The 144,179-nt window shown below is 42.1% G+C and overlaps 2 protein-coding genes across 11 annotated transcripts in view; one reads left to right on the top strand and one right to left on the bottom strand.

Annotated features, from left to right (window-relative positions):
• Positions 1 to 24,137: 24,137 nt before the first annotated feature.
• Positions 24,138 to 104,405, bottom strand: KLHL13 (kelch like family member 13). Of its 10 annotated transcripts, none has more exons than XM_038164586.1 (9): positions 104,333 to 104,381; positions 94,093 to 94,180; positions 86,699 to 86,757; positions 48,005 to 48,146; positions 46,665 to 46,797; positions 46,223 to 46,419; positions 39,437 to 40,232; positions 32,177 to 32,290; positions 24,138 to 30,611 (listed from the first exon to the last, which is right to left on the bottom strand). In XM_038164586.1, the coding sequence occupies exons 2-9, from the start codon at positions 94,120 to 94,122 to the stop codon at positions 30,124 to 30,126; spliced, it is 1,959 nt and encodes a 652-aa protein (XP_038020514.1). In that variant the 5' UTR covers positions 94,123 to 94,180; positions 104,333 to 104,381; the 3' UTR covers positions 24,138 to 30,123. The 10 variants fall into 10 exon arrangements, with proteins under 10 accessions (XP_038020514.1, XP_038020520.1, XP_038020518.1 ...); XM_038164592.1 differs by lacking the exons at positions 94,093 to 94,180; positions 104,333 to 104,381 and adding exons at positions 90,871 to 93,478; positions 93,543 to 94,047; XM_038164589.1 differs by having other exon boundaries at positions 28,400 to 30,611; positions 94,116 to 94,180; positions 104,333 to 104,402.
• A 31,893-nt stretch (positions 104,406 to 136,298) lies between these two features.
• Positions 136,299 to 144,179, top strand: part of WDR44 (WD repeat domain 44) — a 23,380-nt gene continuing 15,499 nt past the window's right edge. Inside the window, exons 1-2 of the mRNA XM_038164525.1 lie at positions 136,299 to 136,449; positions 142,762 to 142,795. Coding sequence (XP_038020453.1) covers positions 136,376 to 136,449; positions 142,762 to 142,795 — 108 coding nt within the window. The 5' untranslated portion in view covers positions 136,299 to 136,375. The remainder of the gene's footprint in view (positions 136,450 to 142,761; positions 142,796 to 144,179) is intronic.

Here is a 144,179-nt window from a genome sequence, read left to right on the forward strand (position 1 = left end):
GTTCTGCCAGGATGGCACAGAGGGTGCCTTGGCAGACCAGAGACAGACATGTGTGACCTCAGGAGTGCCCACACTGACCCAGTCAGCCCCAGAGACTCAGCTGGGACCCAGTCCTAAAGAACACAAATCTTGAAATGCAGAAGGCTTCAAATCCTCAGTGTGGCTCCTTCCCATCTCACAGTCTGACCACAGGCTGCTCACAAGGGCTGTGCTGGGCAGGTTGGGTCCTGCAGTCAGCTCTGACTTCAAGCAGTGCGCCAAATCCCTGCCCTGGCACGGATGGCTGGGTCAGCTCGGGGGGTGCCACCTGTGAAGGTGATGCCTGGAAGGAACCTTTGATCCACAAGAGGTGCCACAGTGCAAAAAGACCCCATTCCATTGCACACCACTGCCCCAGTGTGTGTGTTTCTGGGGATCATGGCTGCACCTACCTGGCTCCTTTGCTCTTCCCAGCAGTGGCTCACTGCTTTGTGTTCCCTTCAAGGTGAGCTCTTCCTTCAACTTTAATTGGATGTGTCGGTGTGTTTCTGTGCTCACGTTCAAGTGAAGCTGATTTTACATGGCAATATGCCAGATCAGGAAACCAATACGCAAATTCATAATTATTCATGCATAATTCAGGGTTATTTGCATACAGTAAACAGGCCATCATCCTGATGAAGTGTCAAATGATACAAAGTGCTAATGAAAGAAAAGAGAATAGACAAGAAGAGAGCATGAGATCAAGAGAGAGAGAAAGTGGGAGTGGAATATATCCTCTAATGAACTTTCAGAAGCCTCCCTAAACTGTTGTGCATGACAAGAGGCACTAAAACACCTTTAAGCACAGCCCCACGAGCACTCTTCTCTCCCACATTTCAGTTCAAAGTCTTCCATCAAGCAAAGGCACATTTTCAGTCTGGCCCAGGGTTTATCTGGGTCTAAATCAGATCAATCCAATCAAACCAAACCAGATATTAGTTCTCCCGAGACCCAGTAATCCAAAAGGCCCCTCATTGTCAGAGGTGCAATGTTTCATTATTAAAGGGCTCCTTGGCTGTCCCAGGAGGGTACCTACACTTTCATTATGTGTTTTGTATGATGAGGTTATTTTAGTAATTTCAACACAAGAACAAATATTTCCCAGCCTCATTCAAGGCTCTCTCTCACTCTTATCCTGGGGTCTATGAGGGAGACAGAGTCCTCACCTCCAGCAACTGCAAAAATGCTCTACATTACTAAGAGTGCTTGTCAGCAGCATGATATTCACTGAGGAAGAAAGGGAGAAATGGATTCACCTGCTGGTACTCCAGCACTGGATTCATTCCATCATTTTACAGTGAGGGTTGGATCCACTGGAGAGACACAACTCTTACTGAAAGCATTCTCTTTGCAGGGAAAAACAATCAAAGGTGTTTGCTGAGAGTAAATTCTTTCTTTTTAAATATGCAGACTTCATTACTATTACCTTGAGCTTTAAAATGTAAATATTTCAGAAAAGGGTTTCTAGCTTTCAAGATTCCCAACAAATGTGTTTTTTAATGTGTTATATGTAAATAATATTTCTACTGAACCACAGGTGTTAGTAGTTACTATATACATATTAAAAAAACCTCTGAGAAAAATTACAAAAGCTATTGTAAAAATATGCTTTAAAAAGTTTTTTCAATATTTGATTTAAAAAAAACTTGGCTTAACTGCTAATGAAAAACTTGAGCATGGAATAGTGCAAACACAAATGAGAAAGAACAGTTCCTATCCTGATTTATGGCGTATTAACCTGTTGCTTTGTGCACATTACAATTGGCATAAAATTAAATAACACGATGATGGTACACTCCTGGTAGTAACCCCTGCTAGACTGAAGCCCAGCCAGGCTGCTCCAGGCTCCTGGGGGCTATTGGAGTTTCTAGTCCTTTTTGCACACATGTCATTGTGTGGTTTGCCATTGATTAGGTGTCATAAATGCCCTGACTTTGCTATCTGCTTCCACTGAAGTGGAAATCAGTGGGATCTACCCAGCCTTGCTATGGATTATTATACTTTCACTGAACTGCAAACACACCTATTGTTCGTGGAGGGGCAGTCACATTCTCACTAAATACAAGTACCAGAACATTCATTATTTTGATTATTCTGTGGTTCCCTCATTTCTGCCGTCACACCAAGAGCAGCAAGGTGGCTTTCAGAGGACAAAAGGAGAGACAGGCTTTCTTTGTGTGCATTCCTGTTTGTTTGCTTGCTTCTTAAGCAGATAATATTGCCTCTCCACTAAATCTATTTATAATCAAGGCTTCAGTCTTGCTTTCCTCTTGGGTTTTTTTTGGGGGGGTGGGGGTTGCTGGGTTTTTTCCCCATGAATGGACTGCCAGGGGGAGCTGAGCCTGGGAGATAAATATATCAGCTGCAGTAACTCTTGAGCAGAGCTGAGGCTTGGCACACTGCTCTCTTTCACGCTGCTGTATGCATGATAAAAAGGATTTTTTTCTGGTGAAGATGCTTTAGGAGAAAATGTTCTAAGCATGGTGCACAGTGGAGAGAAAGGGAGGGAGACAAAGTCTGGAAAAGAAGGCAGGAGCACTTTGTGCCATAAGAAAAGATTTAAGCTTGTCAGAATGAAAGACAAGCATTTTCAAAGTGCATAATATCCCGAGAATTACATGGGATGTGGGTGGCTTCAAGGCTACAGCTCCTGCTCTGCCACATCTAGGTTTCAAGGTCAGAGTCTAATTTTATCCTGTGATATAACAGCCTGTGCTGGAAGCTGCCAAGACGAGTCTGAGCCTGTCGCCCCAAGTGATTAGTGCCTCGCTTTCCTTGTTCTCTGAAGCTGAGGACAGGCTGGGAATGGGGCAATTTGGGATCACTCCATGACTTCCACATCCACAAGTGACACAGGGCCAGCCACAAACACTGCTCCAAGCCACAGCACAGCTCCCACTGCCAGCTTTTAAGGTGAGCTGAAGGTGCTGGAGGGGAACCAATGAAAGCAGAAATTCCTGCAGTGGGCACCAGCTGTGGAAGATGCTGGCTTCTCTTTCCAGTTAACCCACAGAAGCCTCAGCTTGAAAATTAATGACTTCAGGGCAGGAACCAGAAGTGCAAGGCAAGGAGGGAATGTGGCAAGGCAAGGCAAGGCAGCAGTGATTCTGTGCTCATGAATTCGAGGGTTCATCTCAGATGAGCTTGGCAGGAGCCCGAGAGAAGCACTGGGATGAAATCTGACTTCAAGCAAACAACCAAAAAGAGGAAAGGATGGAAAATGCAAATTAAAAGTCAGTGAGACAGACCTTGAGAAAGCTGATAAGGATTAACATTTCTGATGCCTGTTGCTCATAGAGGAAAGGAGGGTTTGACAGGACCACAGGGCTAAATAGTTGTGACCTCTGGAAATTGGTCCATCAGAGCTCCTGGGATGGGCTCCTGAGATGAGGGCAGACAGAAATCTACTCCTAAGTGGTTCCTGCCTTAGAGCAAGCACAGGGCAAAATTACTTTCTGCATTATCTGCCAGTCCTGCTATTCAATCATTTCACAAATTCACCCTAATGCATCTATTGGCATCTGCAATGCATCCCAAAGAGGGAGGGAAGGAAGGAAAGCAGGAAGGAAGGAAGGCTTCTTCCTTTGTTACTTTTCCTAGAAACAACGGAGCCACCTGCCATAAATGAACACAATTTTTGTGGGTTTGGGGTTTTTCCCCCCTACAAATATATGCCAGCAGATCACAGAAAATGCTGGAGAGCCAAACACATCTCTACAGCCAAGGGCCACTGCTCTGCCATTATCATACAGAAAATGTCAGGTTTTGCTGTCACCACAATGTTCCAGGGCTGGCTCAAATAAATCATGGATGAAGAGAAAGGCAAATTCTGGCCAGTGGTCCCTTCCCAGTGAAGTGCAGCCCCTCAGGAGAGGTCTGCAGTGAGCACCCACAGCTGCTGCTCAGTCTCATGCTTGCAGCCCCCAGACTCACACGGGGTTTTCCAGACAGTGCCAGCTCTTTCTCTCCTGTGAGCTCACCTGTAGCACTATTTAAGCTGTCTCCTAGTGACAGTCTCAGAGACAGATTTCTCCTTGCCTGAGCAAGAGCACTGCCAATTCCACCCATTAGAAGTATTGACTGCCACGGGGTGATGTGTGGAGCAGTGAGAACACAAAGCTGCAAATTGTAAAAGACAAATTAAGTCCCCACTGACAGTTCTGAGCACCAGCACGAAGAGAGCTGTTCCTGCCAGCAGAAGGATTTTTAAGACTTTGCTAGATTGAAAACAAAAACAACACATGGCGACAGTGACCTTTGGGCTGAGGAAGGGAAGTTCTTGCATCTGTAAGGGCCAGAGGAGGTGCAGGATGATGCTGTGGGAGCACCAGTGGTGCCAGGAGCTGTTCAGCCACCTCTCACTTCTGCGGCACAGATGACAGAGAGCAGTTCAGTTTTTTGGCTCTCACTGAGCAGACACCAGACCCCCAAGTGAGACACCCAGGGCCATTGCAAACACTAAAGCATCTGGTAACTGTAAATCATAAATTTTCCTCTGAAGCATTCTGTTAAAGCAACAAATTCACTATCTTTCCTACACAGTCTACATTTATTTTGCCTTGTACCTTACCTTGTATTTAGCTGCATTAAAATCAGCTTATTCTACACCAGTCTAGTGCTGACTACAAAGTATACTGCTGATGATTATAAATTCTTCATGATGTTATTTTCAAAGTAGGAAAGATCTGCAAGGCTGGGAGAGACTCTCTCCTTCAATCCTTTTACCTGAATCACGTTTGCTATAAACCTGTTATAAACTTGTTATGAAGTAAACAATCAGAAAACCAGTATCAAATTTGTCTGACAAGGTCATCTTGCCCTCCTTTAATACTTTATTCATTATGAAGTAGGATTTAAAATAATTATGCCCCCAAGGTACCTTCACCCCTAGCAGATGGCAGAAGTCACAAGGCAAGAGCTGTAATTAGAAAATCAATGGTGGTCTCATCATTTATTGCCTTCTACATCAGTGCTGGGGAGACAAAGAAGGGGGTCTGTTTGTTGGTGCTGAGGGTCCCCATTTTCCAGTCTGATGCTCCTTGTCCCTGGCCTCCAGAGAATGCTAATATCCCACTTAAGCTGTTTTGGAAGTCTCCAAATGCTCAGCTGCTTCCAGGACCAAGGAAAGGGGAAGATGTGTCACTTTGCCTGCTAAGAAGTCCCCAGTTGCTTTTCTTGAGTGCCTTTGGAGCTGATTCATGAAGATTGGCAGGGAAAGGGGGCTAACAGTGGGACTGTGCCTTTTGCACCCCCCTGACGAGTTACCAGGCTCAGCCCAGAATTTCCCTAACACGAAGAGGAGTGCAGGCAGAGACCCTGCACTCCAACAAATGCTCTGTGTGCATATGGGTCAGACCAATTTTAATTACATTATTTTTTTTCTCAGCTTCCCAGACTCATGCAGGACATGCTGCAGAGCTGGTTCATGACTTACACATTTAGAAGGAGCTCTAGTCATAAATCATAAGGATAAGGTTTATGCTCCAGGCCTACTTCCTAGAGTATCCAATCTTCAGTAGCAACACAGAAAGCTCAGGAATCAGCAGCACCTTGCCAAGCTTTTCAGCAAGGGCTGAGACCAGCTGGCCTGGCTCAAAAAGGATGCAGGAGTAGCCAGAGCAGCAGCTGCACTCTGGCTGCAGCTGCCCCCTGCTCCAGCATCTCCTCTTTTTGCAACCTGTGGGCAGGACCTCAGTGCACTCTGGGCTGCAGGGGTGGGAAACCAGCCCAGAAAAGGAGCACCAGCTAGCAAAGAGAGCATGCTGTAAGTAGCAGGACAAATGGTGCAGGGGTACAGGCAGCATTCATTCAGGAGCAATTCTGGAAACACCCCACAGAGCAGAGAATGCCAGAGAAGAGCATTTTCCTTTAATGGCCCCTTCATTTCTCTTTTATTGCATCTGAAGTATGCAGTAAAAGGAAAAACATTTGAAGCCATAAACAACCACAAAGAAACAGCCTGGCATCTCCTGAAATACACTGCAGGATTGAACACAGGCAATTTTAGGAGGGAGCAGGGTGGTGGCACAAAGGAAGAGTATTGATGATCCCATGCTGGGGGAAATCTCATCCTCCTGTGGGGCGTCTGAATGAAAATCCCACACTGCACCCTTCATCACTTGTTCTGCTCTGGGAGACTTTCCTGCTGGCTCCGTGGACATCAGGCCCCAGGGATGATGGTGTTCCTGGGGGAAGCTGAGGTGATGGATAGACACAGGGACAGTCCTGCAGCAGCACCACGTGCTGCAGGTCCTAAAGATGGGCTGAGGAGATGAGCCAAGACAAGGCTTGTGCCCCTGCACTGCAGCACAAGGAATCCAACCGGCAGAATTCCACCCCACGGACAGTAACCATGCAGTAATGTCAGAGCATCTCTAACTGAGCTGCTCCTCACTGGCAAAATTTTGGCCCTATATCAGAAATACCAAGGAAAATTATCTTTCTTTAGGAACTAATAAGGTACCAAACCCCCACAGTGTGCAGGATGATACAGAGCCCATCTAGTGAGCAGAGCCTCACTCACAGAAGAAGACAGAACCCCATAGTGGTGGTGGCAAATTCCCTCCAACTTCACTCAGCCCCTTCCCCAGCCCAATTCTTGTGGTATCTCTGCCCCACCAAGAGAAACCCCTCAGTGAGAGCAGCCAGGTGCACCTTGCCCCTGAACCGTGGCAACTTCTTGGGTCTCTCTTAAGTACCAGTCATAATTGTCTCTGAGCAACAGATGCAAGAAAATTCCCTGAGAGAAAGGAGGAAAGGAGCAATCCTGACCTCCAAGACAGCTACACATATGCAAACAGTGCTGCTTTCCTAGAAAGTTTGTAGAAAGATGTTAATTGACACCTAATGCTGGTTTTAATCTAGCTGGATGCTGTAAATAATGCCAAAATAGGAAAAAAAACCCCACAAAATCCCAAACAATCCAAAATACCAATTTCCAGTGCCCAAGAGTCAGTAACCAAGGACATGAAACAGGTTAATTATAACATTCAGTGTGGATATGCATTACACTGCTGGTTGTCCAGCCAGCAGCACCTAATTGAACTCAAATTATTCACTCTGCATATCTGATTAGAAGGCACAGTCTCAAGGCTGTGATACAATCAGTCACTCAGCACTGGGCTTTTACATGAGACACAGCTGATGACACTCATTTGTGCAGGGCACGGAGGAAATGCCAGAGCTGGACCCACAGCTCTGGTTTGCAGCAGACATTACTGTTTATGATGGCCTTGATCTTTTTGTTGTATATTTACAGACCCTACTGCTGTGCACAGACATCCCACACTAAATCTATCAGAACACATTACCCAGTATAGCTCTTGGCAACACCAACTCTGCTGTGTCAACCAGCCAAAACAGGGCTCTAAACGAGGAGAACAACTCAGATCATATGTTTTGCTAATTATGCATAAGAAGAAGATGTAAACAAGCTCCATTAAGATTATTATGCATGAGTTCATGTTTTTGCACAATTCACAAATTACCTATAACTGCTTTCCTCAGATAAATAAGGTTGGAACGATACAGCTGACATTTTTTGCCAAAGTCTAGGACTTCACTGCAGCTTTCAGAGAAATTACTCTGAGATTTACAGTCTTATTAACCCATGACCCTGATACTGTCTGATGAGACTTGATTATCATCCCAGTGTGGTGGCTGAAAAGAGTCCTTTTCTTGATCCAGAAGACTCAGAGCAGAAGCAATAGGTCTCAGAACTGAAACTGAGTCTGAAAGAAACTGTCCCAGCTGTGTATGGGCAGGGATAGCCCTGCTCTGTCCAGGAGGAAAGCTGGGTCAATAGGATGAACTTACAGGATGTCTTTATTTTCTGATTCAAGTCAATCTTATACAAGCTGAGAATGCTAAAATAGGTACAGTTACTAGAAGGCATTGATACACAATTCCCTGATCACACAGGGAGATGCATGGAGAGTCTGGGGGATCAGGACAAAAAAATAGGTGTCCTGCAGGCATCTGGATCTCCACATGCTGAACAAACACAGCTCCAAATGCATAAAGCCATGGCCTCTCCCAAGGTCTTAGATCACAATGAACATGTTGCTCGGCAATACCATTCCCTTTCTAAAGCTCTCCATTCCCCAGCACTTCTGGCTTCCCTCCTAACTGCATGCCCACTTGGGATTTCCTGTTGAAAAATGCTGGGAATGAACTGCACTTGATTTCTCAGTCCCTTTTTACTTTTTAACATAATAACAGATCAGGGCAGACCTGTGACTTTTTAAATTAACCATATTATTATTATGGTACTGTTTTCTTCTGGATCATTAGCTAACAGGAATGCCTTTCTAGCCCCATGCTACTCTGCTAATTGCTTCAGTTGTACCCACTGAGCACTGGCCCACTGTCCAGCACTGGAAAGAACAGATTTGATACGAAGAGATTGCCTGTTTTTCCTGGCAGAGATAGAATGAAAATACCTCCCTGAGATGAGAGTAATGTGGGACAAGTCCATGGTTTCAGCCAGTGCTGCAGACAGCTTGGCTGGAGGAAAGCAGTGATCAGCTTCTTCCCTTGACCAGGCTGTACACAAGCAGGAAGTCCTACCGAACATTTCTTAGATTTAAAAATCCCTGAATGACCTTCATGGATCTCTTTAAAATAGTTTTGAAGCACTGCCAGGTTCACTAACCTTGCATCATTTCCAAAATGATGCTGAGAGCCTTTGCTTAAATCGGCAGTGGGGGAAGAGCACCTTGTCTCCTCACACCTGAAGGGCTTTAAAAAGGTAATTTAAGGATTTCTGCAGAAATCCCATCCATCTTCCAAAAATGGCCATTATGAAGGACACAACTCCTGTAACACTGAGGTACCAGTGGAGGGCAGAGCAAAAGCCTAAAGGAACCCAACGAGGCCTGGGTTTTAACCCCAAATTAACCCACATTTCCATGAGCTGCTGCTACCACTGAGTCACAACAGACATGTGCTTTCCTGTGGATGTGTTCAGGCACTCAGCTTCCAAATCCAACTTGCTCAGGGGCTCCTGCTTGTGCAAAACTGTGCCCAGATCACAAATGAAGGTTTGCCAGTGGCATTGTATTCTCCTTGACTGACATTCATAGCTTTAACTACAGGTATTTAGAATTATATTAATGTCTCCTATATTATGTAAGGAAGATTAGAGTTCTGTTCCATTTAATCTTGCTCATCCATCATTTATTTAACTTTGCATATTGTCATTCAAGGCAAGTATTTTGAAATCAAAGCTCCATTAAACCTATTCAATTATCTGTTGTTCTGGGTAACTGTTATCACTGGGTGCAATAGCTTTTAGTAACTGAAATAGAACATTAAGAAAATGAAAAATATGTGATTGTTAACCTTGGAGCATCCCCAGGTCCTCATTTTAAAGCAGCTCAGACATTAATCCTACAACTTATAAATAAATGATTATTAAAAAAAGACTAGGGAAAGTTGTAGAAACAGACAACTAAGCAATGTCTTCCATCACTGATTCTGCTTTTTTAAACAGGTAGATCTTTCTTTCCATGCAGCACACAGAAAGGCTTTGATGTTTTATGTAATGCTGTTGCTCAGTGAAAGGCAACTTGAAGTTCAGTCTAAAATTCAGACTGCACAAGGAGCCCAACTTCACAGCTTTTGCTCTCCTATTTATGAAATGCTTTATATTTAAGAATATTTATACTGCTTCAAAACTATGTTCAGAAGAGACATATTGTGGTGACTCTGTCTTAATCACTTTGTAATAAGATGTACATTTAGTAACTTCAAAGTAAGAGGAAATATTGGTCTATTTCTGTACTATTCTTACTCTATGTCATGCTTGTAAAAACTTCAAAGTGTCTAAAAATCCAGTCTGATTTCATGCATAATTAGGTATGGAACTGATACTTCCAAACAGCAGCCTAAGACAATAGCAACCCACTTTCCAGTCCTTGGCAAGAAACAAATTGAGACAGAGACAGCAGCAGGAATAGCTGATACCTGAAATCACCTCCCTGCTCTCTGGAGTGAGAAAGCTTAAGATCAGACAACCCATGTGGTCTGTGCATCATCAAACTTCTCATTTGTGCTAGGAAGTTATCTAGGAAATCTTATAGACTGAAATGTGTGAATTGGTCAGAGAGAGGTGGCTAGATCCAGAGACATGCTGGAAACAGGGAGCTGCAGAAAAGTAACAGGCACTAAGGGAAGATGCCCAGCTCTCCAGAGGCCAAAGATGCCTGATTCAGGATCACATCAAGTACCAGCAACAAGGCAAAACTGCACTGTGAAATTCCACTATGCTTAGATACAGTTAGCTTTACCCTGGGGAAGTTTAATCCAGGCTTCCTTGTAATCCTTTTCCTATTGCTGACCAACACCACCTCCCCCAAAGAGCCCAAAGCACTCTTCATGGACAGCAGTGCTTGCAGAGCACTGCCTGCCATCCCCTCAGCAGCTCTCTGGTGCAGGAATCAATGCAAACACCTATGAAGGCATAACTTTCTCTGTTGTTCCTCTGCCATAGTGCAGAGAACCAAAAAATACCTTTGAAGAGATGCACATATGAGATTAGATGAGTTACAGCCAGCATGAACAACAGATGTATGTGGGTATTGACTACCTTTCCTGCTCCAAGTAATTACTGCAGGCTACAGTGAAGAAGCTGCAATCTCCCAAACACCTTCAGTCACATCTCATTGGTCTCCAGCCAGATCATCCCACAAGAATCTTTTCAATCACACAATCCTATAAAAACCAATTTGGTTTCATGATGGTGATGAATCTGTCCTCTGACTAACCTTATTATTTGCTTGCTTGCTTTGTGAAGAGCCAGGTCAGACAGCTTCAGATATATCCATACATTTTCAGTGTTTTGTTAATCACCCTATTGCTTTATTGATGTTCCCATATTGGACAATCACTTTCATCTGAAGAACACTTGCTAATTGTCAATACTGGGGAGGCTGGACATTTGTGGTAAGTCTGGTTAGCAGAACAGCATTTCTGCTGTTCTGTCAGACTGTAATGATCTGTTGTAAAACAACAGGATTAAAACAAGTGGGAAACAAAGTAAAATGCTATGTGTTTTCATCCATGGGAAATCATGCCTGACCAATAGCACATAATTCCTTATAAGAGATCTTCCTTGTTGGACTGGGGAAACACACTTGTCCTCACCTAACCAGAGTGTGGCAGTCACTGAAATCTCCTTAAGTGAGTTACTGCTGGGAATTAAGAGCAGGAACCAGCTCCATCGGGCTTACCAGCAGGCTGTGCTGAAATGAGACTTCTCAGAGCAAGGGCATTATCAGTGATGACAATCCAGCTCATGGCTGTCATTAAGGATCCTGGCCCATGAAGCAGCTGTGGTGCTCAAGGAACATGCCAGGCTCATGTTCAAGGCAGGAGCTGTCTTACAGAGGGAGCAGAACATCAAAGTGTGTAAAATTGCCCTGTGTCACCAGGCTTTTCTTCTTCTAAAACCTTGAGATGGTCTGGCTGAGAGTCAGAGGCAAGGTGACATCAGAGGGACTGATACAGATAAAACAGAGAATGCTTTGCAAAGAGGCACAGCTTGACTCAGCTCTGCTCTGCATCGAGCAGGTGATCACTGACACAGGCCCGTGTGAAGGAAGAATAGAAAATGTACTTCAGCTCCTGAAGGCTCAAGATCTGGGGAAAAAGAAAAGCAATCAACAGTGCAATTTGTTTCTAATTCCCAAACATCTGAAGTCTGCTGCAGTGAAATAGTTCATAATGAAGCAATTTCTACCACCACGCTGAAGAGGAGAGGTGTATGGGCCAGCAACAAATCAAAAGTCTCTCTACCAGAACCATTGCTCTTGAAGAGCCATCAGAATTGCTGCTGAAGTGTCTTCAGGGCGCGTGACTTAGCATTCAACCACTGCCTGGCTAACCAGCCCTGTACAGGTCAGTGTGTTGCTGCTGCTGGGGCTGAGCCTGGGGCCCAGGTGACTTTTGAGCTTCTCTGTGCAGGACAAGGACTATGAGATACTCTCATTTGCCTCCCAGAAGCACTTCACCTCTAAATAACCAAGCAGTGGAGGAAGAAGGGGTTTTATAATGCCAGATGCTGCAGCTTATGTCTTCAAGGCTGTGTCTCACAGGGTGCACCAAAAAGGCTCAGATGGTACCAAGGGTTGGGGAACTCCTGCACCCAGCCAGGAGGTCCTGCAGGGACCTGCCTGTGGTCACCAAACCCTTGGAAGTTTGCAGGGTTTCCTCAGCTCAGCTGGGACAGGGGCGAGCAGGAGCACTGGCACAGCCAGGACAGGCACCTGGGGCTGAGGCAGGTCCTGCCCTAGTGCCAGGAAGGCTCAGCCAGGGCAGCTTCTGGACCAGAGCACCACAGCCAGACAAGCTTAGCATTCACCCTAATGAGCTACCCATTACAGGAACAAACCCTGTTAATATAATGCTGTCCCATTTACCCTGGAGTCACTGAGCTCCCACTGAGACAAAGAGCAGCTCATTCCTGGAGCAGCAGCACCTCTGTACCCCTGAGCCCTGGGCTGGGGGAGCAAAGCTCAGACATGAGCTCCCTGACCCAAACACCCTGCTCACTGCCACTGCAGGACTTTCCCAGAGCAGGATTGGTGCCTGGCTCAGGGGAGGGGATGGTTTTGCCTCCAAAACCATCCCAATCCCTCTGCAACTTCAAGGAAATGAGGGACGTCAGCAGGATCCCAAACTGGAGCAATCTGGGGCACAGAGATTCCTAAGTTCTTCCAAGGGCAGCCAGAGGCACCCAGCCCTTCTCATCTGGTAGAGAACATCTGCTCCTCAGAAACTGCAGTTTCAAGAGAGAAAAATAAGAAAAACAGGTGGCATTTTTCACTCTTTGCCACTGATTTTTTAAATTGAAATTGCCACCATTTTCAAAGAAAGTCAAAAAGAAAAAAAAAAATACAAGACAGGGCATTACCAGAAATTAACAGAAGTATTTCCATAGGATTTTTTAAGCATGAAAATCTTTTTATAAGTATCTATGGAAAGATTACTGCTATTTTGGATCAGCTGTGGAGTCAGCATCCAGCAACAGATTTTGCTGAGCATCCGCTCCTCTGGAAACATTTCCCAGGATAGAAAACAAACCACCCTGAACTTCTCAGCACACTCAATTTGCTAATTTTGTCCAAGGAAATCTACCCTCCAAGCTGATCCCTTCGTGTGCTGGACAGAGCAGTCCCAAGGAAGAGCAGCAGCACTGCAGACACTTTGGTCACCCATCAGCCCTTTGTACAACACTGCACATACAACCCAGAGCCTTTCCCTTGCCAAACACACGTTTTTATTCCATTTTAATGCTGGTCCTCCCTGCGGCCCCTAGGCAGTAATGAGTGGCTGAAACACAGGCAGGGGGGCAGCAACAAAGCCACTCTCAAGGTGTTGGGGAGGACTGAACCTCCCTGAGGGCACTGGTGGGATGTGAACTCCTCCTTGGAACAAGAGTGGACACAAATTCAGGGAACTTCTTCCTGCTGCCCAGGTGTGTTCAGCAGAGCAGGCAGCTGTGCTGAACTGGGGATATCCTGAAAGAAAATCCATCAGACAGCATGGAGAACAAGACCCTAGAGAGAGGACAGCCATGGATGTATAGCCATGGATGCTGACTAACGAACACAGGTTCATTATCTTACTAATGTTCAACAGTGTTGAAGCACAGGACCTGTCCCATTCCACAAGCCAGAGGCAGCAGCATCTCCCTTCAGACCCTGCAGCACCCAGTTGCACATGTAAAGGCTTTTCTTCAAGGGAATTACTAACAAAGTCAGCAATTTCTACCATGCAGATGGAATAATAATTTTAAATAATAATTTAAATAGTGAAATGAATGAGATTTAACCACAGGTTTGAGTTCACCCCCTCCCCCGGCTAAAGCCCTTGTACTATAATTTATTTATTAACATAAGCCCTTAGTGCAATTGGCATTAACCTCCTGTTCTGTACTGCTGGGAGCTGAACAGGTACAGGGGATGTGGGTCCAGCACAGGGGACCCATGCCCAAAGAATCCAGGGTGACAGTGTGGTCCACCCTTGGTTGGTTGGATTTTAACAAATAAACTGTCTGAAGTTGAGCAATCACCCACCACCTGGACTCTTAGCAGAGTACTGATGGATTTTTGGTCCAACCCTGAATCTGCTCAGGACAGAAGTACCATTTTTACTGGTTTTGGAAGGTGTTGGTCAGGGCTCACCTCCCAGAGGCTCTGCTGCCCCAGGCACCAGGCACAGGGAATGAGATTTGGAGCTGGTCCATTCACCAGCCTGGGTGACAGCCAGCACCCACCAGGCTCAGGTACCACTCTGCAGAACAGGAGTTCCACTTAAAAACCCAATTGATTAAGGCTTATACAAGCATACGTTTATTTTTTGTATTTTTGCCAAAATTAACTCTGTAAAGTGTCAATGCTACAGCAGAGATCTGCAAATCAGGGTGTCTGTAAGGCTGTTTCAAAGATTTTGAAAATTGGGAAAGTGAGTTAAAAAAGGGAGCTTCAGATGAGAATTTTAAAGGCAGTTTGCCAGCTAAATAGTACAAGGAGAAAAAGAATAATTAAAAATAAAGTTATCAGGCTTTTAATACTACATTTACCAGACAAGCCAAATATAGCAGCATTAGATGAAAGCAAAGTCTTTTGCAGGCTTAAGTTTCAACAATTCATTTACTGATTAGCATCAACATGAAATCACTCAGCACCTTGATTTTTTGGTAAAAAAAGACAAACAGTGAATTTTTACCTGTTTAAAGAAACCCAAACCACAGTGGGCTAAATACAGAAAAGGAGAGAGATAACAGAGAATGATGGAAAACCTAATTAAAGACCTTTGGCTGCCGCAGAATTGGAAACCAATTAAAAACCTCTTTTTGCCTAGGAAGGTCCCAGAAGAAATTCCTAAATCTTAATTTGCTTCTGTCCTTATCTGTGCTGTCACAGGTCTCTGAAGCCTCCTCAGGCACCCAGGGAGATCCGGGGGCAGTGAGCAGAGGCACTGGGGCTCTGCCTCCCCCTGCCCAGGCAGAGCCGCCGGGACCCCGATCTTTAATTACGGAGCACAATCCATCAGAGAAAGGACTTTCAAAGCCCCTTTTAGAACTCGATAGCCAGCCTCAATACCTGGCTGCCAGTACAGCCCTGGTGGAGGAGGAAGGATGATGCTCAGCCCGGGCCATACCCTGAACCCTCCCACTCCTGCCAGCACTTCCAGGGCTCCCAGCTCAGGCTGTCTCTGTCCTGCTGCCAGGGGTAGTGCCGTGACACTTTGCCAGACACTTGATACCATTTGGTTTAATTGCTCCAGGGAATTATCAATGACAGAAGCTGGGAACACTCAGAAAGACTTTTTACAAGTTTATACTTAATTTAAAAATCTGATTTAAATCCTTAGTAGCCTTTCCTTTTTATAAAATTAACACTTCCTTCCTTCCTTGCTACTTGGAAGAATTCACATCTGTGGTCAGCCAGAGAAGATGAAATTGGCAATTACAATTCTGGCGTGTCATACTGCATATGAGTAATTAGAACCATGGATTTTGACATTGGTTTATTTTCTTTATTAGCACTTTTTGTTGCCTATGTCAATACCACTGTGACCTGGGGTTTGAGATTCACAACCACAGCAAGTGCAGAGACCAGGGGGAGCCAGAGGCAACCAGAAGGCTCAGCTGTGCTCCCAGTTCCAGCACTGGGAAAGTGCAGCCTGCCCACTGTGTGCCCATAGTGGTTGTCCTCCCTAGAGGACAACACAAGACAGATCAGCAATTCCAGACCACTGCAAAGCATGATTTGGGAGCTGGTGCCATGCCAGAGGGGGAGCATCCGAGGGCAGAGGGCATGCTGCCCGAAGTGTCCATCACCTGAGACATTCTTGGAAGGATATCAAAGAACCTTTTCTCCCGCACATCTTTCCCTTTCATTGAATGTTCCCTTTATCCTATTACTGCTCTCCTTTTCCCTTCACATTTTAGATTTCTAACATATTGTTTTTTCTTTCCCACCACGGCAGACTCAGTCTTGCCTCCCCCTGCAGAGCTGCACGGCTGGGTCACCTCTCCCAGCTGGTGGCAGCAGGTGACCCTGCTCACACCATCCCTCTCATGAGCTCTGGTCTTCTCACCTGAAGAAGGAGAATTAAAATTATCTTAGCAAAACTCTACACAATGATGGATGACTGATCATGGCTCTTTACCCCCAGGGATCCCACAGTCATTGCTTGAGCTGGCAGCTTGCTGGGATCTTCACGATTTAATGGTTACCCATGAGCTACCTGAGGAGCAGCCTGAAGTGCAGGACCTTTCATCATTTTTCCTGCTGAAGTCCCAGGCTCCATCCAAGTCAGCATCTGCAGAGGAGCAGCCTGTGCCTGTGCAGACACATAGAAATATCATAGCAGTAGTATTTACCAATTGATTAGCAATGACAAGTGCATCCACCGTAAGCAAAAGGACCACCAGAGCCCAGAGCAATTAGATAAAGCAAACCCTCACCTTGAGAATATATTAACATTATTTAAAACTCATGCTCCCAGTTACTTTGCTCCCTTTGCTTGTGCCCCTCTCCGTGGCAGCTGTGGTGGATTGCTGCCTTGAGTCTGCCGTGCCTGTGATCTTCTCATTCCACTCTCTCCCAGAGCCGAGGCTCTGGCTCTCCATGGACAGGGATGGGTGCTTTAATTGCAGCCTCTGCCCCCAGGACTGGGGCCTCAGAGGAACAGAGCTGTTCCTCCCAGGGACAGCTGGGATCCTGAGGCCTCACCCTCTGGAATGCCAGGCCATGGAGCTCCAGGGCTCTGGTGGTCCTTCTGCTGCAGGCAGATGCTCTCATCACTGCTGAGCATGGCAACCAGCCCTCCAGGATCATTTCCATGACCAAGGGCCATTAATCATCTGACCAGCTTGCTCACCACACCAGCAAGTTCTGCTGCTGCACTCCTTACATGAAAACAGGCAGCTTTAATTTGGGGGAGGCAGCTTTAAGCCTGCTGGAGGAGAAAAGCCAAGGGAAGTTCATTTAGGGCAGTTTGATGGGAGCTCTGTGTGTCAGCTCTCACGCCATCAGATACTTAGTGAGAAGCAACTCCAGTCGGGAATTAACCCATTTTGCAGTTACTGCTAAACCTCTGGGTTTGATTATTTTTAAGAAAGTATTTTAATCCCCATTCCTAGGTTGTTTTGGTTTTTTTTTTGTTTTTTTTTTTTTTCCCAGAGGTCTCTTGGCCTTAAAGCAAGTTCATTTGTACAATGGCAGCTTCAGAACCTTGTCTGAGACAGGTTGGATCCTGAGCTCAGGGGGCTCCAGGCCATCAGACACATCCAGGTATTCCAAAATCATCAGCCTCAAGGGCTCTTTTATGCACAAAGATAGCCTTTAATTTTGCCCCTCCCTCCCCCACTGGGACAGCTAAATTTTATTTTTCTTTATGCCAAGCCTTTATTCCTGAACAACAGACTGCCCAGAGAGAAGGATCAAGAGGAACTGTCTAGAGGTTTGTGCATTGTAGGGTCACAGCAGGCCTTTCCTGACGTAAGCCACTAATAGCATGGCTAGACACACTAAATGACATAAAAGTCAAGAGTGGACAATTAAAGATAATTTCAAAGTGATAGTTGTCCTACTTGGGAAGGCCACTGGATTTACAATGTCTAATCCTTTGCAAAATGTCTGTACATTAAATAGAAATAGTTAATTCAACCACATGTCCTCTCTGTGACCTCATTTGTCTATCCCCTTGCTAAAAATACTCTTGGTTTGTCCCTGGGAATACAGTGATTCTCATTAGCAAATCATGGTTACTCTTACTTGGTACAACAGCACAGACTACCATACATGAAAAATACATCAAAGAAACTAAACAATGTCTTTCTGCCTTTCTGAGGGGTAAAAAAGTCAGAGCAATCAGCTATTTTCTTGTGAGAATACAAAAGAACCACCAGGCCACTACAGGCAAGACCCAGCAATAATCTTGTTGCAGGTATAAATTAGCCCCTGGCCCTCCCTGTGCTCAGAGCATGCATCATATCCACAGCTCCACTCTTTTATTCCCTTTCTGGCACATCTTGGAGGTCCTATACAGGAGCTGCACTGACCTGTCAGGGCTGTGCCACCTGCACACCTGCCACCTGTGTCAGGCTCAGCTCTTGTATAAGTCACAGCTTCCCAATGTCTCTTCATCACAAGATACTGGCCCTGAACTACAGGCAATGTCATGCTGAGCTTTCCCATGCTGTCACACCACTCCTGCCTGGGAGATGAGCATGAGCCCTGCATTGCCCTTGCACATAAAGGTTAAATTTACTAAAAAAAAAAAATGTTTACAGATGTGTTAAAGCAAACAACTGGAAATTCTTAAGACTGTACAAAGCATTTCCTTCCTGTGAGCATGCTGGTCACAGGGCTGGTCAGCATCTCCCTTTCTCCCTCTCTGTCCATCACCCAACCCAAAAGCACAGCCCAGTGAGGAGCAGCTGGTAACACCAGAGGCGACCCAAAACTGCTGAATCCAGCCCCTGTCACAGCTGGAAGCAGAGCCTGCAGGTGAGATGCTCCCCTGCAGGAGGAAGCTGTGCCCAGAGGGGGATGAAGCTCTCAGGTACCAGCAGCTCTGCCAAAGGGCATTCAAAGACCTGAGTGCTTCCCTGGCCTTCACCATCCTTAAGCAGCAAAACCCTGAGATCCTTCCAAACAGTATTTTTCCTAACATTTCTTTAAAAATCACTGTAGCTTTCACAGAACTTGTTTTACCTGTAATTTTATCAAATTGTTGTGGTGAAAACTGTTCACCCCCTACTTGCTGATGGCCACAACCAAAACTTGTTCATATGCCCATAGTAATACTGGGAACATGCTCCAGAATTGTTTTCTAAGCCTAAAATTATTTGAAATAACTTTCCATCAAGACCTATAAATCTGATCTGTGACCCACACACAAACATTCCACCCAGTTCCACACCATTCACTGGAGCTGGAAGGAAAATGGACCTTAAATGAACATAAATCATAGCATCTGAGTATTTACCACTGCATCTTCAACTGAGGAAAAACAGTTCCTCTGTTACATCCTTCCTGTCCATTACTTCTTTCAGCGGAGAATGCACAATTATTGGAGATAGAAATTCTGAGAAGTAAATAAAATCAGTTCTAATTAGTAACCAAAGTACTTTTATTGAATAAGTAAACTGTAAATCTTTCCTCTGTGCCTACAGGACGTATTCTCTCTTATATTGTCTGTGATCACATTTCCAGAGTCCTGCTACTGGGCAAACCTGGTAAATGAAGCACAGAAGTATCAGACATCCTGCAAGGTGTGAGCAGGGCAAATGCTGCTGGTGTTGGTTTTTGGGGTTGTACTGTTTGCAAGAAAAGGCTGCTACTAAACTGCTGCAGCCCTTTCCAGGGTCTTAATGGTGGAAAAATGGTAAAGCACAGGCCATGAGAAGGAGAAGGCATGAAACTGCTTTAGATTTGCCACTGTGGTGCACATCTTTACAACCAAATGGTCATGTATAAACCATCATCCATTAGCTATGATAAAACATGCACTAAAAATAATTTTAAAAGGACCATTCAGCTGCTATTTACCCATTCTTTTTTTGCTATTCAAGATGGTTTGGTTTTTTTTGTCCCTTTTTTAAAACAATTCATCCCACTCCACCTTGACATCTTGTTTACAGTATGTTTCTAGCCACAGAGAGCTGACAGATGTGATGTGATTAGCAAGACAAGACAGCCTAAATACAGAGCAGACAGCAGAGCAGACAACACGCAAGGGGCCTGCGAGCTCCTCTGCGCGCTCCATCATCCCTGCCAGCCCTGGAAGTTTCCATCCGACAGTGGAGATGGGCATTAACCCCTGCAAGTCCACACAAAGGTTGGTTTCAAAACAGGCTGCACTTAGGAGCAAACCCAGTTTCTGCTGAATTATAGAGAAAAAAGTCTTTCTGCAGCCCAGCTCTTTCAGGCAGGAAAATTTCCAGCTCAGTTCCACTATCATTAGCAGAGTTACTAAAATGATTTTTGAAGATCAGCTTGTGTGCTGTGACCGTGTCCCTGGTGCCACCTCAGCAGTACTGTGGGAGCAGGAACAGAGTCCCACAGCTGCCCGTGGGGAAACCCTCCCCTCCAGTATCCAGAGCTGTCAGGCGTGGAGTCATCTGTGGGTTTTCCAAGCAAAGGGGTCAGGACTGGGAGGGCAAAGAGAAATTGAGGAACTGTCTAACAAACCCAAATGAGCATTTCTGGTGTTAGCAAATTCAGATACCTGGGGTCTCTCTTGCCAGGGTCCTTACATTACAATACTTTGACTTCTCAAACGCCCCCCTACCCCCCAGCTCAAGCAACAGTAACACATCCAGAGAAGAAGCTACTTTACAGTCATTTGATGAGGGCTTTCCAAAATACTGCCCTGTTTTGAAAGGCACATGAGGCCATCCCATATCCACCCCTCAGTACCACACATCTGAGAATGTGCTGTCCAGGATCTGCAGACAATGGGCTCACAAGCCTCAGCAGGTGGCTTTACTCACTACTCTGGTGAAGTGTTTTCACTGGAGGCTGTCAAATCACATGGACAAGGTCCACAGTAAGAAAACAGAAACAAGAAGTTGAACAAGGGGCATCCCACCTTCAGCAAGAGCAGCACAGGTCACTTCAGGGGCTGATAGTTCCCATCACAGCAGCCATGCACAGCATTTTGCAGATGCATTAACCAAGAGGGATGAGTTCAGAGCCAGGAGGGGCAGCCTGCCTAGATACTTGCTCAGACTTTCAGCAGACCTTCATTCACTTACTCAGTTACTTGTGGCAATTCAAGAGCTGTTTTCATAAAATAACAGTTGTCATGAGGTTCTCCTGCACCTTCCATGGATAGCCAATAAAGACACTTGACAGCACAGCCTTGGCTGTTCACATCAAAAATGTCACCTGACTCCCCCATCCTCCTTCAGGTAGATCACAAGATGTTAGAGCTTCGAGAAAAAACAGAAAGTAATACCAATAAACAGTTGGACAAAACAAGTCTTTCAAACCTTAGCTGATAACCAGATTCAGAAGAGTGCAGCTTCAGAAGAGTAATAAATCTTTGTTCCCATTTTTTGTGGAAGGGCACACAGGCTTCCCAGATGGCTTAGAAAAGAAACAGGAAAGAGCAAGGTCTTCCTCCAGCAAATGGAGCTAGGAAAATAAAGATCTATCACAGCCTCTGACCAAGACCCAGCCCCTGGGCAGGCCAGGCCAGGGTGCCCCTCCCAGACTGCAGCCCTGCTCTCCCCACATCCCCATCCAGATCCTGAACAAATGGCAGTGCTGGTTACTGGGAAGCTGAGGAGCCACCCTGCTGGACACACCTCTCCCTGGAGGTTCATGGCACTCCTCTCTCAGGACACTGGTTTTGCCCAGCAGCTGCAACGTTCAGGGCTTCCTCCAGCAGGTCCCTCCCTCCACTCCCAGCACTGAGCCCATAAGATTCAGCAATACAGAGGTTTCACTTGCCTCTTAGCCTTCATATTTGCATCACACACACTGAGATTCTTCTGCTTAATCCTGACCCATTTCCAGTGGCAAAGCAGTGACAATGAACACAGGGTGCAATGGTTTGATGCTGCAAACTCAGCTCTACATGGGGTGTAGGGAGAAGGCTCAGAGCAGAGGCTTCTGTGAAAAGAAACTCCAGTAATTTTTAGTTTGTTTGATAATTGACAAGCTGATTTTAGACTGCATGAAAGAGTAATTGCTATTCCTTTCAGCCAGTGAACTGTTAATGAAGCTGGAATTTGTCCTGAAGACCATATGGCACATGTCATCTCTATCAAGTTATCTAAATTCCAGAAAGTCCACATTTATATGTGTATAAATATGGAAGAGGAAAATGAAATGTGATTCTTTAAGAAGCATGGTTTCTGCTGTATCCCTAGGTTCCAAGCTGCAGCTGTTTATTGAATGGCATTGGTCTCTCATGCCACGTGATGGTAAGACAAAAAAATTCATCTTCATTTCTAAAAGACAGCAAAAATGAAGAGAGTGAGGTGAAGAATGTGAGGCATCTTTTAAAATTCCCAATCTGATGTCTGGTCTGATGAAAATGCTGGCTTACAGTGAGGATAGGCTTTCTTTGGGGAGGAAGTAAGGACAGGGAGAGCAAACAAGGTCACAGCTTTTTTCCTGTCAGCATCCTTAAGTACAGGACACATGCTTGGTGGCATGAAGAGGTCACAGTCATGTCCCTAACTACTTAAACCTCTGCATGGCCCAGCCTGCCTGGAATCAGACTCACAAAATGTCTGAGAAATATTCAGGGCTTCGGCAGAAAATTGGGGATGGAGGGCTGGGGGGAGAAGAAATCCCTACTCTCTCCAAAATCAGTGGCTGATGAATGTTAGAACTAGAGAAGATCACTCAGTCATGCTCTTAGTGACCTCTGTGTGCAATGATTACAGCTCAAATTTGTCCTGTGCTTTGGAGAGCCAAGATTCAAAGTATTCTGATGAACAATCAAAGATAAAAAGAGAAAATGCTTCCTCCATGCATGGATGAAGGTATTTTTATGGCTCTGCTGTCCACAGTGGAGCCCTGCTGGTCTCTGCTCAGAGGGCAGCACCTGCCTCCCCAGAGCCACACTCCATCCCTTCAGCCTCCCAGAGGCACGGGCTGGAGCCAGCTGGGGCAGAGGTGGCCCTGGATGGTACCTGGCTCTGGGCAGCTCCGGCAGGGACTGGAGCCATCCCCTGACAGGAGCAGGGATGGGATTGGAGGCTGCAGGTGAGTACCTGTTGTTACTCCATGGGGTAAGACAGAAGTCACGGAGCAGGGAATAATGCAAAGATGTCTGGTTTTTCCTTTCCCAGCACTGTGTCACTGCAGGCCCGATGGAAACCTCCTGGGTTATTACACAAGAGAAGTTTGACAGGATTGTAAATCATAACATTGTCCCAACTGGCAGAGCTGCTGACAGCAGACACTCTCAATCAGTTGCACCTGATGTCTCCTTTTCTTTGTTTCCTCTTGCCATCCCCTCCTTAAAACTTCATAAAGTGAAAAGGAGAAGCAGAAACTCCAAAAAGACCTGAATGATGAACCACAACCTGACATTTCATGTTTCCTGGGTCTGACTAAATGCAGCAATGCTGAAATAACAAGATACATAAAATCTCTTTTAAAAAGGCTTAGGAAATAAAACCAGAAAATTGTATCCTCTAATATTCTATGTAATTTTAAAACATTATTCAGAACTGACTAGATAGAAAACACTGTGACTATGGGAACTAGGGCATCACTTATGTGATATGAGCACTTGAGACATCCCATATACACACAAAGTCAAATATTAATAGTGTGGTATATCAACAGAAGCAATCTCTCTGTTTTGGGGACAGATGTAGGGATTTATTTTATTGTCTTTATTTACAGCAACAATCCTTTCATTGCTAATATCCTCAGCTCCTGACAAAACATGCCTAAGGGACAGCAGCCCTCTCTCCCCTTTCTGGAAATTTGGGCTGTGCTTTAACTGCAATTAGGAAGCTGCTTTGATTTTCCTTCAAGGTTCACTGCTCCTGACCCTAGTAGAGCTCTTTAGTCACACAAGGTTGTTCCCCTGAAGATGGAAGAACATCTCTCCCAGTGAGTCTTTCTGGGTAAGAAGGGAACCTGGCAGGCAGGGCCCAAGGAAACCTCAGCACCCAGTGCCTCATCCACATACGAGCAGGGAACACAAACTCTATTTTATATATATATATATATATATATATATATATATATATATATATATATATATATATATATATATATATATATATATATATATATATATATATATAGTGCCCTGTGAGCACCCAATGCAAGTACATATCTGAGAGAGACAAATATTCAAAACTAAAGTTAACAAGCACAGGCCAAAACAATCTGCATTTAAATGTATTAAACAGGGCAGGCCTGTTTTTCAAAGCAATTTTTTTTCCCCAGAAGTGATTAAGAAAACACATGATCCCTCTTTATCCCAATTAACAATGCAGCACCCGTCAGAAGGAATTTTATGACTCTGTGATGGTATTTATTGACAGCTGTCAAACATTTGGGTAAAAAATATGGAAAGATACACTGGCAGGCACTGAGTAAGAAACATGGGGAGGGGACTCAGGTGATCAGTGGTGTGTTTATTTCGGTGCATAAAACATGTAAGGAAAATTATTTCCACATTTCTAAGAAAAGGTTACAAGCAACGAAAAACAAATGGAAAAGAAACCAAGCAATTTTTTTTTACAGTAACTTTGAACAAGGGAGGTAAAGGCAAAGTTATTAATTCAACAGAAGCCAAGTATCTTGGAACAATCCTGGTTATGAGGAACACAGGTTAAAACAGACTAATTTTTCCTACATTAATGAATACTGTTCTGTGAAACAATGTTTAAAATGTGAAATGCTCCTACAGTTCTTTTTCCTGTAGCATTGTGCAGACAGAGGAGAATAAACAAATTTGCTCTCTACTGAGAGCTGGAACGTGTGACCCAATCCTGACCTTCCCTCCCGCCATCTCCATCCGGGCACAGAAGGAAGAGCAGACCCAAAGGCCAACAAAAAGTATGGTTACCCAAGGAGTTCCTGTGCCTGCCCCCTCCCAGAGCCCTCAGCAGCTCATGTGCACAACTCTCCTTGCAAACGGGACAAGGACACTCTGGTGGTCTTTAGATGCCCAGGTTATTAAAATTTTCAGCCTGACAGATTTGCCTCGTGCACACAGATTTTAGCTGGGTTTGAGAACACCTTGCAAAGCAGTGAGGGGCTGGCGGGGAATTAAATGTCAAAGCCATGGCCCTCAATCCACAGCTCCACGTGGTCTTTAGCTCCACAGGTACTTTGGATGTAAGAACCCAAGCTCAGATTGATTTTGGAACTCAATCAACAGGCAGCAGGGAAGACAGGAGGTGCTCTTACACACGGAAACAGATGCCAGACAGCACAGAATGCTTGGTCTGAGGGAGAATACAGCAACAGGCCAGCCAAGAGTGCAAGCAGGTACAAATAACTGAGCTTTGACTCACTTAAGCCAACTATAAGTTATTTAAAAAAAAAAAATATATATATATCACTCCCCATTCAGTCTGTGAGAGCTGAAAGTCCAAACTAACCTCTAAACCATGACAAAAAAAATCTAAAATAATATGCATTTTTGTTCCAGTCCCAAACACATTTTCATCTGAGATCTTTTCACATTGCAAAATGATTTCTCCTAAACACTTAAGAAACAGAACTCCAAATAGAAAGGGTTTAATAACCATGTGGACAGCCTGACAGCATGCAGCTCTGAAAGAGCCACCTGAGCCTTTTGCTCCCGCTGCAGACTCACAGAGGCAGTGCTCATTTCATGAATAAAAAGTTAAAAACTCAAACAGCAGCAATAAATACTCCCAAAGATGGGGGCAAAAACAGCACTCGAGCCAAAGTAATACATATAGTAGGAGACCATCCTCTCAGGAATGTCAGCCACTTGTGGCTCCTGCTGTAGCACCACTCCCAGGTTACCTGGGCTACATCTCTATACTAATTACCAGGTCATCAAAGAGCTCTGGAGGACTCGTGTGTCACTGATGGTGGCAGTCCTGAAAAAAACAAGCCGTGTTGTTTCAGGTTGTGAAAACACATCCCACCAGGTCTTCCCCAGAGTGGGAAATCAGCAGGTCCAGAGCTGGACACAAATATGGAGCCTTCTGACAGAGAACTTCACTCAATGACCTGTGAAAGACTGGCAACGGTGTGACCTGGTGACAGGCAGGAAAGCCATCGGGATTTCCTAGCTGGCTCTCAAACTGCAATCACCTTTTCACAGCTGAAGGGTCCTGCAATACTCACGGGACTAAAAACTTTATCAATTAAGCAAAGAATAACTCTGTCCTTTAAGACTTTTTTTTCTGACCTCATTTGCACACAAAGAATAATTATTCACATGTAAAATATAAAAGAAAAAATACCCAATGAGCTACATATGGTGTGCAAGTAAAGAACACTTTCACAGAGCATGGAAAGTATAAAGTGCCACATGAGAGCTTGACTCTCCCTCCAGATCTCTGGGTCACCACTGCACAGCACCCTCCACACACCACGGAAGGTGCAAGCCAGGAGAAATGGGACACACATCACTCCTGCAACATGCACATATCTTTCACTAGCTTAAAACTGATTTTATATTTCCAAGAATGCACAAGCTGAATTACAAATACATTTATCAACAGTGGGTTATTTTCTCTCTTGATGTAAGTGCCACTAAAAAAGCCTCTGCTTTATCTGTTCTGATCAGGAGCAGAGGAACTAACAGAGATATCAGCTACCAAGGACATCAAGTCAAGCCAAGGATTAAAAAAACAGTGACCAGCAGAGTCAGACACCAGTGTAAAGGTGAGGTAATCACCAGCTGGAGGGCAAATTAAGAAGGAACAATAATCCTGGTAGGCAGAATGAACTTTGCAAAGAAAAGTGTTATGATCTTTTCTTATCAGATCATCCTCAACTCTTTGGTTAGAAACTTCTCCAGATATCTGTACTGCACTTGTTGCTGCGGTATCAAATTATTTTTTGATGTCCAACCAGCCCATCAGATTAAGACTGTAAGCCTTTAGGTAGAACTTAATTTATCTGCATGCAAACTGCTCTAATCCATGATTGCCATTATTGCACTAAAGGACCAGACTACTGGTTTGAGCTTCTGACTGTCACTATAATGCTCCCCCTTGGAGATCCCTCAGAAACAGAATGGGCAATTTAAAAATAGCATTGTTTATAAGAAAACAGCTCACTTTTGTCCTGAGAACAGGTAAAGTGATTCTTCCACCCAAGGGGCCTGTAGAGCCACAGCCAGGCTGTCAGCCACGTTCTGCTGCACCAGCGCTCATCCCTTCAGCACAACTCCTTTATCCCACGTAGCACAAGACTGGCTGGATCCCTGCAGGAACTGCTTTCCCTGGACCAGGCTCTTGGACTTTACAACTTTCTAAGGGGAGGGGATCACAGAAAAATGGATACCAGCAGACGATGAACTCTCTGATGCTAACAAGGCAAAGAAACTTTACATAACCTGGATTTTCCCAGGTCTTCTTCCCCATTGTTCTTGTCCTATCTCAAAACACAGAACAAGGGAAATGTCATCTCACATGCCTGGAGTCAGAGTGCTGGCTTTTACAGGGATACCAGATGGGCCTTTGGGCAAACTGTATATGGAAGTGAGCCCTTTTGGCATTTGCTGCTAATTGGGCACCAAAAAAGCAAAGTCTGAATGCATTTCGCAGCGTGTGTCTGCATCACTGGGAGAGGGCAGACAGCTCCCGTGGCTCTCCCAGCTGGCACACCTTGCAACCCTAATTTCATTCAAGTCAAATAGCTATAATTGCTTTTTATCCAGATGCTTTTCTGATTCAGGTACTACAACTGCAACATGAGAGAATCCAAGATTCATGAAGAGGCAGCCTGAGTGGAAATGGAAATTTGGTGTATCCATGTGTTTACCTATGGCTGTGGATTCAGAGCCAGAAAGGGGTTCTTATGCTATGGTTAAGAAAGACTCAATGAGCATCAAGTCATTTCATACTACATTACAGAAGAAACCAGTTTGCAGTTTTGGGCAAGTCTTTGATGTTTGCTTTTCAGTCCTAGTGAATAAACGTTAACTAATGTAATTATAAACACTTTAATCCAGAGGGAGATTTAAAAAAAAAACAAAAACAAAACCAACAAAAAACCCCAAAGATTAATTTGATTGAAGCACTACATTTAATCCACTGATGACAAAACGTTCAAAAGTAATTCTTCCATTTTTCATATAACAAATAATGAGTAAAAAAAACCAAAACAAAAACAAACAAAACAAAAACCCCTCAACATTGTGGCCATATGCCAGCTCCTGGCTATACAAGGCTCAGACACAACACTGACATCCTGGCTTTAAACCACCTCAGAACGATCAGAACCCATGTTAAACTTCTTCCAAACAGAGAACACCAGTGAAGATGCCCACTTTTAAACACTGTGTCCCTCATCCCCAGCATAAAAAGAGCAGGTTATATTTACATTATCCCAAAGGAATTGCAACTCCTTCTAGTATTTTTCAGTTTAATTAATAAAAGAGACACTGAATATGGATTTCAGGGGATTTAAACTCAAGCAGGATCTAAAATCTGGTCTTTGAGCTGGAAAAAAATTAATAGCATGTGACACTTAAATGATTGAAAATCCTTGAACAACAGAGCAACATGTTTCTATCCAGTGCTTTGAACATCATAAGAAGAGTATTCTTAGGGTGATGAATCAATTTATCTTCACTGGCCAGTTTCCAGGAGTATCCACTGGTGCCACTATTCCACCTGCAACAACCTTGCACAGCCACATGGAATTGAGACTTCAATTTTTTAAAGAGGAAGAATTGATTTTGATTTGAACTAAAACAATTACGAAACCTTAAGCTTACATGTAGATTTTGGTAGTGACCATTACTAGTAAACTGCACAAAGAATAAATATCAGTACTTCCAAATCTGACGTCACAGTAATCCTGCTGCTTGATCCCTGCATCAAGCAGGGACAAAACACAAATAGCAAAATCCCAAAAAAGTCCATTAAGTTTTACTTGGTTATTATTAATAGGTAACACAATAAGCTGGTTTAAACAGTTTTCCCCAGAGGATGCCCCTGTGACTGTATTCATTAGCAAAATGACTTGTAACATGAAGGGAAGTTCAGAACAATCACAATGGCATAATCAGAGCTGCAGTTTGTCAGCAGGGCGCTGTATTTTGGAGCAGGTAAAGATCCCTGTGAATTTGCAGGGCTGCACACATAAGCAGTTCTCCAAGGGAAAAAAAAATTAAGACTGGTTTTTCATCAGTCCCTAACAGTAAAATGAACACATCAGACCAAAATAGTTTCTTAAAAGTAGGTCAAAAATACCCATTCATGATCACTGGTGCATTGGTTTCCTAGCAGGTTCACCTACCCGGTGGATATACGTCACACGTATCCTGGAGACAGTGAGGCAGAGGAAGAAAACCAAATACATTAATGAGGTAGCTTAGACTGGTAACTGCAGTTAAAAGTTTTATTGAACAAAAGAAGGTAAAATGTGGTAGTCCAGGTTCACTGAGCAAAAGCAGCTCTCTCACTGAAGCTGCACTTTGTGCTAAATAACCTTATTAACTGAGACTATACAGAGGACACATTACGCAAGTTATCTCAACAGCAAAGGAGAAAAGGTAGATTAAATTTGATCGGATGGAACCATTTGGTCAAATTCAGTGGCTTAGGTTACTGATTCTAGCCCTTAACTACCCATATTCAGTACAGCCATAGCATAGAATACACAACTGCACTGAATTCCCATTTGTTAATAGTGTGTGCTCCCATGCAAGCGGAAGCCGATTCCTAAAAAAAAAAAAACCAAATTAAAAAACACAAACCTGTTTAGGACGTTTTGTTTGAAGCATCATTCAACTGACTCAGGAAAAACACTCGATATATGTTATTAAAAAATCCCGGCCTCTACAAGGTCCGCTCCTGTACAGTGCTAATATTTTAAAATTATTTTATTTCTTCCCTCTGCCTAAGAAACTTCATATGCTCTGAAAGCACCCACAAAGTCAGGTGGGTAAAAGATATGTCAAAAATACTCTGTGTAAAGAGGGAGGTAGCTCAGGCCCCTTGGCAACCTTCAGAGAGTTCACATTGATGTGGTCTACCTACCCTTGTGATCTGCAGTCAGAAATGAATGGAAAAAGGATTTCAACATGAAATTCAGTGACATGTTCAATACAAATTTGACTCACTGGGCTCCCAAATGTAAGCTACAAGGTACCTCACACCCAACATACAACATTAATAACGTACCTAGCTCATACATTTTATAGACAATACCCTCTCATTTGTTAAACATTTGGCTCGGGCGAGTACATCTTTTTTTGTCAACCACTTGAGAGACATTCTAGGCCAAACAAACAGCACAAATAATGTCAAAGTCTTTTTTTTTTTCCAGTAATTGTATGAAATGCTGTAGGCTAAGCCTAACAGAAACTACTGAAGAAAAATAACAGACCCCATGATGCAGAGCAGAGGTGTTACTACAAGATGGTGAGCCAAGGGATGGTTTAAGGTGCTGACAGAGGAGACTCTCTGGACGGTGACCCTGTATTGTCCTCTGGAGGGAAAACAGTGAGAGTGCAGGCTCGAATGCCACCAAGGGATTCTGGAAGGTCAAATACTTTATGCCACTCATCTTTTTCTGGATCATACTTCTGAACTATTTCCACCATACACCGGTTATTCCAAGAATATCCTCCAACAACATAGATTTTATTTTCAAAGACAGCAACCCCAACATCACTTTGCCCACGTAACATGGCGGCAATTGGAGTCCACTGGTCTAGAGTTGGGGAGTAATATTCACAGCTTAGAACATCATCATAATCACTGGTTCCTCTGAAGTGATTTCCACCAATAACATACAGCTTGTCTCCTACAGTACACATGCAATGCAGACCTCTGACTGTCGTCATCGGAGCTTTCTGAGTCCATTTGTCTGTGTCAGGGTCAAAGCACATGAGTTCCTTTTGGAAAGTGTCATGGGTAATTCCCCCTAAAGAGACAAGACACGTGTTAGAGGAGTGCTCACCCTAATAAGCATTAAATAACAAAAAATACATTTTACTGAAAGAATTCTATCTTCCTTAAAACATCTTCATTCTAGCTTAGATTACTATCACAGAAATACTCCATTTCAAATGACATTTGTTCCTTTAAATGGGAATATGGACAGAAGCCATGTCTCACACTGCACCTCATTACACAATTGATACTGGCAGATTAAAAGAACAAAAAACTGTTACCTATGCTTCTACTTTGCAAATTTATTTCTTTGCTTGTATTCATTGAGTTTGCTAGTTATGTTTCTCACCATCAAGAATCCATTTCCCTTTCAAATTCTGATACTATGCCACTGTGTTTAAAGTATCACATAGCAGAATTTTCATCAAAACACTTTTTTTCATCAACTTCAAGTGAATAGAGAGAGGACACACATTTCAAATATTCTTCAGTTAATAGTTACCTAGGGTTCCCTCTACATTTACCTTCTCCATAGCTCCCTGCAAAAGCATTTGGAGAGGCTCCAGGACAAAAGGAAAAGAAAAATCTGTGGGATCGACATGAAAAAACCACAGCAGACAGCATATGTATGTGCCACCTGCAGTAAAACAAGCAAAATGGGCAAAACACAACTGACAGCAGCACGGCAATTAGGAGCTCAATGGACTTGCTCACAGAAAAATAGGCACCTGTATCTCACAGTAAATTCTAAAGCAAATTCCTCCAAGCCTACTGGGACAAGAGCCCCTAAATGAAGCTGCTCCAGCACATCCCTCCACCAGTTCTTGTCAGCTAAGCATCCTTGTCCCATCTCCTGCCCTGAATTTCAGCTTAGTTCTTAAGAGGACGTCCTTTACAATTTCAGCAGGAGAATACAAGCCTGTGATGCCTGCAATGATCACTGACAGACAGATTGAATCTTCTTTAAAAATTAAGCTAATAACAGATTTTTAGACAACCCATTTGGAAAAAAAAGTAATGAAACTACAACCTCAGTGACACACAGGACAAGCATATTTCAAATAAAAAACAGTGAAAGTACAGATATCACTTATATGCTATGATTAATATGAGAACTTAGCCCTTTCCATTACCTCAATGAAGGCAAACATTGTTTAAAGTTATAAAATTTCCAATGCATTATAAAGGTTATTGGGAGGGTGTTTAATTGCTATATTATATCATAATACATGTTATAATTATTTAATACTGTCATACACAATTATAATTATATAGTATAAAAATATTATGTTTAATTATATTGCTATATAAATTTATATTTGTGGCTAAAGAAAACTTTATTTTGATTGATAAAGTGAGTAAGTGCTTTGGAATTCAGAGCTATTCAATTAACAAGCATAATATTATCTACAATAACTTTGTCAGAGCCAGCAGTGTATGTGCTGTTTGATTGGCTTTATATGAAACTGCATCATTACTGATACCATGGCAATCAGATGCAACCACAGATTTATTTGTACTGTCTGCTGCTGAAACAGAAAAAGTCAGACAAGGAATTGTCTCACAGAGATGATGTCACAGGCATTATTTATTTACCTGAAATATACATTAACCCCCCATACACGGTTCCAGCGTGACCATAGTGGGGCTCGTTCATTTTTGCCACGTAGCTCCACTCGTTCATTCTGGGGTTGTAACATTCCACAGTGGCTGTTGGAGACAAATGAGAGCACAGAAGTGTTGAAAGCAGCACGGCAGGTTGGTGCTGAGCTCAGTGCAGTGGCAGAAAGATTCACAGAGGAAGTGCCAACAAGTAACACTGCTCAGCTGAGGGAGTCTCAAGGGAATTCTGGAGCACTACCACAGAAACAGAACAGATGGGGCTGGAAAGGGCCTCTGGAAATCATCTCCTCCACCTCATCCAGCTCCTCTGCTAAAGCAGGGTCACCAAGAACAGGCTGCATAGGATTGTGTCCAGCTGGGTTGTACCAGCAGCAAACTTGCTCAGAGAACACTCTGTGTTCTAATTTTCTATTCTGTGTGCTAATTTTCTATTGTATTACAGTATTTTATTAAGGATTTGCACAGCAGCATACAGCACAGCATATGCAAGTCATTACATCAATTTACAAAAGCCAAGCTTAAAAGAAAAAAAAATTAAACATCCCTGAATCTGGCAAGGAGATAAGCAGTGGCTGTGCTGATGCACAACTCCATTTGTGCAGTTTTCCCTGTGAGTTGGAATGTTAGAATGATCAAGGGTTTTATCAGATCAGAAATCACAGAGGACAGTAGCCAGCAGTACCCAGGAGTCAGAGCAGAACGGATTCCTGAGAGGGAAAACTCTCCAGTGTAAGATGGGAGAGATGCAGGCTGCAGGAAAAGGGCTGCAAAAAGCACAGGGAATAGAAATAGAAGGCAGATTCAAAAATGGAGCAAGTTCTAGGTCTGGCACCTTGACTACTACAGTATGATCAGAGGGGCACAAGGTCCTCAAAACACCCATAATATAGTGACTTTATGATGCACAGAGAAATTGTCAATAATTATCTCAAAGACAAATTAGATCTCATTTTAAATAATTGAAGACTGCTTAATCTTTGTTGGATGTTTATGAACTATACCTAGAAAAATTGAATCTGTCTTTAAATTGGCATTTTACTTGCTCTAGAGCAAGGTTTTTATTGAATCATGAGTAGAAAATCTGAGTCAGCTCTATGGAATCAGTGATGGTGACTTAATAGTGCAGGATCACACATCAACCAAGACAGAAAATACCCTTAGAATCTGAGAAACTTGTCATTTTAAAGGCAGAATCTAGTTCATTTTAGTTTAAGCCTAATTACAGAATTATAGAGCCAGTAAAGAACATCAGAGAGGAACACATAGTGAATATAAGGCACCTCACCCTAACTCCAAAGCTGATCCTCTGGATCATTTTAGAAGAGTATAGCTATGGTCTCAGACTACAGAAAAAAATCCCTAGTCATGAAAAAATTAGTATAGAGTACATTAAGAGTGACCTTCTGAATTCTCTTTTAGTTGCTGCATAACCTCTTTATTGTTGCAAAATGGGATGATAATACATAATTCCATGCAATCAGTGTCTCAAGTAGGTGCCCTGAAAATAGAAGCTTCCAGTTCTAAGTCAGAAATACTGTTTGGCAGCCAGCTGAGCATCATCTAAGGCTAGAAGTGAAAAATAAAAAAATCTATCTTGCACATAAGAATTGTTAAATTGCTACAGCACACTGGATTTGCTTCAGCTTTTCCCCACCCAGGAGCTGAACTTTAAATTTATGAAATGCAGAAAAGTGCCAGTCCAGAACATTAAGCTCATGATACAAGGCAAAACACACTAAAGATCTGCTTTTTTTCTGAACAAATCATATACATTGATTTGCATGTATAAAATTATTAATTTCATATTCTTCAAACTGTTTCAAAATAGTAATGAAATCTTGAAATGCATCTGGTTCTGTGCAAGTGGCCCACACAAGGACTCCCAGTTCTGCCAGCTCAGGGATGTGTAAGATGGACAAAAAATAACAAACCAATACAAAGGAACTGAAGTCAGGTGAAGTACCATATGCTTGATTTAAAAAATCTGCCCAATATATGGGCAAATTCCCAAGTTTACTCTAAGAGATCTGCCTTGGTTGTTTGGATTTTCTTAATAAAGACAGAAATCTCCTTTTTTTAAAAAAAATCATTATTTTCCATTTGATATGCTGCAGGCCTTCTGTAACCCATCATGGACTTAGCCACAAACCCAGTGAATGCTGGAGACACTCTCTTGCCCAAAGAAAGATATAGGCACAAAGAACTGATTCCACAAATGACACCTAAAATTACATCTGTGAGTTGTGTTTCTCTCCAGTGCCACCTTGACATCACCTGCAGTTTTTGCTCAATCCCCAAATAAACCCATGCTCGCTCTTGTAAACATATTCATCCATTCCAATATTCTTTTTTTTAAAAGGAAATCTCCTTTCCACTCTGCTCTATTTACCAATCAGAAGCAAAGATGTGCAGAAATTTCAAAACCAGAAGGAAACAGATTTGATGTGCGAGTAATTACAGCTGTCCCAGTTCCACCCCAAGGGCAGCCCCTTCCAACCCGTGCTCGTGCTCCTCTGTGCTGAAACATCGCTCTGCTGCTTCCACAAAAACTGCATCTCCTTCCCAAAGTGCTCACTGAGGTGAGGAACTTGTGTTTCTAACACGCTCCAAGGACAGGGAGAGCAGAGGATGGGCAAAGGAAGAGCAGAGCCAGCAGCAAACAGATGAACGTGACATTCAATGCTGGACAGCTTTATCTCACTCTGCACTACAAACTGCATTTAAGAGAGAAGCCATAGCCAAAACATCCCTTTAACAAGAGAAGACAAAACATGCAGAATTGGTACCCGTTACCACCACCACTATCACCATGTCGTAAAGATATTATTTATCTGAGAAAGGATGGTGCTGAGTCCAAGACCCATCACTTTCTGATGTGGCTTCAAAACTGTCTGTTACATTCCTAACACAGCCAAAGTATTGTCTGAAACTGTTTCAGACAAATTATTCCAACCCAAATCTCACATCCATTGTGCTCTAAAACAAAGCTAATCACTTTCCAGCTGAAAAACACTACTCTTAGATTGATCTATATACTTGTTTCCCTGTTACCTTGCAAGGTCATTCAACTTCTCTCTTTTAGCAAGATATTCCTCTGCACTGAAAAGAAAAAAAATTCAAAATTCCAGCTATTAAAGGTGCCCATAATTTAAGAGAGACAAATTCTTCCTTAGACAATCTCCAGACAGAGCAGAGTTCACAAAACAGTCTAAAACTGCTACTTTAATGCACCTAAGTGAGAGTGATGGATTCATTCTTCCAACACCATGAATGATTCAGACCAGGCTCTATTTATGTTTAACAGTAGAACTTCTGATGTGTTCATTACCATAATCCAAGGAAGACAGGCCTCATTTTAATAGAATTAAGCAATCTCAAAAAGACACAAAGTGTTGGCAGTCCCAAGGGATGTTCAGCCTGTTCCCATTTTATAGTGCCATCTGTCATGCTATTTAAGGAGTATATAGATATTTAACACTTCTCTGTCAGTAGCTTCTTAAGTGTCTTGAGGTCTGTTACAGCAGCACTTAGCAACTCTGTGATGTCCCAAAACCCAGGCTCTTAACTTTGTTATACTACTTCTATAATACATCTTATTCATGTACAACTCTAAGCTGACTTGGTTAAATAGTCCTGACTATTTTTGTCCTAGCATAGCAAGGAGCCACTCCAAAATAAGCCTCTGCACAAGAGGTCCTCTAGTTCACACTCTGGTCTGATATTCACAATACTACTCTGACAGTGAGCAGCCCAACTGGATACTGGTGCATATCAATCAACAACATTTAAAATACATTAGCTGTATCTTTATATACATACATATATATGTACACACACACACTCACAGGGGAAGTTTTTACATAAACAAGGAAGGTTCAACATCATAGAGGGCATCTGGAAAACAAGTATATTCCAACTTGATGGGCAGAGGGTCAAAAGAACAGGTAACTGGCCTGGCAGTTTTCTCTTTCTGTCCTTATTGCAGCATGATGAATGAATCTGTGGTTTAGTCACAACCCAACTTCCCCTAAAGTGTTGAGGAAAAGCCCATTTATAAAAACCCCAAACTCTACTCCAGCCTATCAACAGCAGAGCCTGAAGTATCTGGAACATACCCAATGCACAAGTTTTCTCTTACTTACACACACAGCTTCTGCCATCATCAAGCACCACAACTGAACTCTTACAATGAGCTACAAAAATCTTCTTGTCAGAAGAGAAAACAGTCTCCAGTGTTCAGCTGGAGTCTGCCAGTGTGCTGTGCTTCACAAGTATCTTTGTGAGCCACACCTGCTTTTCCCATTGTCTCTTTCTCCAAAAAGTCTTGTTTTCTGCACACCTGCCCTCTCCAGGCTGGGCTCCTCCCGTGCCCAAGGGCTGCTCTCCTGCCTTCTGGAAATACCTCTGGCCTTGACACTTAAAGGGAACTAACCAGAATTATCTACAATCCTTCCAGGAGGGGTGCTTAATTCTGCACAGCCCTAAGCTGTCACAGGGTTGAAAAATCTAAATTATAGTGTCACAATTCAGGACATTTAAAGAATACATTTATCACATTCCAACACATGCACCCTGTACATGGAAATTCACTCATCCTGTCCAGTGAACCAAACTTTTCCCAATGGCATGCACTGGTAAAACAGCAGCTCATTTTTACACTAAAGCAAGTATGCAAATGTAGAAAGTGACATTCACAAAGTTCTCCGAAGAAGAAACATCTGAAAACTGTTTTCAGAAGGTTTGATAGAAAGCCTCAAAAACTATAATTTTTATGCCCATGAATGTCAGGGGGGAAAAGAAATAGTTTTAGTAACTTTAACTCTCTTTTCCATAAGAGCCCATTTTCCAGAAAGCTCAATTCAGGTTTTGGGAATTTTTCCTCTCTAACAACAGACTGAAATTAGTTTGAACCCAAGGGCAACTTCTTTAATATCTGTCCAACACAGATTTGACCTTCTCTCTTTGAAAAGCCTTAGAGCTTTTCTCTTCTGAACAGAATGGGAAGTTTAAGCTGGATTGCATCTTCCAGTTGTCAAGGTTTATGAAAGAAATATGAAAATGAAAAGTGACTCACCTCACAATTAACAAGAAAAGAACCTGAAGCCCCAAATCAAAGCATCAGACAGCTACAACATTTAGCATTTAGAGTGCTCCTCCCACAGAATGATCCAGTGGCATTTTTCAGGTCTGTGTGGAAATTGCTACAGCATTTTAATGATATCTTTACAAAAGAATTTTAGATAGGTGATAAATTTTGTATTTTAATTAAAGAAAGCAGAAAAGTTGAGGTCAGCAGAATGATACTGCTTGATCTAATTTAAGGTAATGCTGCACTTAAAGCCTCCTTCACACACAGGTTGCACTGGCTTAGTGACAATATTATTTCATATTGATTCTGTCAGACTTGCAACTTTTCCACTGACATTTTTATAACCCTCATCTGTTCAGACCGTACAGTGCACAAGGTCAGCAATCTGATTATCTGCTATTAATTCATACTGTTAGAAAACAGCTCACCAAAGCTAATATCAGGTTTCCTGATACTCAAAGATCAATACATGTTATTTTGTACATTTAGTCGTCCAGAGGATATTGAGATTGTTTAGGATGTGTTTTCAGGTAAATAGTGATAATAGTAAAAAATTCTGTAAACCTCAGGATCTGCATCAGAAAATGGCTGTCTAGGGAAAACAAGTTATTGCTAAGCAGTTTCCCATCTTTTTGGAAAAGGAGGCATTTTTAAATGTCCCATCTCATCAAACATTGGAATGGAATTAAAATTTCTAGCAAAGCCAGGCCACTTTTTTCTAGTGGAAGCAGTGTACTGTATGTTTCCTATGAAAGTTTGCAACATGACAATTAATTAAACCTGTGTATGTGAATAACCAAGATGCAGTGATTTTAAGAAGCCACAGATCCTGCAGCAGAAATCAAGTTTTGTATTGTTTCAATTAAATATGTTTCTCACTGCACTTACAGATATCTGTGCATTTCTGGAAAGTAAATCTTGGTAGCAAGAGGTAGAAGCCACAAAGGGACAAGGGACAGTTGAGTATTAGGCTGAAAACAGCAAACTAAATGATGAGATGTTACATCTGGTTTAGATATCATATTATGCTAAACTTCCAAGCATAATCTCTATGACATTTCAATTTTAAAGCACAGACAAATGTACAGTTGAGTCTCATATCCAGACTAGACTAAATGCTAACCAATATGGCTTTGCAGGATGCAGTGGATTAATAGGGGTGATCTTCTGCATATTTTTGTTAAATTTAAACTTACCATGTATTTGTTATTTGTTTCTATCTTGTTCTCTGGAAACTGATATGGGGTTTTTTCTTCTGTTTTTGTTTGTTTGTTTCTTTTTTGGTGTTTTTGTTTTGTTTTTGTTTTGTTTGTTTGGGTTGTTTTGGGTTTTTTTTGGTCAAGCTAAATTAAATATCATTTGCGAGGGGGGAAAAGAAGAGGCACCAGGACCAACTCATTCAATCATTTGTACAAATAAGATCATAGGTGAAATATAACATTTTTAATAATTAAAAAGTCCAGAACATCAGACTATCTGAATCTCACTAATCTGTGAGTGAAACAAATCACAGTCAAAAGACTAAAACAAAGCAAAAAAACAAAAAAAAAAAAAAAAAAAACAAAACAAACCAAAACAAAAACAAACAAACAAATGAAAAAACCAAACCAAACCAAAACAAAAAAACCACAGCAGAAAACCCCTTGGCATTTCAAATACTATTCCAGAAAATGTTTGTCTTTTAAAATGCAATGTTCATTTAAGAGTGAGTTTCAGCTAGAGCCATGTATCCCTTAGGAATGGGTTTCATTTCTCAGCTGAAGTAATGATTAATTTTTTTCTTTTTAAAACTGCATTTATATTCCCCACACTTACACAGGCAGACATAGATGCTTACTTCATGTTTCCTGGTAAAGGCCAAGACACTGGATAATATGCATCAACACACAAGACATATGCGTTTGGAATTGTTTTGTGGGATCCTTTCTAAAATTAACTTCTAATTTGTATCTAGACAAATTAACTTCTAGACTTTGTATCTAACTTCTAATTTGTATCTAGACAAATTTCTCTCTGCATTTGCAGTATTCCCAGAAAGCAGCAGCACTCCAATGACTTCAGCTTGTTTCTCTCCACCCGCTCCCTGGGCAGAGGGTATTTGCAGGCCCAGCAGAGGGCAAGGGGCTGGCTCCAGGAGGACTCACCTAGCTCGCCCGCTGCATTCCGACCTCCGACTGCATACAAATGTCCTTTGAGGGCACTTAGGTGGAAGAAGGTCCGTTTCTCGTTTAGAGATGCCACTTGCATCCACTTGTTGTAGCGCGGATCAAACCTGAAGACCGTGTCCACCGCCGTCTTTCCCTTGGTGTCGTAATTGCTCTGGCCGCCCACCACGTAGAGGAAGTTGCCGATGACGGCGATGCCGTGCTGGTACCGCGGCGCGTCCATGGGAGCCAGGGACTTCCACTCGTGGGCCTTCTCGTCGTACATGCGCAGCTCCTTGCTGACCACCAGCTGCTGCCTGAGCACCCCGCCCAGCGTCACCAGGTGCGTGCTGTCCGAGCGGATGGCCGTCCGCTCCGACTGCATCACCGGCTGCATGTACGGCATCATTTGGTAATTGCTGGCCTCCAGAAGCAAGTTGACACAGGTATTGTCAGTTCTCATGAAGTCCACTGTCTGAACGTAGTTGATAAGATCCTGGGGTGTCATCAGGGGGAACCTGATGTTCTTCATGAGCTTGGCGGCGTACTCCATGCGAGGCTCCTCGTAGCGCAGCCAGCGACACGCCGCCTTGAAGAGTTCCAGTTCAGTGCAGTGCTTAAGGCTATTACTTGAAAGCACGAAGGCAAGACGTTCAAAAGGGAGTTTCACAAATTCACCAGTACTTAATAATGCAGGGAAGTTCTTCAGGATGAAATTATTAACATATTTATCCACTTCTGTGAGATTGTATGTGTTGGCAATTCGCCCAACCTCAACACAGTTTTCCAATGAAACCTATTAAGCAAACAGAAAAAGGAATCAAAACGCTTTCTTAATTTGGTGTCTAAATGATAATGTAAAATTTAATGAATACTGTAGAATCAGCAACATTTCAGCATTTGGCAGTGTTCAAGGTGATTTACACATGAGCAAATATTCAATGCAGTGTATATATTCATGACTGCAAAGGGAGACCCAATTTATTCCTTATTTTGAAGAAACAACTGAGACAAGTAACAAGCAGATGGCATATATTATGTCAAATACCTTATACAATGATGAGGCATAGCAGTTATATAGCACCTCATCTTTTAAAAGCTCTGAAAATATCTTTTTTAAGAAAGACATGTGGAAAATAAAATTAAGGGACAGGATATCAGCCCAAGGTTACAGAGAGCAAAACAAAAGTCTCACCATTAGGCATTTTCTGACATTAATCATTAAAATTTGTACTGGCATAATAAAACCAAAGAGAATGGCACAGCTAACCCCTGCATGCCTCATATTTCAGACAACTAATATTTACAGTGTTAAATCTCATGAATGCATTCCTTCAAAACAAACAAAAATGGATCTTTATAAACCAAGGCAGAGTTCTTACAGACTCTGTTCAAAATTAAATACATGTCAAAAATGAGGCAAAGGTGGTCATTTTAGATCATACATAATTTTTTAAAAGAATGAACCTAGGAGGATTTCCCCTAAAAATACCCAGCTCATTAAATGCTTTAGCAGTACGGATCACACCCTAATTTAACTCAGTACTGGAGTGACTTGGTATCATCTGTTTTACACTGTAGCTGCATCTATCTTTTTATATCTTTGGCTCCTGAATTTCTAAGGTCATCTGGGATCCAAGGCACAGGAAGGAAGAAACATGCCAGGTGTGGTGCAAACTTCTAGTGGGTTTTCAGTGAAGCCAGCCAGTTCCTTTCAGGAAGCTCTCTAGTACATGTGCCCAGCAAGTCAATCAAATGCTTCCTGCTGAGAATTGCAGCTTTTTTTGCATTCAAACTTTATTCCCGACCAAGCTTCATTTACACATGTTCTAGTCTCTGTGCATGTCAGTCCTACTCAGTGTCAACCATTTCCACAACTTTGTGATTCTCATTACATTCCTAATGCCAGAAGAACTTCAGCTTACAAATCTCACAGTTATTTTTAAAAAGATTATAAAGATTGAGGACTGGACCTGACTGGAGCCTAAGAATTCAAAAACCTTCAAATGACTTCTGGTCATGACAGAGATTAGAAGATTTTAATACTGTATAACTCAATCTGATCATTGTCCTTTAATACCAGACAATTCAAATGTCTAATGAGTACAGGAATAGGAGATTTTGTTAATTCACTAGAAACTGATCTAACTTGCCCTAGAGTTAAGATCTACAGTCATCCAAAGACTTCATTCAAGCATCTTGAAATGCCTACTAATCCTGTAATCAGGTCCTATCTATAAAATGATTGTGCAGCAGACTGTCAGGAGTTCTAGTATGAAAATATTTGTGCTTTATATACATGGCAATAATTTTTGTATTACAAGACAGACCACATTGTTTATATCAAAATATAATCACACCAACTAGCAACAGCCTATAAAATATTCTCTGACTGGTTTTGAGGATCAACTTCAAACAGATTGCCCAGAGAAACTGTGGCTGCTCCATCACTAAGGTGTCCAAGGCCAGGCTGGGTGGGGTTCTGAGCAACCTGGTCTAGTGGAATTTCTCCCAAGTTGTATTACAAAATAAAGCAATGGAAAAATCACCCCTTAACAAACAGCTGACTCGCAGTATACCACAAATCTTAACTCTTGTTATATAGTTACTGTATTTAAAAATCACTTTGGAATACATTGTCTGGCACCAAACTAGAGAGATGCAGTACTTCCTCCACATCAAAGTAGGCAGGCAGAAATTATTGCATACAGGAAAGGCATGCTTGAACTCAAAAGATCAAAGCAAAAGCTGTACAGGTTCTGTACCACTGGCACATGCCCAGGATGCAATAAAGTATTTGGAGCTATTGCTGTCTGCCACTTATCAAGTGCCCAGAGTGCATCGAGCTCTGCATTACCATAATTATGTTACACTGTAAATCCATGCAGCTGAGCATATTCCTGGACTTCTTACCTTTGAAAAATTTATTGACACATTACACACCGTTAATGACTGATGAACCTGACACCAGCAGCTTCCAGTCAGCCCCTGATTCTCGGAAAATTTACTTTATACTGCCTTTATTAATCCACTGGGACTGTACAGCACTCAGGGTTGTTTTTTTCATATATGATTGTAAGTACTTCCCATTATGCTTATGAAATTGTGCATTATGTTTGACTCACCAACAAATTCCCCTGCTTGCCTCAAATCAGGGTACCATATTAAATACTGTCTTAAAGGTTACTTTTCTTGCAAAATTACTGTTACCCTGTGTGCTGTGCTCTAAGATAATAATCAATGTCCCAGGCTAAATTATATTGCAAAGACTCAAAAGTCATAAAAATATATATTCTAGAGATTCTTAAATCCTGAGCCAAAAAATAATCCTTCAACAGAAAGAAATGCTATAGCTACTTCTACTTGAATATTCAAAATGGGACAGAGTTCAGCACAATAATGTTATTTAAATAAATACTTCAGTCACCCAAACATTGGGGGTTTTTTGTTTTTTTAGAAGTTTGACTTATGCTATGGTTCTGTGTGGAAGTCAGTCAATCAGGAGCTCTTCAATGAAGAGAAGGAACTGCTACTCTGGAAATCCCACTGAAGGGAACAGGAGGAATGGAAATACCAGGTGAAAATACATACACTGTACAATGTGTCCAATAACAAGTAAAAATACTCACAAGGAAAGAATTAAAAGCCATAAACATTCAAACAGCTAAGGAGTTCCAGAAGGAGTTGAGAATTTCAGTTAAATAAATCCTATTTTACATGGACTTTGACTACCAAGCAGAGCTGCACACTCACATTACTCATTGTAATTGCTCATTACAAAACAGAAGTTGCAGAAAACACTAAAAAGGTTTTCAAAAAAGAAAGGTCAAGCACAGCTCCGTGTTACAACAGCCTGAAAAACCCAACGCAAAAGCCAAAGTACTTTCTTGAGAAAGCAATTCACTTAATTCTTTGAAATTTTGGTAGCAACCATTTCCCAAGCTCTCATAAAAACTTAACTGACTATAAAATACTACAAAACTGGACACAGCAAAATGATTGCAAGTATGAGAGCCTTGGAGAACAGCTCAGGAAAAGCAGCATTCACAAAAAAATCAAGCCCTCAAACCTGGTAGCACAAAACAATCAGGCACCTAACTTTGTTTTGTGTCAATGGCTGTCAGACACGGAAGGACTTAATGCAGCGCTTCGAAGGGCCAAAGTCTAAAAGAGCACACACACCCCTGAAACCCTCAATTTTCCTATAGTTTCCCGTTGACAGAAGCCCAGGAAAAACAGCACAGAAATTTGACCAGCTCAGAAAACAGAATCCATTGTACCCCTACTGTACAAAGTCACATTTCTGGTGGCTGTCAGAACTGGTCCCAGGGTTAAATCCCACACTCCCACAAAACAGATAAACTTGCTCCACCCTCAGATAACCAAGCTTTTTTGACAAGACACGACTTCCAAGTATTAAGCCCTCAATATCTGAGTATTTCCTAGTAGTTACAGAAGTGTAGAGCACCAAATTATAGAAGGAACAAAATTTTTTGCAGGTACATCCAAATCCAAGACATTAATTTTCAATGTTTGGGAATGCTTTCTTTAATTACAGTGTAACAACCCTTTCCCCATTACCCTGTAATTTTCCTAAGTGCTGTAATCCACTTGGGTAAGTTTCACATCTTTCTCCATTTTGTACACTGCTGCTACTTTTGCAAAGTCAGTGTTGTGTCAAGAACTTACTACTCTGAAAACATTTCCACAGCATTTTTATGAATTGTATTTACATTACAGCTCAGTTAGATGTGAACATGAGAGTAGTCCTAGACTATTGTACAGCTATAATTACTGAAAACCAATAGTTACAGTAAGACTGAAAACATCTTAGGAAGTATTCCACTCTTTCTCTGAGAGTCTGTTTGGTTGCAGAGCAAAGATAATCAGAGCAATGGGCTACTTGACAGGAGGGGTGTAAATGCAGAGCAAATAAAAAAACAACTTTCAAGTCAGCTACAACAGATATTGTGCTTTGAAGGTCTCATTATTTTTGTTACACAAATTAAGCTGTTACCTTAAGCTTTGGTTTTTCTTTGTAAATATTTCCAATACCCTCTTATGAAGTACACAATTACATTATGCCTTACATAAACTGACTTCTATAATCTCTTTAATAATGGACTCCCCAGACAATTCAAAGACAATTAAGCATTTGTCTGGGAGTGGTTACCTCAGCTCTCAAGCCAGCTAACTTCAGTAGAAATAAGCTCAATACTTGCTCAGAATATTCATTTAAATTACAGAAACGCTCTTTCAAAAAGAAGATCTTTTGCTCACTAACTCTCGTTTCAACAAATTTAGAAGTAAGGTCATTCAAAAATTCTTTATATAAGGATGCTAAGAACATATCTAGGCTAACAGAACAACCTCAGTTTTGTACATCCTCTACAGCTATGCCATGAATGAGATTATGTCCCCTTAGACATCAGTCTAAATGAAAGTATTCCCCAAAAAACCCCAATAAAATTAAGATAATTAAAAAAGTCCTCCTCATTCTTTGAAAATGAAATGCAGTATCAAACAAGATATTTCTTATTTGGACAAAAACATTGACTGAGTCAACATCACAAGTGAACATACTTTCAGAGAATGTGCATTTTAAACAATAGCACGATTCAGTATGAAAAAAGTTCTTTCCTTAACAAAGCAAAGTAAACAAGGAGCTGCCCTACCCAGAAAGGGGAAAGGCCACCACGGTGTCCCCAGGGCTCAGCTCCCATCAGAAGGAGCCCTTTTCAAATACCTGATTCAAAACACCACCAAGACCTTTTTCCAAGTTGGTATTTATAGTAATGTCAAACCTGGAGAGGCATCATTTTGGAGGTTAAAAAACCACTGAGCAAGATAGAATAGATGGGGTAGGATTGAAGAGTATTAAGCTTAATAAAACATATCACAACATTATCAGACAGGTCAGTTATAAAATATTTCCAAATTAAAAGTAAAATGGCATTATCAAGCCTGAATATCTCTTAACACATCATAGGAAACAAATTGCTGTTATTAGCAGCTTAGAGTCCTCTGGTTTGCATAAATCCTGTGCATATTTTCAGTTAGGGAGGTCACATTTCTAAGCCTGTACTCTGCAGAGCAACAGGAATACCTGCTTCATTATTTCTCATTACAGAATCAAAAAGCTGATTTCCAAATAATTCTTTCATTTGTGTGGAACACACCTGTTAAAGTCAGAGTTCTAGTGAGATATATAAACATTTAACATCAACACTAGAAAACCTCCAGTGAACATGAAAAATAACTGCAGTGTGTCTCTCCAGGCAGAGCTGCTCTTGCACCACTGCTGTTCTACAGCCCCACAGAGCAGGAGCTCCTCACTGCTGGCAGGACAGGAGAGGTACTGAGGGATCCTGTCTGGGTATTCTTTTATCCTGTGTTAGAGTCAGAAAACAGGCACGTGCACCCCATTGAGATGCAAGGGCTATAAATACAGGAATAGAGTGACTGTAACTGAAGCACACCTAATGAATGCAGCAAGCAACTAATGCTAGAGTGAGTGCAGTCATGCAGGAGACCCTGAAACATCTCAAATCAAACATGTAAAGGAAGAATTTCAACGTGGTAAAACATTTGTGTCAAACTCATGCTGTACATAATACTCAGAAGAAAAACAAGTTTTTCAAGGAAACTAGAAGGCAAATTTGTTCTCTGTGAATAATGGCAAGTTTTAGATATAACTTTGATTATTACATAAGTCAGTGTCATTATAGAAGAAAAAACTACATACCAAGGCCTTAAACATTGTAAGTGGGAAACAAACAGTCTTACCCCAGAGATAAGAAATACTTTACAGAAGTCCAAAACAGGTAAAATCTGCAAAAAACTGGCAGCTTCCAGAGTGTCCTGAAGGTTGTCCATGTTAAGGGAAAGTTTTGCAGTATAGATGAAATCAATGATCTTCTTTAGGCCTATTTTGTTCACTCCATGAAGCTTAATGCACATTAAATCTTGTTCCTTCATGCCTCCTGAAACAGACATGCAGGAAAATGTCAATGATTATTTCAATGGGGTTGAAATTATTTCATAAATTTAGAGATAACTAAAATATAATTTTAAAATTTCATTTAAACCCCCATATGCAATACTAGAGAGGAATGTTTAGTCCACAGTGTTGTTTTCAGTCCTGGACTGATTCACACACAGCACTGAGCTTGTGTCTGAATTAGAGCAATTTGGAGCCAGCAGTGCATGGCTTTAATAAAAACACCACCTGTGAACATGGCCTTGAAGTAATCACTTGCAGAAGCCATCATTGCTCTGTGCACAGGGAACACCTCATCACCATCTCCAGGAACGAGCGTCACATCGCAGAGCAAACCTTCCACTCGCAGCTGGTCAAAACCCTGCAGGAAAAGCACAATGCAAATCCTTGGATTTGGAGGAGAGTAGCAATCTCTTCTTTTCCCTAATGTAAATATTTATTTACTTTTATGTACGTGTGTAGAGTAGGTCCAAAAAAAGTGACAAAGAAATAATTTGTCATCTTAAAACCATTATCTGTAATATATTCAATGATTAGTATTCACTGAAAACAAGCAGAATAATCATTATTTTCCAGATACAGCTGATGAATGCCAAGCACACTGGGCCTTAGAAAGTAGTTTTATTCAAATAATTAAGTTATTTTCAGGAAGGAGTATATTTTGTAAGCTTTCACAATAGCAGTTGTTGCAGGTAGGGACTGCTATCTTTTTTGCACCTACCCCTTCTGGTCACACATGCATTCTAGATATAATTCTCTTCCACAGCAATTTAAGGGGTTTAGGTTTGCAATTTAGGTTTGCAACCTAACAGGCCGCAAACGTCTGTGACCTGAAAGGAAAGCTGTTACCTGGTTCTGTGATTATCAAATTTGTTACCACAGTGAGATGCTAAAAACCCCAGAATAAGCTGCCAATATACGTCTGATCTCTGAATTACTTATAACATCTAACTGTAATAAAAAACAAAATCATCTACAGTGGCATCCTAGAGCAAGATTTCTTCCAAAGATGTGCCTGGTTGTGTATACTGGAGGATGGATGAAATACTCTTCTCCTTCATTCACTGTGGAACAGAAACTCAAAAATAAACCATTTTCCTTCAAACTGGTACTTTTTTAATACTAGCAAGAATGTAAATATTGTCTCTATAGATGGTTTACCACACAGTAGTGCCATAGTCAGACCCAGGACAGGGCTTTACAACAAACCTGGCAGGGCTCTGTCATCTTATGGACATCCTTTATGTAATTAAATAATGATATGTAAGTGGGCTTCTTTGATACAGCTGTCACGTCAGAGTTTAAATGTTGTTACCTAGGACTGGGATATGACCCCAAGAAAAGGCCAGGGTTTTTTCCCAAGCTGCTGCTAAAAGTTGAGCCTCTATCTCACAGGAAAGCAAGTCCCAGGCAATGCTTGCTTGTGGGCATTGACAGCCCAAGAACATGAGAGTTTTCGAAGCTTTATAGGAATTACTAGACTAATAAAATCTATTGAGTGGACACATTGTTTAGAGCAGCCAAAATTCTCAGTACAGCTCAATACAGGCATGAGAATATTGAATTACCTGTAATACCACAGAACTGTGAGTATTGCTGGTGAAAAATCTGGTGGTTCCTGTCTTGGAGGACTGCAGATGGGCAGAGACGCCCATATCGCTGCTGCCCAGAGACACTTTCATATGAGGATCCTCCTCTTCCACCAGGGATCTAAGGAAATTGGAACAGAGAAACCTTGAGACCAAAGTCATTCTCATTCAGTGATCTTTTGTTCTAAACCCACAGTCTTCTGGGATGAAATGTAACAGCACAGAGGCTACAGGAAAAAAAAATCAGCAGGCAACAGAATCAGTCCTTAGTGGTTCCCTTCAGTTAATAAAGAAAGTGAAAAGTTAACAGTCTCTAAAAAGGCATACTGTTTTTTTGATCGTAAGTTTTTCCTTTTCCTTCCATCCCCAGCTCCCTGATTTAGACACTTGAACACTGTTATTTCTACAATCCAGTATTGTAGAATGTTTATAGGGGTTTCATCTGGTTTCCAAAATTAAGCATCTCAGCTTTTCCTTGCCAAACTGGTGAAACATTGAAACTCTAAGTGTAATATTAAAAAAAAGCATTTTCATTCTTACAGCTTGCATTACCTCATCCATGTATGACTATTCATAACAGAAAATATACATCATGGAGTTTCAAGCTGCAGTTGGAGTTTTTAGAGTCTAACCTGCTTTTAGTAACACACAATTAGAACTCCTTCAGGATATGATATCCAGTATTCTGCTACTGTCCATAATTTTAATTTAGGATTTGATTCCAAGCAATTACTGTCCAAATCTAGACAGGACAAGCTAATTTTAGGTAGAATTGTTAAAGAATTACTGCAGTGTTATCAGCCTACTATTTTAATCTTCAGATATAAATTAGGTTACATCTGAGAGGCTAACTAGGCTAACCTGTAATTATTATACAATGTTAAAAATGTTCTTCTACAGAAATATTAAAAACTAGTTTCTGTAATTTCTGTGATTTAATGTTCCACCTATGAGCCTGTATAGAGGTCTAATGGATATGTACACAATTTTAATTAGCAAACATAAGCTATTAATCCACAGAAGAGGGCATCTCCATTGTTAATCAAGTATCTCCATATCTCAAAAAAGATTTATAGCTGTTTGACATAATTGCTGCAAATTTCAGATATAGAAGGTTTTCCAAATTTTAAACATGCAGGTTAAAACATTGGCCTTCAAACTAGTTTCAGAAATTACTGTAACAAGAATGTGCTTAAATCCCCCTCCTTTTCCCCAGTTTTGATTATGATCACTAGGTAAGGACAAATTTGGAATTTGTGGAAGAAAAGTAATTTTCATAATTTCCTTTTTTAAAAAAACATTTACCCCCAACTTCTTCAGGTACAAAGACCACGTAGAGCATTTTCTGAAACTCACATATTACCCCCATAGCATTGATGTGCCTTGTTCAAAGCCATGAGTACAAAAGGTCAGCTATGAAAACATATTCAAAACAAATTCACCACTCAACAGCGTACATGGGTTTGAAACAGTGAGATTTTATGCACACAGACATAACATTGTAGGAACAAGGGTACATCTGAACAGCTGTGACTTCTAATGTACTCAGCTGAATAAACTAATGTGGATGAACTGCAGCATGCAAGGTTTGTGCTATTTTTGAAACACAATTATCTCTATTTTATAAAATCCAGAGTCATTTAAACAAAGTTTACAGGCTATACCTTAGAAAAGGGCTCTCCAGACTATCTCTGCATCCAACAAATACAACTATGCAACAGAGCAGCAAGCAGCTGCTGGCTCACAACCCAAAATATTTTTGTTCGCTCAGTTCTAGGGTGTTTTGGGTTTGGTGAGTTCTGTTTATTTCAGTTTTCATACAATCGTATGGAGGCAAGAGTCTTACATAATTTCAAAGGACATCCAGTCTCTAAATTTGTACATGTCTTCCTAAGAAGAAATACAGAATAATGTGGGGAGACTTGCAAGCGTGGGCGTGAAGAACAACAGATTCAACAAGCATGAATCTGACTCGTTGCTCTTGAAGCATCTTCCCAAAATGTCAGATCAGATAGATGTTACATGAAGGAGTATTTAAAATACTTTCTCTGAACTCAGAAGAAAATAGAGAGTGAACACATAATTTTAAATCATTATGAAAAGAAGCAGACAAATAAACCAACCTCCTTGGCTGTTTGGAGTGGATTTTTTACCATGTTTGCCACATTGCTACTTGACTTCCTGACAGACAGCATAATTCATAAGTTTTACAAATGAAGGCAAAGATCTTGAGCGTGATTCATTTATTCCAAGGACAGCTGGGATAATGGAAGCATTTTTCTGAACATGACACACAACTTCCCATAGCTCTGTTCTCCACAGGTTATCCTCTATAGAACACAATGCCTTGTTAAAACTGCACAGTCAACAGAGAGGATATAATAAATACTAAAATTCTTGCAATACCTAAAAGTAGACATTTGACATGCCTGGTGTGGCTATAAGCAGTTCTCTACCTGATTTTCAATATATAATGAGCAGTTCTCCATCACACACATAAGCTCAGCAGCTCACCACTTGAAGCTCTTCTGCAGAAAATATTTTCACTATTTCTCTTCTACATTTGCTGTTATGTATGGACATGAAAACTTGCACATGGGAATGAAGCATTAAAAACTGCAAATTCCACACTAGAAAAATTCACCTTTTACAATTCTAGTCCTAAACATTACCTTGGCTGATTCCATATGAATAAAGACAGACAGATTATATTAATCCTATATGGTTTGACTTATATCTAAACAACTATGACCAAAAAAAAAATTGTGATGTGGGTTTTTGTTTCTTTGTGGGGACTTGGGGATTTTGGTTTGATTTGTGGTTGTTAAATACACCACTACAGCTTAGCAGTTCTGGAGGGCTGAGCACCCTCTCCCTTCTGCAGAAAGTGACATTCAGGAGCTGGGTTTGGCAGAAGTTCCAAAGCAAGTCAGCAATAACACCTGGCAATAAGGCACTGATCCCCTGAATTCCAGCCCTGTGACATTCACCAAGAGGGAAAGAGCACTCCCAGAGCTACCACAAATTCTGCCTTTGTCACTGGCTTGGTAGCAGCTCAGCATTTTTCTCCACACACCACCAAGAACCTGTCTTTGAAAGACAAAGTGAAGCTACAGCAGTGCTTAAGCTCTGAGTTAACTGCAATACGCAAAGAGCAAAAGCCAAGCATTGCATCACATACCCTGCAACCAAATCTTAAAGTATTCAAAATGTAGGTGCTGTTGCAGGGGCTGTAACATTAAGATTCAGAAATAACTCTGCCATTCACACCCAGAACAGATGGGAAATGAGCTGAATGTCCAACTGACTTCCCAACAAAACCACAGTAAGTACGTCTGTCTTGTTTGGACACTCACCAAAGGCATTATTTTCATTTATTTACATAGGTCTACTAAGCACTATCATTAACTCAATAGTAATGAAGGTAAACATATTGATTTTTTTTTTTTTACTTAAATACAGTATATCACAATTAAGCACACTACCAAAGGAGAAAGGTAATTTACTTTCTCATTAATTCTATTGTTCTGATCAATAGAAATCATTAAACAAGAAGAACAGCAGTACCATTTTTAACCAGAGTTTTAAAAAGTTAGGAAACAAAAGTTAAAAGAAGTTAAAACTACAGTAGCATGTAGTGAGAATTTACAACAAGCTGCTCTAAATGTGGCTGTTAAAATCACCTTGAACACACACACTTGGTCTGGAGAGGGTTGAACATCATAGTAGTAAGACAAGGGAACATTGGAATTGAATGTGAAATGAATATTAACACTGCAAGAGGAAGGCAGAAGAGCTGCCTGACTTTCTGCAACCTCTGGGAAGTAATGGCTTGCAGCTCAGAGAAAGGTGCCAGAGGTTAATTACTTGCTATCATGAAGCAGGTTGAATCAGAATTTTCTTTCTAACCACATGTTGGTTCTTTCAAGTACAGCACAGTTTTTTCCTAGAGGCTACAACCAAATGTGCTTTTCTCATGACTCCAAGTTAATCCTCCGAGTACTTCCAACAGATATTTTTGTAGTGATGAAATACATAGTGTTCATTATATGGATATTAACATGCTTTAACTTTCCAGCAAATACTGACAGATTTCACTGGCTGGAGTTACAACATGATTCACAGAGGCAAATTGCTTTCTAAACCACTTAGCAAGTATTAACCTGTTAAAACAGTTCAGAGACATCCAGGTGATGGTGATAAGCAAAGATCCTTGAAAATTGTGACAGATTTTATTCTCAACTAGAATATTCAAATCATGCAGTTGCCATTTTGTAGAGCTCAGTGGTACAAATGAAATAAACCAATATACTGTTATGACCTTTTCTTCACAAGTAGTCGAGTTTATTCTGATGCAACAGGAATAAGGCAACTAAGAATATTATTAAGGATTTATTCGTTTCCATCAGTAATCCATTCTTCTATTTCTCAGACTATTGTAGAAACTCTTTGAAAACAAAGTAAGGAGATCAGCCTACAGCTACAGATATTTTAAAGTGCATGTTCTCCAATTTATTTAAAACCCAGTCTTTACATAACTCAGTAAAAGCTTTGCCAAAGCCAGATCAGCCAGAGCGTGAGTTCTCAATTTGGTGGAGCTCAATAGCTCACTTTTGCAAGGACTATAACCTTATTTTCTCTGTCAAATTACTGTTCAATGAACCATGACCATAAGTGTTCTGGTCACTGGTAAAATGGCTTCTGGTGCAATCACCCCTGGCATGTGCCAGGACTCTGGTATTTATCAGGTAACAAGGACAGAGATTTCAATTTTGTATTAGGTTATTCTTACTGCAGGCCAAATATTTATGATTTTATGACATATCAAAAAAAAAAACCCTGGCACATCCCAGAGCTATCCTATACATGCACCTATGCATGTAATTTGCTAATGAACCTATTAATTAAAAGGCCAGTAAAATGAAAAAAAACCTTTCTTTTGCTATTAAAAAGACAAGAATTTTTTACTTTGTATGCATAATCTGCCAAAGAGTATTTAAGTGAGCTTAGTCTCCAAAAAAATCCAAAATTTATTGACTATATTGTTGTCTTCTCATTTTGAACAGATATTCCAACTTCCTGAGTAATGAATTTAGGAATTCCCCAACAAAGGACCTGGCCACCTTGGAGCTCAATAAGCGGAACTGATAGGGCAGCATTGTATTAAAGAAAATCTCATCATATTTTTTAAGAAATTTGGATATTAATATAACATGGATGAAAAAATTATGCAAGGATCGTATTTCACATTTCCATTCCATATCTTCTACTCATACAATTTCAAGAAATCCTTTATTCAGGCAAAGTTGTTACTTTTATACTTTGTCCTCCCCTAAAATAACATCTCTTCCTTTTATTACCACTTTTTATCAAGAATTTCTAATTTAATTCTTTATGGTATCAGCAACCCAGTAAAACTAACCAGCTTTTATCAACTGCTAATGATTTCTTATTACAAAAAAGTTTCTATAGGAAATGCAAGTTCACATTTTAAAACAGATACATGACTCCAGCTAGGAGAGAAAAGGAAGGGAAAAGGTCATTTTTGTGCCAATGGGTTGACATAGCAAGTTAACTCCTCTGCACAGACCAAGGAGCAGGTTCAAACTTCAGTTCTGGCTTTGGGGCACACAGAACTGACACTGCTGCTGCTCAAGAGCCAAATGGAGCCTGAACACAAGAACAACACTGGAAGGCAGGACCTAAATCGCTTTGCATGGATCACCTCTGTGACACACAGTGCATTAGGAGTGGGAATCATGCCTATTTTTCCTTTATCACTATGACCAGTTGTCCTACACTACTGGCTTCAGATGTTACTGTTTTTACTGGACAGTTTAAAGACCAAATTTTTATTAGATGAACTTGAGGCTGCCGCTGAAACTAAAAACATCTTGTATTTGTCAGGCTACTGACTTTCTTTAAAATGCTATTTAATTCTGTTCACTAGAAAGGGGCCACCACAACCAGAAGTTTACAGACCTTCTGCCTCAAGTGAATTATTATTGCACTATAACTACTGTGAATGCAAACTCCTAAAACAGTTAATGGCAGCTAGTGCTCACTTTGGACAATGCTCTGATGTTTATATTTTAATATTTCACTTTTAACACCTGATCTTTTTCATACATTAGACACGCAGCAGTAACAGCTGAACATTTAAAAATATTTGCTTAGTAACTTCATACTGAGCTCTTTTAAATCTCAACTCCAGGAGAAAGGTACAAAGTAAAACTTAGTGTTTCTTAAATTAAAAAGCCAATAGATGTCCCATTTTCCACCTTTCCTCTAAAGTGAGGGTGTTCTACAAAAGAGAACATAAAAACAGGCTCTATACAATAGACCAAAGCAGTGAGAAGTGGGTTTTTACTTTGACAAAGCTCTGGCCAAGGGAAGCAGGAGATGAGGGTACAGGACTTGCAACCCCCCCAAACCAGCAGAGAAGGACGAAGGTCATTTGTGGGCACACAGTGATGGGCAGAGGCAGGCAGGGCACCAGCTTTACCTGCTGTTCTGACACACTTCCAGCACAAGATGCTCATTGCAGTGACCAGCTGAAGAAGGTGAAGGCAAAGTCAGTACAGAAGCAGCGGAGCCTGAGCAGCTCTGCCAGCACCCTCAGCAGAGGCAGCAAGGCTACAAGGGGAACAACAACCACAACCTCACTGGAAGGACAGGGACAATGACGTGTTTAACCACAGTCAGGCTCCAGGTGCAGCTACTTCTAGAAGCAAAATTTTGGGGACTAGTACTTAAATGTCAAGCCTTAACCTTTCCTTTCTTTTTTTCTCTCTTTTCTTTTTTTTTTTTTTTAGCACAGTCAAGTCTCTTTGGACTTCAACATAGAATCACCATATTGTGTCCAAGCACACAAGCCCACATCAACAGAAATGATGAGAGCTACTACAAACACTCAGGTGATTGAAGGCATTCTCACTGTTCCCAGCACTGGTGGATCTCAATGGCAAGTAGAAGAACACAGAAACAAAGATACTCCCAACATCACTCAAACCTTTTTGTATCACTTTCTAGTAAAGCCACACTGTGACCAAAGCCAGCAGAAGATCAGTTGCCACAAAGTCAGCAGATGACTGAGCAACATCAACCATTTAGGTATGACTTCCCAAGAACATGCACACAGAAAATATTCTCTTCAAAACTCCTTCTTAAACAACTAAACAATCACAGGTCTCAAGCTGTTTGCAGCATAATTACAGCCCGCTGGTTAATTCAAATTTGTTTTCCACAGAAACAAAGCAATATTTGGCTCAGTCGCTGCTATAAAGCTTTTGTTCCTAACAGCATTTAATCTCTCTGGGAGCCTTAGCATCACATCCACATTTATCTGTTTGACAAAGGGTTTGCATTCATTGAGCCATTCGTAGCTTAAATCTGCGGACTCACATTGTCTAACGATGCTAAATTAGAAACAGTTCACTAATGACTTTTTGCCAAAGTTGGAGTTTATCTGTTGATTCCTGCTATCAGAAACAGAAAAAGCAAGGAAATACACATTTGGTGGCTTTTCTACATAAGGAGAACTACTTTATTCCCTTAATGTTGAAAAGGGTAAAATAGAAGAGTCAGAGGTCTCACAGTTCAGACTGGACTAACACTGCACATATTTTCTGCTCTTTATATTTGGTCTTAAGTACTCAAGAGTTAAATAAGAACTTTGACTAGGCAGCTTAATACTTCCTGTGTATTACAAAACACAAAAACCATTCTGCACGCACCAGAAGATTACAGCTGTACCTCGGGTGTCCTTAGTTTCCACACACAGAAATTAGTGAGTTAACAGAATGGCTCCTTAGAGACAAATTTAAGTCTAAGGAGGCACCTGCACATTCAATACTTGGCCATAGAACACACATCCCACTGTATTCCTGTAACCCTATTAGGAACTACTCCTCTCAAGAGTTTTAGAGGTTTTTTTCCCTATATATTGATCAGAATAATTCTAATACCTTAAAAGTCAGTAAGATTCTGACTTTAGGGTTTGGGTGCTTATCTACCATTCCTCTTGCTCTGTCACTTCTCACAGATGTTTTAGCATTCCTTTATTGCAGTCTGCCAGAGAGGATATAGAGGGGCAATAATTACTTTCAGTTGTAAAAAATTTTCCCCCTATGTGATAAAGCATTTAGATCTATGCAAGCCAGATAAGAGGGGCATGTGACTTGTTCATCCCGTGAAAAACCACAATTGCAATTTAGACATTGATACAATCTTTGTCACTGCTGGACAGCAGTAACACAGATGCACACTTCCACTTTAGTGTGATAGCTACACGTTATTACACTACAATTCCCATTATTACCATTTAGAACAAGCAACTACAGTTTTAAAACCCAAATATTCACCAAGCACTTTTTGAAAATCCATAGGCAGCCCCATCCAAATGTCAACAGAAAATACCACCTAACACTAGAAAAGTCACAAGTAAAATGTGACTGGAGAACAAGATTTTTTCACCTTAACAAAGAAATAATGGCAAAAATAGCAAACTGGCAGAACTGACATGCTGGCAGAACAGGCTAAGTAACGTATTCTAGATAATTCAATAAAGATGCTTTACCATGTCACAACACAATGTCAATATTGCAACACCCTGCTGTACAAGGAGAAGTGTGTAATTTTGGGGACCTGTAACCACATCATCCCCTATAAAGTCTCCCCAGAAAAAACAGCAGCCCCAGGAGACTTCATGACAAACAAGTTGGAGGTTTTTTCTCATTTTTATCAGTTTATTACAGCAATGAAATTTCACATTTCAAACTTAGAATAATCTATTGAAATACCTATTATATAAAGAGCAGAAGAAATACCAACAGGCACAAAGGAGAACTCAATACACAAAATTTATGGGATTAAAAGTAGTCTCCTTCTAGTATGATACCAGCCCCTTCTACTCCCCACTCATCCAATTCATCTTTTTGCATGTACTGTCAGATCAGTTTAAAACATATTTGAGGTGAGCTGCATATTGACTTCCAGCATATTGAAGTTTGAAATATCTAGGAAGCAATGTCATAGAATGGAAATGCTGCCAAAGACAGGAGCATGTGAATATCGTGTGGTCTGTCAAATGCTCAGGAGCCCAGCAAAAGGGTTCATTTCCTAAAAATGACCATTGAAGGCAGCAGACACACATAGGGTGGTCTCACCAAAGAGAACTAATACAGGTGGTCTGATGAATTACACACACACACCTTTTCCCATTTAAGTATACATCACTGTACAGGATAAATTCAAAGAGCTCATTGTAGAGCAAAGCAGATAGCTGGAAGAAGACACAAAAGCATTAACCTGTATAACCAATATAAGCAGCTAAAACTAATGCTGCTTACTCCAGAGTATTAAGAATTTATTATACCTTTCTGCGAAGTAACTGATTTCCATTAGAGCAAAGCATTTCCTGTCAGACAAATTTCATAACCACATGACTCAGGACAGACTATATGGTAAACCCTTTGATAACAATACATTAGGAATACCACATCTGTTTATTTCTCCTAACATTAGTCAGTTATTTATGAAAACATATGGAAAGGATAGTTTCCATTTAATACTATTCCATGTGAAAGGATAGAAGGCACTAAGATTACAAGTGGATTATTCTGAAATAAGAATTCTTTTATTTTACTTATCTGTAAAATTGGCATGCAGGTGACTAAAACCGCCTAATTGAACATTTAACTTTCTAAAAACCAGCTAAGAATATTCTTGCATGACATAACCTTAACAGAACAATCCTCTGTAAAGTGTTTTTGCAAATAGTATTTTCCTATTATTGCATTCTTTGTAGATGTTCATCATAGCACTTTTATCTCCTGAGTTTCCAAAAACATCTCTTCCATTTTATTAATGGAAGATGTGCACAATTAAAAAAAATATATATTACTGGTGTGAATAAGAAAGAATTCTTTTAGTTCTTAATGCATGAGATGTCGTGCACCATGAACAATAACTGGGACCCATTTTCCTGTATGCCTCAAAGATATTAATTCAGGACTGTCCCTCACCCTCACTGTAGTAGTGCTTTAATTCTTAACCTCTGCTTATGTCAGTCACTGTTGCTTTTTTGTTTTTAAACATTTGGCAGTCATGTTAAATAACAGCCATGATGCCATGGGACATCACTTTTTCAAATGTTATTCACTGTCTGTGCTATTCACTTTCTCCTTTCCTCTTACTCACTTGCTGAAACTGTCCCCACCTAATAGATGAAGTCACGTAGGTCTCTCTCCACATAGTCAACACAACCACAAATATGAATATGATTTGACTAGTGGTGCATAAACTTGCTGCAACAGCTTTCACAATGTTTGACAAACAGCATCTATATTCTAAACCCCAGCAAAATAAGTGCCACAAAAGAAAATGCAGCCTGACAAAGGCATGTGCATGTACCCACAGCTGCATTCCCAACTCGTGCACTCAGCCAGCTGCACTACACCTACATGTATTGGCACGTGCCAGTCTTCCAAGTCTAATAGTGCCTAATTTTCCCTAAGCAATGCCCCTGGATCTCTCCAGCCAAGGAAAAGTTCAAGATGCTTTGGATCAGCAGCAGTCAGGGAATGTGTGCCTTCCTCATCCCTTTGCTCTCTGTATTATGTGAAGAGTTACCTCTTTGCAGTCAGGATGTCCTGAAAATATCCCTAATAAATAACTGGTGGTATAGAAATCCACCACCCAAGAGGCAGCAAGTCCCTGCTGCTCCTTCCCATTGCCAGGAAAGGGGCACCAGATCCTGCAAACCAAGCAGACTTCCCAGTGACAGAACCACATCCTCACCTACAAACTCATCACACCTCAGCTTCTGCAGGTCCTCCATTTCAGGTACAGCCACAAGTTCCCCACGGCACAGAACTCTGAGATGAGCTCCTCACACTCATCTTCCTACAACCAGCAACTCCCACAAACTTCCCAAGCAGACACTGAGCTAAGCCTGCACAGCTGCAGGACAGCCATCATCCTGCAGTGGCACTTTGCACACAGGTGCTTCATCCGAGAAGCCAAACCTGCTCACAACCAGCAGTCTCAGCTTTTGAGACAAGGAAACCAAGGCAGAGTTCAGCTATCGGGTACACAGACCAAGACAACTCTAATAAAGTCTATGCATCCTGATCATCAGTCTAATCTCTAGACATGTTGCTTGTAAATTATAAGCAGGATGAAGCTTTTAAAGCTAAGGTCAACTTTATAAGAGGAACCTGAAAAACTGGGAAGTTCATTTTAAATACAAGGAAAAAAAAACAAAAACAAAAATGCTTTGAAGACCTTCCTACTTTGCATTCCAAACTACACAAAACCTCCTATTCTATAAGAGTGAGATGTCAAGTATCAAAGGGATTAAAAGCTCAATCATACCATTGTATACCCTACATCCAAAATATTTAGTAACAAAGTGCTCATCTGTGAATTCTAGAGTTTCATGACCATTTATTTTACATCATATGTGTTTTATTTCACACACCACTTATTCCTCAACCCTTTACTCAAAACAGAAGCTCTTTGCCAGTGTGCAGAGTACTACTTACAACAGAAAAGTTATAAATATAAAAAACATCAGATTATAGAAAACAGTATCAAATTTACTGTTATCTCTACAATGAAGGTAATTAATCCAATCACCTATTTTACCAGTCAACCTGAATTACAAGAGATTTTTTAATTAGTTGATTTATATTGCCTAATCAAATAGGTGCCATTTTGTAATGTTTCTCATTCTTTATAATAAAATATATTATTAATTTTAGTGTTAGATATACAAGTCCTCCTAATGCCAGGTCTGTGTGCCAATAAAGAAATGTCTCCATAAACATGGAGATACATTGACTCATTATCAAGAGATGATTAAGGCTGCTCATCACATATTTCTCATGCTCCAGATAAGCTCAGCATCATATAGTTTAAATATGATCACTAAACCTGCTCATACTTTGAACACACTGAGATAATCAGCCACACGATCCCCATCACAAAGGCTGGAGCATTCTCAGGGCTAAGATTAGCACTTTAAAGGCGACGCACAAAAGAAATGCTCCCTTTCAGCAGCAGAGACATCAGACTGGGCTAGTTCTGATTTTTCTTGCATTTAAGACTAATACAGTTTAAAAACAACAGCAGAAGATAAAACACTAATAACACTCTTTCCCTGAAATAGGTTCAAATGTCTCACAACTCTTATCATCACGATACTTTCCTTATATTTAAGTCATATTTTTAATAACTCAAAATAAGTAGAAATTTATAGGAAATAGCTTCCCTTTTGGCAGCCTTAAGTATATTTGATGCTTCCCATAAAAAGACTGAAGCACATCCACACCTTGTCATAAGATGAATTAATCTTAAAGCTCCAGCAGAGGTTTTGTACAGGCAGGTTTGCTCCCCAGCCTTTCTGCCCGAGAACAATAGTGACCATGCACATGGCGCTGGATCCTTTCAGCCCCACCGAAACAATGCCACGCTCAGCAACAATTAAAAAAAGACATTTAGAGGACCTGTGCACCTCTCTCTTACAGCATGTACCTACTGTAGCTGAAGCAAAAGCCTATCTGTAAGCAGACAATACAAGCTTACAAGTACTAATATTGTAGTTATCAGGCTGGAATTCTATCGGAAAGTAGTAGCCTTTACAGCAATTTCCAGATAGAAAAGTCACCTACACTGCTACCTGTGCATTTTAAAGCAACTCTTCCTCTTTTTGGAAGAGCTGCTTCCTTAAATAAAGGCAGAAGGAATTCGGTACCCTGAGCTTAGTAGTTTTATTTCAGAGAAGGGAAAAAAAGCCACCTGTATATGCTAACACAGAACTCACAGCAACAAAAGGTGAACAAAAGCTGCATCAGGATTTGGCAAGACAAAGGCACATTGTGAAGCTACTTTACACTGACAACCTGTATAACTACACAAGTATTCAGGTATGAATGATTCAAATTTATAAGCTTTTATTATAACTTTTTATGAAGACATTCAATTTGTATTAAGGCTAAGGCTTTAAAGAATAAAACAAGACCAAAGCAGGATGATTTCACCTCTATAAGAACTCACAGGAACAAAAGTGCAATACAATACAGCAATTGATTTCAAGCTCAATTTCCAAATGAAATAGTCAGGAGAAGGAAACGTTCACATATAAACTATATAGAAAGCCTGCCAGCCTCAAAGCTTAACTTGTCACTTCAAGATCAGCTCTACAAATTAACACCACCACAAACTTTTCAAATGAACATACACAGTATCATTACAAAAAGGGCTTAATCTGCACAATTTCTCTACGTTTCAACAAAAAGGGGAAGACTTGACACGACATCCATCAGGAAACATCCAGGATAAAATCGGGAGGGGGGGTCTAAATAGCAAACAAGATAAAATTCTGAGTGCCAATGTCATTTAATATGTATCAGGATATTTTGCCACAGGGTAGTCTCACAAAAAGAATTCCCACCTTATTATCCTCATTTCTCTCACTTACATGTATGCTGGAGAAAGTGGCGATGACCTGGATGTTTTAAGCACAGGAACTGGGAATTTCCAGATAGCAGGAGAGCTCGTTTTCCATTTCAATGGCATGTTGTCACCACGGTACTACAATAACAGTAAACAGCGTTTCCATAACAGACTACCAACTAGGACTTCCATTCCACACACTACTGACACAGCAGTGGCTGCTGCTAAGAACAAGGAAATGATTCTGCCAATGCCCTTAAACCGATGCTTCCAATCTGTAAAACAGGGCTGTAAGGCATCTCCTTTTAAATCCTGCTGTCCCCTAAAGCAATATGATGATTCTATCCTTCTAACTCAACAATAGTGCCACCTCGTTAGGGAAGCACTGACTGCAGTATATGTTAAGAAAAAAAAAGACTGCACTCTGCACACCAGCATAATGCAGCTTTATTTAATAAAAGCAGCTAATTTTTAAAGTACTGTTTCTGATGCTATTGTTCTACCTTAACAGGGACACTGCAGCACTGTACTATATTCTCTTCCTATTAACCTCATTTCTGACCAATGGAAGCAGAAAAAAAAAATGGGTTTCATATGAAAATGAAACAACATACCTACTCAGAATACACTTGTCATCCTCTGAACATTCTTCTTTTGAGCTGCAACAATACAAATGGGATATAAATCTCAGCATAGCCTTAGGCCACGGCTAATAGAGATCAGTGACTAAATTCAGCAGCCTGTTTTCCTCCTGTGCAAGCTCTGACCAAACAATACAAGAATGCCATTATGGAAAAAGCCCATTGCAAAAATCAGTCCTTCTAATCCATAGCTAGGAAGGCAAAATAAAGCAGAAATCGCTGCAGGTTTCTGCATGCTCTTCTAATAGCTTCTGGTTCAGGATGCTCTCATTTTCCTATTCTCATTTCCAAGGAGGAAGAGCAAAATCTCATGCATTTTACAACATGATATGGGAACACAAATATCACTCTGTCTTCTGCAGTAGAGAAGCAGAGACTAGCAGGCTGTTAATAGCAGTCTTTGTAGGAACGCTATCAACAATCTAATTCTCAACGCCCCCCAGCAGCTCCCAAATTGCCTCCAGAGCTGACGAAGCAGATGGGGCCACGCAGGTCCCCATCAGGGACCGCTCCGCAGCTCAGGGCTCTGCTTGGTGACCTCCCGGGGCTGACGACAGCAGGGAGCAGGGAAGGCAAGCTATTAAAAAGGGAATGGGGAATTTAATAGCATCTTATGCAGAAGCAGAGCATGTTTCTAGGGAAAAGAAGGCAGAGATTCCGCTGTACTGATTACCTTACAGGAAAAAAAATGCATCACCTCTAATGTATCACCACAGCAGACCAAATCAACACTAAGATATTTAGTCTGCAGATTTCAGAATAGTCTCTGTACAGCATGACAATTTTTCTATTCATCAGGACAGCTTAATCCTCTCATTAAAAAGCCAACACCCTGTCACGCTACTTAGCAATAAAGAATTGAACCAGGAGCTATTTCTATAAATGCCTATAAATTTATTCATTCTAGTGACATTTAACAACACCCTGATAGGGTTCTGTAACAGTGAAACATTTTAAGTTTCACTGTTACAAAATGTTTTTACAATGTAAATTCAATTTTGGGATGAAATCACCAGGGAATAATTGCTGCTCCTGATCACCATTATTGAAAATAGTTTTGGGCAAGATGTTACGAAATCCAAAGGCAAGGAATTAAAATAACACAGGACAACCTCACTCAAAACCAGGTGCACCCCTTGGACAAACAATTGAGGGCCTCTCTCCCACTTCTCTGAAGTTCTAAATTACAAATGTGCAGCATTTGTAACCCAAGCAGCAAATTTCACAGGAACTGGGATGCTGAACAGACACCACTGTGTATGACAACAGTGTTTATATGCTGTGACTATTAAGAAACAGTAGTCCTGCAAAAGCATCTAAGCATTTTAGCACAGTCATACTTCTAGCAAAAGAATTCAAGTATTTACATGCCAACAGGCAGGCTTGGCTACACACTTGGTCAATACTGTGTCCAGTCTCTAACACACACTCAACACCAGATTATTACATCATGCCAGCTCTGCACTGAAGATCTAAAGTCAGGTTGAAAGATGTTAGACAGCAGCTATTATAATCACAAAGTAAAAAAAAAAATCATTAATTTGCATTCACACACTCAGCTTTGCTTTTACATTCACCATTATACAGAAAGTGTCTTAAAATACAAAAAGCAAACACAGTTATTCCTCACACCAAGTGCAGCCAGTGCAACCAACTGGTAACTGCTTGTAAAGCCTCTGTCTCACTGCTCTACCACCCTCAAGGAGATCATCACATGTTTTATTTATTAAGAGCAGCATGACTAATTTAAAAAAAAAGAATGAGGTTAAAGACAATCAATGGACCTCTTTTTCAGAAGTATCTCCTGAAATACTCTTTTGATCAGTAAAATTAAATCCAACTCAAGCCATAAAGTCATTCCAAAGCATTGACTGACATTGAAGTCAATCCACACAGGCACAGAAATTAGAGTTATTTCTCACTTTTGACCCCAACAAGATCATTCATCCTAGAGGGCATCATGAGTCCTCAAATACCTGCTCTCCTTTGTGTGCTCCTGGTCCTACTTATTTTCCACTTACTCTACAAACAACATAAATAAAACCTTAGCAGAAATAACAATAAACAATTTTTTAAAGTACAAGAATTCCAAGCACTGCCAACCAAATCCTCTCCCAAAGTCCAGCACAAACTACTCCACCAAACAGCCCATGTACAAAATCCAGAATTGAAGGAAGTAGCACTGCCAGGTACTCTAAAAATAGGGAAATGCTTGTCACTTGCTAAAGAACAACCATGTGAGAAATGAATCACCTATCCACACATAAGGAGAAAAAAAAAAAAAAAAAATCCCATTTTCTACCTGACAGTCACAGATTGGTTGCATATTCACAAGGAAAATACTATTATTATGTATTTTATGTTTTGCATCAACTATTCCTAAGACAACAGAACATCTCAGTATATAATTCTGATATTTTAATTAAGACATCAAAATAAGATTTTAGTGGCATATTTAAATATATGGGAAAAGTAATCTGATCTCCTGGAGTGCATTGCACCACTGAATACACATTTTTCTCATATTACATAGCTTTGTCACTCATCCTCAACTGAAGGATTCTGAGGGCCAAAAGCAGCATTACACCTCTGTGCAGAATACTCCCCTTGCAGAGAAAATATTTTCCCAGTGAAGTGCTCTGAAAACATACCAACTTGGCACACAAATTGGAGATGTGCTTTAAGTTTAAAACTGAAAATCCCATGATAACTGCACAGATTAAACATAATTTTGGGACCATTTGAGGGGTTTTTCTGTAATTTTCTCACAAGCAAGTTCACATTCAAAATTAAAAGCATCTACTATTTATAACTTGCTTGAAGTTACATTCTACTTATTATCCAGTCTGCCACACATCCTTAATTCTGTGTACAAAAGATGAGAAAGTGTTTGGGGTTCAAGCAACTATTTCCATGTTCATGTTTCCAAAGCTGCACTGAGCACAGACAAGGAACTGACAGAACTTCTGCACAAAACTCAGCCACAAAGGAAAGGAACAGGTGGCCTAAGAGCAGCAAGAGTAAATAATGCCACCAAAGGCAAGATCCCAAGGTGCTGCTTTACAGAGCCGAGACATTAAGAGAGGCCAGAAGCAACTGGCTGGGGCTGAACAGCAGTGCAGCTCTGATCCCACAGAGAGAATACTGAAAAGTGCTTGCGACTAGAGAGGAAAGCATTTCCTAACCCTCTCCCCCCATCCCTGCACCTACATCCTGCTTCACTATTGACCAACAAGCAAAATTTGGCCCCAAATGAGAAGAGCAGGCACACAGCATCACACTCAGCAAGCACATGACCAAATCACACACAGAGTTCCCTTGCCAGGGCACTGATCGCAGCATCTTTTCTTCTGAAAGCTCTCCCTGATTTTCAGAGCAGGAACAGAGCTAAAACCACATCCCTTGAGACTCTCTTCCTTTTCTGGGGATATCCTCTTCCTTCCTTTGAATGCTAAGCTGCTGCCACGTTGTGTCACACACAGCAACTGTCAACACATTGTCCTCTTACAGCCCACTGTGTTCACAGTTCTGGGGCATCTGTGCATCCAACAAAACTTTTAAACCATCTCTGCATTTCCCATAAGACTTCCCTTCACAGTTGTTCAAAAAGAAGAAAAAGGCACAGGCAGAAAGCTGTACCAGAGCCCAGGCAATAAAAAACTGTTCTAGTCTGAAAGTATTTATTCTTAGCCTTCGAATGCCACCTGAATTTTTGTACGAAAACCAAGCATAATAAAAGTCAACTTCTAGAGATGTTGCTGGATTTTCATCAGTTTGCACAGACAATGAGTTTAACCTTTTTTCCTCATTCCTTAAACTGTTAAAACCAAAACTGAAAAAAATACTTAGTCAAGTGATTTGCTGTGGTTAAAAAATTGCTGTTCCACTTTAACAGTCTACTTACCTCTCTCCTTTTATTCATCTTAGGTGTCAGAGGAACTGAAAGCACTAGGTGAGAAGTAGGGTTATGCTACATCACAACTTTCTCCAGTCTTCCAAACCCTTCCTAGCATGACCTGAAAAGTCTTCTCACTTCCAGAACCTCAGGTTTCTTAAGCTTTCCAGAAAGAAAAACAGCCAAAGCTACAGTGACAGTATGATGTACATCTCCCATTTTCATCTAGAAACGTAGACAACAGAAAGGTCTTAATATTTGTGTCACAAACTATTTCCTATGGATATAGTGGTTATATAAGAGAAGATGCCAGACTCACAACAAGAAAAATACCTTTAAATGGTAGTGGTTAGACCAGTAAATGTACTCAAACTTCTGAGATTCTTTTCCTCCACACCTGTGTTCTAAAAATTCATTGATACAAAAGCATGTTTCCATTTTAAAATGTGCATTTGTTATATGATAAAATCCCTGGTTTATGATATTAGCAGTAGCAGAGCTCACTCCAAACTGAAGGCAGAAAATCAGTTTCACATAGGGAGGAATTGCTCTCATCTTTTCTATATCTTCAGACCACCAGCCTGCTGAGCTGATGCATCCTACACCACACAAGAGCATTTTGATACAGAAGACAACAAAGCAGAACCCCCAAAATCCAGCAATATATTCCCAAAGGCATGGAGCTCAAATGCAGTAATCATTTCAATATCCAAATCATTTCAGCAATTTAAATATGGCTGCAAAGGCACAATCTAGAAACTGAAGAGGAACAAATAAGGATGTGTAACATTTCTCTACAGGTTTCCAAAAAAAACTGACTGTGTGATAATTTAATTGGCCTCCTTACTCAGCTCTTTCCACTTCACATGGGTGCTTCTCATGCCTCTACCTCTGGCTTTTCAGTCTATTAAACTGCAGCTGTTCCAATTACTGGAAGAGAATAATTAAAAGATGGTCTTGACAGTACTGCCCCATATATGAGTCAGTTAATTAAAACAATTTCCTTGACCATATATCGTCAAAATATTCATACCAAAATTCATATAAAGGGAAAACAAATCTTTGCCTGAGGAGGAAGCCAAAGGAAACCACGGCAGTCACATCTGCAGTCCTCTCACAGCAGCACTGGAACATTCCCCAAATACTGAAGTACAGAAGAAGATTGGCAATATGCACCTGGCAATGCTTTTACTGAAATGGCAACTTTTCTAGAAATATCAAAAATCTTACTAAGAAATAGTCTTCAATTAATTTTTTTAAATTTCATTAAGAAGTTAGCTTTAAAACTGCTAAAGACAGTTCTGACAATTACACCTGTATTTTGACTTGCTACCTGCTATACTGTCTCAATTTATTTTTTTTTTATAACTGGGGGTAAAAAAGCCCTCAGACATGAGATGTAAGTTACAGCAGCTTTTAGAAGCAGTTGTACTGTAGACACCAAGGTGCATGTGATGGATAATAAATGGATCCATCCATCATCTCATCTCATAAATGGATCAGAGATGCTTACAAAGTAGTTACTATCAAGTAAATTTAATTCTTTTAAACTGGGATGACTGCTCATGGAACAAGGAACAATCATAAAGCATAAAGAAGCGAGATAAACTGGGTTTGCAGCCAACCCCTCCTGCTGTCAAAATGCTGTAAGTAGTGCAGGTTCCTGTCTCTATAGCAATATGCAGGGCCCTTTCTCAAACAGGAAAAAAAATCCCCAAATCTTTAAATATTAAGTTAAGCAGTCAGGGCATGTCTTATGTGTTTAACAAGAAATGCTACAGTTTTCTATCCACTCACTCAGCATTTTTTCCTATATAAATGAGGAAATTGCTGCAGTAACATTTTAGAATGCATAATTTCAGTGGAAATTATTATACATAAATATACATATGCATACTATATGTATGGGATTGTGCATATAGCATGTGTGTGCATATATATATACACACATACATACACACACACTATAGATAGATATACATTATTTCTATATATATTTGACAAATACACATTACCCTGCATCTGACAGAGCCACGTCCCTTTCCCTCCCACACACCTCAGATAGGAGGGATTCAAATTCTCACATAATTTTGAGACTACCAAAGTAAGTATATGTTCCTCAACAAACCAAAGACGCTGAGAAGGTATCATGTTGAGAAATTAGTTTCTCTATTTCACACATTCTTCAAATGCCCATAACCCTGGTCTTTGCATCATTCAAAAATTAAAAAAAAAAATCTTATAGTTTAAGTTTTAAACTTCTGAAATTATTCAGCAACAGCAAACATTAAAAAAAAACTCATGCCATGTCCTAGAAGGTCACAATCAACTATTTTTAAAACTATATAAGTAAAATAATTTTGCTCAAATCTTAAGTTAGGTTCCCAAAAACTTGCAGGAAAATGAAGACAAATGCACAAATTCAGTCTCTGCAGTATTCCTACTTTAAATATTTGGAAGCATTCATTTATTAAAATATTAAAGCCTGTCTCAGGTCTATTTGGTAACTACACAAAGTTTCAGAAATATTTCAAATATTCTGAAGAGTGTGTTTCTTACCATGAAAGTAGGGTTTATTTTATGCCACTTATGGATGTCTTGCATGTTCTTGTGTATTCTTGAAGAGAGATTTTTCTACAATTGAGGTAAGATTTGTCAAGATGCACTGTTAACTTAATTACAAGACACAGGTTATAATATTTTAAAAAATCAGCTTTGCTTGGGTAAATTACTGTTATGTAAAATTTATTAGGTAAAATAAGGTCTTGAAACACTTAGTAGGAGGTAAAACCAAAGAGAGCTAATGAAGGTTTCCAATTTTTGATCTAAGTCCATGTACTCTACTGACAGCATACCACAAAGAAGAAATGCTTTTGAATTAGCACCAATTTATTCAGAGAACTTGGCTCATCTTCCCCAGGTGATTATATTTAATAAATCAACACAGAAAACTGAATGCACAGTCACAGCAGCCAGACTGACCCTGCTGAAGATAATTGTCTGAAGCAACAGTTATTTTTATTAGGTCAAACTGTGAACTACAAAGAATTTATTTCTAAACAACTTCTCCACAGCTGTTATAGTCTGCTGGCTGCTCAATTTATTTTAGTAAAGTATGCCTAAACACATTTACACATCAGACTCAAATGCTGCAAATATATTAAACAATTTAGTAATGGAGCAGAAGCCAGGACTGAGCACCAGCCATGAACAACGTCAGTATTTCCTGCACCACAGACAGCAAACTGCAAACGACAGGTGTCATGTGTTGGGTAACATTTTTTGGAAATAAAGTGGAAGATTGTAGGCTTTTTCTTTCATTCTTGCATTATTTATGTGGAATCTGTTAGTCTTCTTGCATTCTCTAAATCCTACCATCTTTATCCACTGGAGTGTGCTTTGGTGGTCCTGCACACCTACAGAAAGTGTTCCTGATGAAAAAAGAAGAGCAGGCGTGGGGAGGCAGGAACAAAGCCTTGATTACTGATCTTGTGTGCTTCCGTAATGAATCAGTTTCATTAAAAGCCAAAAATACAAACCTTTCCTGAACACAGGAATTCCTACTGCATTGTCACCTCTGATGTCGCCACTGTGGACACTCCTGACACCTCTATCCAAAGGCCAGAATCCCTCAGGAAGACTGACAGAGAATGAGATGGAAAAGGTTTCAAGAAAGTTGCTGATGTCCAGGGTGCCAGAAATCATTGTGTGCAGCCTGGGAGCCATAGAAACTGCAGGCATGCATCTTCCAGGATGCCATGGCCACTGCACTGCAGCTGGCTGGATTCCTTCAAGGAGCCACAAAAGGGACACCCAGCTGCAATCAACTGAATTACCCACCTTCAGATACGCTGAAGCATATTAGATACAAATTTTTAGGAAACAGCAGTTTGATCTTAGAAGTTCAGCTTGCCTCCATCCAGGGACAAGTGAAAGTCTTAAGCAGCAAAAAGTTCAATTTCAAATTTGTCACTAATGTTAATTGTTTATGGCTAGTGTTAATTTCTCACATTCAGTGAGTAAAAAAATAGTGTAATTTCTTTACACCAGAAAAGGAGCTTCAGGACCACAGATCATTTCAAATAAATGCCATGAGAACAGGTGACATTAGTACCAAAAGCAGAACAGCTAACAGGCAGTGCGGGGAAAAGAGAGTTTTGTACTAAATTTTCATTGTACAATCAATGAGTGTATTCATGACACAGAATTAGCCCCATCCTAGTGGTCATCAACATTTAAAAAACACTTGCAACTTTCAAAATGCATACCTTGCTTACATTTAGATTTTTCCAGAAGACAAAAATACATGATCACAAAAACAATTCTTCATATGAATTAATTTCATTTCTTTGAAATACACCACTATGTTCTACTTCTAAATCACTAAATGTCAAAACTCCCGTGTAATAATTAAATTACAGACAGAAAATTACAAACTGCTTTCATCTTTAGCAGCTCTGAGAACATAAATTTAAGGAAAATTCCACATTTCCTCGGCAAAGTTTTGAAAATGCCAGTTAGTTATTTCAAATATATTATGGTGGGCAAACATACAAGTTATTAATTCATTTCCAAAAGCAGATTTAAAGTTTTTAAATATTCACTTAGCAGACTGGAAGAACTCTGCAATTGCAATACCCCTATTTAGTGGCAATCTGGATAATTTAGGATCAAATGAGAACACGCTGCTTTGCATAAAATAAATGTACATAGCAAGAAAGTACAAGTTGATTTTAGAAAGGCCCATAGAAGAATGGCAATTGCATTTTTAAAAACTAGGAACTATTTAAATTAAATACTTTAAAGTCTTATGATTATAAACCTTTCTTTCATAAATCTTCAGACATCTGACTCCTATTCAAAAGTGCAGTTCAGTTCTTTCACCAATGTCCATGTAGCAGCTTCTACAGGTCATTTTACCAGCACTCCACACACTCCTGACAGTTTCCTACATCTTTGTTGAGACGTGGCCACATCCCTTCACCTGGCAAAGCCTCCTTCAGAAACACAGAACAGAAAATAAATCAGTGAAGCTCAGAGGAGGAGAAGGCTGCAGAGAGGTAGGTGGGAAGCTCAGCCCAGTGAAAGCCACCACCAGCACAGCTGCACCACTTCATTCCACCCACATCATCTGGTCAGGAAAAAAAGGGTCTAAATTCTGCAAATAACTCCAGGCTCCTATGCAAATCAGTCACATCCTTCTCATCTGTGCTGCTCTAGTGAATCACAGCAGGCTCAGGAGAGATCACATTAGAGAAAAAAAATAAAGAATCAATAGATGTGAGTGGTGTAGAGGTCCTTGGGGGGAAATAGCATTGCACAGCTGTGATGCACGAAGACACAGTGCAAGAGTCAGCTAAACCAAGAAATATCTGTATTTCAGCACCTTCTGCAGCTGCAGTAGTGTACTTTTCCACAGCTGAAGATATCTTTTTGAAGCATACATAGAGAACACCAAGCAACCGTGATAACTTTGAGCTGGGACAAACCCTTCTCTGAAATAGTTCTAAGTAAAGCTGTTGTAATTCAGGGCTTTGTCTGCCAGAGGGAGCTGAAGGAAAGTGAAAAAAATCCCATGCATCTCATTCCTTCAAAAGTTTCAGGGTTGTCCTACATGTTACAATTAAGTACTCTAACGAAAAAGGGGTCTAATGTAAAATCCACCCCAGCTGTGTCTGACACAGGGCACCCCTGCACTGACACCCCACTACCAAAACCCTGCCCAGTGCCCTCGCTCTAGGAGTGACTCTCTCTGCACTGAATGGAAACAAGACCTCCATTTAAAGTGTTTTTTAATTACTTTTTGATCAACACCATAGTGGAGATGACTGCTCCAGAGACAGACTAATTAGGAAAACATCAAATGAGATGGTATCTAACACCTCCTTACACCAGCTTGACAACAAATGGAGGGCAACACTGCACAAAGACTGAGCTTCCAGTTAGAACAAGACAGATATTATCTGAAAATAGATTGTCATTAAAAGGTTCATTGGTCTTTTTTGCACACTCTTTTCACATACTGCTTCTAACACCTAATGTTGGTACACCTAAAAATCTGCCTGTGGTTAGAGGTGCTACCACACAAAACTATCATTTATATGTTACCATACCAATAATTCATTTTTTATAGCACTTGCTAAAGAGTTTAAAAGAAACAGGAATTGGTCTCATTTCGCAAATTGATAAAGCAAGCTATTTAAACAATGTTTTCATGGGAAACTGGGATTCTGTAAAACAGCTCAGGAAAGAATTTCACTGTACACATACTGGATGACCCTTTCTTCCCTCCTGCATTTTCAGGTGAACTACCTCCACCTTCAAAAACTTTACGTACAAAAACCTGCACACAACGGTTTCACAGTTAAAAAAAAAAAAAGGCAGATGGGTATACCTTTAAATAACCCTTTTAAATGCCAAGGTCTAAGCTGATCTAGCTATCCTTAGACCAAAATTTCACCAACAGCTTTAAAAGCAGCACAGCAGCATGATGTGCATTTCTTGCAATCAGAATGCTTTCAGGAAAAGCAGTTGTGCCACCTTCTGGCATTCACAAGAACTACACAGCAAGACAAATTTTCTAATACATTCCCACTTTAAATGGGGAAAAAAATCCAAAACAGTACAAACAGAAAACTCACTTTATGTATGAAAACAATGAAAAATACTACTTTTTTTAAGCTTTGGTTGATCTGTGCAACATCATAGCTAGGATTAGCTGGATTGGACTAGTTTGTACCCAGCCTTGAAGTTCCTAAGCCCATACTACCCAGGAGATAGATTTGATGATCTTACGGACCATCAAATATCCTCACTTCCAACTGAGGATATTCTGTGACACCTACTGACAAACACAACAGCCTTCCCACACATTACCTGGTCTGAGACATCAGCTATTCTGCCCCTTGGCCCATCTTAGCAGCTGCAGCAAAGAACTGGGAAAGGCAGAGAGTGAAAAGGATGAGAAAACTTGTGGAATGACTTCTGTACTAGAATCGACTTTCAGATTCGACTTGACAGCATGGAAAGCAGAGAGAAGACTAGAAATACATTCAGAGTATATAGTGTCCCAAAAAGCATGGTAAATGTGGGGTCCTTATTCACCTGCTCTCCAACACAGTAAAGAGAAAGCTTTACATGAAACCAGCAGATGTTTGGTGGAAAAAAACGAAACCGAGGAAATGTCTTCAAGAAACAATGCTGCAGCTATCCCAACAGCAGCAGCTCTTCAATAACTGTTTATTACAACACAGATTCACTGAAGCAAAGTGAGAAAAATAGTTCAAAACAGAAGTGGTTCTATCCAGGAGCCCCATAGGTGACTCCAGCAATCAAACTTCTCCACCTTACCTCCCACTCCCAAAGCATCCCTAATACTGCAGTGGGACACACACGGTTATGTAAAAACAACTATAAACCCCCCCCTCCTGTATTATACCTGGATCTATGCAATTAACTCTGTACTGATGAAAACACAAGGGAAGATGAGTTTAAGCTATGACTTCAAGACATTTTTGATGATTTCCAGTCTATGCCTTCAATATAAAATTGTTTCTAGATGTCAAATTCCCACCAACAGGTTCTGAAGCAGAAAAAGCTTCAGTGAATGAAGGCACAGAATTAGGTATGAAATAACATTAACAAATTAAGTGAATAACTGACTCCAAAGTGTATCAACTGCTACCTCAAAATCCCTCCCAAGAGAAACATTTAGTGATTCACCAATTTTAGACAATCTCTGACACAGAAAGTAGGTATTTCCGACTATAATTTTCTACTGTAACTTTGAACTACAAAGTTTAACTATATGAATTTAGAATAGAAGTTGGAAGTTTGGTGTAGGAATCAAACCCAAGACCGTGCTCAGTCACTAATGTACAAACAGCAGAAACAAGGTAAGACAGCTGAAACACAAGGACATCTATTTGCATGCTGACTTGCTCATCACACCTTCCACAAACCTCTGCATATTCTTCCAGCCATGTTTAGTCAGCTCTCTGCAGTATGTGTCCTATGGTATAATCATCTTCTGGATCTCTAAACAAAGCAAAACTTATATTAATCAAAGCTCTGCTTTGACATGTTCTTCCTAGTGCAGGATATTTTACTCATTCTGAAATTGGCAGTTTCATTTTCTGGAGATGCTGAAATTACAATTTTACCCACACAAGACAGAATGATAATATGGCAGGAGGGTATACAACACCATGAGAAATACAAAACATGATTTTCATCATAAGCAACACCATAAATCATCCTGCAAATAATATCTTACTTGCCTGAAAGATTTTACAAGAACCTCTGAAATAACTAACATAACAGCAAAGTTGCCCAATAATATTTCAAGAGAATCATGAGAGTAACTCAGACCAGGCAGAATGTGACTGCAACCACCTGAACAAAGTCTTGCTGCATATTGCACAAAGTGCTGCCAGGAAAATGCAATGCCATAATCCCACATAACTAACTGTTAAAATAATTTTTTTAAAAAGCCATGCACTAACATCAGGCATGCCTGAGCTTCTCCTGCCTCCTCATGTATCTACAGACATTTAGAACTGGAACTGAGTAGATTCCTGCAATTTACCAAAGCATTTCTTCACTCACTTGGAACACTGCTTCTAAATTTCAAACCCTATACTGAAAGCAGCATTGGTGAATAGAGATTCAAAGGCAATCTCAAAGGAGCTCAGTACTTTCATGACAGTAAAATCCTTGAGAGCTGAAGCTTTGGAGGCCTTTGAACAGCCTATACTGAAAACATGAAAAGAAGGGAAGATTAATTCTGGGGACACGTGGGAAATCACTGCTGAGACAAACATACATTACTCCAAAAGCACAGGATACAGCAGGCAGATTAGGAAGGGAGGAAGGCAGGAAGGCAGGGCAGTAAACCAGATATTTATTGAGTAGGGTCAGTACTGAACTCAAAGCAAAATGCAGTTGGTAGCTTAAGATAAGATGAACATTTGCCACAAGAGTTTCTGTAAACACTGAAATAAAAACTATTCAGTGAATAATAAACCTCTGCAGGGAAAACAAGAGTTACAGCAACTGTGAACTCAGGAGGTTTACATAAACACTGTTACAGAAGACTGTTCTTTCTTTAGTGCTTCTCATCAAATTTCTGTGAACTTATATTCTGGCTCATATCCTGAATCAAGCAACAACATGCACAAACATACCTTCTTCTGTTTGAGTCTTTCACTAAAGTAGAAATATAAGCAAACTACCAACACCTTGCTGTCCAAAAAGCAGCTGCTGGGGAGAAATTTCTAAAACAAGACAAAGTTTTGCTGGATGTTGAAATAAATGTCCATTCAGGGACATTTTTTTGCTGTGGGAGAGGGGGTGTACAGATGGAACTAATCAAAGACTGATTTATTTAAAGGAAAAGGTCTATTTGAAGACTACCAAGTATTTTAAATAATTACATTCAATAAATAGTTAAGAAGATTTTCAGAATTTTCAGTCATTGTATCAGGCGCCTGTGTGTAAATAACTAAATGCAGGATTTGTAGATAAGCAGCCTATTTATAATTGTCTTTTATCAACACCCTAGAACAACGCACAAGGCCCAGTGTGACTAAGCTTTTACTTCAGGGCTCTAATCTGATGAAAGTCTACAAAATCCAAAGGGCAAAAGTAAAATTAACTAAAATTATTGAGCCTTAGCCTTCTGGTGTTGAATGTACAAATTCTTTTTCACAGCAAATTCCAGCAATGTGATTCAGTTCATTTACCCTGCTCCCGAGCTCTGCATCTAACCCAGTTAAGTGGCTGGAGAACAAGGCCATTCCTGTTCTCCAGCAGAGCTGCTCATTTCTCCTGAAGCATGGACAGCACAGGGATAGCTGCTCCCACTGCACAACAAGCCAGCAGCATCACATAATTACTCCTCACCAGCCCGAGCCTCTGCCACACCCCAGTGCAGAGCAGCAATGAAAAGGATTTCCGGCTGCCAATGACAGACCAGTGATGTCCTGGCCATGGCCCTGAGCAAAGCCCAACACAGACAACCATGTACTTTGCTGCGTGGGCCAAGCTCTAATTATCTGCAAACAGAACTGAACAGAGTCACATTGGCGCTCTAATTACCAGGAGACAGAACAAGAGAGGGGAAAACCTGGCTGTGGGAGCACAGAGGAACCCAGACAAAGGCAAAGATGCTGCTCCAGCTGGGAGAGAGCAGCTTGACAAAGGCTGCAAGCTCTGCTGCAGCTCTGGTGTTCCGCTTCACTCCCACACTGCTCTGACTCACCCAAGTCACATCCATTTCAGCAACAGCAAACATAGCTTTGCTCCTTGTCCAGCTGGGCTTCTGAGGGACTTGCTGACTTGGTACATGACCTCTGAGCTCTTTGGGACAACAGAAGCAAAATGAGATTTAACACGTTCTCCTCAAATTACGTTTCCTCCTGGATCCTTGGTTGATCCACCTCCACCTACGTGGCTGTCAGCTTAGATTCAACCACCCTGTAACAGGTGAGCTGGAGCAGAAGAATGAAAGCAGAATTCAGGAATTTGGAACAGGGTGGTTGCATGCTGGAAATGTTTGGAATCCAACATTGTGGAGCTGGATGTGAAAACATAGCTTGGGAAAATGGAAGGAGATTAGCAAGATGCTCAAGTTTCAGCAATGCCATAGGAAGGTCAGGCATAAATATACACACAATATTGTGACAAGGCAGAAGAGCAGCAGCTAGAGCTGTAGGTTTTCTGTGACAGACATGGGTATTTAAACAGTGCACTGTTATGTTCCATTGTTAAATTTGCTATTATCTGCAGGAATCGTACTGATGTCTGGATTTCAGAGTGTTTATTTATGGGATTAGAAGTCACCAGGCTGTAGAACACACTGTTTGAAAAACTGAGCTGTTTCCCCAAACAGCCTTTGCTGGTCCTGCAGGATACTTGTGTAATACCTCTGAAGATCACATGAAAACTTAATAGTTGCTTCAACTTTCATTCTCCAGGACTGGACATTAATGCAAATATAACCCAATACTTCTCATTATTACAAGTTGTCCTTAACAACCTTAGTCAGCTTAAAGTGCAACTCATTAAAACAGATCAGTTTCAGATGCAAAACTGATCTCCCCATACAATGAACACAAGCAAGACTGTTTTTCCAGCACAGTCTCCACCACTGTGTGATTATTTTCCAAGATATGACTGATTTTGCATCCAAGTGAACTGCAACCTGAATCAGAGACACACCAGATGTCCCATGACAATGGAATAATGGGAAATATATTACCATATACATGCACATAGGAGCATACACAGGCAGAACACCTCTAGCTTAAAAATACAGTGGAATGTACACATAGGAGGTTTTTGATTGGCTGGGTTTTATAGTGCAAGGAGGGTTTTGTGTTCAGGTGTAGGGAGTTTTTCTGTTCAAATAAGGCAAAAATATAGACATCCTTCAGTTGTTTTGGGGTGAGGCATGGTTTCTTTCGTTTGTTTTAAATGTAGAAAGCACCAAACTATTTGGTAACCACGAAGAAAGGGACACTTCTCTTTTCAAAATTAGGTCACTTCTGTTAACAGCAAAATTAAATAAAACAGATCAGACACACTCAAAGAAAAGTTCTCTTTATTTTTTCCCCTTCCCTTTATGAATTGCAGATAACGTAATTCTTCCATTTTGATTAAACGGAGGGACATGGATTAGAGCTAAACTTTAGCACCAAAAGAATTTTCTGTGAGTAAGCAATTGAGACAGCATTGTTGCTTTTCAAGATTACAACTTTTATTTCCAAAGTGTTAATTTGGATGATCAGCTGCTAGCTAAGGCAGATTAAACTGCGTATTAAAATGACTCATTTTTGAAACAACAGGGGTAATTTTTGAATGTTTTGTAAATTATCAATTCAAGAACTATGCCAGTCTCTACCCCAAAGTGATATACACAGTTTAAATATAAGATCACAATCAACAAATTACATGCAGACAAACAAATACCATACTCTCAAAGGGACAATGCTATACACACTATGGATATAGATTATTTTATATTTAGGACTTTAAAGCACCTTATCATAAGCACAAAATTGCTTTGGTTAAAGCCCTTCTTTTTAACTTGATGCATTCAAACAAACAGCAAACAGAGCAGGGAAACAATTACTCATAACCCTACAACCACCAGTCAGCAGGAGAACAACTACAACCAGCAGACACCCACCCACCCAAGTGACAGAAGACAGAGGGAGGAAAGAGAAGGGAAAGTGACAATCAGCATGAGATTACACTACACTGCTAACAAGTGGCATCAGACCTTGCCAAAGTCAGCTTTTCAGAAAAAAACCTGCTTACAGTATGTTGAACATCCTACAAGCCAGCCAGACCTTCCAAGCAGCAAGGGCAGTTTGCAAGCTCACCTATCCCAGTAAAAGCAGCTGCTGACCTCCTTTAATGAAATATGAACTATCTTAGATCCACGCCTCCCACATGAAGTTCAAGTTGCAAACAGTTCATGTGCAAAAGGCACTGGCTTACAATCCATACCCTAAAGCTGCACTTGGACAGATGGCAGGACCCCCAGCCATGTCTAGAGGAAACTGAACTGCATTTAACACAGAAACATACCCAAACCAAAACCCAGCTTTTAAATATGAAAGAGAATGTTTCTGCTTTGAACCACTGTTCTTTCTTCATGAAAAAAATAAAAAATTAACAGGAACACACCTGTGTCATGTTTCAATAAATTCATTAAGCCTGGGTGTTAATTTCTAGTCACAGAAGAGGAACTTTGGCTTTTTTATCAAACATTCCATCAAAGAAAACATTATTTTTACCTAGCCAATCTTGAAAAAAATTACAGATACTTTCTTTTAATGCAAGTCAACGCTAAAGGTGCGAGTATTCACTCTACTAATCTTTAAGTCATTTTAGTGGTTGGTTGAAAACAAAGGTTATTTGGAGAGCTAAAAGCATTTACAGGAGAAAAACTTTTTACTGAAGAGGTTAATTCTTCCACTGAGATTAAGAAACCTTTACCCCTTAACAAGCATAAACACTGTCACACACACCATACTGAGACCAGATGTAACAAAAACAAGTGTCCAATAAATACAGTAAGAAGTTTGCCATATCCTTAAAAAAAATCCACTGTTTTTTTTTCTAGCTCTTTATCTTCTAATTCTTACATGTATATATTAAAAAAGGCTTCACATCACAATGCCAACATTCACATTTTGAATGGCAATGAACTTCTAAAGTATTCAAGTGCACATGCCTGGGAATAAAGGACAATCATGAACCTAGTGAGGACTGAAAGCACTTATAACATCACTGCTATGAACACAGAGATGTGTTCATCTGCTAAATAAAATGAAGTACAAAAGAGTAACTTGAAGGAAATAGGACTGAGTAGGTACTAGTTGGGATTACTAGAGACTGGAAGCTTTCAGAGATGGAGAGAACACATACATAAGAACTCTGGTCTAAGGAAAGCTTTTATAATTTTTTTCTTCAGAGTTTCATAGAATTATTCATGAAAGAGCCATTTTGCACACTAAGCAGAAACATGACTGACCAAAACACTGCTAAGAGGTTTTGTGCACTCAGAGTGCAAGTTTGAAAAGTGAAACTTGAGACTGAATATGCTCAAGTCACCATAAATGCATCCAGCAGACAAAAGGCACTTGTGTGCCTGTTTCGGAGGGAAAAAAAAAAGAAAAGAAAGGCAGAAAATATATTGCATCTAATCCAAGATCAAACCTATAAGGAAAAATCCCCCCGGAAGCAGTGAGCAGCATACCAATGAGTTTGGTCATTCTTCAAGACTGATTCAGCTGCTGCCAAAACATAACTTCAGTAATTTAAACTGTTGTCCTATGAGTTATCTATTTAGACTGAGACAAAAGTACACTAAATCAGCCACTGAAACTACAGAATCTATTAAGATTTCTTTGGTCCTAACTTGCTAAAAGAAGGTTGCTTAATGTCAAACATGCCTTGGAACAGAAATAATTGAGCATTTATTCTTAAGATGAATGCTCAAAACAGTTTTATTAATCCAGTTAAATGAAAGGTTTAAAATGCCATTAGCAATCCAAAGGGAAAAAAGTGGAAGTCTTAAATGGCATTAACAGAAAATCCTAGTCATGAATGATGCCTCTCGCTGCAGCCATAGTTTCAATCACCTATAAAGGAAAATAAACCCTACCAACATACTGACACACTCATAGCCAGGCTGTTACATTTCGTACAGTGGTGAGGAAAGGCACATGATGGATCCCTGTCACTTTCTCAGGCAAACACTAAATCAAAAGTATCACTCCTGGCAGGATGTAAAGTTCCTTTACAAAGTAGTGTCAGAAACTGTTTTGCCAGCAGCACATTTCATCATAAACTTATGACCCCTAATCTTACCTTTTCCATGTAAGTATGATGTCCTTATTCAATTGCAAAATACACGAAAACTAATAAAGTTATTTATATTTGAGCATGCAGCTCAAAAAATTTCTACAGAAACATACTGCACTACAAAAATAATTATTTTTCTTGTTTCTTTGAAAGAATGAACCCAGTTACTCCAACATAAATTAACCACATCAGCCAAACTATCATTATGGGTGTGCAAAGTACAGCACAAGATAATACAAGTAATGCTATAGCTTCTCTGTCCATATTATAAAGGAACAATTATGTTTTAAGAGAGGATTTAATTTCTAGAAAAGACACTGAAATAAGGTTGCTGGAATTTCTGCAGGGTTAAGGCAATCAACTCTGCATTAAATGACTACTGAAGATCTGTGGAGTCCATCTCCTGTTTACTATAAGAAATTAAGTCTTGTGGTTTCAAAAAAACCTACACCACAGAAAGCCACAAAACAGACAAGACATTCTAAAACATAGAATCACATTGAATCACAAGTGTCCATTATCTAAAATGTACTTGTAGAGAAGATGGGAATTGTTCCCTTCACAAGGATACACTTATCTCATTTTTTCATAAAAAAAATCTTCCTTGAAGATGTGTTAAGAACCAAATTAATTTCCAATTAAAATCAATATTAAGTAATTTTTGTCACCATAAAGCATTCCAGACAATGAAAATATTCTGTATTACAAAAAAAAAAAAAAAAAAAAAAAGGAAAAAAAAGAACTACTGAACTTTACTAGCTTTTCTCTTTGGCAACAAAGCATCAAGAATTGAAATTCAAAAGCTGAATTAGGTTTTCAGACATTTTAATATTATAAAGCCTTGGGTGAAAGTGACAGTATTTATACCAAAATAATCTTCTCATTTCTTCTCTTCTGCCCACATGCTACCTCGAGTTTTGGGCAGATCTTTATTTATGCCTTTTATCTTTCCTGCAGCAGTACATCACTAGGGACGTGCAGTTTTGCCTGACTAGTAATTTGTTTGCTGGGAGCACTAAAGAAAGAGTGTTTTGTTTGCAGGATCCTGTCCCTTGGCATGAAAGTGAAGACATAGGAAACATGAAGGGTGCTGTTTCTCTAAAAAACTTACATATTCAGAACAGCAAGGGCCTTAAACAAATGCAGTTACAGTGCTAAATAATTTTTATCAATTTATGTCATCAGTTAGGATAAAGTGGGTAAAAGCCATCTTCCAGAGGTGTATGTTGCAGGTATAAAGAGTTACGGGCAAATAGACAATCATTTTCCAAAACTTTTTCTACAACATCTTCAAGATGCAGCCTTTTCTACCTTATTATGTAGTCAGATAAAATCCATCTTTCACAAAATTAAATTGTTCTGGCTTCTGACAAGTCCCACATCTTTCCTAATCTTTGAAACTACTCAAGTGTCTTCCTGCCTTGTCTCTTCAGCCACATTAATTTACTACAGCACATCCATCCAAAACTCCTGATTCTCTCACTACATTCAGCATGAAAAGCTGGTTTCTAATGCCCTTCAGGGCTCAGCTTTGCTGGTTTTGCAACACTTTTTCCTCTCAATTAGATCAACCTTTGGCAATGCAGCTAACAAACACTTGTGTGTTCTCTTCCATGGGACCCCTAATACACCAGAAAAGAACCAACAACAATTTCTCCTTCAAAACAACACCAAGCTGGCAATGGCACATTGCACTCAGCAGTCAGAGTGATAATATATGGCAACTATCACTTCTTAGGCACTGGAGTAGATTTTGCACAGATCCCCAGACAATCCACAAGCTCTTAGAGCAAGAATTGGGAGCTCCAGGCTGGCACAGCACAGGCACAGCTTTAGAAGGGCAATTAAGCAGCAATTGTTAAGGTAACACTTTGCATCTTGCAATCCCATTACAAAAACTTGCTCATCTCTGATCAAAAGCCACCACAACCAACCATGACCAGGGGTGCAAGCTGACTGCAGAGCACTCTGCTAGCACAGCAACAGCAGAGACTCAGCCTTCCCAGCAGAGGATATTTTGATCCAGCTGCAAACACCCACATGCAACATCTGTTAAGTCAGGGCTGCTTAGGAGCAAGGATTAAAGAGGGCATCAGACAACATTTTGAAAAATATTCCCCATGCATTTTTCTCTCTAACTGAAAATACTATGACACCATTCCTTATTACAGTAAGAAAAAAAAAATCAACAAAACTATTCCATTCAGCTCCTTGAAGTAAAAGGAACTTTAATAAGTTGTTCCAAACTGTCCAAGGACTAAATTTTAAGGAAGATTTGTTAATAAAAAACAACAACACACTTCATATTGCACTGAAGAGTTCATCAAAATTCAGCTGCAGGCAAAGTCAGCAAGTGTTGGATCAGTTCAGACTTACTGAAATGCCATTTACAAGCAGTGAATTTCAGGTAAGCCATATACACTAAAAAGGAAGTGAGACTAATGGAACAGGATTCACTACAATGAACTCCATAATACAAAACCATATTTAAAAACAGTGCAAGTAATTCTTGTTTTATGTAAACCATTCTACTGCAAAATTAGCTTGTACAGCACACAGAGCACTGCTACAGCAGCATAAACACCTGGCTTGTGAAAAAATACACCCTGGCAAGCAGGAGGCAACCCAGCAAAGGACACATTACCAATGTGCAGAACGTAAAGCTCCAAAAGATCTATTGCTTTGCCCTCATCCTAAAACACTTCCCAAAACAACTCAGGACACCTGTACCAAATCAGAATACAAACTGCTTCACTGCATAGCCAGTGTAAGCTTTAATAAAACATTGTACAGCAGCAAAATAAACCTCTTGTGCTTGGAGAAAGGAAAACTCTTCTACAGTCTTAATGAAATCTCATCTATAATCTCAGAACCATTGAGCAATTTCAATCCCTGCATAACATTTGCAGGAACACAACTGTGCTTCTGTGCTCCCAAGCCACACAGGATTATTTCACTGCCTAAGTACACTGGCATCTTGGCTCTCAAGTCAATCCCTGTCTTGGCAGTTAGGGGTCAATTCCTAAATTGAACTCTAAGAGGGACAAATCTGACAATACCAGAGTCATGGTAAAATTTCAGAGCAAACAGGGTCGCATTTTACAGAAAGATTTATGTAACTTAAGTCCAAAACCAGATCTGTCTGTCAATACATTGAGGGAGATACAGGACAAGGCATAGCTGGAACACACTTTTACAGAAATTTTAATCCACTATCTCATGTCTCCCACAAGTCATCTGAGGCCCCTCCTCTCTTTGTACATTACTTCTAAAGTTTATCTGCTCCAAATGAGCTTTTCCGTCCATTTTCATGGCCTAGAAGATGACACTGCTTCCACCCTCTGCCTTGTGTCTAAGTGAACAGCTCAGCCTGCTGCAGCCTCAGGCAGAGCAGGGACAGAAACTCTTCCCACCAACATCTCACCTCAAATGGGGCAGGCACCTGAAACCCCCATTTCTACAGGCAGCACAGGACCTCAGGTCAGGGCTCCATGCAAGGACAGCCTTAAACCACTGCACTGAACACAAAGTAGCAGAAAACAGAATTTTTACAATGCTGAGGTATCATGTATCTATGGTGAAATTAATCAAATTATTATTAGCTGGCCCAAAAGCATCTAATCAATTTATAACTGCTCTTAAAATGTGAACTTAGAGATTTTCCATCTCTTCAGTATTCTGTAAAGGACTTTCTTCTGCACTTTCCAACTCTCATAAAGCCTTTCCCTGATATAAGTCACCGGTGGCTACAACTTATTAAAGCTCATTCATCATCACCTACACTTAATAAACCCACAGTGATGAAATAGACTCTGCTGCTAAAAGGTTGATTAGATAAACATTGCATGTAAGAAAAAAACTGTACATAAGAAATCCAGCAAAGTGAAGGAAAAACCTGAATTGTCTCCACAGAGACAACAGGACCATGACATTTGGATCCTACCTTTTCCTCACTACCAAGTGAAAAAAATCCTGCTATGAGACCAGCTGCTGACTGTCAATTATTTTAAGAGCATAAAGCTTTATGCAGTTACAGAGAGGAAAGGCCAACAGAACATATTAATCAGTCCATTCATGAGGAAACTAAATAGCTTAGATACAGCATGTCCCTTCAGTGCCCAGCTTGTCACATACAGTCCCTGATCTACTGGCTACCAAGGGCACAGCTCAAGCACCTTCTACTGTTGCACAAATTACACTCACTCAGACATGGGCAGAAATCAAGCAGAGCAAGGCACCCTCATTCTGCCTGTCCAGAAATAATCAGCATTGGTAATGCTGTGCATCTCTGCATTTTGGTTGAACTTCACATTAAATCTTATCCACTTAAGAATTCCACTCAAGAAAATATTTCCAAAGCTGATTAATTTAGGAGTCAATAATACATTGGAAATGGAAAAGCTTTTATTGGACATTTGTTCTTCATTAGTTAAGTTAAAAAGTAACTTAATGGACTAAGTTGCAGTGTATATTTCAAGTCCTTTAAAACCTTGGAGCATTCAAAAGGTGAAATGTTTTTCAATTCTTCACCAGAAATTCTACACATCAAGTACACAGTAATAACCACAAAAAGAACAATAGTAACAGGCAAAAAGCAATTTCCTTTATCTAGTCCACAAACTTGATAAATACTTCAAGATATTACAGCATAATATAACAGAGTAAATAAAACACTATCTCCTGGGTAAGTCAGCTGGATCAGGACAAGGATTTCTCCTGCTACTTCATAAAGAATCCAGCATCTGGCCAGGAGATTGTTATAAAGAAATCCTCACACAGCCTTTCTGAACCAGCAAGCAGAGCCTGAAAGAAGCCAAGGGAAAGATGACTACAAGCCAACATTATCTTTAAGCTGATTTATCCTTGAGTGAAAGCAAGACAGGTTTTCAAATCAGGCACTTTTGCAGATGCCAAACCAGAATGAGGACATTAAGCAATAGTGACTTTTTTTAATTAGTTACTAAACAAATCACAAAACCGTATCTAAGAAAGTATCCAAAAGTCTCCAGGAAGGGGGAAGTCCAAAAAGCATTTAACCTTTCTCTTAGATCCAGGTAACAAGAAAGCCAAGTCACAGGTAGGAGCCCAAACTGGTTCCTACCTAGGAGTCGAAGCAATTACTAATCTGTTGTAATAAAAGGATTTTTCTTCAATTTAAGAAAAGAACAAAGAAAAAATTTTCACTGTGTAGCTTTAATGCTATAAACATTGGAAAACTTAGAAATCAAGGTGCCTGAGGTAAGAGCAGTTATTCTAACTTGAGCTCTTCCTTGCCAAGAAAAGCACTGAAGTTATCCACAAAGGCACTGTTCTCCTAGATAATTATCATTAGAACAAAGCAGCAGCTCCAGAGTATCAAAATTTACGGTTTAAAAGAAACCACTCATGAACACATTACTCATATTATACTTACACACCAAAAAAAAGAAGCACAAAGACTACCATGGAAAATCCTAAAATAACACGCTGCTTTAATTCACAACTGTTACTGGAAATCTGGCAAAAAAAAGGAAACACTGGGACTAATTACTCCAAAGGAATGAGCTGGCTGAGGAGCCTATAGCACTAAAAGCTATTTTTATGGAATCAAGCACAGCATTTTTATGGAATCAATCTGAAAAATAAGACATTGCATCACTTAATTGTGCTCTCTAAAAACGACCTTGTCTCCACAAAAGCAAATCCTTTAAGTACTTATTTATGTACAGTTATATTCCATCACGGAGATTCTTTCTTTCCTGTAATATTTCAGCAGTGTGGTTTCGTTGCTTGATCCCAGAATATTGTTGTTTATTCCAGCAGAAAAAAACTGAAAACTTTCAGGAAAGTTTCTACTGACTGCCACTATTCCCATCATCTTTACAGCAGGTATAGCAGACATGCAATCCAAAACTGGACAAGGACAATAAAATGTCAAGAACCTGACATGCAGAATAAGCTTCTATAAGTAACAAATTAACCCTGCTAAAGTTCCCCATACTCACCATGTCAGGGGTTTTACTGCTGTCTAGAACACTTTCAGCAGCCAACAGTAAAAGCCTTTGGTAGACTGATCACTACAGACAAGTAAAGCATTGTGGTTAATCCCTTATGAAACCATACATTGCTCTGTCCTCCAGCTCTTTCCTTCAACAATGAGCTTTGTCTATGGTTCCCATGAAGGGCTCTACACTCACAGCTTCCCAGACCCAAATGAAACTGTTACACAAATGGCACAGTTATTCTAAGTTAGAGAATTAAAAAAAAAAAAAAATCTCACATTAGCATTTTGGGCTTTTTAGAAAACACACATCAGTTACTCACAAAGAGTCTCTCCACATCATCTCTGATAAGCGGAAATATCTCCTCTGTTCTTCATGCACCTGTAGTCAAACAGAAAAGAACTGAAGCAGAGTCACAGACAGACATCCCCAAATAGCACCTGGCTCTCTGATCCCATGGATTTTCACAAAACAAGCCAAGATTTGTTGCAAACATTCATGCACAATCTGTTTCCCCATTCCACTTACTTTCTCTGGTAAAATTACAGAGATGAAAGAGCACAAAAGCAAGAAAAGTGTTTCCTGTTTGCATGCATTAGGCTGCTCTTTGCTGTAGAAACAAGGATGAATTATGAAAACTAATCAAGTGAACAGAGAGCACATGCCCTAGATTTTTCAAATAATCTCTTGGTTTAACCCAGTTGTTCCTGAGCCTGCCTATCCCATGAACAATTTACTAAAATGGAAGCTGTGACTCATTAAAGCCACCTTTTAAGGGAGACAGAAATGGCTCAAATTATTTATAAGCAAGACGTAATCACATTAATTTGTACAGAAGAGGCCAAAATCTTAATGACTTCCATTTCTAAGATCTAATACAGTTGATAAACAAACTCCTAGTTCTTTGGGTTTTTGTCTCAGGAGTATGGTATCTTACAGCCTTTAAAAAAAATGAAAGACTACAGACTATATTCTGGCTTGTGAAATCATACCTCCACTTGAAGGGACAGTGAAAAAGTTGTAACATTTCTATTTGCTGACATTTATTTATCAGCAAACATTGCAAAATATAAACTAGGCAACACCCCTGAAAAGAGCCACACTTCAGATTTTCAGTCTTTTATATGTTTTGTATTTATAGACATAACTGAATGATAAAAACTTAGTAGCTGTATGCACTGGGTATTTCTTTAAAGCAATTTGCTATTAATTCATAGCCCAAAGAATAAATTCCTTTTTCTTAGTCTTTCAAGATACAGAAGCAAATTTTTAGATAAGGTCACAGTGGCAGTGGCAGTTTATATATAACAGAAAATAAAAGCTTCTGCAAATCATCTTCTCCCCTTCAAGTGCTCTGTACCATGACAAATAAAATTTTGACTTCAGAGAGTAGACACAAGCTCTCCTAATTTAAGAGCCTGTCTAAAATCTTATTTTGCTAAAGCAGACATAGACATTTAGTGGAAGGAAATAGCACACAGCATTTGTAAGCATGAATTATAAATTCAGTGTATGCGTTGCAATACTTTAAACATGCCACAACTGAGACAGCATCAAACAGAATTGTTTAATAGCACCTAACTTGCCCACTCCCTCCCACTGACACTACAGCAGCTGGAAGAATAAAGTGGTTCTTAACTCTTGATGTTGCTACACCTCAGGACATCCTCTTGTTTCAAACAAACTTTAGGTTCTCCTCTATTAAAGAAGTCTCCTCTATTAAAGAAGGATTTTATCCATTCTCCATCACAAAACTAGCATTCAGAAAGTGCCACATCACCTGAGCTGTTCTGCTACCATCATTACTCCATCATTTGTGAAGTCCTATGTGATGTGTAGTGTGGTCACTGCAATTAGGATGGGTGCTTAAGTCTCAGTCCTTGTTTTACCACCCCGTGGACACTACACAGGCTTCTCTAATGAGACCAATACATTACACAACAGTATGAAGGGATCAAAAAAATTCCATGTTGAAAAAGAATTTTTCATACTCAGAAAGATTTTATTTAACTTTCATCTTGAGTAATAGAGTTTCTATCATCCTCATTGTTGATTCTACATTCTCAACACATAAATACCAGAAATTCACACCTCTGCTTATACCTCTGCCACAGAAAGGACAAATCTGATCACCAGCACAAACTTACATGCCACTGCCAGGAACTGAATTTCTCACTAGTGTGCAAGGTCCTGAGGTCTCTGGTTTGCAGGGTTTGCTCTCATAGCTATTGTTATATTTTGCCATCATTCTTTTAGAAAAGCCAAAAATAGTATGTATATCAATGAATAAGGATTCATTTCCTGTATAAACCATTACATTTGTTCTAACCATCTTCAGCCTGAATACAGGAAGGCAATTTAAAAAAGGTGTGGTTGAGACCCATGTGAAATTGTTGAGCATTCCTGAGAAGTTAAACTACTTCTAATTCCAACTCCATAAAACAAACACACTACATGTATTGTCATATGCCACTGAATGCAACTCACATGGTGGACACCTTGTGAAACTTATTTTTATGCCTGTAATTCATCTGTCAGGAAGCTCTAGATTATTCAGGGTTGATAGTGTACACTGCTTATGTAGGTTACTGTATCAGTTACAGCCAGGTCTTCAGAAACAACAGCAGATGAGTGACACAAGTCATGCCAAAGAGTGACCAAGTGTGCAGGGCACAGCCTAGGAAGCCATTAAATGAACAACCCCACACATCCTCAGGGGCAAACGTGAGCATCCAGGGAACATGAGAAACACCCGTCAGGTCAGAGGCCAGACCTCAGCAAACATCACTCCTACAGCAGGCAAGCTGGGTTTAAATGAGTCTCAGAAATCACACAGCAGATGCTGGGACTGAGCCTGACCTACAGTGGTAACACAGTCCTTCCTCCAGCACAGCAGACAACCTGAATGAAAACTGACAAAACACAACTGCTGAAAACCGGAGTGCTCGTGAAACGCACGGGAGCGAGAGGCTGAATTCTCACTTGGGAACACTACCGAGGGCCACAGCCCCATGCTACTTAGTTTCACCCAACCAGCCCTTGCCTACCCTGTGCTGGACCCAGCTGCACAACCACCAGCAAACAGCTGTGAGGGGACAAGCAGAGCCAGCACAGCCAGTGCTGCCTCCCACCAGAGGGACAGGGACATGCTGCTCCCAGGGCAGCCGCAAATCCCCGGCACCCACTGGGCAAAGAGAGAAGGAAGCAGCACTGTCCCTTCCAGCAGCAACTGATTAAACCTGGCATTGAACTGTGCTCTTCAAAGAATGGCTTTAATCTCTATATAAGTAATAGCAAGAGAATCTCTCTCTAAATGCAGAGAAGATATACCTAAAAAGTATTATCATCTTAGAAGTCAGATGCAGACTACCCTGATGTAGGCAGTTTTCAGCATGGACTTCGTACATGTTTCTGGAGAACAGCACAGCCTCCCAGTTTTTATAACAGGCATCAGAGTAGCATTACTCAAGAGCAGCATTACCGTATATCAACTATACCCTGATAATCATTACCAAGTAGAATAATTTACTGACTTCCACCCATAAACCAGAAGTATATAAGTACTTAAACATTTTCTATAAAAATCGAGTCCAAAGTAACCCCCTATTATAGACTACAGAAAATATAACTGAAGCTACCAATTAGCTTCAGTCAGAATAAGTGCTGCATTTTGAAAAACTCAGCATCATAAAGGAAGCCAACAGTCGAAATACAACTCTAGGTAGCAAAACAGATCTTCTCCTAATAGAAATTTTGCAATTGTGAAAACATCTTACCCACCAAAAGCAGTGCTACCATGCTTGTCAACTGCAGTTACAGCATGGCCTTCATTAATGTACTTTAAAAATATATTTGATAAAAATTTTATTCAACATATTCTAGAAACACAAAATAAAACAAGCTTCAGCATGCTCACACAAGTTTAGAAGTCTTCAGTAATACTTCAAGTATTAAAAAACCCCAAGCCTCTTGGTATAGTATTTCACTCACACAGAAAGAGAAAACAGTTCCCTGAAGCAGATGGAGTCATTAATACACCACATTAATACACCACATATAAATCACACCTAAGTAAAATACCTGCAGTTTAAAACGGCACCATAGGCAAGAAGAAAATGCTGTTTTATATTGAATAGCTGTGCTAAGCCTAACAGACCAACGTTGGATGCCCTTATATTATACTCTCGACACTGGGAGCTTCAGCAATTACAGCACAGCATAATCCAGTCCCAAGAAATGAATGGACTTCTCTCCCATTCCCTTGAGCCCTAATGAGACCATCTTCCCACACAGCAATCCCAGCCTGGGACCAAAGAGAGGGGGACAAGGAACAGGCTGCAGATGACACACCACAGTGACAGCGAGTCTAAGACGCCAGCACAGGGAGGGAACAAGGATGCAGCAGGGACCAGTGCCCCAAAACACAAGAAAGCAAGTGTGAGACAAGCCAGCTCCCTGTGAGAGCCACAATGACCTGACAGGTTAGTGACTCACCCAGGTTCAGCTCTGGTCCTGGACAGCAGCACTGCTCTGTCTCTTCTGCCCTTGGCTCAAACATCTGCACCCTCTTGTCATCCCCAGCTGCAGATCCAAGCATTGTTCAGAGCTGCGCACAGCACCCAGTTGGTCTGTCAGTGGCAGCTGCCCAAAATGCTGTTGTCCTCCCACTGCTGCTCCTACAGCCACAACGCAGAGCAGGCCCCTGCCAGTGACAATGCCCACAACTCCTGCTGTTTGCTGTGTCCAGACAACAAAGCAGCTTCCATGCCACCCCTCTCCTAAAGGTAATGTGAGCTTCTGCTTCTATGCTTATGACTGGAGGAAGGTTTTTAATCATTATCCCCCAAGAGTGCTGACAGTACAAAGTTAGGAGTCTTACCCTCCATGGATTGCTTCCATTCTCCAGGAACTCCACTCTGGACAGTCTGTGTCACAGATTTAGAGACACCAGCTACTCTGGAAGTGTTAATGAAAAGGCCAGCTCACATCAGACTGGAAACAAGTGATGAAAACAGGAAGTAAAAGCCTGTAAAGCCTCCTAGTAAAACAATGCACACACACTTCAGCAGACTGAAATCCTCCAGCCTTCCCAAGTGACTCCTGGATAGCCAGTATACATTACCTGGCAATAAAAGTAAAAAAGCTCAGAACATTAAAGCCCATTTCCCCATTTTCTGCTGTAAACCTTTTGGCACCCTCTCCTACATCACATACCAGAGTATCAGAACCACCTGCATCGCTGAGAAATTGAATCATTGCTATTTCCTTATTGCTACCATTCAAGTATCCTTATGACAAGCCACCTTGGAATCACTTTTCACTGAACTACAAGCCTTCCCTCCTGCTGTGACTTCCATCAACAATGTCCTTTACCTGGAGGCTTCTCCTAATCTACATATGCAAATAAAGGCCTCAAAAATGCTCCTAGATGAAGTTAGTCATTATGATTTCCAACAGCAATCACTGTCAGCAAGCTGCCTAATTTTGCAGTGCTGTTATGGGCAAAGGTGGAAGCTAAGGGAACACCAGGCTGCAGATCAACTTAGTGGCACTAGTTTTCCTTTATTTCCTTTCTAAAGCTATTCTGAGCAGATCTTGAAATGGCACAAACACTGAAATGACAATTCAGGACACACTAGGTCAGAAATGTACCCAGAGCACAACACAGCTCACACCACTCACTGCCTTATCATAAGCCTCACAAACGACTGAGAGCTGAGCAGGATGCACTTCACATGTTGGTCATTCAGCTTTAGTTAGTGGCACATGGATGTTTCTAACACAACAGCTTTAAAAGCTAAATGAGATTTGGATTTCTGATGATCTTGTGCTAGAAATGGACATTAAGAACTTCTCAAACACAAGGATCTTGAACACCAGTACAAGAGTCCAGCTTTTTTGGCTCAAATAACCATCTTGAAGGAAAGACCAGAAGAGAAGCCACACACAACCTTTAGATAACTGATTAGCAGGGAACAAAAAAACCCAGGATCATTCTAGATGTCTCAACTTCTCAAACAGTGAATTTGCTAAATAAGACAGTTCAAAATAAAGGAATGTTTTACCTCTGAGCAGCACAGCTTAAATTGTTAGTTCAGTCAATGTACGATCAGAAAAAGTGAACTGAAGCTTTAGCTGCATTCTGGAAAAATTTCAAAGCTATTTAATATTCTACAAATATATACATTTATCTTTTTCAGGTAAGCTGAACAAACTTCTCAGAAAGCCAAAAGTAATCAGTCTTAGCACAATCTGCTTGGAGTGACATACCCTACTTTGTACAAAGCACTAAGCTTCCTGTGTCTTTATCTGCTCTCCTAATAAAGAACATAAAGGCTCTGTGATTTGATCTACAAGAACTTAACAATTATAGTTTGTTAACCAAAAAAGAGTCCTGATATTTTCAAGATATTCACAGCGCCTAACATCTCAAGTATATAAACCAGCTTTTGAAAGCCCTTGGAAAAAAACTGTTTCCACAGAAGAATTAAACATGACAATGGTCAGAGTCCTACAAAAGAAAATAAAATATTTTTTCATTTTAACATTTGCATGTTAAGTATTTACAGTGCTGTGAAGAGTTTAGATTACAGGAGTTTTCAAGAGATGTACATTTCCCATGGACTATATCCAAATTATTATATGTAACAAGACAAAAGCCTTCTAATTTCTGTCCCAGTGAAGGCTGACAAATTGTGTAAGTTTTCCACAGACACTGTTGACACTTTACAAACATATTACTCACCCACACAGTCTCTCAAGTCATCTATTTTGTACCAGGAAAATTAATTAGAATAATTTTCAATTAGTTAATTTAAGGATGTCTACAGCAACATCTGGAAAAGGCTATGTAAAGAATACAGAGCATGTACATATATGAATATTTACACATCCTTCAAACTAGGACGTCTCAGGATACCAACAACACAGAAATATCTGAATATTTTGATCAACACTCAAGAATATCTTCAAAGCTATCTTGCTTTCTTGGCTACACAAACTGTTGAATCAACCTCTGTTACAGACTAAATTTCATATAAGAAAAGCAGCACACAAAAGTCGGACAGGAAAGTTCAGACTGAAGACCTAATAGCCAGGCTACCTGTCTAACAGCAGTCAATCCAGGAGCAGTGAAGCTCAGACTGAAGACCCAATAGCCAGGCTACCTGTCTATCAGCAGTCAATCCAGGAGCAGTGGCAGTGAAAGGGCACTGCCTCCTGGCAGCTTCCCTCTGTGAGGGCTTTAGGGACTTCCTCCCACAAACTGTGTCTGGAATCCAGCCTTGAGCACTTCAAAATTCACTTTTTTCCTTCCACTAATTTGTCTAATCACATTTCAATCTAATTTGCACTCAAGGTATCCCATTACAATGGAGTCTTGATATAATTATACGCTGGGTAACAAAGGAGTCTCACAATATAATTACACATTACAGGAAAGCATCCTTCAGCTACCACCTCAATAATTTCTGAATGCACCACCCATAGCAGCTTCCCACCTCCAATGCCATACTGACTGCAGAGATTTCCCCACTACAGTTCCCCAAAGAATGCTCCCCTGCTGGTCCACCCCTCTGACCCACTCTGCTGCCTCTTTACTGCCTGGAAAGCTGGGAGCACCTCCACACCCAGCTGCACAATGTGTGCCTGGTTGTGTTAATGGAACAGGAATGGGTTCACTGGGGTTTAGTCACTAAAAGAAAATTATTTGCATACACAAAGTATCTCGGCTTTCTTACTGTTCATGGCAGGATCCCAGGGCTATGTTTCGCCATTCCCAAGCAGTCCAGGTTAATTTTGACATCTAGAACAAGGTTTGGGAAGAGAAAAAAATTGTCACACACGTTTGCACACTATTATCCACTGTAGATGTTACTGTAAAGAACTGCAGGGTAGAGCATCTCCAATAGAGTTAACTATTGGCTTCTGCAGCCCTTTGAGCTGTCTCTAGTGTGAGTGGAAAATTGGATAGCCCAGCTTCTTGCCTGAAGGGAAAGTTCACATAACTCACTAAAAATCTGTGGCATCCTGCTCTTTTCCATGTGTATGGAATATTTCATACAGAATCCCACACGATCACAGCTCCACATAAAAATCTATTTCAACAGTAGCACAGAAGAACAAAAGTCAGATCTGATTTTTACTTTGAAGCTTCTCAGGCAGACACTGTTTCAGAATCACAGCCACCATTTCACATCAATCCCTAAGTGCATATAAGGCACAGGAGGTACAGAAGTCCTAAGAGAAGGAATACCTTGCACCATGATCCCAAGCCAAGCCCCCTTCTCACAAATTCCCCCCAGCAGCTGTTACCACAGCAGGAAGCTCTGGCTGGGCTTGCACAGAGAGCACCAGACCCAGCAGAGCTGAAATAGCACAAAGTTACAGTGAAAAGTAATCTTACAGCCATGAAACATAGGATAGAGGGATTTAGGAGGAGACACTGCACTTCTTTTTAATGCTGAAAATATAGCACAACCAATTTGAAAAGAAAACAGCAGGCAGTTGCCCCAAAACACAAGGAGCAATCAGCAGTGCTGTTATTTGCACTGGCATTATTTTTTTTTTTTAATTCATTCTAATGTAAAGCAGAGTAGAGAAATGCTGGCAATAACACTGCTGGCTTTCACTTCCTCTGCATTTGCTCTCAGAAAAGAAAAAAAAGAAAAAGAAAAAGAAAAGAAAAAAAACAAAAACATTGCATTTGACAACCCATATTCTCACACCATTAGCACCAGAAAGTGAGGGTCACTTCTATAATTCAATGAATGAACAGTATTTTTTTTCAATTACAAGCCCTTGCCAATCAAATTATTCATCCAGTTAAAACAATAAAGCAATATTAACAACAATATCACTAGGAAAGTGCAGGTTAACCAATAATAATGGATCAGAAGCGCTATGGAGCATTTAAACTTCTTAACCAAAACAAAGGGTTTACCTGAAGATAAGGGGCTATGGCAGTCTTTATGAAGCTTTTGATACTCCTCCTTTAAACATGTCAAATTATTTTGCTTTCATAGATGCACAACTATGGATGGCAGCAATCAGAATAATTTGAGTTTGAGAACTAAAATACCTTTGTGTCAGAAATGACACACACAGTTCACCAGGAAGCCTCTCACACAGTTTGCTTTGGTGAAGAAGACCAGAAAGACATGAAGTTTGAAAGTAGTTTCTGGTGGTTTCTTACTCCCTTTAAAACCAGGAGTAAGATCCAGCTCCCCCATCCCCTGTGAGCACATTGTGCCCAACATGCAGGGTGGCAGAGCCGTGTCAGGCTCTTCAGTGACACACATGAGCATTACACTGCAGGGCCTTGTGAAAGGCTCTTAGTAATGAAAATCTCAGACAATGTCAGACTTGTTCGACACATCTGGGATGGCACTGAAACAATAAAGTCAATACAAAGACAGCATTTTCTCCTCTGACCCATTCATTTTTTCCTCCTCCCATTTATTTTTCTGCCATTATTTATTCCTGACTCCTTGTTTGAGACCATGAAGTGTTGTCATGCAACTTCTTACCTTGCACATTCATGTTTTCCAGCCCAATTCCCTACTACCATTAATTTTACTGATGAAGAAACAATCTGAACTAGTAGTGGGAGCTGGTTACAACCAAAATGTAGACTCTTCTGTACACACATGGGGAAGACAAGGCACTGCAGCACAGCAGCCTCACACCACATGCCCTGGCAACTGGCAGCACCACAAGGGTGCCAGCACTGCCATCCCCTGCTTCCACATGAAATACGTCTAAATTTAATCACTTCCTTCACTCCACACCAGCAGATCATTACAGCCTAACCAGAAAACACACACATTCCCCATGAGGATGATGAAGTGGAATTTTCTTATTTCAGCTGTAATCACAGGGTTATTTGCAGGGAGAAACCATATTTCTGCCTCCAAGCAGCCCTTCAACTTGTGAACCTCTGCCCTGGGTTTGGATCTCCTCCTCTAGAAACAGCTGTGCCATGGAAGAGCTCAGCACCCTTGGCTGCTTGTCCCTGCTCTCTGCCATAAGACTCCAGCTGAGCTGCTCTTAAGTACTTTCTAACCTATTTACTCAGGATCAACCAATACAAAGAGTGATTATTTAGGCTGTTAAAACCACTCCAGCTTATTTTGGTTGACATTCTGCAGAAGAGCTCACATAAACGTCTAAGCTGCCAGAGTTAAGGTTTACAACCCCCTTACTGAAATATTTTCTGCTCCTACAAACTAGGAATGATATCCAACAGCAAGAGAAAGCCAGCAGCAGACAAGAAATCCCTTCTGTCATCCCAAAAGAAGCCAGGGCATTTGGCACACTCATCATCACCGAAGAAATCAATTTTAAGAGGAGGACAAGTCCGGTGCACATCTGTTCAGCCCTTTCTCTCAGAAAAGACATGGAGCTCCATGAGCCAGGAGAGCCATGTAAGCACCTACAGTAACACCCAAACCCCTGCCCTTAGAGGAAGGCAAGATGCGCTGGTAAAAGTCCACCACATCGCCTTAAGGCCACAAGAAAGAGAAAATTGTTGCCAACACGGGCTAGACTACTTGTTTACCAAGGTGTTACCAACAGTTGTAACTGTTCCTTTATACAGTCATACCCAACCCCACCCACTGCCACCAAACACCGGAAGAATAACCAGTGGAAGAAAGACTGTATCAGCATAGCAAGATTTGGGAAGGGAACGGAAACTGCCTTCTTGTTCTGCACATGGGAGGCGCTAGCATAACAAGGTCTTGGTGCACCACTGTGGCTCTTCATTATCATCAGCTAGACATACCAGCTAGAACACTGTAAGATAAAAAAAGATATGGAATTACAGTAGGAACACAAAATCTCAGTCCCTACCTTCTTGCTAAAGGGAAGTGCTAGGGGGGTTGTACCATGGTTCATTTATAGCCTCACAGCAAACTCCTCCACATATCAAAATTTGTATAAAGACAAGGTACTAGAGCATCCCTGAAAAATATTTGCAAAGATACAGGCCAGGCTCTCTCGTAGCAAGTGATACCACCAACATCACTGAGATAAATGATGAGTTTACAACACTTCTACCAACGCCAAGACAGGTGATAACATGATCGTCTCATTACTCTTATCCTTTAAATAATAGAACTGTGTTTGGGCATTAAGGACAAAATTCTCAGACTCAGGGGTAAAATGGTACCAAGCCTCACTCGGATCACAAAACTCCCCACAATAGCCCTTTTATCATTACAGATGTCAGTGTTTGGTACTAACAAGGAACAGAGACAGTGAATGCTGGCACATTTACTTCCCCATGACAAAGGTGAGCAACCACAAGAGACTGGTCAGATTTGCAGAGCCACCAAGGGAGCAGCGTAAGGCAGCTCAAGCAACCTGGTAAATTCAATATTGCTGACTTACCTAGATTTATCCTCCAATTCCTTTGTAGTTTAAGTGTTTAATTCCTAATTTCCAGCTTCGATGTATAAGCTTGCAAAGTGTTTTGTTTATATGTCTCATAGGACATACACCCTGGTGGAAATACCTTAATTCCACTGTATAAAAACAAGCTTTACTTAGAACAGCAAACACAAGAGTCCAGATTAAATTTCTAACCATAAAATCATTGCTGTAAGTTCAACATTGAAGAGAGCAAAACTCATAACACTGTTCCTGTTAAAATCTTCCAATATAAACAAGCAATAAAATATATTAATAAGTGTCAGCAATACAACCTCACATGTATTTTGAAACTTGTAGATGCTACTACTAAAAAAGTTACTCACTACACTGAGATGAAAGATGATGGGGGGGTGGTAGGCATAGAATATTAACACAAGTCCTCTACAATTCTGGCACCATGGTGGATAATCAGCTTCTAAAAAAAAAGAAATATATATACAGAACACATGCCCACGTCTGTAGGATTCTAGTGCTGCTCGCAGTTTTCTTTAAATAACGGATGTGCTACTCACTTCCTCAATTCTATTCAAAAACTGTGGGCAGCCATAAACTTGCCCAGAACCACGTGTTTTGTAACACTGAAACTGGTTGAGTGTCAGGCACTGAGAAGCCAAAAGTTGACGAGGCAGAAGAGCAACCTATTTCTCCCTCTTGGCTCCCTTCAAAACCCAGGTACCTGTCAGCAAGGTGCAGGGCAGTGTTTGAATCCTTCAGAACTAAGAAAAAGTTTTCCCCATTCCTTAATGTAGTGTAGAATTTCTGCTTTAATATAAATATTTACCTGAAAACATAAGTGTTACATGGATCATTCAGCTTCCTCACAGATGGAAAGTTAATTGAAGAACAGCAACCCCAGGAAGGGCTCTTTAATGGCATCTGGAAACATGACAAGTTTGAAGTGGGAGCAATGCCCTGGTCCTGCTGAGCTGAGTTTGATGCTCCATCCCCAGCATCTGCTGGGAGAAGCTGTGCTGCTTTCCCTCCACTCACCTCCTGACATGATTCCTGCCTCTACCTGCAAGAGCAGGAGCAAGGTGTAGCCACAGGGTGAGTTAGCAAACTGATAAAAACATTACTGGGTGGGTAAGTTTTCCCATGAGCGAAGCAGCATGAAAGAAATCATCCTGCAATCACTGAAGCATTAACTCTGCCAGTGGAGCTGCCCCAGGAGATCAGGGCACAAGGCAGGACCAGAGGCACATTTGATGAATTACCTGCAGCACCTGTCTCCAAAGTCTCCAGCATCAGATTTTGCTGTCTGTGTGAATCTTCTACTTAATTTTCAATCCTAACAAGTTTGTGAAGAAGTTTGAAATCGGAAATATTTTGCATTGTTTTCTTACAGAATTATTTTAAAATGTAAAAAACATGCTGCAATCATATATGACAGAACCAGAGCTTCAACTTCAGAAAGCCAGTACAGTAAAAACGTGCTGGGTATTTCAGATCATCAACATACTGCTGGATCCCTCCCATTAGCATTATCAGATAAGGTCAGTTATTCAAAGGAATCAAAGTTCTCACAATACTAAATTAAACCCATGTGGAACACATTCAATTTAAACTAGAACACACCACTCACATGGAGATCCCAAAGAACAATCAGGAAAAAGGAATTGGGTTGAAATTCACATTTATCCTTGCTTTTTCAGCCTATAATATTCTAATATTTAAACATAATCACTCACACTAATTCTGCTGAATTTCTTTATCACATGACACCTCACCTTCCTCATAACAATTTGCACCTTGACCAGATGGTTATGGTGTGAATTAAGCTAATTTACCATGCACCAAGGTTTTCACTTTTCATGATGCTAAATCCTGGTCTGTGGTTTCTGAATAATAGACTGATAAAATTTGTTTATTTTCCTCACAAAGAAAAAAAGGAACAAAGTTCTTCCCCCACTGCCCTGTAAAGATGGAAATTAACATTCATCACAGGACTCACGTGATGAGCAGCTGAGTACTGCAATATTTGTTAAAACACATACTTTTAAGTCCTCTGAGCAAGGACAGGCACTCAAATCACCCCATCCCTAGTTTTAACCATGAGATCCATGCACCACATTCCCATAAGCTTTGTGCCAACTGCTTTTCTTCTTGCAAGGTGGAACAGCTTAGACAGGACCTCTGTCCTAAAGCAGCTTACACCTCCCACTGCAGGCAAATAAAGAGACTTCTGAGAGGCAGGACAAACTAGTCCATATGCCAGGAGGCAGGAGCCAAAGCAAGTGTCTGACATCACAGGTAAATAGTCCTGCTGCTTTGCCTACTGACAACCAGGTCTGCTCTGGTCCCACGCCACCTGCACAGAGAACAGCAGCAGTTTTGCTCTGTCAGTGCCTTTCATGTGCATCACTGTCTGGGCACCCTACAGAGAAGGGGATCTTGAAAAGGGAGAGCAAAATGTGCAATGTGACAACTCAAGCAGGCATAGGGCACCTGATAAGATTGATGCTCTTTAATAGGGAAATGGAGAAAGGTCTGAAGTTTTCCCTAAAATTTAAGCAGCTACAAGTTAAGACAAAAGCTCTAAGAACTTATTTAAAAGCAAAACTTCTGTTCACAAGCTATTTTCATTTGTACTTTCTCCTGTACATAAGTTTGTTCATATTTGAAATATTTCACATTAAAAAAAGCAAGCAGAATAGCTGGCATTGCCAAACAAATCTCACACTTCACAACTACAGAACACACCACCAAGCAGCTGCATCAGTCACAAAGAAGGTAAAAAAAAGCCCCAAGGAATCATATGACCATTGTCATTAGTATTAACAAAGCACTGTTTCCATAAAAAGAAATTGAATTATATATTTCCTACAGCAAGTTTAAAGCAGAAACATCAATAATACAAATGAGTAGCTGGGGCATTCTTCAAAAAGTAGTACAGCCAAATCACTTGAAAACAGCTTCTCAGAAAAGGCATCGAAGACACCAAATTCATTACAGGATGCTGAACATAGAAAATCACCCAAATTTTCTTAGTTAGTCTTCTGAAATACACAAGCCAATTAAATGAGTAAGGTTTAAATTTTGTCGCAGCTTGCAAGCTCCTCCAAGGTTCAAACAGGTCCCTTTCTACCTCAAAATTCTAAAGATATCTTCAGGAAATGCACTTCTGAAACACTTCTGTCACCAGTACCAAGTCACACATTCCAAGTCCCTGTATCTCCCACCCCAATGCACTTACAGCCTGGTTCCCTTGTCAGAAGCTCCTGGTACAGGATATTGGCTGTCTGCACTGCACTGCATGGCACAGGCACACCTTCACCCCAAAACACCTCCTACTCTGTAAAGCCCTGAGAGACAAAGCTTTAGGAAAATAATTCATAATGTTTCATAATCATGAATAATTTCATAACCATAATTCATAATAATTCAGATAAAACTGGAACATTTTTCAATTCCCCTGAATGCCCACTGAAAGCGTGCCTCTGCACCAGAGGCTACAATTTAACATTGGTTAATTACTTTGTAGCTTTTCAAAGACACTTAGCTTAAGGCGAGCCAATACGCCGAGAAAAGTTTCTGCTACAGCAGTGTTTCTAATTTATCCACAAAGCTCTAATCTCACAATTTTAATAAACCTGTTGCATCACAAATAGTTAAAAAGAAAACCATAAAAATGTTTTCAGTCAGTACTCTGACAATGCAATACAGCTGTGAGAATGAAAAAGACCTGAAAGTAGAGAACCTTGAAAGGAAAGCAGAACATATGTTGCCCCATCTATTTAAGCTTTTACCTCCCACTCACACTGACACCCATACACACTATGCCAGATCTGTGATAAAAGCATCCATCCCTGTGAACCCAGCCCCAGGCTGTCAAAATCAACTCTGATAAGCTATTAAGAGTCATTAGAAAAGTTTTCCACTATTGATACGGTGAAACAGCCAAACACTGAATATGTTCTGAGGCTGCTGTTCTTAAAACACTTCATAATTGCTCAATTTTTGCCATAGTGCAGCAGCACAGAAAGTTTTGCCAGCAGATATATCATCTAAAATAGTAAAGGGAAAAAAAAAGCAAGCCATATACTAGGCATCACAACTATTTCAGCAACCTAACAACCATGAAAAACACGAGCATTTCTGACAGCTTTGCTTGTGGTGTTTGTGGAGGTGATAGAGTAGTGCTAGCAGAAACACTCCTAGCAGAAACACTCCCAGCAGAACACACTGCAGATTCCTTTGGAATCGCTACCAACACTTTCTTTGTAGTGTTGATTAATGATCCCTTTCTAACAGCTAGACCACAGCAAGAACATAGAGCCCTGGAGGTAACTCCAATGATACCTTTAGATCCAGACAACCTGGGCTTGATCACCATTGTCAAAGAAACCATAGAAGTACCAAATTACACTGAGATATATTCAACATCAGGTAGCTTGTTGATTTCATTTTTTTTTTTAAGAACTCTAAACATTTTTCTCAGCCTGTTGGAAAACAAAACAAAGGACATGTCACACTTGTGACTAGAATTCATAGAACAATTTGGGTTGGTAGGGACCTCAAAGATCACCCAGTTCCAACCCCCGTGCCATGGGCAGGGACATTTTCCACTGCACCAGGTTGCTCAATGCCCCATCCAACCTGGCCTGGAATTCAGGGGGGAAAGGCAAGGCTTTCCTTTGTATGCCCAACCCCACCGTGCCTCTAGACAGGTCGTGTGCCAGCAGAAGAACCCTTCCTGCAGAGCTGCATCTCACTTCCCCCTCGGAGCCTCCCGTACCAGCTGCACATACTCCCTTTCCTGTTTGGCCCCCCTGGCTGCCTGAGACAATCCCAAGGCTCATCATTGCTCCATGGACTCGCTCTGCTGGCATTTGGGGGACTCCACTGCAAACCAGACCAGGGAATCTGGACCCTTTTCCTCTGGTTGGGCATATTTGCTGATCTGCTTCATCCATCACCAGAAGTTGTGCCAATGACACCATGAATTGCAGAAGTCTCCAAGCCACAGTTACTGCTACAGATCAGGTACGGTTGAACTACTGCCTCAGATGACATTCAGTTTAGTGAATCTTTTACAGACGAGCAGAAGAAATTATTTAAAGTAATAATAATAAAAAAGCTGTCTGGGGCAAATTCACTTTAATTCATTTTTGACACCTAGAGTCATTGGCTCACTGGAAGCAGTCTTGCTTCTTTGAAGCAGAGCAGCATGTTAATTTGTGCTGGCACCTCACTACAATTTTTTGAACTTTAGAAGTGAAAGAAAATGTTTAGAAGCACAATTTTGAAAATCATAGAATCAAAGAGATCACAAGAAGTGCATTCAGGATAGCATTTAATCCAAGTTACTACACAATTTTTTTTACTATCAACACTCTGCAGCATATTCTAGTATTAAACAGGACTGCAGAACAAGCTCTACCATGAAATCAGAGAAGTGGGAAGAGTGCCCTGAAGGTTATTCATTAGCATTATCTCTGTGTGTAGCTCACTGGGGAAAGAATAAGGAAAACTCCTCTGTGGCATTCTATTCAAATGTATGAGGCATATTTAAATGAGTGAGGGAAGTATTTCTGATGCAGATTTCACAGCAGGTCCAAGACGGAATCGGTTTCATTAACACTCAGAACATCCAAGCTGAAGAGCCCTTTGCCATACAAAACTGAAAAAGATGTGCACCTTGCGTCTCCTGAATCATACAAAGGAGCTGAGCCAAGACTCCTAGAGTTCTGAAGTTAACATCGCACTTTTCATACGGAGGCGAAAAGTCCTGAACAGTACCTACTAAAAACAGAGCTTGGCCTAAATTTTATGAGAACAGGGAGAAGAGGAAACTGACAAGTTCATTACAACCTACAGCTACGTTTCCCTTTCTAATGGCTGCATCTCAGAGCTAATCCCCAAAACTCCCTCCTGCACCCAGACCTCATCCAGCCTATTTAAGGACCAGGGAACAATAAACACTGACGAGCAGAACGGCCCGGGTGAAGGAAGAGAACGATTACAATGGCTGCACAACAAAGCCTGGAAAAGGAGAGTTAGAGACACTTTTTGCGAGCGGCACAAGCTCCGCAGCCCGGCCCGCACCCGCCGCCAGCCGCGACCCCGGCCGGGACAGTCCCGCCGTGTCCCCAGCCGCTCCCGGCGGTGACCCCCGTCCTGCCGGACCCCGTCCCTGCCCCGCGGGGCGCTCCCGGCTCTGCCCCGCACCGAGCCCTCCTCGCTGGTCCCCGCCGCAAGGGGGGCACCCCCGAGGGCGCCCCGTCCCCAGCGCGGACCGCGCTGCCCCACGCCGCCCCCCGGCCCCCAAAGCGCACCCGGGACACCGCGGTCCCGTCCCGCCCGCGGGGAGCCCCGCCGGCAGCAGCGCTGCCCCTGAGCGGCCCCGGTGAACGGCGACCCTCGGGGCAGCCCCTCCGCTGCCAGGCAGCCCCCCCGCGCCGCTCACCGAGCGCGGCCCCGCTACCCCCGCGGCCGCAGAGGCCCCGCGGGACGCAGCGCCCCCGGCCCCGCCGGGCCCCCGGGCGGGACAGAGCCGAGCCGGGTCCCCGCGCCCCGTCCTCACCTGCGGCGGCGGCCGCCGGGCCCGGCCGCGGTCCCGCTCCGGAGCGGCCCCGAAGTGCGAGCGCGGCCCCGCTCCCCGCGCGCGCCCGGCCCGCCCCGCCCGGCCGCGTCACTGCACGGCGGGGCGCACTGCGCCTGCGCGGGGCGGGGCGGCGGGAAAGAGGGCGGGGACAGGGTAAAGGGGCGGGGCCTCCGTGAGGGGAGGGACGGACTGAAAGAGAGAGAGGGAGAGAGAGGGAGAGAGGGAGGGATGGAGAGAAGGAGACGGATGGAGAGGAGAGAAAGAGAGAGGGATGGAGAGAAGGAGAGAGAGAAAAAAACAAAGAGAGAGAGAGAGAGAGAGAGAGAGAGAGATGGAAAGATGGAGAGATGGAAAGATGGAGAGAGGTATGGAGAGAAGGAGGGATGAGTGGAGAGAAGGAGGAAGGAAAAGAGGGCAGAGGCCATGGCACTCAGCAATAGCAGGTCTGCCAGCAGGCCTTGTCTCCAGCAGCTTGGTGCATCAGGAGAGCTGCAGGAACAGCAGGGAGGACAGAAAGAGGCAGCAACAGTCATAAAATCACAGAATGGTTTGGGTTGGAAGGGATCTCAAAGACTTTCCTGTTCCAACGCCCTTGCCATGGTCAGGGACACCTTCCACTAGAGCCAGTTGCTCCCAGCCCTCTCCAGCCTGGCCTTGGACATTTCCAGGAATGGGTCATCCACAGCTTCTCTGTGCCAGTGCCTCAAACAAACCTCAAAGTAGATAATTTCTTCCCAATATCTAATCAAAACCTACTCTCAGTTTGAAGCCATTTCCCCCTGCCCTGTCACTACACTTCCCAATGAAGAGCCCCTCTCCATTTTCCTCGTAGTCCCCTCTCAGACACTCACCAAGTCCTTGGTGGCCTAGGGAATGCGAGTGAGAGATACAGAAAAACATCTGCTTGTGTCTCTAGGGGATTCATTTGGGATCAGCAACATTACCAGGTGAAAGGCAAGCCACAAGCTGCTCTCCCGACAAGAGTGTTGGCTCCTGGAAAGTTCGGAATTGCTTCACCTGCTCCCATTACTCTGGAGGATGCTAACTCTGAATTTTCCTCACAGTCCTCTCCTCTTTTTCATGTGGCCACATCTTTGATTTGGGAACTGCTGTTCTTCTGCTCTTCTGCCTGTATTGTTTCCTGTAAACACACCTTTAATTTCTGAACCACCAACATTCAGCAAAATTTTGACTGCAGGTAATCTTAGGGCAAATAATGCCTTGGTTAAACCCAGCCAGCCCTAATGAAGTTATAGGAATTTTAGCAATGCAATTGAGGGCAGAACTTGATGCAAAACTAATTATGAAGCCATAGGTAACCTTCCAGCCAAGACTGCAACCAGCTCCTCATTCTTTTAACCCTGGAGGAAAAGCTGAACAGCCTATGAGACCATAACACGCCATTTCAGAGTTGTGTATGTCTGACAGCACTTGCTTTTAAAGCCGGTTTTTATCTGGACATTTTTTGCATCGGCTTATCAAAGCCAGTGCAGCATCAATCTCAGAGCAAAAGCTATCCTGGTTGAGTAGCTCTCTAACAGATTTTGCTATGGGCAGTTTTGGGTTCCCTTCTGTTCTCCTCACATCACTGAGAGCAACTGAAGCAAATTCAAGCACAGGGAACCAATTCACCTCTGCTCTGAAGCTGACAAGAAAATCAGTATCTCAGTTGCAGACGAGAGCATTTCTTGTGTATATTTTTTGTGTATATTTTTCCATCTCCTGTCCTTGAAAATGACCTCTTGCATGAGCCAGTGCCAGTCTCAACTTACCTTTACAAAACTTTAGGAAGAATTCACCTCTGCTGAAAAAAGATATAGACAGAGTGATCCACTGGATATTACACAAATTTTCCCAAATAGAATAACTCCAGTGTAGGAATGTGCTCAGTCACAACATTTTACAAAAAAAAAAAGGTTGCAACAGTAAGCTCTTCACCTTTTTGCTTCTTTCTTTCCATTAGAAAATAAAGTGAAATTTGCCATTTAGATGGACAGTAGCTATAAAACACATGCCACTCCAGATACTGCTTTTTTTTCCCCTACTGCTGTTTTCTATCCCAAGGCAAGGTAATGTCTCCAACACACATGTAACACGGGCTCTTGCCCAAGTTCAAGCCAACACTTCCAACAGAACGGAAGCTTCCTGATCCTCTTTGCTCATTTACCTGGCAAAAGGTGGTTTTTTACAGCCCAGGTTCCATCTTGTTTCACAATTGAATATACCTTCTTTTTTATTTTTTTTTTTTTAATTTTTAACGAAAGACTTGGCAAATGAATCGAGTGCTCATACTACTCCAGTGTTCTTCCAACAGTTCCACCTTGAAAGCCAGGCAAGTTTTCCTGGTCTTTACCTGGGACCTCTCAGCACCAAATTCCAGCATGCACCTAGAAGCCCCCAGGAGCCCAGCTGTGCAGGGGAAGGCTGCAAAGCTCTGTTCAGCAGACCTAGGCTTTGTCACTAAGGAGTTCTTCTTGAAAGTACATGCATTAGGGTTGCTTAGATATTTTATTGTCATTTAAAAACTTGTTCTAAGTGTGCCTTTCTACAAAGCTTTGATGCCTGTTACGTATTTCTCTGCAAGAAATCCAGCTGAAATTTGCTGTAGACTCTGACAGGCATCTCAAAGTATAAACACAAGACAAATACACAAAATTACTAATACAAAGCAATTTACATAGCAAGTTTCATATGTAATTATAATATATATTACATATTATATTACAGCAAGACTGTATTCATAAACATTTCCTGTATAAGTCTACTTACAGAATAGTTCCTTTCCATCCAGCATTCTCAGTATTTATGCTGACAAATCTGACACAATTTGATAATGATACTGAGCATAATTTGGTGTGGTAATACATGCCTTCAGCATCTAAGAACAGTATAAAAATGAACAGCTACTGGTTCAGGCAGAGCAGGTTATATCTACCTCACAATCACTTTGCATTGATATTACAGATTAGAGAGAGCAATATCCATTAAGCAAGAGTATTTCCTGTTCAAAAATTATACAACTCGATTTTATCTCAAAAGAAACACGTACCCACTGCCTGAGCTCGAAACAATTCACTCTGAGCTTTTGCCATAAATTGTAACAGAATCTGTTAGAAAGCAGAACACGAAACTTGGGTAGAGGAGAAATATTCTCTATTAAGTTTCAATTGCTTGTGGCAACGTTGATTCAGTATTTGAATTTCTGCAGGTAGTTACTGTCGAACTTGATTTAGCATGTGAGGAGCTGCAGCTCACATGTAGTGAGTACCCACATGTGTTTAAGGCAGCATTTCTGCAGCTCTTTCAGCCAGCATTGCCTGCCAAAGTGAACTGGAGCTTCCCTGACCCCTTCCCAAGGCCAGGGCTGCAGGTGGAAATGCATCTATGAGCTTCCAGGTGAGAAGTGAGTTCCTCTGCCTCACAAATGCTTTTTAGTTCCTCTTACTTTCTTTATCCTGCAATTTAGAAAAGTAACTTTCAGGATTTATACCTTTTCTATAATGAAAATGTTCTGTGTAGGACAGATCTGCATATTCATGCCACAATAACAGCCTCACAAAATTAAAATCATTCTAAAACGAGAGGTGAGGTGCATTTTTGTCAAGCAATAAACACTGAAAAGTTTTTTTGGTAAAAAATCATTCATTTTGAGTGTTTTTAAAGCTGGCTTTCCCCCTCAAGACAGCTTGATTCCAGCCACGCACGTTGCATTTCCAAAGTTCACTGACAGCACTGGCTCCCGCTAATGCACCAGAAATCCTGCAGAGCTGCAGCAGAAAGGAACATCTGCTGAGTGCAGGCAGTGCTGAGCACCCAGCTGTTCCTGCTGGCTGCCATCCCATCCCATCCCATCCCATCCCATCCCATCCCATCCCATCCCATCCCATCCCATCCCACCCCATCCCACCCCACCCCATCCCATCCCATCCCACCCCATCCCATCCCATCCCATCCCATCCCATCCCATCCCATCCCATCCCATCCCATCCCATCCCATCCCATCCCATCCCAAAAGGTATGCACTGGCCATCAGGAGGGGTCTCTGAGCACAGCCTCCAGCAGAGAGAGAGGGAGCTGAGCAGCAATTCCCCACCTTTGCTGAGGCTGGTGAAGCCTCATAAAAACTCTTCATTCAGAGTGGAGAGTACCTACACCCTGTTCTTGGTGTTTCCCCATGGTGTGAGTTGGAAATTTCCCCCAGAAGGCTATCAAAATAAAAATCCCTGGAGGGCAGAGCAGTGCTCTACAACTTTGTCCTACTCCATCTCCACTTCCAGCAGCACGAAAGAGACTCCAGCCACTTTCCAGAAACATCAGCAAGGAAAGCCTCCTTTCTTTTCTAACTATTTCTCAGATATTTCCTGTAAGAAAGACAGCCTGGCAGCTTCTCTCCCTGTCCTGAGATGCAAACATGAGATACTTTTGGTGCCCAGCATGAAAAATGGAAATTTCACCTTCCAGCCTCATGCTTTAGGGCAGAGAAATGGGTATCAGCCTCCTCACCACCCAAGCACCGGTCAGATCAGAGCCAGCTGAGGGGCACAGAGATACAGCCATGCCTCCCCAGGCAGCTGCAGGCAGCCCTCAAAAGCAAATGACATTAAAATATATATTAAAGCTTTATCAAAAAGATGTTTGAAATGTCTCTCCTTGCACAGTCAGTGCCTTTACATTAAAAAAGTACCAGATATTAGAGTAGTTCCCAGTGCTTGGAAGAGGAAATAGCTGCCTGGTATGTGCTGACACACAAAAGCATTTTAAATTAAATTATAATACCAATAAATCCTGCATACTCAAGCCCTGATTTTCCAACTTTTTTTACCATCCATAGCTATTTTCACAAATCTTAAAACAGGGGCCTAACAACAACCTAAAGATTAATTTTTCTTGATACTACGTTGAATGCCTTATCTCTCTTTGCCCTCTTAATGTTTTGTCTCTCTTTGCCCTCCACGCAGTCAGCCACCACTGAAATGGCAATTACTGGTTCAGCAGAGAATTACAGGCAGCTTGGACAGCCTGCCCTTCTCTGCCAGGCAACAGGGAAAAAATCAGCATAAACAGCATTGCTACTCTCAGAGAAACATTTCCAATGTAAATGGAGCATCTCACTGGAGAGACATATTTAAAATATTAAAATATGTAGGAAGGGGGAGTTGCTTTGGCCACCAAGCATTAAAATTCATCATGGGGAAGAAAAAAAGACAGAAAACATTTAGATTAAAATTGATCCAAATCTTAGGAGTTTGGGAAGACAAATGAAATGTGAAGGGAGTGGAAGGAAGGATAGGGAAATCAGAGATGACTGCAGGGAGTACAGTCTGTGACTGGCATTCAGGCAGAAAGGAGGCCATCCCGGGCAGGCAGAGATTTCAATGCCTCAAGGATTCGGAGCAGTTCTAAAATTTAACCCAACAACTACAAAGAGAAGCTCTGACCTAAATACGCCACTGACATCCTTACATTGTCCAGTGCAGCAATAACCTCTGTAGTTTGAGGCCATGAAGGACTGATGTAAAAGCAACACTGACATTTTAATGCTATTTTTAAAACATGCTAAGATTGCTGATTGACTTATTCTTTTCAAGACATACCAGCAGATTTTACATTCCATATCACGCCAGCTTTGCATAAAAGGGTGAAGTGGGCATCAGGCAGAGATCCATTGCCCAGGGTATAGCTTCTTGTGGTAGACACACAAAATGTTTCACCCACTTTGTCATGCAGGGTGTGATTGTAACATTTCCATTTGTAGCAAGGACTGCCTCATCTTCAGTTGACTAAATTGTTGTGGAAGCCTTCCTTGGGAACATAAGCACTGACAAACAACCTCTACCAGCTGCAGTCTGCCAAGTCCCAGCCACAAGTCTTCCCTTACCTCAAAGGATTTCACTCAAAAAATAAATAGCAGCGGAACTTGTCATTTCCTCCAAAGTAATTTTGGAGTTTATCATGTTTTTCCTCCACCAAAAATCAGTGAAGCAGAATTTCAGATTTAGAGGAATAGTTATTTTTAATATAGATTTCTTCATTCAATAATATGTTGTAATAAAATATCCCTATCAAAAAATTTCCTTAGCTGAGGTAGAGAGCCATTTGGGAGCCGAGGCAGGCTGCAGGTTGTGCCTGAACTTGGTGCTGGACTCAGCCAAGGCATTACTTTGGTAATTCAGGTATTCTTCCACAAGAACTTTAATTTTTAATACCAGAATTTTTCTGTAAAGTCTTTTCTTGCTTGCTCTCTTTGAGATTCAAATTTATAAAGAAGAGTGAAGCAACTCAATATTTTAGTTGTATTATTTCTCTACATTGCTTTTATCTTGATTCCCTATACACATTTTGAGGCAGCTCAGAGAGGGGTAGGGATCTGAAGTTTGAGTTACAGATTATCAGCAAGTCCAAAGTCTCAACTGTCTGGGTTTTTGTAATGTCAGATTTGTGTCTTCATTGTGTCTTTTCTAAAGTTTGGCTTGGTTTATAGCTTTTAAAGTCATGGGGGAAAAATAGCCAGATGTAATTCTTTCTCACTATTAGGCAAAAAGTGAAGTAGTGCAAGTCATGAAGTGCTTCCAACAAATGTCTGAGGAAAAAAGCAAAATACAACACTTTCTTTCAATCCTATACATTTCCAAAATGCACTACAATAAGATGTTTGTTATCATTATCATTCCCATCAACCTCTCTCTCCTTTTTTTTTTTTTTAATGTCTGTGCAGCAGCATTGCACTTTGAAGTGCCAGCATGGGGATATTTTATGATTCATGAAATAATTATGTTTGCATTCAGCTTCTACAAGTTCCAACAGCCAACAGAAGTGCTGGGTTAATCAATGTCTTCTGCAAATTCTCACTGTTCTTCTGGCTTGGGCAGCAACTGGAACAACACTTTTTGCACAGAATTACTAATCACCACAGACAACTACTTCCACCATTGTAGACTGTATTCTCCAGGCTAAACAATTTGTCATTGCACGCTTCTGCTTTTGTTCCCTGCTGGCAAATGTTTCTAACTCCTTTCATATATCTGCAGGGCAGCTTTCAGAACATGACAGGAATTTCAAAACACTAATAATAATTCTCAATTTGAGTAGAATCAGCTTACTTTTAACTCATAAAACTGGTTTTACAGGTCTTTCTTATCACCAAGAGGAAATGGGAGTTCAGCACTGCCAGGAACGCAGATAAATAACATCACTTTCATCTTCCTTTCCTTTCCCACAGGTGGGGATGAACAGGGAACCAGTGCCAGCAGAGGAAACTGCTTCAGCCAACACAGTTCAGCCAGGATGCAGGAGAAGTGGCCTGTGCCAGACGGAGGGATTATATACACAATTTCCCCTGGAGCACCAGGGAGAGCAGTGGCTCTTGATGAAGCAGTGGAGCCTTGCAGTACAGCACTGCACTCCTCGTTTGCCCACTGCACATGGCATAATCCCTATGCTGGTGTGATAGCAGGGAATTTCTTCCCATAGTGAAAGTGCTTTCTTCCCATAAGAAAGCAATGCACCTTAGTTTCTTTATAATTAGCAGTAAGGATAGAAAATGTGGAATTCTAGAAACCCCTCTATGTTTTAATAAGTTCTCATGTATCACTACAATATCAAAACAAGATATGGACTTCTGTTGTGTATTATTTTTCATATCACAAAAAGAAAGGTAATAAAGGCTGTATTTTGCTTGCCTCTTGCAAATACTCATGCTGATCTGTGGAGCACTGCTCATTTGAAAGTTGTAGGATCTGATCAAAGTTGGATGTGACACAACCTGGCCATGTCCTGACAGGAGAGCTGCCTCTGACCACCCCTAACATCACAAAATCAGTGAAAGCAATTGTGTGCTCTCATTCTCCACAGAGTGAGCTGCTAAATGGGCTTTCTGCAGCAGTCGATAGTTCTTATGTCAAAGCAATCTCTCTTTAGGGTTCACTCCCAATTAGAGATCACAATGAATATAAAATAAATTATTGATCACTGTCAGGAAATACATTAACAAATCCATCTCCAAGCAAGAGCAGCTCAATGGTTCTAAGTGGAGCAAATTTAGTGACTGGCAGTGGTGTGGAATGACTCCATTCATCAGCTGATACTAAAGCATCTCAGTAAACCTTCTGAGCCATGCCAAAATATGGCCAGAACAGCACAGGAATTAGCCAGTGGCCAGTTCTCAAACCAATGCTTCAAAAAAAAAGTTTCACATTGCAACAGGATAAAACATAGTGCCTCATCATGATGTTCCTGAAAGCAAGGAATCTGCCCTGAGGCAGCTTCAGGCACCTCTAGTAAAGCTAATCAGCACTGCAGCAACAACAGTGAAGGGTTTATTTCTACAGAGATAAACAAATTGTGCTTGCACCACTGAGATGCTGCAGTGTGCACAGCATCAGCAGAACCCAGTGACACCAGCTATCTCATTACAGGGTATTTTACTGCAGTAGCTGCATGGATATAAATCCTAAGATTTGAGCCATGACTGCAGTGCAAGTCTGTGTCTTTCTTTCTCTATGCAGTACAAGGATAATCACTGCAGAGAGAAAACAAAGATGTTCAGTGCAACACTTTATCTACAGGGGAACATTTCAGCCACTGCATCCTGAATAGGTAACATCAAGATCTGTTACTGCAGGGAGGGCAGAGGCAACTGATCCTGAGTTCCTATGCCTAAATGGCATAAGGAAAGTAAAATTCAGAAACAAAAATGCAACATAACACGTATTGGAAAAGAAACAGGCTGAGCTCCTTGATAGGTTCACAGCCTAGCTGCTGAACAGGCTGTGCAAGGTCTGCCCACAAATGTCCGTGCTGACCACAGAGATTTACTCTCTCCAGGAGCTTTCTAACGTGGGCTTCATTTAAAGAGGGATACTTGATCATAAGCAACAATTAGAGTGTAGTATCATGGTTTCAGTACTTCTAGTCCATATTCTTTACAGCATAATGCCAGGTAGAAGTTTCATGAATCTGCATATACATGTTCTGTATCACTCATAAGGTTACCCTAAATTTTGTGTATGAGAGAGGGCACAGCAAAGAGTATCAGTACTGACAGAAACCTGCATCACCATCAGCCCTCCTGGCTGGGCCCCAACACTGACAAAACCCTGCTGGTTGTTGTGGGGGCAGTGGGGACATGCTATTTTAATACCAAAACTTGATTCTCTCTGTTTTGGCAGAAGTTCTCTGCAGTGTGTCTCCCTTTAAGGAGACCAAATAAATTAGCATAAAGTGGGGGTTGTAAATAACAGGTCATCAGTATTGGCAGGGAAATTGTAGGTGTTTGGCAGCAGGATAAACAGTGGAGGTGAACCAGGCCAATTGCTTTTGAAACTCCTTATTTACTGCTGGCCCCAGCTGCAGGCTCTGATGGCTGTAAATATTGCCCTTGAAGAATGGGATGGAGATCCCACAGAGATCTGTCCATAGGGTATAGTACCAAACCCTTGCATCAAACAGGGAAACACGGTATCGAAAACAATGCAATAAAATGGGGCGTCTGTGCAAGTGAAGCTGTGCTTCATTTGGCTCAACATATCATTGAAAATTATTTCCATGAAACTATCTAGAAAGTGTTTTCAAAATATCCTTGAAAGGCTCCTGGAAATAGTTGTGAATGTCTGACAAGCAAGCACAGCCAGTACTCCTCTTTCTGCCAGTAAAACCAGAGGCACAGGAGTGAGTCCTGAGTGTCTTTTCTCCAGGGTTTTGTTGTCTGGGCTCTGTGACAGTGGTTTTTATGTGATGACTGGAGCTTGCCCAGCTAGGAATTTGTGGAGCTTTATGAGGCTGATACTCCATTTTTTCAAGTGCCCCAGATATCTGCTCTCTAGCAATCCCTTCAGTGCCAGGGACAGATATCCTTAGGGAAGCTCTAATCCAGGTGGTCGGGCAGAGAGGGGAAAAGTGGTTCTTCATTTCCCTTCGGGAGCAGAGGTTGCAATGCACACAGTCCACGGTCTATGCCTTGCAGGCTGTCCTGTCTCCTCCATGATTAAGGATGCAGTTTATGGTCTTTTGCCATTCCACAGCTGAGCAGGATCCCTTGATCCCTCAGGAAGGTCCTGGGTGCCTTCCTGAGGACGCTGAACACGCTGTTGTGTCTGGGAGTGTTCTATCACACCCATTTAACACTCTGCCTGCCTTCCCTGCCTTGGCACACTTGCCACTATCTAGCAGAGGGGCTCTCGCTGTTTCTTTCCACTCACATGTCCTGGACACACCAGCCACAGTTAATTTTCCAGGGCAGATGTGAAGCTGGGGGAAACAGCCATTGCAGCACAGCTTCCATCCTGCTGGAATGCTCAGAGCTGTCCTGGGCATGCAGTGATGCCCAGTAACTTTGGGGGTTAGGTTTGGTTTTGCTGGGTTTTTTTGTCTTTTTGGTTTTTTGTTTTTTTAATTCAGGGAGGAATTTAGTGCATATTTTAAAATTATTTTTAGTATACATGTAATATTTTTAATATTCAACTTCATTTCCTGGCCAGTCCATGTGTCCCAGTGGGGGTTTGTGCCTTCTCTGTGACTTCTCCTGGCAGAGAGCCAGTTTATTAAAAAATGGAATGAGGATTCTCATTAAATGAGAAAAATTATATCCACCCTCAGAGCATCTCTGTCTCAAGGCAAAGCTGCTTAACCCTTTCTTTAGTCTCCTTGCATGAACTCTTTGTGTGTGGTACCCCAGAGGGAGTTCCCAAATACCATGGGCTTTTCAGGAGAAAAAAGACATTGAGGCTTCCCATGGCTATTTTTTTCATCAGTAGACTTAGCATTAAAAATGCATATTTCTGACAGCAGCAATTTTTACTGTTCCTACCACATTATTACCCAGGATGTCTGAAACAAAGAAACTACTGCTTCTGCCTCACCACATCTTTCCTAGTTGCCTGTGGTGCTGCTGATGCCTGGGAATGCAGCAGGTATGCTGGATGCTGCCTGCTTTTTACTATGCAGGTCCTGAGGGATGGTGAGGAATTGCACTTCAATACAGTGCATCTGAATTTTAATTGAATTGTAGCCTGCAGCTAAGTGGAAAGACATGAAAATGAAATTTCAGTGTTTCATTCTAAAGTTGATGTTCCACCATACCTCTGAAATAACTGATCAACTCTCTCCCCTGTCTCTGTCTTCACCCATGGCTCTGGGAGACCCTGCCAGCAGCCTGGTGCAACTTCCCAGGCAGGTCACAGAGATGTGGACCTTGTCCCAGCACACGTGTTCAAACCACTGCCTGATGCTGGCAGTGCTGGCCACATGAATTTCCTACATTTTAATGAGGATAACGTAAGGACAGGGTTTTCCAGGTGAGCCCCGAGTCTAACAAGGGATTCTGGCAGTGTAACCTGAATCTACAAGAAAGACTGGGTTTGGCAATGTCACTCCATCCTGGTACTGCCAAATACAACATAAATGTCAGGAGCAAATAGGTAATATATTCACCCATCCCTCTGCCTTTGGGGTTTTTGGGCATGCAGCACCCCAGAAAAAAAGAGCAGCAAGGATGCCTTGTGGTGCCTCCCTGACATCTTGAAGATAAGTGACAGGTTCTGGTGACTGTGGGAGCCAGTGGAGGACCTGGTCCCTCCAAACAGCAATTTAGTACAAACTTCTGCTACAGCAACTGCATCCACTGGTCCAGGAGTGATTTAGCTCTCACCATGAGCACTGTCGTTCTCAGTTACTCTGTGTAACACAAACATGGAAAATGTGCAGAGGAGGGTTGTAAAAGCTGCTGGTTTAGCTGGAACAACATAAGAATGTGAGAAAACACAATCAGAACTATGAAGCAGCTATAAATAAATGGGCACACCCTTGCAAGAGTGGAGATCCAATAAATATTTAAATATACTGACCCCTGAAATCAAAATGTTAAAAATAGTCTCTAGCTTTTGTTTTTCAGAAAGGAGAGTATCCTGTTGCCAGAAGATTCTGTAGTGTTTGAGAGGAGAGGTCACTGTCACACCTACCAGCTGATGTGAACCTGCTGCTCACCAGGGGCAACAGGGGACATTTGGGCTTTGCAGAAGCTGCTTCCACAAGGTGTAATTGCAGTCTCCACATCCATCCCTGCTCCATCCCTGTCCCCTCAAGCTGCAGCAGGAGGAGAGGGCCCTTCTCCTGCACCCCCAGGTGCATGCAAGAGCAGGTGAGGAGGAGGAGGAGGAGGAGGAGGAAGGGCTCTGGCAGCTGTGCCGGGAGGAACAGTCACATTTCCCTATGGAAAAAGTAAAGGTTTTTCCCAAAGCTTTGAAACCATCTGCAGAGCAGGGATGTGGCCCTCTGACCAGGCTTTGTTTGTATCACTTGTCCATGTGAAATTGTGAGTGTGGGTGCAACACAGCTGCCCTGTCACATCCCCTGCCACACAGGGCTGCTGCTCTGTGGGGACTGACCTCTCTTTTTCCAGACAGTTCCACTGCCCAGCACCATCAGCTAGCCCAGCACACTTCTTCTCCATTTGCATTTGAAGACTAGATCTGCTATTTCAGACTTGAAGAGTGGGTTATCTGTGCAAAGCGTGTTGGTTCTTCCAGCTCTATCAATGTCACAGAAGAAGCTGTGTCTTCATGAAACTTGTCCCACTTTCATTCTCAAAACACCACATGTCCAGCAGTGCCACTGCTAAACATTTTCTAGCCATTTTTCTGTTTTTCCTGGTTTTTCCTGTTTTCCAGTTTCCTGGTTTAAAGAAGATCAGAACAGTATAAAAATAAACTTTATATTAAAGAGCAAAACTTGCTCGGTATATCTTGCTTCACTGTTGGAACAGGAACCAGTTTTCCAGGTGCTGGTTAATCATCAAGAAACTTTATTGACTATGCTGAGGCCTTCACCAGAGACATTGCTAATTCTTGCTACTGCTTCTTCTACAGCCTTGGCCGTAAAAAAATTATTTCTACATTAAAAAAATTATTTCTACAAAAGCTTTTAGTTTCTATGCCGCAGCTTCAGCTTTTGGGGCTATGCTCTCAAATAGGAATTCCTTGCAATTTTAAAAAGAAGACAGAGTTAAAAGTGCACAGTCCAACAAGTAGGACAGATGTGGCCAAGAGAAGCAGGGAGTAGGCTATGGAGGAAAATGCAGGATGTCAGAAACAGGATGTAGTGTGTCAGCCTGGAGATTCTGACCTAGAATACGCTTTGATCTCTGTTCTCTCTGTCCTGTTCATCTCAGGCATGGCTAAGCCAATGGCCACAGGCACCAACAGGCTCTTGCCCTGCAGCCATCCACCAGCACTGAGCTCCATCCTCACTGGGGGGTTGTAATAATTTGAAGTGTTTTGAGTTGCTCTCATATTTTCACGTCTCTGTTCCAAGCATTTGCCCCACTTAGAGGAGAATGGAGCATTGCAGGGGCTGGGTTCTGCTGCTTTGGGCATCTGCACAGGGCTCACAGGGACTTCAGGGAAGAGTGGTCCCTTCTCATCCCCATCAGCTTTAGACTGGGATTCATTTAAAAGTACAGGTGCCATCACAGAATGCAATTGTGTTTACAAGTGTGAACGAAACTCATCAGTTTTGCTTATTATTTCAAGTGGTTTGGTTTTTGCTTGCTTAATGCTCCATAACTATGGTCTCTGCCACCGAAGAGACAAAGGTGTTGCTCTGTTCTCAGCCACAGCTATTTATATCTTGTAATAACACTCCTCAGGATACAAGGAAGGATATGAAACCAACAGTGTAAAATTAGGACAAAGACACAACCTTCAGGGCCTTTCTGCTCAAAAGCTGTCACTAACATTATCACCTCACCTTTGTTTTCTCTGCTGGATTTCTCCCCTGCAATCTCTCAGCCAGATGGTCTTTAATTCTGTTTATTTGAGCTAAATTCAAAGCAAAAGGAGTCCATGTCTTTGGGGACATCTGTCCCACTTTCAGCACTAGACTGCTGACACCTCTGAGAGCCCAGTGATAACAAACCCTTTAAGAGCCTATAAATGCTGGGGGAAGCAGAGCCAGCAGCGGTCAGGTCCCACCCAGCTCTGCCTTGATTGCAGCTCTCCCTGTGTGGCCACTATGCGTTGGACATATCCCAGCCTCCTGGTCGGCGTGAACCCCTTCGCTTCGGAGGGAGCCCCAAGGGAGCAAAGGGAGAAGAGGCTGGTGGAAATCCAGACACATCTGAGCACTTGGCAGGTACTTACTGTGCCTTTTGAAATGTTCCCTCTAACTCTGAAATCACAGTTAGTCTTTTCAGAAGTTTGCCGAGATACTGTTTTGCTGCCCCTTGGATGTTTTTCTCTTAACGATTCCCTAAGGAGAATTGGCTGACAAAAATAAGTACTTAGTAATTCTTTGGAAATCAGATATGCACGCGATTCCCTTAAATCTCCCCTGCCAAAATACATGTATTTGTAGCATATATAGAGTTCCTTGCACTCACTTGTATTCAGATGATTTTCTAATTGTTTCCCTTGCTATTAGCCTGTCTGCAAAGGATTCACAAACAACATTAGAGGTCCCACTCCTTCAAAACAAAGTCTGTCCTAGAAGTGACTCGTAACCAGATGTGCCACAGTATGTTACACACACACTGTGCTATTTTTATCCCTCCCTGTTTTCACCAGTGACTAAAGTTTTTATGATGTAACCCAGCACTTTGAAAGGGCTTCTGCTGTTCCACACCGCAGCTCAGCGCTCCATCCCACATTAATCTCTGCCTGATTGCAGGGAGATGCTGCCCCAGACGCTCTGGGAGACAGAGCTGGGCTTTGTTCTGACAGGTGTCTCCTCTGGATAGGGGTGAGCTGTCTGGGGTGGTCTTCAGGATCCGTCTGGGCCCGAAGGAAGAGAGTTCAGGCCAGGAGATACAGGGGGATGTTCCCAGCCGCCCTTGCCAGTTGTGCCCCCAACATCACTTACTGGCCAAAGAACTCTGCAGCTGCTGGGAGAGTGAACCCCAAATCTTCCCCTTTCTCTTTGTCCTACATTTCTCCCTTCAGAATATAAGCAAAAGTTGATTGAAATTGTACACGGTTTAAAAAAAATAATTACATTACCCGATAAATTTATCAGAAAAACGTGAATTAAAACTCCCACGGTACTGTGTAGGATTTTTAGGAGAACATATTTTTAAAAATCCCAAAGAGCTGTCCGTATTTCGAACCCCAGAGCCTGTGACCAGAACCAGGGAGCAGAGCCGTGCCTGTGTGTGTCCCGGTGCACTCCCGGTGGCCGCAAGCAGCAGCCCGGGGCTGGCGAGCCGCTCCTGGACACACCTGCGCCTCCCTGGCTTCTCCCGGGCTTGGAGCTGCTGCCTCAGCCCCCGCAGCAGGAGGGAGCGCATGGGATCTAGATAACGAATACGCCTTGTTCAACAAACATTTGGCTAGAAATGCAGACAGAGTAATCAAGATACTCATCTGCTTCAGAAAAGACTTCTGAGAGTTAAGTTACGCCCTTGATACGTCATATATCCAGTTATAATTTGGCTACCTCCCCCTGGGAATTAGCATAGAAGCTAATCACTATGTAAACTGCAGAATGTGTGAGAAATTGTCTTTTATCAGCGCCGGTGCTACCCCTGGGAATGGGAGGGTTCAGGCAGCAGTGTGCTCCCTGCAGCAATTCGATCTGCTGCTCCTGGATGCTGCTGGGTGTTTTGGGTTTTTCCGTGCCCCGAGCCCCGTGGGGTGGACACCACAGACCCCTGACATGGCTGCGGTCTAAGGCCAGCTCTTCTTCTCGCTGTGGGTGGGGAAAAAATGATGCCAGAGCTGGTGGTACCTTGCAGAGAGTGGCACAAGGATGTACAAGGAGCCTAACTGGGAGGAAAGCTCCAGCCAGCAGGGCTGACCTGCTCCTGGTGCACTTTGGGACACACACACACACACACACACACCCCACCTCCCACCCAGGAGGGCAGATCAATTCACCCTGAGCATCACCAGAGCATCACCCTGTAATCCCCCCCAACAGCCAGGGCAAGCTGTTGCTCTGCAGATAAAGACGAGTAATTTCCCTCCAGAGCAACAGCTTCCAAGCTACCAGACAGGATTAATTTTGGTTTTTGTTTGTTTTTTTTTTTTTTTAAATCATGTTGAGTTTTTTACTTGCTCTTAAAAGGTGCAATTGCAAGAGTACAAAGCAAATCTACACATATGTGAGAAGATGGTGCAACTTAGTTTTGAGCAAGCCCTGGGAAGTCACCATTTCTGTCCCAGAGCAGTGCTGAAAATCTTTGCACTTCCCAGTTTACTCTTTCTTTCTCTTTAATTTGACATTTAACAAAGGCACAGCACATGCCCAGTGACTTGTGCCCATCACTGCTGAGCTTTGCTGAGCTAAGAGCTGCCCAAGCTTCATGCCCTGAGACAGCTCTCAGCTCCCATGAGGCTGTTTAGGCTGAACCTACAAACTGAGGCTTGAGCTTTGCTGGTGGACAGTGAGGCCCAGAGTATGGTGACGTTGGGGATGCATGGGTGTCAGCTCACCAGGATATTTGGAAGGACATTTGGAAGAGGGCTTGGGTGCCTTTGTCACATTACAGAAAATGCAATGTCATATTCCATGATTCCTGAAGTCACCCTGCAGAGCTGACTCTGTCTTTCTACAGCCAGGTATAATTTGTGGGTTCTTTTTGCTAGTATTGTCCCACAGCAAACAAGAAGCAAAAGCCCCAGTGGCATTTTCCCACAAGAGCCTCCTCGGAGCCAGGACTGTGGTGTTATCTGCTTTGGAGCAGCAGCCAGTCCCTGAGCCAGAGCCCTGCTGTTCCCCCTGATCAGGGCCATGGTGCTGTACCGGGGTGCTCAGCACTGCTGCACCAGAGGGCCCTGGGCTGGGCAGCCAGAGCCATGCCAGAGCACCTCACATTAGTGGGCTCAAAGAGAAGATTGCCATCGTTTCACATTCCTGACTGACTTTGTGTCAGAGCACATCAGCATAAAGAAGTGGATGAGCCCTCAGGTTGAAGCAAGATGGTTGTTATTTAGATCTAATGAACTGTAATAGGCAGAAATACATAAATCATTCCTGGCCAAGGAGTAAATCAAATGCAAGTGGCTGAGATGACAGTGGAGCCTGAATTTCAATCTGCTGAGGGCCAGATGCATCCAACAAGAAGAGTATGAACTCTGTGTTTCCTGAGAAGCTGCTTTTCCCAGCACCTGAGTTAAATGCTTTAAAACACTGACTGACCTACACTTTCTGCTGAGACCATGGCTCTGGGACAACCACCCCCTGTGAAAGTCTCTCACTTGACTATCACCTATACAGAGGTGAACAATCATTTCTACCTGTAATGTGGACAGTTCCCTATGCTGTGCAGGTTCTGCATGGGCTTTCAGCCTCACGGAGCTTCCTTTATTCAGTTTTAACTAATGGGAAGTAATTTGAACATGGGTGTAACCCCTGGATTCAGCAGAACTGCTGACACAGACAGGGCAGGATCTGGCCTGACCCTCATTAGCAGGAAAAAGGACAGATTGTCACAGTTGCCATTAGAAGTCCCCACCTGGCCTTGCCACTGCACCCCAAAAGTTTCCATCTGAGATAAATAATAAATGCAAAATCCAGCCTCACATCTTCTCCTTGAAGACTAGACAATGCTGTATTCAAACGAATTAAATCTGCTTGCTCTCTTTTGGTGATGAACTTGAGGCTGATGAAAGTGACCTATTTTTAGTGCTAGCTAGGGGCACAAGTGAATGGCTGGCAAAGCATGGAGTGCACTTCCCTGCCCTGCCAGTGCATCCAGCCAGGACTTCACCACCCAGGCACAAAGCACACCAAGAGCCTTGATGCCATGCTCTACCTTGCCCCTTCTATTCAGAGTATGCTCTGCAATTCCTGTTCCACAAGGAGAGGCTCCTTCCAGCTCAGACCCCCCTTGGGTAGGTGAGTGCCAGCCTTTCTCAGGCAGTGCCAGGGGACACATGGCTGCGTTCAGCATTGGGGGCTGCCATGTGAGCCCCACGGGTCTGCTCCTGAGGGAACACTGCTTCTCTGCCCTGGAGCAGCTCGATGGGAAACGAAACGCCCAAGGTGCAGCTGCCTGTGCTGAGAGGCAACACTGTGACAGCACTGCCACGGGCTGGAGAAGGGGGAGGAATCTTCTGCCTTTGGCTCGGGGCTGCCAATAGTAGCACAAGCATCTAAATTGGCTTCTGCTGCACATCCTGAACCTTGTACCATGGGTAGGGAGAGATGTGGCTACTGGATGAGCTTCTATTTCTTCCAAGTGTTCTGAGGGCTGCTGCTGATTTCAGATTTACTTACTGAAATGTGTCCTTTACTGTGGCCATTTGTCTTGCTCTTTTAAGGCTATGGTCTGACATTTGGTCTTTACTGGATTCCACATTGCTTGTGAGCATAAAGGTCCTGTCTGCTTAAATAAAGTTTTATCCAAGATGATATTTACAAGTTTCTCCAAAATGTCAATATTTGCTTTCTTGCAAGCTGGCAGGGTGCATCACGCTTCCTGCTGGATAGCACTGCAAACTGCAGGTGCTCAGTGTCCACATAGTGCTTCTGAGCCCTCAGAGAATCTATCTGGGGGCTGATGTCCTGGGCAGCTGCCCCCTGTACATCCAGCTGTGGCTCCCGTAAGTATCTGGCTCCTTTTTTTTCAAAGTTTATACTAGCAGTTACTCACTGGGCTTTTTATACACAGATATTTCTTAAACTGATTTCTTCTGTTCCTTGACATATTTATTTGTGCTGCATGCATGGAGTTTTTCAGTCTGGGATGTGTACTTGAAGCAGAACAGGCAAGTCTTTCTTTATGGCCCTGGTTGAGTCAGCTGCTCATTTGGCTGTTGTAAAAACAAATGAGTTTAAATCTGCAAGACAGGAAGATCCTGTCTTGTCTTTGCAAGCAGTGAGTGAGCAGAACTCTACTGGAGGTGGTGGCCCCAGTGGCCAGAGGGAGATGTGAGTGTGAAACAGGGTCCAGGCCTAGAGCAGCTGCAGATCCAGCACAGGCAGGCTTATCTGCCCAATAGGGCAGCTGGAACACTGCTCCATGGGCTGCAGCAGAGCCCAGTCTTCTGGTGCCAGCATCAACCATCACAGTGCTGCAAGCCCTGTGCCAGGGAGGGACAGGCCTCCATGGCTTTGCACACTGTCTTCCAAACCAGGTATTCAGAGAAAGCTCCAGCAGCCTGTGTGCCAAATGCTTGGGTGCCTTATGCTGCTTTGGTTCTGGAGGCAGCAGCACTGCAGGGCTCCAGCAGCAGACATCCCCCTGCCTGCAGAGTGACCCTTGCATTCACACATGCTCAGTCCCCTGCAGCAGTGCCATGTGCCATGGAAACCCCCAAACTCTGATGGCAGGAGGGGGAGATGAGCTGTGGGTGCCATCCTCAGCACAGCACCCAGTACCAGACACGTCCTGCCCTGCTACCCAGAGTCTGCTCTGCCCCAGCCCCAGGGAAGGGGGATCTGCTTCCATTGCCCCTGTTTCCCCACAGCATTATGTTCATCCAAGTCATTCCCCAGGAGCAAAAGTGCTTTTCTGTTATGCCAGAATGCCCTTCCACTGCTGCCTGAGGAAAGGGGGCAGTGAAATGTTGTTTGCTCTGCTTCAAGACACACTGAGCAAGACAGCAACCTAAGCAACACAGCAAGCTCTTTCCAACAGACACTGGCTTGCACTAGACCTCTGCTTTGTGTGATGAATCAGCGTCCTTCCAGAGATATAAAACAAGATTTCCTTAATTCCACTGTATTCAGGATACAGAGCTAAACTCACAGGACTTAATCTATTTAAATTCTCCTGTGATATATATGCAAGAAAACAGAGGTACACTCATAAGAGTTAATCCATTTAAAATTGATTTTTCCTCTCAGCCTTTGTGAAATATCTGTGCAGGAGAGCCTGGGGACTTTCTGCTTTTTTCAATTAGGAAAGAGACCAGCCAAGTCAACTAGGTACAGGGCAGATCCCAGCTTGCTTTACTGCAGACATGCTATATCCAGTCTTTCAACTAGTACCTAAGAACCAAAGCATTGGAAAGGAGCTGCGGAAAGCCACCAGAGTCCTATTTCTTGCAGAGATGATCAAAACAACCCCTGAGAACTGCTGCAAAGATAAGCAAGTGGAAAGGTCCCAAGGGAGTGAGCATGCTTAACTCAGCTCCATTGCAGAGGCAAATAAATGGCTTTAAATTTATTCCTTTGCCAATCCCCGAGTGGAGACAGAATCACAGAATGCTTCGAGTTGGAAGGGACCTTAAGGACCATCGAGTTCCAATCTGCCTGACATGGGCACCTCCCACAAGACCAGGTTGCTCAAAGGCCCGTCCAAACTGGCCTCGAACCCTTCCAGGGATGGGGCGTGATTCATTTTCCCGTAAGGATGGCTTTAGCTGTTGGATACCGCGGCAAGACACGGTGTCTTTCCCCTTGGAGCGTCAAACCCGTGCCCAAGCAGGGGAAGTAGCGGCCCCAAAGCCTCCAGCGGGATTTGCTACCGGGCCTTCACTGTGTGGCTCAGTCGAGGGGAGCCAGGCTCTGTGGAGTCCCCCGAAACCGCTGAGCATCACTGAAGGGTTCTGCGGGCACTCCGGGGCACGCACACCCCGCGGAGCCCATCGCTGCCCGGTGACACCGGCCCGGAGCCCCTCGCTGCCCGGTGACACCGGCCCGGAGCCCATCGCTGCCCGGTGACACCGGCCCGTTCCCGGTCGCTGCCCGGTGACACCGGCCCGTTCCCGGTCGCTGCCGGCTGCGCACGGCGGGGCCCCAGCGCCACCCTCTGGGGACGCGGCCGCAGCCGCGCGGTCCCGGCTGCCCTCCCGGCTGCTCCTCCGGCTGCTCCCCCGGCTGCTCCCCCGGCTGCTCTCCTGGCCCCGCTTTCCCCCGGCCCCAGCAGGGCTTTTGCTTCCCTCTTAGCCCCTTCAGCGCTGCTTCGGGGTTCAGCTCGGGCGGAGCGTCAGGGGCCAGGGATGGGGCTCGGTGCGGGATGGGGCTGCGGCTTCCCGGCAGCGCTGGGGACTGAGCCACTGCGCCTTTGTGCTGCCTTTTCAGCTGCGGAAAGAGGATATTTATGGGTGGTTTCAGAGCCAGCTGTTGAAAAGAGGTGTACTTAAAAGATTCTTAGATCTCCCTCTCTCGGTTAAGAATCTCAACCTTCGGTTTGATCTTTTCTCATAAAATGAGTTTGTTGGGCGGTTTTCTTCTGTTCATTTCTTGATCAGCTCCATCAGCTCAGGAGAATCACCTCCAGGAGGAAGAACAGGAGGACACTGCTGCAGAGGAAACCTTGAAGTTCGAGAAGTGAGACACTCTGAAGCACAGACGTGTCCAAGTGCTGCTCACACCAATAGATATTCTGACAACAAATCACTCTGTAAGTTTAGTAACAGGTTGCGGATGTGAGTACTTCATATACATTTATAAAGGACTCCTCTTGTTATTTATTGTTCCTTTCAGGATTAGCTGAGGAAGGAAAGGGGAAATTGTACTTGTTGGCATGTCATGGAGCTGGCTGAGGGGCTGAGGAGGAAATCAAGCAGAAGCCAGCTGAGAACAGCACCTTGCCATTGAACACTGCAGGGTGGTTTTGGCCCATGTGAGGAGCAAGGCAGCTTTGACTCAGCATTCTTCAGATGAAAGTTTAAAATCAAATCAGCACAGCAGTGAGCATTTTTGCGGCTTCCTCCCATAACCACCAACTCCTGCCCAGTCACAAGCCTGGATGGAGGATCCCACGGCAGAGCTGAAGATGGTGAAAGGCTCCCAGTTGCCCCAGACCAATAGTGACAAATGTGCCATGTTCTCCCCAAAATTCAGCAGTGATGTGTCTCTCCCCACTCTCATGAAGGTCACTGCTGTTCTGCATGCTGGGACACACAGAAAGGAAGCTCAAGCATGCTGCCTTCCTGCTGAAGAGGGCATTTCCCTCCTGTTCTAAATATGGAAGCAGACATAAGTAGCCCTCTTGTTTTTCCTGGGGTCATCTGAGGCACAGAAAATTCTGGAGGTGGCTGTTCTTTAGCCTCCACTCCTGACTGCTTCCCTCCCACTGTTGGCAGAGCCAGAGCTGGCAGAATGAGGAGGGCTGGCCTTGAACACCCCACTGTTCCCACAGAACACCCACCTGAGCAGGTGCCCAGCCTCTGGGCAGGCTCTGTGAGGAGCCCTTGATGCACAGTCACAAACAGGTTTTTGTGTGGGTTTCTGTCCCTAATTAAATGAACATTTGCCAGAACTCTGGCCCTCGAGTGCAGTATAACCTTTGGCAGAGCAGTGACTGTTGTGGGTATGAGCTCCTAAATCACAGCAAAAAAGAGAGAGGTGATTGCATAGCTTTTGCTGCTTTGCTGCAAGTCTTGGCCAGTCCCACCAAATCAAGCACTGTGGGATATCTGTGATGAAAATATCAGATCCACACAGGGTCCAGGCATCATCCCTGGGATGCACCCCCAGTCCTAAACCATCAGAGCCCCGGGATTTAGCAAGAGTTGCTTCCTTCCAGGAGAGCACTGATCTAAAATAAGTTACATTTCCTTCATTTTTTTCTTGGCTTGAGCTCCTAAAATTCAAACTGTTTCTGTTTTCCTGGTCTTAGTCATGCACACAGATTCGGAGCTTAACCTGTAATTCTGGCTGTGCTGCTACTATAAAACATTCACTCTGGGTTCTTCTAAACCAGGAGCAGAAACCTTTAATTTCATTCCACTAGAGGAGTTTAATCTAGGACTATGACAGTTCAATTAGTTAGTAATACATATTTAACACTCCCAAAATTAACCAAGAGAAGGAAAAATGTTGTATATAAGCAACTACAAGGATTTTATTTACAGCCAGTAAAAGATCTAAATTTAGAACAAAGATCTAAACGAAGACCTTGCAGTAACTCCTTCTGCCTGTTAGGCTGCATAATTTAGGGACTTTGGTTCAAAATGTAATGTCTGAGATTTTAATTTCTCCTTAGTTTGAATTTTCAGCTGATAAGGGGCAGAAAAGCCTAAAATATTGAAAATTTCCCCTAGATGGGAAAACCATTTCTGCAGGATGCTGGTCCTACTCTGAAGCGCACAGATGTTCCTCATCCACAGTGGTTCAGTGCAGCTCCCTCTTTGTCTTTATCTTCTGGTAGCTATAGGTCCTCTATTCATCTTCAGTGGGGCTGTGAATACCTTCAGTGTGCCCCATGCTGCTGCAGATGCTGGTCCTGCACGGTGCTGCTCTAGAGCTTGGCAGTGCTGTCCTGCAGCATCTGAAGTGCTCCATGGCTAGGCTCTCTTGAATAACTGTGTCACTAAGAAATACATTCAATTTTATATTATTTAACATCACTGCTTTCTGTGCCTCCATACATGGTTGTTTATTACCCACAGTCAGAGATGGTTTTGCTCCTCAGCACAATAAATCAGGCTTTTGTTAGCACAGCCTGAAGAATTCCCGGAGTGGTTTCAGCTCCCCCAGAACCACAGCAAGACTCAACATACTGAACAGAAAACCAGACTTTCCCAGTAAATTCCTGTTTCTCCACAGAAGCTATTGCTGGATGTGGGTTGGTTTCTTTTTCATGGTGGTTGGTACTGGGGATCTTTGGCCTCTGGATACACCTTGGAGCAGGGCATTGCAGGGGATTGCAGCAGAGTCCGAGTGCCACATGGCTGAAGTGGTGGGTGAGCAGGGGAGAGGTGATGAGCAGCCAAGGGATAAAGGAAGAAATCCTGCCAGGCTGCAGGGATTTGGAAGCAGCCTTGTGGAGGCAGCTGTTCAGGGGGGTGAGGAACTCCCCAGCTTGGACTTACACACACACACTGGCCCACCTTGTGCAGGATGCAGCTGGGTTTCTCCATTTCCTAAATATTTCTGGGATTATTATTCTTTTTACTTTTTCATCAATGCAGGAAATGAATAGAGGTGAGAATGGAAGTGCAGGGGTACAAAGGAGCTGCTTTGTTATTTCTGACACAGCACAGCAGGGACCTGGAGCTGTTGACTAAACCACAACAATATCAACAATACCCTAGGAGCTTCTTTTGTTATAAATGACTACTGATGTCTTTATTAGCTTCCACAGCAGATAGCAACACCTGTAGCAGGAAAGAGATTTATACCTACTAATAATGAATTCTGTGTTAGCAATGGGGACTAACTCAAATATCATTAGCTGTGCCTAATAATAAAACATAGAGGTCACATAGTGCCCTTTGAAAGCTCTGATGTGACTGTTGTGCTAAACTCACCACACTGCTCTCCTGCCTGCTAGAGCACACAACCATGTTAATGTGGTCCTTGGCAGTATTCAGAGGAAAAGTAAATGCTGAACTTCATTAAATATAATAGCACATAATAAGCTGATATTAGTTTACTTAATGCTCGTGCTATGAATAGCAGATATTGACCCAAATGTGAGAATAGCCTTATCCAGTGTTCTGTCACCTAACATTAATCTTTATCAGCTTTGTGGTCATGTTCAGAGCTCTCTCCTGGGTATGTTTCTTGGCCACTGTTAAACAAATAAATTCCTTCTGCTGCCTATAATTAAAGACATATATTCAGCATCAAAGAGGCACAAATGGAAGTGTACAGCAGGAAATTGCTTCACCCTGAGTGATCCTTCACGTAAACCACAATGGCAGAATAGGACACACTCCCTGTTGGCAAGGAAAAAGCAGAAAAGAGAACACTGACAAGCTGCAGTGCAGCCTCTGGGGTGTCCTAGGATTACCACATAAAATACTTTGATATATCAGCAAATACTCCTGATCTGGGAGAGATCATGCTCATTTGACCCCATCACCGCTGTTATTCCAGCTTTTACTGCCACCCTGCCTTGACACCTCTGCTACCACTGCCACTTCACCACCACCTCTCTCCTCATCTCTGTACTCTGTCAACACCACTTCTTGCACCTAAGAGTAAAGCTCATCCCCAGGAAAGGGGCAGGTGGTTCAATGAGTGGAGTTTTTTTGTAGATTCTTTCCATAAAAACTCAGAGGGCTCATTTCAGAATTTTCTCTCACATCTGCCCACCCAGGTTCACAGATATTCATCATGTTTTCTTTCTGGGCACTGGAAAGAGCAGCAAGGAACAATTTAATTTCCTCTGGGACCCAGAGTCTGTCAAGAGAAAAAGCTGCAGAATGAGCCACTAAAAGTAAATAGTAATTATCATCAAAAGCACAGATTATCTAGATAGATAGAGAGACAGACAGACAGATAGGTAGATGGATATAAACTTGGGTTAAACTAATTCTAAGGTTTAGGCAGAAAACCATGAAAGCAGGAGAATTCAAAGCTGGGGCTGCCATGGCAACCCTGACTCATGCCATGGTGGTTGGGCATCGCAGCACCACCCTGGGACCTCCCAGCAAGTGCTGATGTGTGCTCTGCATTTTGTGGGCATTCTGTGGAGCTGGAGAAAGCAGCTGGTGTGTTTGTGGAAGAGGATGAAAATTTTGAGGGAAGAACTGGAAACCCAGATCTGGAGAGTACCAATACAGGCACAGGTAAATCTGGGCTCACAAGTGAGGTTGCTCATGAACTCCTGAGCCCACAGCCCCAGCAAGCCATGGGATCATGAGAAGTTGGTCAGGAAGACAATAGTTTTAGTAGTGAAGTTTGGAATACTGAAATCCCACCTGTGAACCCTAAATCAGTGCCAGATCTAGCATGGGTCCTGCCCACAGGGCTACAACTTCCAGGTCCTGCTCTACCCAGCAGGTACCTCTGTGCAACAGAGCAGCTTCATTTCCCTCCAAGCAGAGGAGGCAAATTCTTTCCATTTCCCTCTTAAGTCATGGAAGTCCCTTCACGCAACTACATCCCATCTGCAGTTATTCTGTAGAGGAATTTAGCCTAAACCAGAGACCAAGAGCTGAAAAAATCTCTGTTAAGAACAGTTTGACCTGCTGGCTGTAGGCTGGGAGAGTCTGGGTCCTCCTGCCACATCAGAGAGGCAGTGCCCAGGGGAGCAGCTACAGGTTATAAACAGAGGAGTGATGACCAGGAGCTGGAAAAGATGTTTTCTTAGCACCGACTGGCTTCATGTTAATTGCATATATAAAGTTATAACTTCCAGACTCCTCAGTGTCTTTAGAAATCAGACTAATTTCTGTGAGCAATTTTAGAATGCAGCCATTTCAGAATGAATTTTGTGCAACACAGATAATGTATGCAACATAATTCCTCCCCTGCAATGTTATTATCTTTTCTATTCCTCTTTCCCTTTCAATATATGTGTTCTGTAAAATCATGTTAATAAAAGATATGCATTTGTTTCTCTTTCAACACTTACATTAATTCTGGATTTGTTTAATCTTCACAAGTAACAAATTACCTTTTAAAATCTGACAAAATTCACTTCAAAGCAAGCTGCTCTCCATTGTTCCTGACAAAAACAGCCAATGCACTCTTTTTATTTGTGCATGCCAGCATTCATTGCTTTGATCATGATTTTTGGTGAGCTGCAATGAAGAACAAAAGTAGATGTTCAGAGAAGAGCACAACTCCCAGCTCTGCTATACATTGATACACCAAGCCTGATTCATAAAATAGCAGTACACTTTTACGCATCTGGAGACAGAATGTAGAGAAAACAAAAATGTAACAATTGTATCTGTATCCACTGAGCATCTTCAGACAAAAATAAACATGGAAATTTGGAGGACAGAGCATTTGCATTGGCAAAGCTGAGACACAACTCATCTGCACATGCAGGAACTGTCATTGTGCCAGGAAGAGCGATTAAACAGCATGTCTGTGTAGTTAAATTGGTTTGTTTGTGAGAGCAGATGATATAGTGCAAGTCAGAGCAGCAGGAAAATCCTTTGAATAGAAAGCCATGCACAGTCTGAGTTTTGGGAGGCCACCTCAAAAGACAGATGGGGCTTTCTCAACTGTTTCTTAACCCATTCAGCAGGCACTGAGTCTTCACCTCACCTTTGATTTAGCAGCTGCATTTTATCCTGCTTCACACTTTGCGTAACTGAGCATAAAATAACAAGGGTATTTCTACTCCCATGAGAAAAGTTTGATGCTCTGCTTCTGGAAGCAGGGAAACCCCCCAGGCACTGCCAGTTTTGCTCAGCCTGCCCTGGCTCCTCCTTGCCAGGGACCAGTCACTGGTGTTCAGTTCCAGGTACCATGTCCCTGCACCTGTGGGATGGAGGCAGGGATGGAGGCAGGATCCAGACTGGGCACACCCTGTGTTTGGAGCAAAAGGGCACCAACCTCCCAATGGACATCAAACCTCTTCTTCCCACCTTTTGAGCCATGGGAAGGAGCCTCACTGCTGGATTTTCCCAGGGTGGATCTGGCCTTTGCAGAGAAAAAACAAGCCAACCCCTTCAGCTGCATAAAGTACACCCTGCTGGGCACTGCCAGGCATGGGTGTGCATCTCCATAAGGAAGGTGAGCAGGGGCACTTCTCACTAGTTTGCTCAATGCTTCATCCAACCTGGCCTTGACACTGCCAAGGATGGGACATCCGTAACTTCTCTGGGCAACCTGCTCCAGTGCCTCACCACCCTCTCAGTAAAGAATTTCTTCTGTATATCTAAAATTAAATCTCTCCTCTTTCAGTTTGAACCCATTACTTCTTGTCCTATCACTACAGCTCCTGATGAACCTTCAGAAAAAATAAGTCAGAGGACCTTTCCCTCTTAGTCACAACAGGAAAAGACTGCCCAGTCCATTCTGGGCAAATATTTTCCAGATCTGCTTTTCAGTTACATGATGTTTTCTTTCCTACAGCATGCCTCATGCTGAGCACTTCCCATGCTCCCAGAAAGGAAAGGCATGTGTTACAGCATCATTCCCTATCAGTCTCATAACCTGCATGAAAACAAATCTGTTTCATAGCTGCTGGTGTAAATAGGCCAGGCACAGGGCTTGCAGTGTGACTTAGTCATCAGCAGCTGGCAAATGCCACTGTCTGTTTCCACACCTGACACATACAGCCACAGACAACCTTGCCAAATCTCCCTTCCCTGCCACACCTTCGGGAAACATTTTGCTTGATACATTTTTGACGAGTGTGTTTTCTGTGATCTGATTTGCTATTTATGGGGTTTTCATCACTGTTGTTACCTGGGTGCCCAGGGAATACTGTGTGAGAGCTGAGTACAGAGCATTTCCCAGCATTTCCCATTTCCCAATGCAGATTTCCCATTCCTTTGTGCCTGGAGGTGGGTGTTGGATGGCATTCTACTGTTATCTTGGTGTTTGCATTTCTCAGTGCATTTCTTCACCCCCTGCAGGATGATTTGAGTTCCCTCATAGCATTTGCTAGCTAGGATCCTCCCTCCCTCCTCCAGTTTCCCCTGGTTCCTCTCTTTGCCAGTATTTGCCAAAGGTGCTTGCCCCTCCTCATCCTCCTTTGACCCTCCTGGCATTTCTGCACCATTTTGGGTGCACTTTGCATCCTGTGTGACCACCCTTCACACAAGACAGTTGTCAACACACCAAACCTCCCAGCACGCTCCCCCTGGGACAGCACAGGGACTAAGGCAACACTGGGTGATGGCTGTGGTGGCAGGTGCCAAGGGAAGGTGCCCGAGTGGCAGCAGTGCATCAACAGTGGTTTGCAGCACTGGGCAGGAGCAGTTCTCACAAAGAGAGCCAGAAATCATGATTTGCATCAATGGCTTGTCAAACAAGTTGGCAAAGATAGATGATCCTACATGGCGCTCAAGGTATGCAGCTTTTCCTGTTTCCCTGCCTCTCTCAGACCAGCACAGGCTTGGTGCTCAGGATTTTGAATCAAAGAGACTTACCCTGTTTTATCTGGCCACTGATGTCATTCACAGTTCCACACAGGTCTCTTCAACTCTCACCAAACTCTCTATCCCCAGGGAGCAAGGTCATACGGAGAAGCATCTCCAAGCCCCAGGATGCCATGCAGGAAACCTCGGTGTAATTCTTGGTTCAGCCAGATGTTTTGGGTTTCACTTTGACTGTCTTCATCCCATGGTAGACCTGGGACCAGCGGTTCTTCCAGCACGTGTGCCCCATGCTTCTCCCTGTGCTCAGAGGGCACAAAAGAGATCACCCACTGTCTATGCTGCAGGATGGAATCAGCTCCAATTTATGCCTAAAAATACTTTTTGCCCTTATTTTTTTTAATGCAATGATAGAAAACAGTTTTGCTTTAAAACCTTATGTCCCTAGGAGACCAGATGAATATGGAGATGGGTGATATTTTGCAGAGGCTGCAAATCTACCCTGTATCTGTCAGCAGTGGGTACATAAAGATTTAGTGGGGCCAAGACCCATCTGCCAATATCAGCAGTGCTAGCAAATGAGCTAGGAAGAAACGGAGAGGGACTCCTGTGCTTTCTGAGCCTCTGAACTATGAAAGCAGCAGAAAAGCCACTCAAAAAGACACAAGCCTTTATGCTTGAAGTCAGCCTGGCCATGGCAAAAGACCAGGAAACTTCCACACAGTGGTGATTTTGGTAAGATGATCCTGCTGACACCACAGAGTGCTTGGGACAAGCTGACACATGAGCTTGATTCATGGGAGGCCCTGAGGGAAGTCCATGTACAAGCTAAAGAAGACAAAAATTCTCATTACGTGGTCCAGATCAGAGAGGGCATGAAGGACCTTCAGCTGCTGGGCACAGGGCTCAGCCATGGTGCACTGGGGAAACACTAGGACCAGTTTGTGCTTACTCGGGTGTTGAGCAGGACGTGGAAGTCAGGAAACAATTCAAGTAATTCAATTGTGTATGATTTCATGTTAGCGAATCTGAGCACATGTACAATCTGCTATGTCAAGGAGTCTGCCACTCATAAGGATTTTAACCTATGAACTCTTCCTTCCCATGTGGGTTTGGTTCTGAGAAAACTGGGCCACGGACAATGTCAGATATAAGTCTGGAGATTTAACAGCTCCTTGCAGAGCTGGCCATTGCAGTCCCTCCAAGCCAACACATCCCACTCCTATGGCAAGGTGAGATGAGCCCTCACTGCCATCCTGGTGCTCATCCCTGCCTGCACCTGAGGAAGAGCTGTGCCAGTTCTGGGGAGAAAGCAGCCAGGTCACTTGCAAACACTAATTATGACCTTTATCTTCTATCTCGGGAAACTTTGTCCCAGTTACACCCAATTGTCCTCTTGCTGATCTTTACAAGCAGCAGAGATAACAGCAGTCAGCCAGCCTGAAAACACTGCACATCCCCAGCAACACCCTGCAGAGGCAGCAGCCAGCAGAACCCCAGCAGGAACAAGTCCTTGTTCTGGCTCTGTCTTGGCCGGTGGGTTTCCTGGTGCTTAGATAACACTTTAGCAGCCACCATTACATTTGTCTCCATGGGCAAATCAGGCATGGCTGTGTCACTGTGGTCCCGTGGTTATAATCCTCGTGATCTAGGGGCTCTATCAACCTCTGAGAAGCCACTCTGATGCAAAAAACAAGTGGCTTTGGAGTGGAAAGGTCAAGACCACTGTGGTAAAGCTGAATTTTAATCATCGTGTAAGACCTGACTATATACCAAAACCGGGCTTTTATTTGAATTTTACTTAATTCTGCAATGATGTAATTTCCTCTGCTTAATAAAACATGAAGTCATGCAGCTGCCATGAGTGACAAACTGATAAACAATTCAAGATGCTTTTCAATAGCATTTTTCTCCAGTTTCCAGAGCCATCTGCCTTCCCCTAGCTAAGGTTACATCATTACTGACTTTAATTATTTAGAGGCCATCCTACTTACTCTAATGCAATTGTTGTGTTTGGCTGTCAGTTAGAGCAGAAACAGTGTGCAATGAATAAAGTCAGCAATTTTCTGTACTAATTATTTATTCAAATTCTTCAACATTGAGAGCTTAAGGTGTATGCTAGGCTTATTCTTCCTTATTTTTAAAATAAATCAGAAGAAGTGCTCGTGCATTTCCAGTGTGTTTTCTTCCTGTCATCCCAGCACTTCTGGTTTGGCTGAGAAGCATAATGATTTTTTAAGAGAATGGGAGGATGTGGCCTGATGTCACCTGCATGTGCAGGACAGGTGTGCATGTACCTGCCTGCATGTGCACAACCACCTCTGTGTTGACCATTTGACTACAGTCTGTCTCAATACATTTTGTAAAATGTCTCATTTTACAAAAATAAGAGAATAGGCAGACAACTCCAGTTTGTGTCAGTGCTTTGGGAAACTCTGTGCTTGTTAGAAGTCAGAAAAAGAGCTGTAGCTGAGCTAGGCAGCCAAAGAGCAAGGGGGGCAGGAGGTCACTGCACAGAATGTGGAGGGAAGCCTAAATTTATGCTCAGCCTGCCACGGTCACACGTATTGATTAAGTGTTTTGGCTCAGGAACAGGCTTATATTACTGAGCAAATATTAAAAGCAATGCAGGTTTCAAAGGGAAGCCTCTTTCCTCTGGGAGTTGCTGTTGATCACTCATAATTAGATGAGAGGTCAAAACCGATCAGAAGATCAGATGAAAATTTATGGAAGGAAAATATGAGGAAAAACAAATAAGGAACCATATTATTTAATTCCTGCTGCCGGTTTCAAGCATTCATTGCAGATGTTAATGAGAAAAAAACGTTTAAAAAGTTCTTGTCATTTTATCTAGTAGACTATCTTCATTCTCACCTGGTTGTATCACAAAATCCTTTGGCTGGAGAAGACCCAGGTGGGGGTCGGGGTCTTCTCACAGGGAACCAGCAACAGGACAAGGGGACAAAGTCTTAAGTTGCGCCAGGGTAGGTTCAGGTTTAGGAAGAATTTCTTCCCAAAAGGGTGATCAGGTTGGAAGGGGCTGCCCGGGGAGGTGGCGGAGTCACGGTCCCCGGAGAGGTTTAAGGAAAGACTGAACGCGGCACTCGGTGCCATGGTCTGTTTGACCAGGTGGTGTTGGGCCATCGGCTGGACTCGATGACTCCAGGGTCTGTCCCACCCTGCTCGGTTCCGCGATTTTGGGATCCATCGGCCCCGCACGGGCCGAGCGGCGGCGGCTGCCCCTCAGCCCCTCACGGCGGCCGCCAGGGGGAGCTGCGCGGCGCGGGGGAGCCCCTCCCTCCCGGCCCTGCGCGGCTCCGCGGGGCGGGGGCGGGGCCGGGCCGCTCTCGCGATAGCCGCGCGGCGCCGCCCGGCCCGCGGTGCCCGGAGGTGGCGGCCCGGCCCGGCCATGGCGTCCGACAGCGACACCGAGGAGTTCTACGATGCGCCCGAGGACGTGCACCCCGCGGGCTCCCCCGCGCCGTGAGTTCGCGCCGCCCCGCCTGCCCTCCCTCCTCTCGGCGCGGCCCCGCCGTCTGTGGGCAGCTCCCGGGGGCGTGGGGGGGAAGCGGGGTCAGAGCGGGGCCGCGGCCGCCGCTGAGAGCTCGGGGTCCGCTCGGAGCGCGGAGGGTGCGGGCAGGCGAGCGGGGCTCGCCCGGCGCCGCTGCGGCCGTCAGAGGATGAGCTCATACCTGCCTTGCTGAGGCGGCGGCGGGTGTAGTGCTGGGAGGAGACGGGCGGAGATGGCATCGACAGAAGTAATCCCTGAAATGATAAAAGTAACAGATTTTCTGAGGAAGGGGGAGCGAGCGAGCTTCGTCAGCAACAGGCAGCTGTTGCTGCGTGAAGAACAACTTCTGGTGTGCTCCGTACTCTGGTTTTAGTAGTGCCTTTAATACTTCTGCTGTTTTTAATGGGGCTTGGACTAGATTATCTCCAGAGGGCCCTTCCAACCCTAACAAATCTGTGATTCGGTGTCGCTTTGATGCTTCTTGCCCTCAGCCAGTTGTCTCCAGTAGTGAAGATTTACCAGCGTTTTGTGGGGTGGATGCCCGTGCTGCTGCCTCAGAGCTCACCCTGGCACCGTGTTGTTGGTGTCAGCCAAATGTGCTCCCTCTCGTTGTAAATCTCTTTCTGGTTGTGTGCTGGGCAGGTTATGGCTTGTATCAGTTCTGGTTTTCGTGTAGCCTGGACCAAACCTCATCAATATTTTACGTGGTAGGATGAGGTTTCACATGGCCTGTTTATAGAGTAGTAGATATGGATTGTGGGATCCATTTGAAACTTTAATACTGGACCAAGGAGCTTGTTTTAAGCTGCGACTCAGTGGTCATTGGATGCCTACAAGAAAGGAAAGACTAGATCTTTTCTCCTCACCTTCAGATCCTGTAGTAAAGTTTTTCTGAGCTCAGCTGCTTAGCTGTAGCCTGGTGAAAAGCACATCTTAGCATACAGTTGTGCAAGATGTGATAAGCCAGATTCACAGTGCTTGTACTGAAATGAGGCTTTTCTCCAACTGCTTACCTCCTGCTAGGAATAGTGATCAACTCTTCTCTGTGTTGCATTAACTCAAAGTAAACAGCTGAAAACTAGAAACAGCAAAAACTGTTCAGTAAGTTAAAGCAGCTGAAACCTGTCAGGTTTGGGACAGGAGAGGGTGAAGGTGAGGGATTAGTGTGACTAGAGGCCACAGACAGGAAAGGGGAAGCAGACTGTTTGGTAGAAGTGAGCTGTTAAAGCTGCCCAATTGCACATGCACCTTTTGTCTGATACAGATCATGCCATGTGTCCTGGCTTTGCAGGTTGCCATCACCTGTATCTAAGCAGAACTTGATAATATGAAGTCACTCACTAGAAATTAAAGTGAAAGATGCTTTTAATTTCTCTAATCCTCTTCTATAACCTGTGGCAATGCATCATTGACTCGAGTCCATAGAATTCTGTGAGCCTGAGTCGAGTAAGGAGGTGATGTCCGTGAGCTTAGTTTGCAGTACAGCTACTGGTCTGTAATTCAGTCTGTTGTTGAATCTAACAATATGGACAGTATTTTCTCGAAATAAGCTTTGAGATTTCATAAGAGCTAATTTCACACATGCATTGGACACTTCTAGGAAGCAGCCTGGTATATTATTTTGCATGTATAATGATGTTGAGTTGGGACCACAAAAAAAAAAAAACCAACAAAACCTTCTTGTTGCAGACGAGGGAACTGAAAACAAGTACATGTTGCCCTCTGCAGTTTCAGATATTTCCTCCTGCATTCAGTGTTCTGATGATCAGTAAAGTCAGCTGTGAGTCCTTTTTGGCAGCACTAGTTTGCAGCAAAGCAGTGTAGATACATTTGCCCTCATTAAAAATGTGAGGTTTGTAGCTTCCTCCCTCCCTAGCCTTTGTTCTATGTGGGGAAGTTTAATAGCTGCTGATAGAGAAACTCTGAAAGTGGTGCCAAGTGTTCACGTCAGCTTGCTGACTTCTTTGCTGTTTACTTGCTTATTAAATGTCTGGTCTATAAGAGTGGAGTTTTCAAGTTGGATGTAGGCTCCCAATTCCCACTGTTAAGTCATTAAATTACTGATGCTTGAGTCCCTCTCAAGGAAAGCACCATATTCTCATCCTCAACCACATCTGTAGCTGGTGCTTTTAAAGAACTAATTAGCAGAAATTACAGAACCTGATGCAAAGTGTTTCTTTCAGATCAGAATGGTCTGAGGTGGTGTTCCTGGGGTAGACTGGGGTGATGACTTCTCTAAGATGAGGTGTGTTTGGAGATGTTCTGAGATTACTGTGTGCCCTCTGGTGAGGCCTGTGTTCTTCCCTTCTGCTCTAGATCTTGCCTTTTATCTGTAATTCTACTTTTGACATGTGGAGGGTGTCCATTTATTGGATAACTAGGTCCAGAGTAAAAAGGGAGAGGTAGTGTGACAGAAGATGCCCCTGTTTAACCTCTGTCACTCACTTTAAAAGCACTATAACCATGGAAGAATTTAGGGAAAGATGCTGAAATGTAGAGGCCTAACAGTCCCATGCAGGAGGATATCAGTTTTGACAGAAGAGAAGTATGAAGTAAGGCACACTTGGTTAGATGCAGGCACATGACAGACCCTCTATATTTTATTTATAGGAAAAGTGATCCACCCCCTCTGAAATCAAGAACTGTTAAACCTAATGATTTGGACCTCATATGCCTAGCAGTGGGGGGGCAAGTTTGTTCCTAGCATGCTTGGATCCTAAAAGTTGTTATGAGAAACCAAATTAAAGAGAGAGTGTAGGTAATGAGAAATGTCCTCTGTTTTGTTCAAATTCCTGACTTGTAACTTCAGTAGTCCTGTACATTAGAAGTTGCCTTGATGCTTTTCCTGAAGAACTTCGTGTTCTTCTATGTAGGGAGACAGCTAAGGTTATGTTGTGCCCCATGACGTGTGGGAGATTCTTAGTACAACTTTTGTGCGAGTGTTTTAGCCAACGTGCAAAGCTGATCGTGGCAGCAAATAGATAAGTGTTGCTTGTGTTCAGTGCTGCAGATGCATTTCTGCGCTCAGAGTTTGCTGAAGCTCCCACACAGGAGCTTCCCCAGGGCAGCCCAGACGTGCATTGCGGCAGTGAATCCCCGTAGGTTTGGAGGTGTGACTGCCATGCAGAGCTGCAGCAGGAGTAATTACAGCTTCCAGGGCAGCACAGGTTTGAGGGAACATTGTGTGCAGGGCAGCGGTGAAGGCAGTTCCTGGGCTGGCTGCTGAACCTGTGTGTTCTGTGCAGGGCACAGCTGCTCTGCACTGCAAACACCTTCCCATCTGCTCGCTAGCACACCTGCTGTAGAACAATGTACATCCTCCCAGGAGGGCAGGCACTGTTGGATTGGGATTTGCCCAAGGCCAGTACTCACATTGTTTTTTGTTTGAAGGGCTGAATGTTTTGTTTTCTGTCACAAAACTTAACAACAACATGTTGAAAATGTGGAGCCGCTTCAAACAGGTGCTGGGCTGGAGCTCCCTGATAGTAAGAACAGGAGCTTCCTGTAGTCTGGTCACTATCAGGATGAATTGGATAGTGGGATAAACAATTTTTTAAAAAGTTTCTTTGTGAGTGTTTTTGACTTTCAGACTAATCAGATATCAATTTGTGCAGATGAAATGGGATATTTCTTTGAATTGTGTTTAATCTTTGTAGATAACCTTGAAGCTTCCTTTGTTAAACTAGTGTAAAAGTGGTGTCATGTAAGATAATTTATAAGTTATGTGAAATACAGTCTAGAAGATGCATTGCTACCAGTTTATAAATCCCACTTTTTTGCAAATGTTCATACCAGATTAGTTTTTGCCTTATGTTTTCTGTGGCATATGTCAGTTTACATGTGCTGCCTGACCTTTCGAAGCCAAATCAATATTTGATCTTTGGGTTGATCTTATGTAAATATTTTCAGACACTGTTTCCACAGTATATATGTTTTTTAAAAATGCAAGGATTTATACACTGCATCCAGAAAACTAATGGGCTTAAAGTAAAGCGGCATGGAGAAGGCTGTAAGTTCAGGTGGTTGGGAAGACAAGACCATTCCAGGTTGGTGTTGAACTACAAAAGATTTCAGGTACCAAGCTGGCTGACTCTGTGTAAGTGTGGTAGCACATAAGCAGTAACTGCTCACGACTCTGGGAGCGATGCTGCTACAGACACACAGCTGGAGTCCTCTCAGGCAAGACACTGAACTTACCTGGCTGTATTACAAACTCTTCTGAAAGTGGGGGTTTTGCCAAACAGTTGTGGAAGCTTTCCAGCATTTTAAAAGCATTTAAATTCCATGGTAAAGCTTCTCCTTAATTGTGTGTGTGGGTTATGTCAAGCTATCAGCGCGATGTTATGTTCTACACCTGCTAGTTCTGTAACCTTTATCACTCAAGCACCTTTTCCCCAAGGTAGCTGAGTAGCCTGAGCGTGGAAAGTAACATCTGGTTTTGTTTGAGTGCCGATTTTCTGCAAAACTAATTAGCTGAAGAAGTCTGAAACAGTAGCAGTGTCTTTTGAACCTCCCATTTTGTGTAACCAGCTTAGGAATGAGTTGCCTGTATGAGAAGTGAGGGGCTAATTAGTGGGAAGTGTCACAGTAGAAAACTGAAATATCTATTTGCAGTGGGCGATTTGTCTTATTTAGGTTGTTAAGCGGTGTCTTGTAAAATAGGACCCTGGCTAAAGCCTAGGCATTAATGGTGTAATTATAAATATATTTCATTGTTAAAGGCATCTCATGGACATAATGAACTGACACATTTCTGCCACTCCTAAGAAAATCCAGAAGTTGATAGTGGAACTGAAAATGTTTCAGTAACCAGAAATCCCACACAGGCTGCGGCCTTTCCCAGCGATGCATTTTGTATTACAAAAATGTTCTTGTTTTTCTGGCCAAAATATTAATTTCTCTTTTTTTTTTTTTTCACATTGGGGTCCGAGCTTTCTAGGAGGATTATACCTCAAAACAGTGTCACAGGTTGATATTTGGACAGAAGCATCTCAGTGTAACATGTTAAATTAGTTGCAGTGATAGAGTGTTTATGCACCAATCCGCTGTACTTTCTTTTTTACTTAACTTTGCTGTATAAATGGGATATTTGCTTTTTTGTGATTAAATGCTTCCAGATGGGAAAGAGAAGAGCTGAAATTCTTAAAAAACAATTGGAAATAGCTGTGGTTTTTTTTTTTTTCAGGAAGTATTGTTCTTTAAAACGATTTTGGAGGCAGGAGGGGCAAATGAGGCTGAGATCTCAATATTTGTCTGTATTTCTGATGCCAGGTGATACTTGGGGTTCAGAGTGTCACTGATCTTGGTAGTCAGCTACGATCTGTGTGCAATCCAGGCAGTTGCTTTGGTAGTAAGCTTTTAGGGAATTAATCTGCAACTTTGTCTCTCCTTGTGACTGACGAACTGATAAAATCATAGAAGAATTCAGGGTGGAAGCAGCCTGGAAAAATCTTCTGGTCCAACCTTTCCTTTGCGTATCAGTAAGATTCTGTAGTCAGAGTAAGCAGTGTGACTTGATATTTAAATATCTTCCAGAATTCTGAAAGTCTTGTAGAAGATGTAAGTTCAGGATATAATAAGAGCTGACCATCCTCTAATTGAATTGACTTGACGAGAAGTAATTATTTGATACCATTCCCCTAAGATAGGCTGTTCTATCATGTAATTAGAGTAACGAGAGGTGGTGTGTGAGTGGTTGCTAATGCAAAGTCACTGTTTCGCTGTGGGTATTCTAGAAAGTAGTGCACACCAGTTCCTTCCTGTTACGATGTATTTTGTCTCTATTTATACCAAATGTCCTGATTAGAAACAAGATCTTATGTTTGCTGTAGAGTCTGAAGGGCAGACTGGCTGTGATAGTGCCAACTCTATGGATCAGGATTCAGGCACTTGATTTGCAGAATACTGGAATGTTTGTGCTTCTGCTCTCTGAGTGTTTTTGTTTCTTTAATGTCCACCCAATGCTTGGCATACACATGCTAATTTTGAATTCTCTGTAGTGCAAAATGTTTTTAGTTTTGTACTTGGAATAACATCTTTTTATTAGAAAAGGGTGATAGGTTAAGATTTGTAGGAGATTCTGCTGACAGACTCTCAGAATTTGTAGAAGCTGTGGATCTGTGTGTGGTATAGGGTAGGGAACTTGTATAGAAGTGATGTGAAAAACATTCACTTTGCTGCTCATCTAAATTATCAAGTATACGGTTCCTGCAAAGGAAGGCTGTGTTATAGACTGTTTAAGACAAAGCTGACTGTCTGTGAACTCTATCTTCTCTTTCTAACAGGTCACCAACAAAGGTTGGATCCGATGCAGTAAAGGTGAGTTTCTTCTTAAAACCAGTCAAGTGCTTGTTGATGAACACAGGGTTGAGTATTTCCACCTGATGTGCTACAGATGTGCTACAGTACCCTGACATCTGCACACACAGGAAATTATAGACTTTCCTTGTTGTTGGTAGCAATTGTGCTTGGCTTGAAATTCCAGCTTTCCTTTTATTTCGGCTATGTTACAGTGTCTTGAAGCTCATTTTATTCTGAAATGTGTATGTGCAATTTAATTAAGCTGTATGTGATTACTGAACTGTGCTCTTTCAACTGATTTGTGAGTAGTAAGCAAGCCTCTGTAGCCACCTGGCTTTTGGTCCTGAGTTATATTAAATAGTTGATTGTGGTTTCTTCTGTCTCCAAAATAAGAAAAATCTTAATGTTTGTACTTCAGAAGCCTCCCCTCTAGGTTATGTGAAGATAAACCACTATATTTAGCTTAATGAGACAGCGTTGCCACTTCCCACGCAGGTAATTGGTATTCTGTGCGTAGTGACAGCACGCCTGAATCCAGCACACAGTGAATAGGTGAGGAGCTGGAACCTTGTCCAAATAACACTCATTTCCTGCTCTCAGAAGGGCCAAAGGTGCTGCTGTACAACACTTCTGCCTAATGAAGGCTTGTAGGTTTGTCTGCTAAGTGTTGGGAAATCCTAGTGAAGCCAGTGTTTCTGAGCTGTCAGCAGTACTCTGCTCTGAATCAATAGTGTTTTAACAGTGACACCACATCTTGCTATGCCTCTTAGGGAACAGGCCTTACCCCCAGTTTTGTGTTCTGTTTAATGTCCTTTTAATTATTAAGTATTACATGTGTAAGCCTTTCAAGCAATATTGTTTTATCATTCTCACTAAGCTGTGTGCAATCAATGAACTTCAAAACTAACTTTAATGTCTTCATGAATTATTAGCTATGAAGTTCTTTCTCTATGTTGCTATTCGATTTTTAAATTTTTTGAAGTATCTTCCTAAATCACTTGTTCAAAGCTAGATTTCTGAAGGTGGAAAAAGTAGTAGCTTCTCTGCTTGGTATCATATCAGTTCAGTGAATGTGTGACTAATGGTATCATTTGTCTTGGAATGGGTAAGAAATATTTCCTAAGTCCGAAGTCTAATAGGTGTGTGAGTTTAATGTCAACAGAATTGGAAATTAATATAATGGGCTTCTGTAGGCACTGATTACACTTAAGTATTTATGTCATCATACGTTTGAAGATAAACTTTAATAATAAAGCAAAGTAGAGCTTGCATTTAGATTAGAAATGCTTTGTGGCAGGAGGGAGTGGAGAGGGAGGAAGAATTTTTCTGTAATTGCAGCTGTCTTTGCGCAGTATGCCATTTCTTTAGGTCAGAACTCTCCATGATGGGTGTCTGCAAGAGA

The sequence above is a fragment of the Motacilla alba genome, chromosome 4A (genome assembly GCF_015832195.1).
Source record: "Motacilla alba alba isolate MOTALB_02 chromosome 4A, Motacilla_alba_V1.0_pri, whole genome shotgun sequence".
Taxonomy (NCBI): domain Eukaryota; kingdom Metazoa; phylum Chordata; class Aves; order Passeriformes; family Motacillidae; genus Motacilla; species Motacilla alba.

Coding starts and splice junctions, on each gene's coding strand:
- KLHL13 (XM_038164584.1), bottom strand. CDS start 61,606: ATGCCATTGAAATGGAAAACGAGCTCTCCTGCTATCTGGAAATTCCCA. Junction 48,147..61,508: donor CCACTTTCTCCAGCATACAT/GTAAGTGAGAGA, acceptor CAATTTCCTTAG/ATCCCTGGTGGAAGAGGAGG. Junction 32,291..39,436: donor GAATGCAGCGGGCGAGCTAG/GTGAGTCCTCCT, acceptor TGTCTCCAACAG/CCACTGTGGAATGTTACAAC.